Here is a 144,179-nt window from a genome sequence, read left to right as displayed (position 1 = left end):
CGCTGATTTCGCTGCACTAGCCTGCTCAACATCCTCCATAAAGGTTTCCATGTCAGTAATGCTGACTGTTTTCTTATCAGCGACTGAAAAAGGAAGAAGGACATCCTTCTCAAATACAGCCCAACATCTTTTTCTCTGACTTGAGAGGATCAAGAGAAATCTTCAAAATATCAAAGTTAAAATAGATGAAGATAAGTTTGTTTGGACTTCCAAATCAATTCAACATATCCACAGTATCTGGGATATCAAAGTTCTACCAAACTACCAAAATTCAAATGTACCAGTAATATCCATAACAGCTAGTTTTTGTGATTTTTTTTTTTGTCCCTCAATAACATTAGGGAATCGAAAAATTGCTAAATACCATACTCACACCTCCCTTTCTTTAGTAAGCTAATATTAATTATATGTATTCATAAATTTGAAAAATTCAGAAGTCTGAGTCTGAATGATTAAATTCAAAGAAAAGAAAATTCAGGCTGAAAAAATGAACCAGCTTATAGAATAATCTTCATGCAAGTAAAACTTATAAATCAAGATTACTGATTTGCTCTTTAATGTAATGATTCAAAACATAAGAGAAAACATTTTTGAGTCTATAATCTTCTCTCCAACATCATATGTACACGTGTACAATGTATAAATACAATATGTAATTCCATTCATATGTGTTTGCAGAAAGATAATGGTAATTTAATGAGTGTTTTTTGGGGTTTTTTGTGTGTGAAGTTACCACAATATTTTGGAAACTTACATGAACCAACATTGTATTTGGCTTCCATTGCCAAAGAGGCATAACATTCTTTGAGACGACCAAGATGCATGACGTCCTGGATGATGTTGGATGAGGCCACAGAGGGGGGATGCTCCTTAACAAGAGGGGCACTGGGGGAGGGAGTTGACATCAGTTTGTTGACATTTATAAATGTATCACCTCCTGAAAAATTACAGAGAAATGTGGATTACAGTAATCTTAATTCTCAATATCTTTCTAAATTCTCTCTAAAAATTTCAATAATATCAAGATAACAGAGAAACACTAAACTGTTAATTTCAAGGTTTGAAAATTGAGTCAAATGAATCAAAGATACCATGCATTTGTTTAAATTACATGTACTGTAAATAAATTTTTATTCATCAGCAAAAATAGCCTCTGAAACCTTCTTTTCAAAGTAAAAATTAAATGCAATACTTATGAATATTTCTATTGAATTTTCCACAACTTAACAAAATTAATTGTTGCTGATGGAGTAAAAATGAAGATTTAATATAGTTGGTTTACAGTACAAAATAATAAGTACTTTTAAGTTATATGTACAATGTTATAACCGTCTTTTTACCTTTTTTTATTCGATCTCCTGTGTCTTTAGCGATATCTACCACGATTTTGTTTCCCTTTAGTGGCCATCTGTGCAGAGTTTTTACAGATTTGTAAACTGATTCAATATCTCTGAAGCGGACAAAACTGAAAAAAATGCATGTATTTTTCTTGTTAAATTTCTATTGATGTAAAAATTTGTTTTTCATGTGCTTGAATATTTTTAAAAAACAATTCTTCATGAGGAAATTGTTCTATCTTACCCATATAGATATGGAGATGATGAGTTATTGTCACAGATGAAAACGTCTTCTATTTCACCACATCCAGAAAATAGATCTACAAGGTCTGTCTGTGAGAAAAAAAACAACCAATGATTAGTGAATGTCAAAAATAATTTTAATTAAGTTAAGTAATCAATACTAGTCACAATGACTGCATAAAATTATAAAATTATTATATGTCAACTCTGGCAATGACATGTAAATCTCTTCACTTGCAAAAAAAATTGTGCATCGCAGTAAGCCGGCAGTCAGGTGCAAGGTTCTTTCAAACACTGCTTTAAAAGGACTACTTATTTTTAACATTATTTGCATTAAACATTTCATTTCAATCTTTTCAGCAATAAATGACACTTGTTTTTCAGCAAACATTTCCCCTACTTACTTTTGTAACAGAGAGAGACAGGTGCCCCACAAAAACAGAATAAAGGCTACATAATTCTTTCTTGGACATCATTGTGGTGTTCTCAGCTTTTACTGCAGTACAGGCATACCAAATTATTTACCGATACTCTGCAAAATAAAAATAAAACTTCATTATGGATGGCCCTCTAAAGCAAGCTTTATGATAATTGGTACTTCTATATTACAGATGTTTGAAAATAAAATTACAGTAGCCATGCATTTGTATATTGCCATATCTAAATTTTATTAATGAATATAATAAGTTTGAAGAAAGCTTACAAAATTATAGGGTATTACTTTATGAAATATGTTTGGTTCAAATATTTTAATCCATTTGAAACTTACATGATGCAGTAAATCCAGACTTAAATCCCAATAAAATAATTAAAAAGGAATTATGTACCATTGAGAATAATCAGGCCTGCAAAGATTTTTATCAATTTTACCTTCAGGGCATACATGTACACGCTTTCTAGTTATGACATTGCAATGAAAACGGTTTTATATAAATTTTCTATTCGACATGGATACAAAAATACAAATATCTAAATTCTTGATACAGATAGTGAATAAATAGTTAATTGCTGTGTAGAAATTCGGGCTTTACGGACCGTGGGTTTCGGCCTGGATAGCTCAGTGGTTAGAGCACCTGACTAGACTAGTAATGCAGGGGTCCCAGGTTTGATTCCCGGTCCAGCCATATGTTTTCTTCGTGCATTTCTCCTTTCCTACTACATTTGGTGGCCAGTGTGGGGGGCCTTGCTCAGGTTACAGTGTATGTTTAAATTAGTAATTCCTGACAGGGCTCTAGAACTTGTGTCTTCGAGGTCGAAGACTGTTTAAGGAGGGAGGAATGCAGAAGTTCGGGCTTTATGGACTGTGGGTTTCCGCCTGGATAGCTCAGTGGTTGGAGCACCTGACTAGTAATGCAGGGGTCCCGGTTTCGATTCCCGGTCCAGCCATATGTTTTCTTCGTGCATTTCTCCTTTCCTTTTACAGCTGCAAATGACCTTGTCTTCAAGTTTTCCCCTCAGAGCTTTCAAAGTATTCTTCCATTTGGTTGCATGAAAGAAGGCAACTTGTTTGTTCCTATAGATAATACATTTGGATACAAAACAGAGAATATTAGAGGAAAAACTTTGAAAAATAGATTTATGTGTTAGACAGTGCAAAGACGTCATATTTTATGCTACGTAGCGCCAAAAGATGCACATTAACCCCTTTTTTGTTCTGATTTTTATCTAAGCTATATGTGTGTAGATTCTTAAAATATACAAGATGAAGTTTACTTGATTAAAAATTCTCAAAACTTTTGATAACAGAATCCAACCTCCTTAAGGCCCCAAGATGCATCAACTTAAAATGTTAAATGATTCTAAACCTCTCAGTATCTGAAAAAATGGCCTAAGATGTTACAGAAAAGATAAGCCATAAATTCAAAAATTAGGCCAAGGTGACCTACTCTAAGTTTATGTTGTCTGAAAACCTAAGATGCATCAACCACAGGCACCTGAATTTTATTAATAAGTTGCTAAATTAGCCAAATATCGAAAAAGTCTACCCCCTCTATATATATAGCTAGTGCATCAACTGACAACGTTTGATGATCATAGGCCTTAAAGTATCCAAAATATGCCTCCAAATCAGTTTGAAAAACCAATGGCTGCAAAATTCGGAAAGTGGGTCACCATGACCTACTTTTGAGTCAACATAATATGACATTCTAAAAGATGCATCAACTGACAAGACTTTATTATCCTAGTACCTATAGTAAGCAAAATATCAACGTTACTTTTATTAAAGTGATCTTGAGACCGTGCCTTTTTTTTTTGCCCCAGGGTGTAATTTTTTTTATCTTCAACATATCTTCATTCTCGTATGTAAGTTTGGTGATAATCAGCCTGGTGGTAATTTTTTTTTTTTGCAACCAGTATTTTTGGTTTTATTTATCTGATTATCTCCCCTTATTTAAGGGTCACAACCCTTGTTTTAGAACCAACAGGAGCCCTTGGGCCAAAGATACCCTAAGACAAATTTGACAATTATTGGCCAAGGGGTTCTTGAGTTACGGCCCATTTTCTAAAAAGTTAAAAAACACCGCCGTCATATTCTCAGTCAGACACTACGTACTATTGATTAGGCCTTTTTTACCTGTTTTATATCCAAGGGCAGATCACTCTATTTAAAGGTCTGACGACTGTTTTAAAACAATGTACAGTGCAAAATATTGTAGATATTAATGCTTCTCAAGGCAGTTTTTTATGTATAGGCTTGTAGTCAAAGATGCATCTCTAAATACAGATAATGTTTGCATATTCAAGCACAATAGTTAAATAGGCTAGCTGAGACGCTATCCCTCAAGAGCATCCCTGAAGCACATGGACATCGACCTGTCGATAGTACACAACAATAACACAAACAATATTGCTGTCCATTCCTATATTTGACGCGTATGCATTCAACAAAAATAAAACATAGGCTAATTGATCAAATACTAACGCTGATATACCTAGCATCCCCTCTGAAATAACTTGATTTCTTCTTTTCTCATGGACTGATGGACCTCATTTTTTCTGCAAAACGATCATTCGGTACACCTCCGTTAATTTCGTTGCTAGCTCACATGTGGCGTTACTGTTACGCACCATTGGCAATGAGCGTGTCACTCTTTCTTTCTTTCTTCAGCACGTAAATATTCTTATAAAAAAATGACCAGAGAGACTAAAACTATAAGCCAGGTTATATTTAATCAGAAGACTAAAACTATAAGCCAGGTTATATTTAATCAGAAGATACAATCATAGTAATCAATTTAAATGCAACAATATCAGATATAGAATTAGGCTAGCATAAATCAATTCTATTACATTTTATTAGAAGAAAAACTTGACAATGAACGCTTAAATATTTTAATGACATTTATTTCATTTAGAAAATTTTAAAATAAACGGGGAAAGCTGGAGAACTTTAGATCCATCTTTCAAATCTGTTGCCGTTGATAAACAAGTTGATAAAAATGGTTGCATCTTGGCTCATTCTCAGGCTTTAAGCTAGTAAAATTGACATGATCAGTGGTTTTCTTGCATGTGTATATGGGCCTATGTCCGTCAACTTTGGTTTTCTTTCTTTGTAATGTTGTTTATAATGGAAATTGTATAAGTGTTATCCTTCTTGTTACCTAACATTGTTTTGGGATGCATCGGATTAAATTCACTGATGGGGGTAATATTATTATATAATCCTGTTAATTTTCTGCATGTTGACTGCCTTCCATGCAGAATATAATGATCTATAGATATTGCATATTTATAACTACATGTACACCATAATCATATGATAATATGGGCTAATTATGGGCTAATTATGGGCTAAGCAATTCAATTAAAAAGAAAATGAATTACCTGATAGTTCCTCTATTTATAATGGCCATCTATCAATGAAATGTACATAAATTATTTCCCAATTCATTTTCAAGATTTTTAGAAGAATGCATAAATATTGCTTAAGTACTCATTTTAACCAAATGTTTATAAAATTATTTATGTGAAACGTTTGTAAGGTGTCATTTTAGTATTCCCGAGAAAATGATACACAAGTTTTTAAAAAATCAAACATTTCAGTTTAAGGACAGATGATTCAAACAAACTTTTATTATTATTTTTTTAATAACAACTTTAATTATGTCTACTGTGGTAAAATGAACAACTTAAACCGCATAGATTTTATTTTTTTATTCAACGTTTCAGAAGTGGTGTTAATCAGATGTGGATACTTAAAAATTCCAAGGAAGTTTTGAACAATTTGAAATCACAAGATTTTACTAAAATCAACAGCTTAAAAACTTACGACTTTTCAACTTTATACACAACCATTCCCCATGATAAATTCAAGACCAGGTTTTTCGATATCATTGACAGCTGCTTTTTCATTAAAAATGGAGCTCGTAAATTTACGTACCTTGTCATTGGTCATTTGCAAAATTATTATGCTAAAAACATTCAGATTGTACACACAATTAAGTACTCTGAAGTCGACATCAAAAAGACGCCGAGTTTCTGATCGACAATATCTACATGTATGTTGTTTTTGGAAACCAGGTATTCCAACAATATATTGGAATTCCCATGGGTACGAATTGTGCCATTTATTAGCAGACCTATCTTTGTATTCATATGAAGCAGAATTTGTGCAAAATCTTATGCGTGAAAAGAAGAAAACACTTATTGTGGTCTTCAATTCGACATTTTAATATATCGAACGTATTGTCAATTAACAGCTGCAATTTCCATTCTTATGTCGAAACGATATATCCTGGTCAGTTTGAGAAAAAGATACCACAGAGTCTGACACATTTGTTTCATATTTGGATATTTTACTTGAAAAAGACGTTAATGGTAATCTTACAACCAAGCTCCATGATAAATGTGATGACTTTAACTTTTCTAACGTCAACTTCCCTTACATATATGCAGCAATATACCTTCATCACCTGCATACGGAGTTTATGTATCTCAGTTGATTCGATACGCAAGAGCATGCTCTACGTATGAACAATTTTTAAAACGAGGTAAATTATTGAGTTGATGAAACAAGAATATCAGCAGTCTCGTTTAAAGTCATCATTTCGTAAGTTCTATGGTCGATACAATGACCCTGTCAATAAATACAATTTATCATTGAGTCAAATGCTGACCGACGTTTCTCATTCTAATTGTTAGTCCTTTATCTCTACACTGAATTGAAGACGGATTTTTCCGTTATTTCCGATCATGACAAGGAGCACACGGCGGGTGTGACCGGTCGGCAGGGGATGCTCATTCCTCCATGGCAACTGATCCCAATTCTGATGTTTTGTAGGTCCGTGTTTGCTTTGCTCCTATTTTGTATTGTTTTATGGACTTTTGATCTTGAATACTGTTCGTTATCTCCATATGTTTCATATATGTCATCTGATAGAGATCACGATGCTACTAATGCACTAAAGTACTAATATGTGAAGGAAATTGTCAACGTTTACTTTGATGACATTCAGATCAGGTTTATAGTTGCAGAATTTTAAAACAATTGCCTGGCATCAGCTGCGTTAGAAAAGGGAAGTTGTGACAGAATGTACGACCTCACCAATTCTGTCTGTGGTGGAGATGAGCTTGATGGCGACCGCTGCAGGAAGAGAAACAAGAGTGTTACATTAAAAGTTTAAATTTAAAGTGTTAAACTTACATGTCTCTATAAAAGATAGTTATCGATATGTTTAAACTTTAGATTTAAACTTTTAATGTAACAAGAGGTCCAAAGACGAATTCAAAAATACGATAAATACAAGGCTTCAAGGGCGGCCTTATAGTGACTACAATCACATTTACACAAGTAAGATGGGGTTTACACGTAGCTTTGCTGTCGGACACACATGAAGTTAAAACCAAAGAAATCAAGGTTTCGGGTGCTGTAGAAGGGACGAAATAATCAACAAAACAATTGCCAGGTGAAGTCTAAGACGAAGAGATTTCAATGAAAGTTGACAACCCGATAAAATGCCTTTGGATGTGGTTCGATTCATTACTGGCAAACAGTAACCAATTAGAGAAACTTAAACTGAGTGTAACATCATGATTGTAGAACGTAGACAATATATAGGAAACTACCAGTAAATATATATGACGCTTTCATTTATCAGCATGGAATTTTGCTGAAATTGATGTGGATGCTGTGTTTTTTTAGGTAGCAATGGCAGAGGAAGAGGGCTTGGAGAAATCAGAAAATTGCTATGCAAAGGAAAGGTTAGGAATTTTATTCAGCTTTACTTCGATAAGACTCTATATTAAATTTCAAATTATATAAAGTTATAAACTCAATTTCCTCTCCCATTGGTGATTGGAGAGTTAAGGTTGGCCAAATGCAGACTGGTCATCACTTTTCGAGACCTACCTCAAAAGGTCCGCGATGCAGGCGTTTAGATAAAGCCAGGGCGCGAGTGATTGACAGCTTCAGCCTTACATCAAGCAAGGAGCATACAGAAATTGCGACTTAATCGGAAACACATCCAAAAGACAGAGAAAGAACTCGGGTGATACAATTCAGAAATGGAACAGGGCCAACAAGATCGTGAGAAGTAAGAAAAAGGTTGAAGATATCAGAAGATTACAGGCAGCAGATCTCAGTAAGTAGAAGGCTTGGATGAGTTTGAACTTTTGAGAACTCTGTGCTTTGACCACGATGGGTGTATGATACACTACATTCATTAGCAAATCTACAATATTTGGAACTCAGTGAAGATCCTGCATGCAGACTGTATGGGGGAAAAGAGTACAATGACACACATTTACAGTATTTATAGGTGCTTTCAAGGCCGGTATGCGGCGCCACGTCATACCTAAGACGCAATCGCATCATCTCGGGTCTTTCCGTCAGAGGTTGGAAAAACAACCTCGAATGTATTAACATCACCGGATGTTAAAAATTTATACATTTCCTGTATATTCAAATATAGGATAGACGGAGTTTGAAGTCCCTTCTATAGAATATTTTAAGTAATAACATTACATTGAATAGAGTTAAGCTCCATATTCAACAGATAAAAGGTCCCCACGCATTTATTTCACAGATCGTCAAAAAAGAGGGTTGTCATGGCGTCTACCATAAACATTCGAGGTTGTTTTTCCGCTAGTCGGAAAGGTCCGAGAAGTTGCGATTGACCTAAGATGTAAACATAAACTGTTCCTTCGCCAAGCGCTCGGCACTAGAACTGAAAGTAACGGGTCTCTCGGATATGACCTTAAAAACGTAGGTCCCGTGGCACGGTAGGCGCTGGCACGATAAAGAACCCTCGCTGCTCAATGGCCCTAAGTGCAGAGCATAGGTCTAAATTTGAAGCCCTTCACCGGCATACGGTGACGTCTCCATTTGAGTTAAAAATTCTTGAGAAGGACGTTAAACAATATATAATAAATCAATCAATCAATCAAGGCCGGTATGTAATATAAAGGTATGAAATGTATTAAAGGAACTATAGTGGGAGTAGTGAAGAGGATTGATTAAATCAATCGGAGTGACGAGAAATAAAACAATCAATAAATCAAGTTGATTTATTGATTGTTTTATTTATCGTCACTCCGAGAATGTTTCACTCATATGGATACACCACCACTTGCCGATGGAGGGCTACGAATTTTGACCTATACCTGGTCATTGAACAGTGGGGGATTTTTTTTTTCGTGCCAGCACATACTGCGACACAGGGCCCCGATTTATAAGGTCTCATCCGATGGTGGAGAAGAAAGAAACAAAAAAAAAATGAACAGGAGTGCTAGCAAAAATCAAGTTGACAATGTGCAAGACCTGAGGAAAAGAAATGATGGAAATCATCAGTGCTTGACATGGGACGACACTCACTGGGAATTTTGGGTCGATCTGAATAGGAAGCATGTATTTCTATTAATAATAATAGGTATATAATTGAGTCCAGACTTGATGTTGTGGTCCAAACAGTCCAAGACACTTGTAACCATAATGTCATGTGAGGAACTCTGTGATGAGATGCACCAGAGGAAAAGCCTGAAATATGCAGATTTGTTGGTAGACTGCAAAAAGAGGATTGAAAGGTGATGATGTTTCCTGTTAAGATCTGGTCCCGGGGTTTCCCCAGTTAGTGAAAATGCTCCAGACTTTAGGAATGGTCTAATTATTGCTGCACGACAGCTGATAGAGGCAGTTAAGAAGTGATTGTTCCGGGTATAGTGGTGAATTTGGCACCACTGTTTACTATTTGAGATCAGTTGGAGGATGTCACGGTCTAGGGTCTCAATATTCATTAAAGGTTTCAGCTGGAGACCATAAGACGTTGAAACCAGATGTTGTTTGAAACTGAAGACAGCAATGGACATGACTTCATTGCAGATATAACATCATCTGCAAGTCTTCTTTTAAAAGACATAGAATATGGTGTATACCTGGGGAAGGGCTATAGAATCTTTTGAATATTTTGCTTATCTTACATTGTTTCTTTAGAATTAAAATTGGATATACCCTTAACACATGGGGTACCCATCTCCGATTCGCAACTCATCTTATACCAATGAATAAAATTAAGTAAATGAGAATTTCAGTGAAAAAATTGTCAAAGAGACGAATCATTGTATATGTACACTTCTATTCTACGTTTTGATCGGACAGATATTATGCCGCTGGATCGAAAGATCCCGGGGGTATATTGTTTTTGTCCTTTCTGTCTGTTGTCAAATTTTACCTTGCCCATAACTACTGAGTATTGCGTTGTCAAAGGTAAGTGTATAATACTTCAGTTTACGTCCCACTCCAGAATTGTGATACCATCGGGGTACACAACTTGTTTTTGGTGTAATGTAGAAAACATGGACAGTGCTATTTTCTCTCTAAAATGATAGCGGGTACCAATCTCTTGTCCGCAACTTCTCAACTAATATCTAGATTTAGAGACTTTCACAGATTTTTAATTACATAATGCCGTTTTGACCTTCTATTTTACTTTACGATTGGAGAGATAGTTGGGGGTTCCCACAGCAAAACATAGACGCTGCCATTTTTTCTTTAACATTGGGGGTACCCATCTCTTACCCGCAAATCTTCTATACCAAATAAAAAAAATGACGTTCACAGAAGTTTAATTAAATATATTACCATTCTGTGCCGCCTATTTTATGTTCTAATCGATTAGACAGCTGTGTTCTCCATAGCAAAAAAAAAAAAAAAAAAGATAGAGAGAGGGGGAGAATAAGAAGACTGGCATACTTCAGTGGAAGCTGGGTACATCATTTTTGAGTTCAATGCTCAAAGTACCTCTAGTTACATCTTCCTCTAATACGCATAATGGCATTTATTTCATTACACGCATCAAAATTTGTGATTTTCTTAAAAATAAGTTTGACGAGCGTGAAACCGAATTTTCCTCACACCGTCAAAAAATATACAAAATTACGCAGACCTTGTCAATGTGAGCACTATCATTTGAAGATCAAGACGAATATGAATAAAAGCTTTTTTTTTTTTTTTACCTTTTCTTTCCCCTAATATTTTTTGCTCCATTATTAATGAGTAAAAAATGGATTTCGATAGATGTATCGCTCATTGGATCGACAACAATGATGGATTTTCAATGTAAACTCTATCATTTAATTTGTCAGAACTTAATTTCATGCCAGCAATAATTTGTCCTTAGATTTTTGACGTAAATTTCTAAATTTCTTTTAATTCTAAAGTTTATAGCTTTAGACAGCAAGACAAAAAATATTGGTATTTTTATTGCTTTCTGAATATGAATCTCGTACATGATCACATTGCGAAATTTCTTTCCTTGCTCCTTTTGTGCATACCCTATGTATACGTACTGGAAATAATTTGTGTAGGACCTCAATGACTGCACACCTACTCAGGGAATGGTATCTAAAGTTGATGCTAGAAATAATATTTCCAACTCATTATTATTTTAAATTTAGGAGTATTCGGGAAAAGGCTGCTTATAGGTTCAGAGGAAATGGATTATAAATGTTTAATTTTCTTACGATTTTGAAAAAACTTTTTTGTGCAGCTTCTGGTGATCATTCTTAGATAAGAGTCTGCCCTGTGTAGTATAAGCAGAGCGACTACAAAAAAATGTGCAGGTCTAATGAATTTGTTTGACTCAAAATGCTAGGAAACTCGGTCAGTTTTGCCAAAAGGCGTAAATAATGCATCAGACAAGCTCTGTTGAAGCTTTTTTATTACTGCCAGCGTTTGCAATTACAGATGTGAAGATATGATATGTGAAATTTTATGATGTGAAAAGCTATACCGATTTTATCATTACATTTGGGATTAATAGAATTAATATTTAAATCTTTATCAGGTTTTAAAATTCGATTTTTTGGGGAAAAATGGCAAAATGGCTCTGTTTACTAGTATTTGAATAAGGAAAAAAAAAACAAAACATTCCACTTTTGCCGATGCAACACCGATCAAAATTCTTTAATTATTTCTTTGGATTGAATTGTTTACGTTGTCTTTGGAGTGCTAGAAATTCAAATCTTATAACACTAGATGGTTTCACCAAAATCAATTCTAATTTTGTATCTGTCAAATCTACTCACTGATATCATTCTGTGGCAATTTATCGCCGAATGTAACATTAATAACAGTCTCTGTCGACCAAATCCTACTTGGGTCAGACTAAATGCCACGAACGCTCAAATTATCGTCAAAGAAAACAATAAAATCAAATTATTCCTAAATCAGAAACTACGTTATGAAGGTTGGTTGTCGTTAATCTGGTTAGAAAAGCCGTATAATCAACAGTGTCTTCTGCTTAGCGGTTTCCTTGGTTTCTGTTTCCAAACCAGGGCCATGCAACCACAATTAAGACTTAAGAGAAGGTCCATGCAGTCGTACTAAAAACCTATTAAAAATGGTAAGCGTATGTGTTTACTTAGAGGAAAGGCGTTGATATACTTTTTACGCGGAGAGGGTTGGAGACACGTTTTCCAATGATACAAATGATTATGCCCCTTTCTTGGAATTTTTAATCATTATTTTACCTAGAGGTACTGTAAACACTGAGCACACAAATTTAATGATACACCACCTCCCATATGATAATAATGGCAAAGCCAATCTTTTGGTCTGGGAGACCTGAAATAATTGTCAGATCATAAAGTAAAATAGGTGGTGCACATGCAATGGCATAATGTACGAAAAAAATTATGAAAGTATCATTGAATTTTACGGACGTACAGCTAGACGGATAGACGGACGGACATCCCGATCACTATATACCCTCCAACTTTTCAAGTGCGGGTTTAATAATATTAAATCATTATCGTGAAATATTATTAATAATCATTATTGTTACATATTATGATTCTACTAAAAAGTTATACATGTATATGGTTGTTATACAAGTGTAATTTTGAAAAGCTATTTTTTCTTTCCTTGGTTGCTTATTTATTTATTTGCTTTTGTCCACGCTCGTGGGATTGTAATCACAATGTTTCTGAATGTGATTGATTAAAAGCAATATTAGTAAGTTTCTTTATCTGCACATAAAACCTCTACATTAATATATGATATCATTGTCAGCTTATCTTGTTAACCTTGGGAGGGCGATTCTCCTTGCAATCAATCATAGCGCGATTTCATTAGCCAAGAGCAACATTAGTCAACGAACTGATCGTGTGACTTGTTTCACTGATCGAATCGATACCAAAGGTTTCCTTAGACTGTATTGTGGTCTGTAAACATGCATTTTCACCTACATCTAACCTTTACTCGAGCAAGAGGCTTAGTGATTTAACATTTAAAAATGAAATAGACATGATGCACTAATTTAGATTTTTAATGCTCTTAAATTAATTGGCCCAAAAATGCTAGTACTTCAGAGTTTCAAGGCAACCTGTTTAAAATATTGAAAAGGAGATTTTGTTACCCTTGGGTGTATAAAACAATTTACAGCAATATAATTACATTTCTAAAATTCTTTATTCTCAAGTGAGATGAATAAACACAAAAATAATGAATTATTGAGAAGTTACGTTTTCAATAGTAAAATTCAAACGAATAAATTTTATAATTACCAAACATCTTTTTACATTTAGAATTTTTAAATTTGAATCATAAAACAGTAACTGTTCTGATCAAATATCTTGTATAAAATGATTTTTAAAAAAAACCTGATTATCATATTTCTCTAAAAAAAAAAATCTCAAATACTATTACTTCCCAAGGCTATTTAATGTGTGTTAAGTTTTCACAAACCGAAATGCATGAAAGCATCAAAATTGCATTGCTAAAACTAACCATACATTATGTATGGCACGCCAAATTCACAAAAATGAGATAAACCTAGTTTCACATTTGATAAACTAGGTTTATCGACTGTAAACTATAGTTTACAAACCGTAAACTATAGTTAACGATTTGTTAAGTATAGTTAACGATTCTTTAAGTATAGATTTCATCTGTAAAACTATATTTAACGGTTGTTAACTATAGTTTACGAATGATAATCTAAGTTTATCTGTCTGTAATAAGCGTTAACAATAGATTTTGTTGACAAACATAGATTCACGTTTGTAAACTATAGTTTACAGTCGTAAACTATAGTTAAGAGTTGTTCATCATAGTTTCACAAATTGTGAAACTATATTCATCAGATCGTTAACTATAGTTAACGGTTTGTAAACTAAAGTTTACAAATCGTGAAACTGTATTTATCAGATAATCTATGTTTTGCAATTGCAAATGATTGTTTTCGGAGTTAAGTATAGTTTACGGTTGTGAAACATAGATTATCGTGTTAACTATGGTTTACAGATGTGAAATATAGATTAACGTTGTTAACTATAGTTTACGGTTTGTAAACTATAGTTTACAGTCGATAAACCTAGTTTATCAATTGTGAAACTATGATTATCTCATTTTTGTGAATTTGGCGTGCCATAATTATGTCATGTATGTAGAAAATACCTGTATTTCAATAGTATTCTTCAGAGAAAAATTTGTCGCTTAATTATCATTCATTTTTTTTACTTAAATGTCTATAGGCCACATTTCAAATTTTTTTCAATGGTTATATCTCCTGATCAAAACTACCAATCTGTTTTTGAGTATTTTCATAATGATATTGATATTAAATTTTTAAAACAGTACTACTTGAAATCAATACATGTATTTCTTTTTTTTTTCTAAGTTTACAGGGTCAAGCTTTAAATTGACTTTCAAACTTGAAAATGTTCAATAAAACAAGACAAATGGGAACAGAGCAACACGGACCTCTAGAAACGTCGGAGGTTGGATCGTGTGTCTTAAAGGAGTAAACATACCCGGTCGACCGTGTCACAACATCCATGCTCTTGGACATGATCGAGCCAAAGAAAAATATTTAGAAAATTCAGTGTAACGAATAAAACGATTTTGTATAAAAAATAACGTCAGTATTTGACTTAATGAGAGATATTTACTCAGAAGGTCATTGCATACAATTAACGTACATGTATCACTGGGTCTTATTTTGACGGATATGTTTCCGATTAGTTAAATATAAGACCATTATTTATCATCCTGGCTATGTAAAACTCTATATACAATTATTCATCAATGCTTACTTCAGTTAGGGACCGGATTTTCACCTCCCGTGTTTTCAGGTAATCTGCTTTTTATTTCACAATTCAAATTCAATGCTGGATTTAATAAATTATGAGCTTAATTTTGATGATTGTTAGTTGTTTCATCCTTTACATCTTTATGTTTTTTCCATGAAATCAGAACATGCGAATTTTCGTCACTTTCAATCACCATTCCTCACAATAAATTTAAGTTATTTTTGAGATCAAAGACAGTTGCTTTATTAATAAAAATGGAACTCATGTACTTAAACATTGCCATTGGTCATTTGCAAATTTATTTGGTTAAAAAAAATCTGATTATACATAATCACAAGTACTCGAGAGTTGATATTCAAAAGATGTTTGAGTTTCTGGTTGTCAACGCATTATCTATGTAGATATGAGATATCAAGCCTTCCAATAATTTTCAGAATTGCAATGGATAACAATAGCGCCAAGTTTTAAACAGAGCTATTTTTGTATTCATATGAAAGAAACTTAACTTAAAAAATAAGATAAAAATTTGATTTTTGTTGTGACTTTCTACTCGACATTTAAATACTTGTATACTTGCATTGACAACATATTATCAATTAACTTTAATAGTTACTTCCATTCATAAGTCGAATCGAATTAGGCTTATTCCATTGAATTTGAATTAAAAGATACAACAGAGTTTGACCCATCTTTTTCGTATTTGGCTATTTTAAAAAAAAAAAAAACTTTATGATGAACGTGACGAATTTAACTTTTCCATCAGAAGCTTCCCTTACTTTTGTAGCATTAAACCTTTATCACCTGCAATAGGAGATTTTGATTATGTCTCCCAGTTGATTTGATACACAAGAGCATGCTCTAATACAATTTCTAAAACGAGGCAAACTACTGAAAAAACAAATTGATGAAACAAAAATTTTAACAGTCTCTATTAAAGCCATCATTTTCATTATCGATACAATGACCCTGTCAACAAATAAATCTCTCATTCAGTCGAGAGTGGTGTTTTTCATAATACGTAAGTGCTATACCATTATTTACACACTGAATTTTTAGTATTTTTTTTCGTTTTATCGATCAAGACAAGGAGCTAACGGCTGATATGATCGTCAGGAAATGCTCAATCCTCCATGGTACCTGATCCCACCTCTAACGTTTTTTGATGTCCATGTTTGATCAGCTCCTAATTTGTATTGTTGAAATATTACAATACATTTAGCTTGATTATGTTCGATATCTTTATGTTTCATTTGATGACCAATCTAATTAAATATACATATCTTGCCACGATAATATATGGATATAACAATTATGAAATAGTTTTGGTGTTTGTCTTGTCAGAGGGTATCCTTAAGCAATTAAAAATTAGGATAAAATGCAATAATAAGTTTATAAAACGAGTTCCAAGGCAGACAAAAACAGATCTGTTTTACCTTTATTAATCCTTAGGATGAGACCATATAAACCGAGGTCCCGTGTCGAAGCAGATGCTGGCACGTAAAAGATCCCTCGCTGCTCAATGACCCTAGGTGCAGAGCAGAGATCTCTACTTGTAAGTGTTGGCGTCTCTACATGAGTGAAAAACTTTCGAGAGGGACGTTCAACAACATACAAACAAAACCTTTATAAATCTATAGAAAATTATGTAGGAGGGAACGTAGGTATATTTATGTGCAAGTCAAAAACCGATGCAAAAAAATATTACGACAATTCTTTTAAAAGCAAATCTCCATATGCCAGGACCGTTCACGTAGCCTAGTGGTAGAGCGTTCGCTTCGTGATCGGGAGGCCCGGGTTCGATTCTCAATCGCAGCGCCGCGTCAAACCTAGGACGTAAAAATAGGTAGTGACTGTTCCTTCGCCAAGCGCTCGGCATCAGAAGTGAAAGTCACGGATCTTTCGGATATGACCTTAAAAACGTAGGCCCCGTGTCACGGTAGGTGCTGGCACGATAAAGAACCCTCACTGCTCAATGGCCCTAAGTGCCGAGTGTGGTGTGTTCCCCGAACGTCTAAAACCTATATAAACAGTATAATTATCACACTCAATTGAGAGGCCCTCTGAGGGTGTGTTCCCCGAACGTCTAAAACTTAAGTTTTAGACGTTCGGGGAATAAACCCCGCGTGTAGGTCTAAATTTGAAGCCCTTCACCGGCATACGGTGACGTCTCCATATGAGTGAAAAATTCTCGAGAGGGACGTTAAACAATAAACAATCAATCAATCAATCCATATGCCAGGACAGTTTCCCAAAATTGTTTTTACAATTATATTTAATTTATTTTTACAATTATATATCATTTATTTTTAACTTAATCACAACGTAAGAATACAAATAATTCCAGACCATATCACCAATATTTAAAAATCTGTTGATAGACAAATACTAGAAATTTGATTCTTTTTGATATAAGTTTGTTTCATGACCAGAATTCTATGGGTTCAAAGAAAGGTGTGAAAAAAAATCTTAAGCTTGTTTTACTTCACCTTTTGGTGAAAGAAATGGTACAAGAAATTCAGTAATCTGATCTTTGTACTTTCCTATATCCTATCACCAAAATTTCTCTCTTTGTAGAGGTAAAGTCATTTTTATGATTAAGATTCAGCACAAACTTGTGGCCATGGCATCTTTGATGAAAAATGTCAGCAAATTCATTATTATTAGCAGGCTTATTTGTGTATTTTTAGGAAACAGAATAAGTTCAAAATTTATTGCTTGAAAAGAAGAAAACACTTGTTGTGGTCTTCAAATCGACGTTTAGATATACAATGTATCAACGGTATATTGTAAATAAACTACCGGTATTATGTCGATACAATAAATCAAGATGAGCTTGATATAAAAGAACCACTGTTACAACGCACTTTTTAAAAATTTCGCACTTTGAAAAAAAATTTCAAAGTGCGTTAAATTTGTGACCAAATCAACGCACTTTGAAAAAAATAAAATTTCTTTTCAAAGTGTGTCAATATCGACCAATTAACGCACTTTGAAAAAAAAAATTGTATGGCTTGGTCAATATTCTTGCAAATCTTGGGTATGATAAATAATTGATCCTGTTTGATAACTCTTTGGTGATGAAGTCACTTCAGGGTGTGATTTTTCCATACTTTGAAAATTCTATCTTACCTTAAATGTTTTACTTAAGTTTTGCAGTTTGCATGCATTTTATATGTAAACTAAAATTTATTGAAAGTTTTCAACGGCATACCAGTTACCATGCAAATACATAAATTTGGGTGTAGCATAAGCATCGGTACCGGTAGGGGGGTTCTTAGGAACTCAAAAGTTTTGTAAAGATATATAGGCATTGAAAATCGAGGCTTGCCTTTGAGGGGGGTGTCCACTTTTAATTTGCTACTGACGACTATGTACAATGTATAAAAAAAAAAGGTTGGGCTGAGAGACCTTCTAATCGCCTTCTCCTTGTTCCCAATGAGGTTAAATGAATACATATAAATTAAAATGTTTTTCGAAAGATATAATTAATAAAAGTTGATTCTCTCAATTGCTAAAATCTAAGTATAGAGTTTTTTGTTTTATACATATTTTTTTCAAAGTGCGTTATATGTCCCAAGGTAAAAAAAAATTTATGTACACTCTTAACGCACTTTGAAATATCTTTTCAAAGTGCGTTGAGCGTGTCCCAAATTTAACGCACTTTGAATTTTTTTTTTTCAAAGTGCGTTGATTTTGTCCCAATTTTAACGCACTTTGAAAAAAAAATTCAAAGTGCGTAATTTTTTCAAAGTGCGTTGCCACGTACCACAGAATCTGAAATATCACTCTCAAATTTGGATATATTTTACTAGAAAAAATCGTTAAATGTAATCTAACAATAAAGCTTTATGATCAACATGAAGAATAACTTTTCAATCGACAACTTTCCTAACTTTTGCAGCAATATACCTTTACCACCTGAATACGGGTTTTATATCTTGTATCTCTCATTTGATTTGATACACAAGAGTAATTGATTGTATATTGTTTAACATCCCTTTCGAGAATTTTTCACTCATATGGATACTCAAGAGTATGCTATATGTAAAAAAAATTCTAAATGAGGTAAATTATTAACAAACAAGTTGATGAAAGAAAAATATCAGTAGTCTCGTTTAAAGTCATGATTTCGTAAGATCTAGGGTCGATACAATGAACTTGTTAGCAAATACAATCTAAATCAAATGTTTACTGATTTTTTTTTTTTATAGAATTGTTTGGTCATTACCTGATCACGAAAAGGAGCACAGGGTGGATGTGGCTTGTCGACGGGGGATACTCATTCCTCATGGCACCTGATCCCACCTCTCACATTTTAGAAGTCCTTGTTTGCTCTGATCCAAAGTTGTATTGTTTAATGGACTCTTGATCTTGAATTCTGTTCCTTATCCCCATATATTTCATTGTGATTAGATAACTTATTTGCCTTCATGGTGATTTTGTAAACATTACATTGATTACATTTATAAGTTTGGAAAAGGTTTTGGGATGTTCTGTTGTAAATGTAAATGAAACACTTAATATCTATAACATTAAAACTTAAAAAGTAAACTTTTTGGCCTTTTGCAATTCAAATATAAAGGATTCGACACAACACAGCGCTTGTACAAGTATAGGACTTGACACCCCTCTTCTTTTTTTTTACCAAAGCTCCACCTAACAGAAGGATTATATTGTATTTCAACAAAAGTTAAAGCCATATATGGCGTATGTACAATGAAAATTATTGGACTAAAATTATAAGAACTTATTATTTGTATAATTACTTTATATAAAGATAGAACTTTTCCGTAAATTACAAAATCTAAATCAATTGCGTTAAAAAGATATCACAATTTAATTTGGATTCTCGGAATTTTCTCCGACTCGGAAGAAAATACAAAAGATTTAAATAACACATTACAGAGAAGATAAAATCGTATTATTAGATGAAACGAGGTGTTCTCTGTGTTCAGAATTGTATGAAAAGCTTTGATTTAAATGTATCAACTATATTTCTTTACTTAATTTTGTATTTTTCAAAAATATATTTTTTTCATCAGTTACGCCATATATGGCTTTAAGCCTAGCTTTTTTAATAAGCCTTTCATTTTCACTTGATACTTATTTTTTAATTTTTGAGATCAACTGAATTTTGCTAGGCCAAGATTTTGATAAGTACGTAGATATATTGGTAGTTTATTTAGAGAAAAGTACATATCATTTCAGAGGCAGTGCAAATAAAAAGAAATCTATAATAATACGATGTGTCAATTTCTACATATTATATTGTATTTCAACAAAAGTTAAGCCTACCTTTTTTAATAAGCCTTTCATTTTCACATGATACTTATTTTTTAATTTTTTGAAATCAACTAAATTTGCTAGGTCAAGATTTTTAGTTTATTTAGGGAAAAGTACATATCATTTCAGAGGCAGTGCAAATAAAAAGAAATCTATAATAATACGGTGTGTCAATTTCTGACGTGGTTTCCATTTCTTTCGGACGCCGAGACGTTCTCATTTCCGGTTCTCGTAATGCATCTTTGTTTTTCTTATGATCTTCTCAACCAATTAAAGTTGTTAGAACCCCTCGGTGATTTCCGGAGCCAAAGCATTATTGTTATGTGAGAGTGTTGGCGACTCACTGTCCTTCATGTTTATGGAAGTCAGAGGTAGTAAATGTCGGCTCCCGTTCAGGCGTCAGGAAGCGCCATTTATTCAGGAAGACTGTAAAATCATAATTAAAAGAACCCAGATTTTCTCCAGTGACAATTAAACCAAAAAGAAGAATTTGATTTTTGGAATGGTCTTAAGAGATCAGAAAATATAACGCTGTCGTATCATTCAATTGCATTGCCAAATTGTAAAAACTTCTAATCAATCAAGCGGCCTTTCCTGCTTAGAAATAATTCATCTTATCTATTGCAAAGAAAATGAAAACAAGAAGAAGAGGATAAAAATATTTTCATTTCATGAGATGAACGTAAAAATCATCATTCTGGTATAACATTTGTGCATTTTTACTTGAAATAATTTTTTTTTAAATTTAGCTCTTGGTTTACTTCGAGGTTAGGAGTTAAGAAATACTGGTCCTTTTAATAAAACTTCACCTTCTGTTAATGCTAAAATATTAAAGAATTGTTTGTCTTCGGATCTTATGCCCGCAGAGGAAATCTCGGTGTAGTCTAATTGGATTCTAGTTGTTGCTTAGTTACTGTGAGTTCTTTGTCATATATGAGAGGTAATTAACTTTAGGCAAGTTACCTTTTTTTCTGTCTCTCTCAAACAATGCGTCTATGTAAACAGTTTGGAAAAAGTTTCAAGTTTTAGTACTAACTTTTGCTTTGAAATACTACAGACGCCGTTGCAACTCTCAGAGAGGTATTTTCAAGAACAAATTCGAATTTTACGTTTTACCCAGAAACAAACATACGACCGGGTAGTTGGTAACAATAATAAAGCTTGTAAAATAACCGGTAATATCCCTTTTTTATTGGATTTTTTTCTACCTTTGTTTACTTTGGTGAAATTTAATTAAGAATGATTAAGGTTTTGTGCTGCTCATGTTAAACGATTCACATCTGTTTGGTCCCAAACCTTGAAATAAATCTCCAAATAAATGTAATCTATTATCTTTAATGTGAAAAGCTGCACACATGACAGGTAAACGGGGTGAAGCTTTTCATTTATTTGGAAATTTGAAGCGAAATGCCAATATTAAAATTAATATGAAGGTGATGATTAGAAAGTGTTTTTAAAAATTGACAGTGATTACAACACCAAGCACTCGATGCTGCCATTGATTAGGTCCCAAAACAATGGCTGCCAAGGAACGCAAGGTATTGACGTGTAGTGGGGTTGTCAATGGTGTGCACGGTTAGAAGATAGGCTGCAACTCAGACAAGGCAATTAAAGCATTGGTTATATTGAGTGAAAGCAATATAGTGCTAACAAAATGGCCATGTCGCTAGAAATCGTAGGGCTTAGTCATCTTATAGGATGGTCAATAGTGATTAATTTTTAAAAGAAGCTAAACATTACTTATTGTTTAATAGACTAAGTGCGCTTTCATTCTTTTCCGTAAGGGAAAGTGGTTTTTGAAATAAACTCACCTCTACATTAAGTAGATAAATTATATACATGTTCTTAATGTAAACGTGAAAGCGTTCAATCTACAACCTTTGCCTTTGGTTAAAAAAATGTCACCAATTCTCATTTATTTAATTGATTCAAAAATTGTAAGAGACCAACACAGTTTTCAGTCATCAGATTTTTATGACACAAAAAAAAACTAAGTTGAAGAGCATGATAAATTTGTCCTGTCTGTCCATTTTAATCAATATAATTGAACAATAAGCAACAACTTCAAATTTGGCGTATTCAGCTATTAATTTTCTTTTTAAATTAATGTTTGGAGGAGGTAAGCACAATCATTTAGATGGTCCAGACTTAACAATGCATTGTAAAAGACATAAGTAAATAAATCTGAAATTTGTAATTTATGTTCATGGATTAACAGTGAAAAGAAGTGGACATTTGTTAAAATCTAGGAAAATGCATCACGCGTTTACAATGCTTTAACTCATCTCTACATTGTGTTAAACATTCTTATAGTACACACACGTACTCTGAAGTTGATATTAGAAATTTGCGTAAGTTTCTGATTGACAATTTCTATGTCGTTTTGAGGGACCAAGTTTTCCAACAATCTGTTGAAAATACCACCTTACCCATATTTGTTTTCACATGAAGCAGATATTATTCAAAATCTTGTACATAAGATGAAGCACTTGCTGTGGCCTTCAACTTGACTTCTAGATGTATCGACGACATATAATCAATTAACAATAGTTATTTTCATTCATATTTCCCAGTGAGTTTGAAGTGAAGAAAAATTACCATAGAGTCTAACACACGTGTTTCATATTTGGATGTATTACTAGCAACAGACGAAGATAGTAGCCTAGCTAACAACAAAGCTTTATGATCAACATGATGACTAACGTTTCAATTGTCAATTTACCTTACTTATGCAGCAATGTACCATTACCACCTGTATATGGGGTTTATATCTCTCAGTTGTTTTGAAACGCAAGGGCATGTTCGACGTATTAACAGTTTCTAAAGCGAGTGAAATAATTGTCACAAGTTGATGAAACAAGATTTTTACCAGTTTCGTTTAGAGTCATCTTTTCGTAATTTGTGTATTGTCAATACAATGACCTTTTAACAAATATAACATTAATAAGAATTCCTTCATATTTCATGCATTTAAAAAAATAATGAAATTTTCACAGATTCAAGAAGACATTAATACTAAGTGATCATCAGTTAGTTTAAATTTGACAGTCAGGACATGGTGTATAAATTCTTTTCCTTGGCGTTTAAAAATTAAAACAAATTACTGTAGCCAGTCATATCATGCCTACCTACAACGTATCAGAAGATTGTTTTTTTCTTTTTGCATAAAAAAGATAAAAGTATACAGAGTGTATCAGATGGTACTTATCTACGAAATGTACATAAATGTTTGAAAATAAACCACTGCTTTTGACATTTCACTTTCCATGCAAATTTCCTACTATTGTTATTGTGATTTAAATTCAAGCCACGTTTTAGGTTGACCTATTCAAAGGTTATACAGAACCGGTTTTATATTTTCATTTTTATAATTTTTTCTTTTGAAAACAGGTCATGTAAAAATGTGTTTCAAACCTTACTGAAAGACTTTCATGATAAAAACAGAAACGGTTTGACTAATGGGGGAGGGGAAAAAACAATATATCTGCTTAATGTTTACGGCAAAAATTAGAAATTTTTAGCGGCCGATACGCTGTCTACAAAATGTGTAATATCATCTACACTGAAAATTTGTTTGCCTTATATGGTAATTGTTATTCATGCGCACAGAGGATTTAAAAACTGACCAATCATTGAATCATTAATTTTTCATTTTATTTGAACACGTGTCTCAGGTCAATCTATGTTCGTGTCAATGGAGCGCCAAAAAATGTTCTTATGAACAAAATAAAAAGGTAAGAAATTAAAAAAGATGTTACGGGCATTTTTATATTTTGTTAACTAAAAAAATTATGTATAATAAAATGTAGTTTGTGTCAAGTTCAGAACACCAGCGCTCCAAGGGTATGGAAAACGAGTAGCATCTCATGCATTTAAATGGACAAAACATTTTTTACATATCTATACTCGTGATCATGTGTTTGGCCAAGGAATTCACCTGACAATCGTATTCACCGATCTTTCAATCTCTTTGCAGTATGACTTTGAAATATATAAAACGTATATAACAAATGAATTCTTTGTCATAGTGAGCATGGAAATAACAGAATTTAAAAAATGCTTTTCATTCAGGAGAGGCAAAAATGGTCTTTGTGCCTTTTTCGATCGCCATAATTTTTCCATTCTCTCTCACTGAATTTCCAGTAGGATATTTAGTAATTTTCAAATCATGAGATAATTGGTCAGTTAAAGTGTGTTGTGCCTCATTTGCTAATATTACGCCACCAAATTCATAGACACCTGATCCCATGCAAAAATATTTTCCAAAATAGAAATTTTAATTCATGACATTTGCAGAAAATTGTTTGCACGGAATCTTATTTAAGTTTGAATAAATTCAAGAGAGGTCGTTAAGTACATTTACTACAGATATTATAGGTATATCACAAAGCAACATAAATTTTCTGTTTACCATGTTTCCACGTGCTAGTCACTTCTTAGCCACATATCCGTGAATAATTTATCCTATCTGGTATGTAAAAGATATAGATTATTCTACATCCAGATTAAAAGTTTTGAAAATATAAACCTCTGCTTTAGGGGTTTTCAGCTTTCCATGTATAAGTTTAAATTCTGCAGATTGTCCTGCAAAAATCAAAACAAAAACATAAGTTTGGACTATATTTTTATGATTAACTTTATATAGCAGAAATGGGTGAGTTGTTAATTATCAACTATATTAGTTCTAATGTTCTTATCAAGATAATTCCAAGTTAACACTTTTTCTTCTCGTTAGTATACATTGACGTGTCCGTGCATTTCCCGTTGCCCGCCGCCATCACCTCAAAAACCATTATGTGTCATTAGCGATGGGTAATGCATGAGATCTCTGGAATACCTTTCACCATTTATCTGCGATCGCTACATTATCTTGAGAGTAGAAGTCAACTAAATAGAGTTGTGACACAGGGATGAGCCTGGCATTCCATGACCCTGAAGTCAAGCTAGCATTAATGATAGAACTTGTGATGGAGTCAAATGAAATGTTGATTATCATCTCACTCCTAAGAAGTATTATAATGGTTTAGTATCAAGTTAAATTGAATTGTAGTTTGATGGAGATCTGCCATGATAACTGTAATACGTAGTATAAAAAATGTATTTTTGTCCCTTTTAAATTATTCTTTTTTTTTTTTAGTTGTGCTGTCTCCAGAAACATAAGGTTTTATATATATTCTTTTAATGTAAAAATATTACAAATATTGAATTAAAAAAAATATTATTACAAAGGACAATGTTTTTTTTTATCAAGGAGACGTGAATTATCATTATTTTTTGTAGCTTGACTGCTATTAATAGTATTACTTTAATACGATAAGGTTTATTACGTACAATTATTTTGTTTCTTCAAATTATTTATTTTATTTTGCAAAAGAGGTGATAGAAAAATTTCAAGATACATCGTGAAACAAACTAGGAAAATATAAACTACTGCTATAAAAATAAATCGTAATTCTTTTTTTCAGATCCAAGCTCCTTGTAGATCGCTTATTGGTTTTCGTTCTTTTTTTCTTTTGTTTTGTCTGTGTTTGATTCAAATAATAAATTTTGATCGAATCCAGGATTGGCGGATTTGACGTTATAATTAAATTTCATGTTTTGAAAAATGGATTTTAATCACGAGTTCACGTCATCAAAGACAAGTTACACTGTGAGTATAGAGTTAAATTTACCAATACATGTGATTTTGAAAATGGGCTTTAAATTACCCTTCGGAAAATGGAAGATAATAATGATTAATAGTTATGGAGGTTTCACTATCAAATTATAGGAAGTCAGCAATCAATTTCTAAAGATGAAAACGAGAAACACTTTTCTCTCATAGGGTGTGAACATGTTGAAAGAGATTAATCGTTGTTCCCTTAAAGAGCTGTGGCCAAAAATGTTTAAACGCCCAAACAAAAACAAATACGTTGTCAATTTTATGATACGTGGTTTATTTCTTTTTTTAAAATGCAACATTTAACAAAGGAAAACATTTTGATTCTAGCCATTTCTCTTTTGAATATTCCTCCCTTATAAAGACGATATCACATAAAGTGTGTTTGAGATTTTGCAATGAAATTCTATAACTACAAATTCTTACGCCTAAAGAAGAATACAATAAATTTTTTGGTGAAAAGATCAAATGTGAAGGTCACAATTTTATACATTTTGTCTGTGTGTAACACTTTCGTTTTCAGATTTTTTAGGTCAAAAGGTCAAGATTAGAAGTTTACAGTTTGCAAAAAGCAGACACCAGATGAGAACTGAAGTCCCCTGAGCCATTTTTTAATCAAAGAAGGTGGGTGAACAAATCAGCGATTTAAGATAATAAATAAAAATCCTTGTCGATTTTGAGGCCAAGAGGCCAGAAATTTATGCAGAGCAAACATAGATTTCAGGCGATGAATTTAGTACTCTGTACGCTTTTGTAATGAAACTTCAATTACGTTTTCTTAAAAAACACCTCAAAAATAAGTTGAAAGGTTAATGTTGGTCTATTTTCTTTCTACATCTGCATTTATTTTCTTTCTACCTCCAACCTATCTATTTCTCGAATGGATGACACAAATTCTCTGAATTAGCTTGTTATCAAGAGAAAGCAATACTAGATATACTTCGTAATTTCAGCAAAAAAGATACATGGTGGGTTTCTTTATAGCGAGCGAAAATTGTTTTATTTGGGTCTGGCTATAAATGTCATTGTAAATAACAATGCCAACATGCATTGTCAATCACTTTCCGAAACTTTTAAACAATTTCCTAAAGCATCTAAAGTATCCGACCAAAGAAACTGTATTACCAAATAAAATCATCTGTCACTGCAACTTAAGTAATTTATCCCACCAGTTGCTTTTTTATTTCCTAATCTTCTTCTCTATTCCTTCAAAAGCAAGTTCGATAAGATAGCTTTAAGACAGACATTACATTGAAAAACATCTCTTTTATCAAAGCAACATAATGATCAATTACAAAACCTAACATGCTGGCTTCAACCTTAGATATTCTTGGGGACAAATAGACCCCGCCTCCTTCGTAATTATAAAGTTGACATCGACCCTGTTGATCAAGAAATACTATAAAGGATAGTTTTGATGTAGCCCTTAACTTAGTCGATTATATTTTTCCTGTGGACTGCTGCGTTGACGTTAAAGTATCAGCAAAAAGCACGCGACATAAACAACCAATACGGAACAGGCAGGGTGTAAATAGTAAAACCTCACTTGAAATGTGAAGTTTATCGACAAAAAGTTATTCCATTTACGTGTTCATACTAATCAACCCAGGACAAGATAGAAATAATTTATTATATATTCACTGTTTAAAAATTAATGATTGAATTCCCTGTTCCATAATTATCAACAGCGGAAGACAAGAGAGAGAGCAGGAAGGGCTGTTTGTCAAATCGTGGATTAACTTTGCTCTAATCACGAACAGTTTTCCAAAAAGTTTTACTTATATGTCATCCCAGGAATACCAATTGTAAGGTATAGAGACTTTGTCCAGCACCATGTTTAGCCGTGTTCTGTGTGCCTTACTTTGTGTGTTACAAGACTTAACAGGTATGTAAATAACCTAATTTTTCAAAATGTTCTTAATTAAGGAAGGGGGAGGTATTTAAACCTAAAATGTCTTTGACAAAACCTTTGAATACTATTTCTTTCGTTTTCTATTTTACTTCCAGTCCAATTACATTACATGCACGTATCTTCACACGTATTCTGTAAATGCTTACGTAGAATATTGTAACCGTTGCATTAATTGTTGAGCAGACTTCAATTTTTTTGGTTACCAGCTCTGTAAAATATATGTATCGATAAACAACAGAAACACCTTTTCTTTCACCCTCATTGACAGATTAACCATTCAGATACGTGGGAATTGCAATGATCTTTAAGTAGAATAATTGAAGACGTCCATTGGCGCATTCCGAATAGCGCAAACTAAAACGCTTTTAGCTCAAGTGTTTATTTGTCAACCATGTCGCATTAAAGCATGTTAAAAGAGATGTAATGTTTTCTCCTCTTAAGTGTCCTGCTTTAAATTTACAAAGAATGCAAATCGAATGAAATCCAGCACAAAATTTCCTTAAATAATGGATTTCTCTTGTCACTGGGTTGTTGTTTTTTTTTCTAATTCACATTATTGTCTCCTTAAATAGAGAACGGTATCTTCGCTAACAATCACTTTTAAAATGTTTTCAATCAGTTTAAAATTAAAATTTTGTCGCCTCCGTTTCACACGACACTGATTTTGTATTGTTGATTCACACAGAAGTTCACGACGACCTCTTCCGATCTTCCTCATCGCTTATTATTGTCGACAACCATCTGTTTCAACAGACTTCTGTTTTCTCAGATAATCAACGACAGTTTGTATTTTATCGGGTCAATAACATCCTAATTGGAACATTGTATCGCCATCGATCGCCTGTCTTGATTTCCAATCAACTTATGTTACCCATGTTACCCTTGCCTTCTACATTCTCTAATTCAATAGAAGAAAACCTGCGAGTCTGGTTCGAAGACGCATAAAACAGAAGTCGGCTATATCAAAATCAAGTATATGTCAAACATAGTATTGTATTGTGACAATTAATATAAGTTTATGCTCCCAATTGAGTTGTTGATGTATATCAGATACAGCGGGGACCTTGTTAAGTATGATTTCTCGGTATCAATAGATATTTGATAGACAGCTGGAATAGTATCTACATGTATAATTATGTTTGGAGACTAAGAGGCGAATACATATATGTTTCAAGACAAACCAAACCTATGAAAGTCTTTTTAAAAAAATAAAGCAATGTTTCCTTCAGTTCGAACAATTAAACTGGCCGATGAAATAACATAATTGATTTTTAAACATTTGATTTTTAGGAATTAATAAGAAAGTACAACAAACACATGTTTTATAGTCTTAATGAAGATTAAAAACTTGTAAAATTTCTCTTTATTGAAATACGTACATGTATTTAGACTATACGGTTCCGTAATCCGTGGAGCAAGATGTTTCTCGTCAAAGAATAGGACTCTTTATCTGTTTATGCCTGTTTATTGATATATCGAATACTTACACCATCCAATTATACCTACATAAGGATCATTATCATTAGTTAAATAAATAGTCCCCTAAAGGCTCATTTCGATGTAATGGTCGTGTTCATAGCGACGCGTCCATTACGGATTAGGATATGATGAAATCTCGCGGGAAATTCGCGGCGTTGTAGTCACATTACCCAAGACGATAACGCCATCAAGTAGTCCACAGTCTGAACAGGACTTACGGAAAGGTCAGTGAGACGTGCTGATGGCGGTAAGTATCGCTAGCCTTCATCGGAGTACCTCGGGATTTAAGCCTGACCGAGTACTAAAATTCGTCCAAAAAATCCGTACTAACCTTTATCACGAAATAGAAATACTTTTTATTACTAGATGAACTTTGGGCTCTATGAGCACGAAATCAAAATCTGATAAATTATTCAGTTATCCTTGGCTCTTATCAGAGAGATAACGTTTTGATTTACTCTCTATCACTCTGAAGTTTCTGTATTTTGAGTGATCTGGTTTGCTTCTACTCTTGGGATATGGGCCACATCTCTTGACATATTATTGGTGGAATATTTCATACAATGTAATAAATATTCACAAGAGTGAAGAAATTAAATTTTTATCACCGCTGGGTAAATGAACCAGTTGTAGCTGAGACATAAAACATTGAATTAGAAGCACAGCAAACAAAATAAAGTTAAAGCATCTTTTGCTGTTGATTAATTCACCATAACTTTTGAACCATTGAGACTTCATATTTGGTATGCTTACTCCACTAATTAAGGTCTTTCAAAAGACACCAAGGTCAATGACCTTGTGACCTTAACTGTGGCCTACATGCTAAAATAGCTTTTTTCTGCAAACTTTAACCTTTGCCATAACTTTTGAACCATGAAAGATAGAGACTTCATATTTGGTATGCATACTCCACTAATCAGGTTCTTTTTTTTTTTTGTCACTATAACTTTTGAACCATGAGAGATTTTTTTTTGGTACGCATTCTCCACTAATCAAGCTTAATCTGTTATTAATTTAAATTCACACCCTATAGAAAATTATCTCTTGCAAGAATGCTTTTCAATAGGTGTAATTCTATCAAACATGGTCGCCCGCGTGATGCAGCGGTTTAAGCAGTGGCTAGATCGTTTGTTATAAAGTGGCTGAATAAGGAGGCGGTTCGAACCCACTTTAGGACGGTGAGACCGGTTCCTCGGTTGAGACCGTATAAATCGAAGTCCAGTGTCGCAGCAGGTACTGGCACGAAAAAGATTCCTCACTGCTTAAAGGATGTAAGTGCCGAATATATGTCTAAGTTTGTAGCCCTACAATGGCAAATGAGTGAAAAAATCTCGAAAAGACGTTTCAACTTAAATTAACAAAGAAACCAATCTATTCACATGTTTTGACAAAACAGAAGACAAGTTTTTGTTGTTTAAAAATGAATTAGCTCTTCATCCTTATTTCTTTCATTAATATACTAAAAATTTGTACCCGATAGTTTCAAATGAAGACTACATTTATATTTAGTTGTTATTGGAAATGGATATTCGGAATACGTGGTTATTTCTCGACAGTTGTATAAAATGGTCTTTTTGACACAGGCAATTCGAAACAAAGGATTGATATCTTGGAATCTAGAAATTCAATAGAAAGTCATTATCCGGCTATCTTTAATTGTGACCAATTCAAATTAAACCATAGGAAAACACGCCAAATTCACATAAACACAGGTTTATGACCAGAATGTCTACCATTTGGCGGTCATGCTCGGGCACTATTGACTTCCTATAGACCCTTGCCATTAGGTCTCTTGTAATTTAACAACAACTTTTATGGTTTCAGCACTAACAAAACCTGCTGACTTTTAGGTTTTTTTCCAACTTAAGCGCCAAATCTGAAACATGTTCTCTTTTTATAAAAGTTATTGTTTCAGAAAAGGGGTATGCTAGGGCTATTGTGATCAATTAGCAGGGTACGTTTATGGTAACAGATGTTTAATTAGCTCAGTATCCCAGTCGTGGATTTCATCGTTGCGGGACTCCGCAGAGGACAGAGCTATATAAAATGGTTGACAATTTTGAGTTATAGTCCAAGTACTGATACATCTCTTCTCGGGAATGATTTTAATTTGACGAAAGAGAAATTTGAAAACAACTATGTAGATGAAGAAAAGCAAAGGAAACTTTAGCAGAGCTTTCCTTATAATATATTTTAATAAGTTAGTTTATTAATATTTTCCTAATGGGAATTCAACAATATGAAACTTAAAATTTACTGAACTAAAAGGGCAAATTGTCTATATAGTTGAGACCTGCAAATTTCGACAGAGAGCTAACAGGTATGGCATCATGATTGACGCCCATGTTGACGCAGGGTTAAAAAAAAATTATGCAATTTATTTGAGGTAACAAAGTGTTAATATGGTTGAGTAAAAATGTCTTTGAAATAATTTTTTTGGCTGAGAAAAGAAAAAGGAATACAACGGTTTACCTGAAAAAGTTTCCGTTAAGAGCACTGTGGTAATATTGATTCTGAGACAAAAGAACAAAAGTAACAATTACGAAACAACAAAAGAAGTAGCTCAGCATGCAGGGATATTTATGGTTAATAAATGTTCCTGCAAGTATTTGGTAAACTTGTTTCCGATTAGTACTTGATAAGCAATTAGAGAGAAGTTTACGAGCTATTAAGTAAGGGGAGGTCTTTGAAGAGCATAGTTTGACAAATTTACCTGAAAATCAATTACATCAAGTAATTATTACTAATTGTCTTTGAGATGCAAAAATCAATAACATTTGAAGAGTTTTTTTTCTCTTCGATTTAAAAAAAAAAAATTCGCGTCGCTAGACATTTCAATCTTAGTTGGGGAAAAAAATTTTTGTCTGACTGTGCAAACAATGTTTTGGCAGTGAAACAGCTCACTGAAATTAGAAAGATAGAAAATTATTAGTTTCCAAACTCCATCATGATTCAATTAAAACAAAGTGGATTTTAATCTTCAAACTTAACAAAAAAAGGTTCTAAAGAGCATACTAAGTACCATTTTCTTAAATGATAATTACATGGATATTGTGTGCTAGGGTCTTCCAATAGCCTTTCTAGAAAAGTACTTCTTAATCACAAATTTGTCATTAATTTCTAATTACAAGTTGCTTTGCTTGCTTTGAATATGGAAGTTGCAAAGATGTCAAAGAACAAGTAATGGCTGTGGTTCCTAAAATATATTTTTGATAATTTTTTTTTCTTATAATGAGTTGTGCAAACTTTCAATCCCACATACAATTTTTCAGAAGAAAATTGGAGTTTCTGTATCGAATATTCTTCAAGTTCATAATTTCTAAGACAATAGTGCTGCTTTAAAATGAGAATTTTGTATGAAGATATAAGAGGTGTCGGTAACAGTGTTACTACGAACCAATTCGATAGATCACGCCAAAGACTGCAAATTACATAATATGTCAGCAGGAATTGGATACCCATAGCTCAAACAAAGCAATCTGGTTTTCATTGCTGCTACGTTAATCGTATATTTTCTCTTGACTAGGAAATATCTGACAGAAAGTATACTCTTTATCATGTTAATATGCTCTAGAGTATTTGTAAACTTTCAAAATTTATATATAAAAAACGCATCGAATTTCTATAACAAAAAAGAATGCAATACGATTCCAAATTTTAATTGATTGGTTGATTGAATGTTTGTTGTTTCACGGTCTATTTGGAAAATTTTCACTCATTTAAAGTCGTCCACCATTGGGGACTTCTTTAGACCCCTACTAGGCACTCGGAGTCATTGAGCAGTGAGGATTCTTTAAGGTGCCAAAGCCTAACGTGACACGGGACCTTGGTTTATAAGGTCTCAAATCCGTGACTTTCACTTCTAATGTCATGTACTTGGCGAAAGGAAACACTACCTTTGTTAATGTCTAAGGTGTGACGAGTAACGATCCTAGGCCTACTAGGGAAAGTAAAAAATAAAAAGTGAACTTTAAAAAAAAAAATTAAAAGGTCTTAAGAATTTCAAAAACATACGTCTCGATCATTTCAGGAATAAAAAAGCTAAAGAAATTAGTCAATATTAGAATGATCTGTTCTCTGTTGTTAAAACTTAAAATATGCTTGTCTGTTATATTTTTATTTTCTATTCCCACTAGCAGCTCTTTGCAAATGTATAAAAGTCTTTTCCGTAGATGAAGGATGCATTTAAACTCTATTTCATAGTCAATTAAACAATTGCATGAACAGTGTCTTGAAGAATAGATTTCATAAATCAGATGTTAGGATTTGGCTATGGCATTAAAATGAAAGAAAAATTATCATTTCTGATTTCTAAAATGAAGTATGATATTAGGTGTTAAAAACCGATTTTCCCATTTAGTTTTGAGCAAAACATTGATCCATGCCAATAAAGCCACACAGTATAGATAATCCACATGGATTACATAATTGATATCAGTTTAGAAATAGAACTCCTTTTACTTTGTCTTTTGTTTGAAAGTAAACATAAAAATTATTGATCCAAACGAAAGGGAAAATTGACAAAAATCAAAATTACTTTCTGGGCAATTGAACGCATATTAACTTTGTTTGTTCTATTCTCAATTTGTTGAAAATTTACGTAACAACGATTACTTTTTCAGCGTTTGATTAAACATTGAATGTCTCTCAAAGTCCATTTTCATTAGTTTTTTGGATTAGCAGAAAACTTTGAGAACAGTCAATTGCACATAAAATTACTAATAAGTAGACGCATGACCCACAAAGATAAGTGGCTATGTCGTAGAAGGGGGATTATAACCGTACCCTAGTGCTCCAGTCTGCTACAGAGATGGCTTAAGCTAAAGCAAGATACTTTCCTTGTAATGTCAGACTTAATTGATAAATGAACTAATTAATTTGCAGTACATTTGAAACGCACTTTAGACTAATAGAAAGCTCTATTTTTTAAATGTTTTTTGTGATTTTTTTTTTCGGAATATGTAGGCCGATTGATTAAATTCTATGTTAAAGATAACTTATACTATTATTTTATTTCCTGTCTCTTTTGTAATTTTAAATTCATTAAGATGGAAATGATTTTTAAGAAATAATAAATTGAGTCAATCAATACAAACAGAATATAAGAAAGAAACCGAGTGTTTTCTGAATGGTTAGAAACAACTGGTATGCAACATGTCTATATGTCAATTGGTATGGAACGAGCGTTAATGTACTATAGTATATACACTGTATATAGGAAAATAATTTCATTATAATAAACACAGCATTTTCAACATACTGAGTGGCAGACTATAAACACCATTGTTGGATGCTCTGTGTCTTCTTCTTTCTATCAGTAGTCTTTAAAAGTGAGGAAAATTTGAAATGAAAAAATTTAAGTCATCCCTTACACGTCTTTAATTTGATGTTGAATGAACATATGTTTTGATGTTATTGTCCCCCGCTTTCGCGAAAGCGAGGGGACATTAAATCTCATTCGTCTGTCCGTCAGTCTGTCTAGCTGTCCGTCTGTCAGTCCGTCACAAAAACTTTAACCTTGCCCATAATTTTTGATTTAGCTGAGCTCATATTTCACAAGTATATTCCTTGTGACAAGACCTTTCTTTGGCTACCACCAAATTTGACCTTTTGACCTTGACCTTTGAGTTTGACCCACTTTTACACAAAAAATCCTAACTTTTACTTTGGTCATATCTTTTGAATGGTAGAAACTAGGACTTTCATATTTCACATATATATTCTTTGTGGCAAGACCTTTCATTGGATAGCAACAACCTTGACCTTTTGACCTTGACCATGGAGATTTTCGCACTTATAAAAAAACATTCACCTTGACCATAACTTCTGAACGGTAAGGGCTAGGGTTTTCGTACTTCACATATGTAATCCTTGTAAGAAGTCCTTTCATAAGATACCATGAACTTTGACCCTTTGACCTTGACCTTTGAGTAAGTCTTTTTTTCAAGAACATTGACCTTGGTCACAACTTTTGAACTGACGATGCTAGGGCTTTCATTTTTCACATATGTATTCTTTGTGGCAAGACCTTTTTTGGGTACCACCAATTTTGACATATTGACCTTGACCTTGGAGTTTGACCCAGTTTTACACAAAAATTCCAAACTTTTACTTTGGCCATAACTTTTGAATGGTAGATACTAGGACTTTCATATTTCACATATATATTCTTTGTGATAAGACCTTTCATTGGATACCAATAAACTTGACCTTTTGACCTTGGAAATTTTTCGTACTTATAAAAAAAACTTTAGCCTTGGCCATAACTTTTGAATGGTAAGGGCTAGGGTTTTCATACTTTACATATGTAATGCTTGTGAGAAGACCTTTCATTGAATACCAAAAAACTTTGACCCTTTGACCTTGACCTTGGAGTTCAGTGATGATTTAATATAATAAATGAAATAAATGACATATGATAGGATGTTCATATTACGCACAATATGTCATAAAAACTGACATCTCACCCACAAAGACACCGAAAGCGGGGGACCACAATTCCTTGAATTTGCTTGTTGATTATTCATGCTTCGGTGGATGTCAGTATTTTATGAACAGTAAGGAAAGGGCTTGGTAGATCATTTACTGGCCTCTGCAATATATACCCTGTATTTAGAACCCAGGTACATTGCACAGCCAACATGCAGTATGAATATAATCTAGTGTATTTCAGATACATATTAACAATGTGAAATAAATTTTGGTTACTAGTACTGTTGATTTGTTTGAGTATTCCTTTTTTCATGACATAGTATCAGAGATCTCTGAATTGGTTAAAGCCCTGCCGCTTACACCTGATAGAGCAGCCATGCATTGAAGATAATTGAACAGAGAAACTGGAATCTCGTATCGTTTTGCACATTTTAGGAATCGGTTACTTGTTAAATTATAAAACAATTAATAACGCGCAACTCTGTTTATTGGCAAAACATCTTAATGCACTGATAATAGGAGAAAAACATTTATCTGACTTTAAAGCACTGAAACCCTGTTATGAGATAGGTGTCGGTAACAACTTACAGTACTTAGGGTAAAAAAAATTAGAGCCTTGCAAAATGCTTGATTTACAATTATCTGTTTTGAATTGACATAAATCATTTTTATAGGGCACAGAAGAGGTCTTTTTTATAATTATTAGAACAAACGATAACCATTCCACTTAAATGGAATGCGATTTGTTGTAATGGCCGTGCATTAAGAGGAAAATATTACAAATGGTGATGAGGAAATGTACCAATCTTTATTTTGTAAAAAATGTTTTGAAATACATTCGAAATTGAGAAAAAAGTCAAATAATTATTCCCTAAAGATTTTGCTTCTTTAAACTGAGTTTCAGATAAAAATATATTATACAGATGACAATTAACTTCCAGATATAATAATACCTTTACATAACAACTTTAGCATAAATTGCAAAACGTTTGAACCTCATGTCTTTGTTGTAGAATTGTTAAGTTCCCTTACTTTGAAATTTTTAATCATTTTGAAATGCATTCCTACCAAGTATAGCAAAGCTGAACGCAGTGATGACATTTTTGTATTCATTACTCATTGTGAGAAATTGTCACATTATCTCAGGTCATGCTGAATTCTCAATAAAAAATATTATTAAAAGTCTCCAATGCGATGTATTGCTGTTTTCAACATTTCTAGACTTTGAACCAACAAATGTAAATTTTACACTTATCTTTTGATATTTGTATTTTCAGTTGTCAGCTCAATGTGGGACGAATGGTGGACCTATGACGGAATTTCCGGTAAGAAAATTAACTCTAACATATTGTGACTTGCATATTAACTCTCTTGCTGTGATTCATTGATAGCTTTGTACTCACTGTGTGCGTGACATTCAGACATTGTCTGATGACCTGCAATAAGTGTCATCGCTATAATCCCGTACTTCTTTATTCTCTGTGATGGTGAAAAATGTGGTTAGTTCACCTGCGTATATAGAAAAGATTAGAATTTTATTTATGGTCCTGCCGCAAGAAATTTGTGGTGTGCAAAACACTTTTCTGATTAATTCGTTCCATGAAAGTTTTTCAGATAACGATGTTCTTTATTTCCTTACTTACATAACTTTCAATGAATCTTTTACGTATGAAATATTCATGTCTTTGGTGTGCTTATCAGTTGTGCCGAGGTTTATTTCTACAATTGTATAGTAATCTTAAAAAAGTCATCCTTGAAAGCATTGTCAAATAAAATCTGCTTTGTCAGACTAAAAAAAAATAATGGCTGCAATACTGCTTTGTGAGAGCCTTCAAAGTTTTGCCTTTTTTTAAAATTAGATACACTGTATTAAAAGTGCATGATTAAGTAAAATATATTTGTAATCCAGGTTAAACTGGTCATAATGCAAAAATATAGATTGGCGAGGATTTCTTAAAGGTATAGCCAACAAATATCTTGTATCCGATCCTTCAATCGATAATTCTATCAACAAGGATAAAATTATTACTATAGAAATCTTCACATTCTATGGTTACGTTTTTCTTTACGAATTAATATCATATGAGATATTAGATATAAAGAGATAAGGTTTGCTGAGTGTTAATTCGTTAATTAATATAACCTTAATTACAAGAAACATTGCGTTTAAAAGATGAAAATATTCGGTTTGATTCCTCTGTATAGGGTATCATATGGTCAAATTTACACATATCTCATACGAAAAACTTTGCATTTGTCCCAAAAGAGAGGCTGCTGCAATTAATTTCATTCAATGAAGTAATATTAACCGACAAATACTGCAGAAAACATCATTACAGACTAAGGGCAATATTAATCATTTATATGTCAATGCTTTCTTTATTTGAAATAGTAGTTCGTTCAGTACTCTCAGCCGATAGGTTAATACAGATCTAAATTTACCTCTTGATAATCCTTTTCTGGGGACTTAGAACCTATACTAGTATTTCAGTGCTTAAGTACTTCTTACTTTATAAGTATTTACTGTACTTTCTGTAAGTAAATTTGTTTTGCTGATGGAAATGCGTCTTTCAGTGACGGATTTATTGAATTATGCAGGAGATGTGAATCGAAGTGAATGGCAGTTGTATATTTCACCAGTATGTTTCACTCGTGGTTAATTTGGCTTCTTCTATAACATCGCTGTACAAGACTGCTGTTCAGTAATTATATCTATCAAGGAAACCATAAAGATCCAAGAGTTAGTCTCGGGTGGGACATAGGCATTTCAAGGACTTTGATTTACCATGTCTGGGAAGAGATTCTATGACACAAGTTGATGTAGACCCTGACAAGTCTGATTGAGACTTCCATTATCGAATGTCCAGTCTTCAGGGGACTTTGTGATATATGAGCAACTCAGGAGATGTTGTCTCCAGATTTTATCTCCGAACTGAATTTTAAAGAATTTTATGAAATCTGTAGAAATGCACCATAAGAAACACCATGTAATATGTATGCTGATAATCAGAAGTCTATTTTCATCCAGATTCAGTTTTGTAGGATTTCCTGGATTTGAATTTTTTGGCGACATTTTTTCTGCTAAGTTAAGACGATGACTAGCTACTTCCTCCACACGTGTTTCTTGAAGTCCAATTTGTGTTTTTGAAAATGACCAAAAGGGTATGAATTTTCCAAGGGATAAAAGTAGATATGAAAAATATTAAAGGAACAATTTCAGAAAATAAATCTCGAAAGAGAAAATTTTGAATATGAAACTCAACTAGGTCTTGGCATGTTAGCAAAACGTAGTTAGATACCGATAAAACCATGTCTGATAGTCTATCTCTGTAATATTAGGAGACAATTAGGTAGAGCAATTGATTGTGGTAATGAGATTGTCTCCCTTGACCTGCGAAGAGAGAGCAGGGAGGCGAATAATGATCAATATCAGCTTATACTCCCAATGATTCTGCTTACAGAGACGGAAAACGGATTTGATTCCGTGTAATAGAGTTGTTCGCTTGGTGCGGAAAATGGACATATGAAAGCAGTGGTGACTGATGATGGCAAAATGAGCCTTGTGCGTGTGGTGCGATGACCACTTGCCATCTTAAAGGCGATTTCTTTGGTACTGGGAGTTTCCAAAAAAGATTCTTATTTCATTTCATTAAATAGCCCAGTAGATGAGTTTTCCCTTTGTAATTTGTACATGCTGTTTCATACATTACTATTTAACTGTTGTGTCATGTTCGAAATTTTGAATTTACCGGGTGGGAGTAAATAAAACATTTGGAACATGACAACTGTTTTATTCCCACCCGGTAAATTCAAAATTTAGAACATGACAGTTGCATTAAGGGTTATGTCTTATTTGTTATTAATTTTTCGGTCCATAGTTTTTGCTATTAAAAATTTTCAGTTATTTTCGTTCATAAATTAAACTGCTTCATATATTGAGAAACCTTTTTACCCTTCTTTTGTTCAAGATTAAAGCAAAAAAACAAAACAAAACAAAAAAAAAAAAAAAACAAACAAATGAACAAATGGTCAAAATCTTACACCAGAATTTCTGAATTAAGCTTAAGTTTGACGTATCAATGACTAATATGTGAGAAACAATTGAGTATTAGAAACATTGATACATGTATTTAATATATTTTTCATTACTTGATAAAAACTGAAACAAATGTAAACAAATGTGGCCTTTTGATGAGATCAATTCCCAAATAATACATGTACAATGTAGTTAGAGAAAACACACCGACCTGTGTTTTTGTGTGTTTTCTCTACAGTCTATGTATGAAAAGGCTGTATTTGTATAACACCAATCTTCTAATTTCGTTGAATATAACTGATAATTACATAAAATGTCTAGATTCTTCCTTAGAATAAGCCATTTAAAAACATATTGACCTTAACGAGAAAATTTCGCATTGTGTCCAATTAAAGAATTTACTGTCTTAGTCCAAAATTTTCAGTAAGATGAGCAACCGTGCACACAATTTGAATGGTGTTTTGGTTAAATGACTATGCAAATAAACTTTAAGTAAAGTGTTATTTTCTAAAGGCATAATAATATGAACTATTTCACTGAATGAAAAAGTAAACTAGTTAACTATATCGATCAAAATTTTCAAACAAACAAGTAAATCGTTAATAATAAACCAAACTGACATAAAAAAGTAAAGAATCCCCTCTTCTATAATTTGGTATTGTTTATTAAAACATTGATTTTCACACTAACAGGAGATGTAGAGAAAGTCCAAAGAAAAAACAATCAATTTATATCATTAATCAAAACAAATACATAAAATCTTACTTACTGCAGTAAATAAAACATATGGAGATAACGAATAGTATTCAAGATCAAAACTCCATAAAACAATACAAAATAGAAGCAGAGCAAACACGGACCTCCAAAACATCAGGGGTGGGATCAGGTGCCATGAAGGAGTGAGCATCCCCTGCCGACCGGTCACATGTGCTACTTGTCATGATCGGATAATAACGAAAAAATCCGTCGTCAATTAATTGTATAAATAATGGACTAACAATTAGTATGAAAACTTCAGTCAGCATTTGACTCAAATGATAAAATGTATTTGCTGACAAGGTCATTGTATCGACCATAGAACTTACGAAATGATCTTTAAACGAAACTGCTAAAATTCTTGTCTCATCAACTTGTTTGTCAATAATTAACCTCGTTTTAGAAATTGATCATACGTAGAGCATGCTCTTGCGTATCGAATCAACTGAAATATATAAACTTTGTGATGAAAGTACATTGCTGCATAAGAAAGGGAAGTTGACGATAGAAAAGTTAAAGTCATCACGTTTATCATAGAACTTGGTTGTTAGATTACCATTACAGTCTTTTTCAAGTAATATATCCAAATATGAAACAGATGTGTCAGACTCTGTGGTATTTTATTGTGTTAACATCTTCACTCACCAAGGGTTTCTGATCCTCTTCTCTCCTTAGCTCAAAGCCTGATGTTGAGGATAATAACAGATCACATGTACAGATCCTTATATAGGTAGCAAAGATATTGCATTTAATTCTTATATACTTGATAATGATACTTCATAGTCAAGTTTATTACTGTAATTCTAGTTTGTTAAATATCTTCAATAGAAAATGCATGAATTCATTTTTTCGGTATTTTTTTGTATTGCATCAAGAACATCACCATAATAGCGACATATTTGTCTGAGAAAGATAACAGCCATATTTTCTCTAAAGAAAAGAAGGATAAGTTTCAAAGGAAATAATAATTAAATTGTCCATATACTCCGGAAAAGATATACCAGAAATTTGATGAAGAAAAGTGATGTATAGATTTAAAATTGAGGAGAAAGACTGAAAAACCCAATAAAAATCATTTCTTGTGTTATCATGTCAGCAAGAGTATGAAGTGGATAGGATCATGACTTTGTCAAAAAAGAGCTGAATTGGCGTCCGGATACACTATCTTTAGTGCACTGGAAATGAAACTTTGAAATATCGTATCTCTACGGAAATAGCAATTTTCTAAATTTACTAAATTAGGCTAGAATAACATAGTGCAAATTGCTTTTCTAATACAGAAATCAGATCGACAAATGATCAAAGGCTATTTAAAGTCTTCTTTTGTATAAAATTCCTGACATGGATTAATTACTAACATTGTGCCCTAAACAGTGTAACCTGTTATATTATTTATTGTTGAGAATGAAAGTTTATTGTCAATTAGAATAAGTAACATGTACATGCTCATATTCATATTTATTTCTCTTTCAACATTCAGTGTAGGAGACCAATGATAGATTAGCTAATATAAAGTGATGCGAGAAAATCGATCAGAAGAAATCAGATCACCTTGACACAGGCAATACTCTCATTACCAAGTTTGTTTTCTTTTTGTCAAAAAAAAAATCCTCCTTTATAAGCTCTATATGACTTCATATTCCGTCTAAATTAATATTGATCTACCAATAAAACACGTGTCCTACTGAAACGAAATACCCTCAATAATTTAAAGCAGTAAACATAAATCTTTATATCTGATATTGTAATCACCTTCTTATTTCAGTCAATATACGTTATTTCTAACCATAATCAACAAATGGTCTCATTTATTCAAACAGCAATCCCAACAAATTACAGTTTCATTGACATATTACACCTGATATCAAGTAGAGGCATACAAAACTTGATTTCAGGTACTTACTTAGTCAGTAATCAATGACTTCGTGCTATTTATTTGAATTTTTGCGCAATTTAGGCCAGGAAATTGGTTAAAGATATCGACATTCATGGCAATTCCCATTGGTTTTATATCTTTCATTATGACAAGGTCATCTTAAAACTATATACATATTTAAAAATGCTCTATGCCATTTTGTACATCAGCGTAATAATAGCTTTCATTCTTGGAACAGGAAATATGATTCAAAAATACCTGAATAATCGGCACATATATTTATAACATCTCACTGTAATTACGTATTTTTAATATTAACTTTATTTGTTTCAATTGCAAGTTTGCTTTTTGTGTTCTTTATAAATACCAGGTAGCACAACTTAAAGCAAGTTTCTGGTACTGCAGTTTTGCCCAATATTACTACGAAACTTCTCGAGTCTTGTCATAAACTATAATGATAACGAATAGCATTGAAGCCCAAAAGTCCATTCAGACAATACATTTCTAGAGCAGAGTAAGCACAGACGTCTTAAAATTAGAGGCGGAATTAGATGCCATGGAGGAGAAAGTACCCACTACCGACCGAGCTGTATGCTCCTTGTCATCGATCTAGAAAAACGGGAAAATCCGTAGACAATTCAGTGTGTAAATGATGGCCCAACAATTAGTATGAAAAACATTCATCAGCATTTGACTTAAAGATACGTTGTATTTGTTGACATGGTCCTTGTATAGACCATAAACTTTTAAAATGATGCTCTTGATATCCTTGTTTGATCAACTTTTTTGTCAATAGATTTCCTCGTTGTAGAAATTGTTCATAGGTAGAACATGCTCTTGCGTATCAAATCAGCTGAGAGACTTAAATCCCATATGCAGCTGATAAAGGTATATTGCTACTTAAGTAGGGGAAGTTGACGATTGGAAAGTTGAAGTCATCGCATGCATTTGATAAAGTTTTGTTGTTAGTTTAACTTTTATGAAAATTTTAGGTTTACAATAACAACTGTACATAAAAAGTATAACCTGAGGAACACCTGTGGAAGTTGTTGTGAGGAAAAAGAAATGCTAAGAAATGCTCTCATACTGCTTATATAGTGTTACCTGTTATCCTATATATTCACTGCATACATTTTGCACTCCATCCTTCTATATTTTGGAAATCAGTTGTATTATATCCATGTATGATTTCAATGAAAAACCATTCTAAGCAGTATGTATATGTTCTTGGCAATATCATGTGTACTGTACTACTGGTATTTCCTCATCCATTTGAACTCATGGTCCTAACATTCAGTCATTAACAACAAATTTCCGAAATTGACTCTTTATTCTGTTCTCACATTAAACTGTTATAAAGATAAAAATCTGGTTGAATTTGTTCTGCTTTATACATTTGTAAAATTCTGTCTATACAAAGTGTCAGCAACAAAAAAACTCAGCCCTATTTGATAACTTCATAACAAGTCGTTTATGTGAGATAACAATGTGACTCTCTAAAATGTATGCTTCATTGATTAAAATCCTCGAACAAATCGCATGCTAATGGAGTAATATGATAGTAAAGACAAATCTATAAACGGTGTAACGCCTGCAAGATCATTTTCAAAAGAAATCCTTCAAAGATCATACACAAAAACAGGGATTACACCGACCACGGGCTGTTACATAAGTTTGGAGACCAAAAGATGGCCAGGAGTATGTCGATAACTGCTTCCGTTAATGCATTCGATGTGATTTGTAGAAATGAAGCTTTTTTTTTTTATCAACGATTGATTCCAGTAAGGGAATTTCACTCTCCCAAATGTACCTCCACAACACCAGTGTTGGATTTCAATTTCTATTCGTCCAATTGTTTTTTCCTTCTCTAAATCAACTTTATTAATCATTTAAAAATTATTATTGTATTGCAGTTCTATTCGTGGAAAATTGAAATTGATAGTGAACCAAGATATATTTATCAAAATGACTCGAGTTCTTTATTTAAATTGTGACTAAAAATTCATTAATCATTGGAAATTGATTTTACTATTGCACAATTACTTGAACTGATCAGTAGGGAATTCGGATTTTAACAAATAATTCAAAATGTATTATAATAACAATGTATTTTTGTCATTCTATATTTTATCACTTGGAAGATGAATCCCTTTAGATAAAAGTTTTTAGGCGAAACAATGTGCTTTAGTTTTTTTCAAAATAAAAAAAAAAAAATCAATTTTGAGAATTACAAACAAATCTCAGCTATCAGCTAATTATTTTAGTCCACGTAAAAATTTAATTGTTATTTGTATATTTTCGATGCGTATCTATGTGTACTTTACTGGAGGAATTTTCTTTTTAAAGATACGGTAGTAAACAACAAAGTAAAAAAACCTTTTGCTCTTCTTTATTGTACTTTACATATGAAAGGTTAAGCATATTTAGAGTCCAGATCTATTTAACTTGATTTTTTTCGTAAGGCATCTTTGAAGGCTCCAGGAAGCATTTTTAAAAGCAACAACATTTAATTTGACTAACTTTAACTCTTGTCACAGTGAATTAACGCCATTATCAAATTAGTTTTTGTTTGAATAAGTAAAATCAAAACAATTCGGTAAATGGACCCAAAGGAATAAACATGCACAAACCCTGCTGCTATTGGATGCGTATCAGACATATCGGAACCTTAGTGCATACTTTCGTGTACTGTCTATAAATAAATGATAATAATCAACGATTACGTAGATAAAATGAGGCCTATTCAAAAAGTTTCTCATTAAAAAATGGAGTGATATAAATTTAAGAATGTGACTGTTGTGAATTCCTTTTTCAAGTCGACAAGTATTTTCAAAATCTAGTTTATTAGAGTATATTTCAGAAAACGCTTTTTTGTATTATACGATGTATAAGTTCTTTCAAGGGTTGAAGTTTTATTAATTTATGAAAACTTTAAATTCTTGCATTTCGATATTTCAGCTAGCTTCAGCTTGCCACTTTAAAACAAGAGCCGAAATACAATAACACAACTTTGCTTCAAATCTTTATTTTCATATGACTTTCCGGGAAGGTTTTTATGATTCTCATCAAAAATATGAACTAATCTATCTGCTGATTGTATAATTTAATTTATTTGTTTATTAATGGGGATTATTTTTGGGGTGTGTGTGTGTTCGAATTGCATGATCTTATGTCGATTAATGTTTCTTTCGTAATAATTTCATTGTCTATAATTACAGGTCCCTCCCGCTGGGGATCGTACAACACGGAGTGGGAACTGTGTGATAAAGGCCGCTTCCAGTCTCCCATTGACATCAATCCGGCCAGTATTGTATTTGATCCCAATCTCCAGTCCCTTAACATTACAAACGAAAAGGTGAGCTAGGCTAACAAAACATAACCACACATGATGCTTCATGATACAGTGTAAATATTATCGACAAGACAAAGTCTAGAGGTGACATTTGAATCGCTCTTTAATTGTTTATTATGAAGTATTATGGTAATAGTTTTATAGTTCCAAAGGGATGACTGTATTTAATTAATTGTTGATTAAAAGAAGTTTGTACTTTTGCACGAATCAATGAAAAAGAACAAACGCAATAATAATAGCAAGCATGATTAATCATACTACAAAGCTACTATAGTATTCCATTTCATTTTAAATTCAAGGGCGTTTTGTCATGCATCTATTAAAATTAACGTATATTGTTCATCATAAGTGTTGGTTCTCCTGAAATCCTTACATTTCTCACAATCCATATGCTTTAATGCGACATATTTTAGAGACGATCACATCAAAGGTTCCATCAAAATCAATAGGGAAAAATAAACGTTCTAAAGTGGGTATTCTCTGTGCACAGCTAAAACTGCCAATGAAGAAATATACTCTTTTTAAAAGTCAGATTTAATTTGTCTCATTAAAGAAAATCACAATAATTTTGAAAAAAATATTTTTAATTCTATATTTAGATAGATGGTGTATTGATGAATACAGGACACGACATAAGAGTTTCCTTGAATAAAACACACGGTCATCGGTTAAATATTACGGGAGGGCCTCTATCGTACAGATACTCAGTTTTCCAAATCAAACTTCACCTAGGTACAGAAGACAACAAAGGCTCTGAACATCAAGTGGCGGGAAAGTCTTTCCCTGCGGAGGTAAGGTAATATAATTTTCTATGACGTCACAATGAGCTAAAAATAACATCAATGCTTGTATTTTTATAGATTTGTATATTAATATCTTTCCTAGATACAACTTTTAGCCTATAATTCAGAGTTATATGCAAATGTGACACACGCCAAAAAGTCTCCGTATGGAATTGCTGTGGTGGCAATATTGGCAGCTGTGAGTAGTTTACATTTTCATTTTTCAAAGTCTTTTTCTTCGTACTTATGTAGAATCTAACACATCCACCACAAGTTTTTGATTAATTTTCAGTTAAAAGATCTTGGAAATCAGCATTTTAGTGTTTTGGTGAGAGCAGCAACAAAACTCAATAGTAAAGGTACTTTTTAGCTCAAAACTTTGTCTCTGTGCGAAAAACTTTTCACATTTTTGACTTCTTCAAAAGGTTTTAAAACTTGGTACAAAGCATCCTTGGGTAACGGGAAGTTTTAATTTTTAAAATGAAGAGCCAAGTCCTTCCACAAGGGGAGATAATCAAGAAAAGACAAAAATGGTGTGGCCTCATTAAAAAATCTTCTCAAGAACCACTGGGCCAGAAAAGCTGAAACTTATGTGGAAGCATTCTGGTGTAGTGTAGATTTCTAAATTGTTCAAATCATGAACCCCGGGGATAGGGCAGGGCCACAATAAGGAATCAAAGTTTTACATTGAAATATTTAAAAAAAAAAATTAAAATCTTCTCAAGAACCACTGGGCCAGAAAAGCTGAAACTTTTGTGGAAGCATCCTGTGGTAGTGTAGATTTTAAATTGTTCAAATCATGACCGCGGGGGTAAGTTACCACAAGGAATGGCAAAAAAAAAATATATAATAAAAAACTTTAAAAATCTTCTTCTCAGGAACTACCGGGCCAGAAAATCTGAAACTTATGTGGGAGCATTCTGGGGTAGTGTAGATTTTAAATTGTCCAAATTATGACCCATGTGGTAGGGTGGGGTCATAATATGTATTACAAAGGGGAAATTTGGTAAAGAACAGCATGGTCGAAGCTACTCAGGTGAGCGATGTGGCCCATGGGCGTCTTGTTAAAAATTCATGTCTTAAAAAATACCTCCAAAAGAGCAAATAATTACATAAATGTTAAATGAATTTGTACACATTTTATTTGAGTAAATGATTACATAAAAGATAAATGAATTTGTTCACATTTTGTTGTTGCAGGATTGTCTACAGATCTTTATAAATTTTCCGTGTCCGAAATTTTGCCAACCACCATGACCTACATGACATATGAAGGGTCTCTAACACAGCCTGGTTGCCAAGAGACAGTCACTTGGGTCATACTTAACAGACCTATGTATATTTCCAGTTACCAGGTAATGGCAAAAAACTTGTTAGACTGATTCTGTATCATTTTAATTTCTAGCAAACACGAGACTTATAAAAAGTCACTGCAACAAAATAGATTTGTTTGTTTGTTTTCTCCATATGAATCAAGATATTTTATCATATTAAATTATTTCTTATGGAAGAATTTTCAAACTTTAAAATCATATGAAGATATGAATCTATCAAATATGATTAGTAATGAACCCAATTTTGAAGGAAACATACAAAAAATACAAGTACTTACTAGAATTCCCGTGTCTGTCTTTTGTATTTATATTCTGTTAAGCCAACATAAGTCATAAAACTTTTTTTTCTTAACAGTTAGAAAAACTTCGGGAACTAACAAGAGGAAATGGAATAGGAGATCCGCTCATGGAGAACAATTTTAGACCAGTGCAGCCAGATAATAGACGTTTAGTGCGGACCAACATCCCAATAAAAGAGGTAAGTTAAAGCAACAAATCCAGATTTATTTTGGTAAATGTAATTAAAGCAAACAAAAGCCACTTTAAAATTAACTGAATAAAAAAGAAAACACTCTGAACTTTATTTGGATGATAAAGCAATTCTTACTTATCTAATAAATGAATTGCTGTGAAAATTATTCTAGCATATATTATGGTCAGTAACATTTTAAAAATCCCAAGTTTTGAATTGTTATCCTTCACATATTGATAAACTTGTATAAAGTTTTTTTTAGAATGTAAGAAAATGGCTTTTTTTGTCTAAAATTTATCCCTAACAACTGTTTTAGTAAATTTTACTAGCAGTGAAATTAGGCAAATAGTAGTTTTCTTATGGTTAAATAATGTCTTAAACTCTTCCTAATCAACAAAAATTCCAATGTTTTTTATAAGTGCATTATTTTTATGATAATTAGACAAAGGAATTCAAAATCTTATAAAAATGAAAAAAAGTACATGTATACTGTACGAAAAATAACTTCATCAAATCTGCAATGAATGATGGTTTTAGTTTAATGCCAGAACACGCCCTGCAACATATGTACTTTAAGGCAATTTAAAGGACAAAGAAAAATAAATATTAGATGAGCCACCTAATTAACAAAATACTAGCCCTCTTTTGAAAATCACAAATAAATTCAGGGGGAAAAAGAATGCACGTTTCAAGTGGTTTCATCAAACATTTATATTCTTTCAGAATAATTTCACTCCTTTCCAAGGTTGATTCAGAAATGTTAAAGATGGGTTTTCGTATTCTCAAGCTCTTTGTTTCTTTTCTTTTGACAGGAGCCAGACTGTACAATAAAGAAAACGACCAGTTATATTGGTAAGAACTGTTAAGCATATGTGTGCATAGAATATCAATTTTTTTCTCTAAAAAGCATTTGTAATAGAATTAAGAAGATCGATTCATCTTTGATTTTTTTTTTCTTATTTCAGTTAATAATAAATTAAAGCCAAGTTAATAATCAAACGTGAGTATTGTTACCTTATACAAAGAGGTATATTAATTTTTAAAATTGCGAATATCAGTGAAAATGTTTTTGTTTTTTTTTTTTAATTTTTTTCCCTTTATTTTTGGTTTAGTCCTTGATACCCCAAATTTGCAAAACTTGTGAATGATGCATAGTTACAGAAAATAATGTTAAAATTCCATTTTATTTACTTACAGAATAGTGTGCTGCTACAATTGAAGGGCTTCCATATATATATATTTGTATCCTGTTACACTAGTTTGTCTTCCAGAGTGTTTAGTAAATTGAGCTTCAAAATGTTGTTTATGCTGAGCTGGAGTGTTCATAGAGAAAAAAAATCACGGACTTCAAATGCAGTCTTAGATGAGTACTTTTTATGTTAATGTGCAAGTCATTATTTCTTTAACTATTATTATATAAAATAAAACTGTCAATTTTTTGTGTTAAAATAAAGAATAAAGCTTTCAATGTACAGGCTTGGATAAAACGTAAACTTTGGAATAAAAGCAGATTAGTAAATATTTTATTGCGTTTGTTTTTTTTTTAAATCAAGTCCGCATTTCAATGGACCGTATCCTTTGATAAGTTCAAATTACTGGGGTTTATGTGTGTAATTAAACATTTTCTTCCGAGTAATTTGAGTTAAAGAAGAGGTAATAATGAAAGATAAGAAAAGTTCCTCACAGTGAAGATGATACTTGAGGTCAAAGGAATTCAATATGCATGATATTCTTTTATAATGACTGATAGCAAAAAAAAAAAGACAAAAAACCCCCCAGAAACCCTTATCGAAAAAAGGCATGAAGAATATCAAAGGTCAGTTAGGATTCGGTTCTGTTTGAATTTTTTTTTTATCAAAACGTGGTTCTTCTTTCAAAGCACTAACCACAAAAAGGAAATAGCATTTGGAAAAGTACTGTGATACATTGGTCTATTTAATAAAATCATTAATGCTGCTTGAAAAGTGAGATTTTTAGGGAGCTTACATGATAGACCATCTTCAGTGTCTTGTAAAATTATTAATACTGTATTCGGGGTTATTTTCGCCCTTTTAATCTTGCAAACAATTTTGCCCCGTCTTTAATTCGCCCAGTTAAACTTTTATTTATGAAATTATACTGTATTTTTCGTTACTTCGCCCCGTTTTAAATTCAACCAAGGCTAGGGCGAAAGGGGCAAAAATAAAACGGGGCGAAAATTTCCCGAAAATCTTTATACTAGTATTCAAACATATATTTTTTATCATCATTTGTTTTATTACTTGAGAATATATTCGCATTAGTAAAGAAAACATACATTCGCTACAAAATTCAAACAATTAAACATATGGATATAACGAACAGTATTCAAGATCAAGAATCTCTAATACAATACAAAATAGGAGCAGAGCAAACACAAACCTTCAAAACATCAGAGGCGGGATCAGTTGCCATGGACGTGTGAGCATTCCCTGCCGACCGGTCACACCCGCCGTGTGCTACTTGTTATGATCGGAAATGACGGAAAATCCGTCGTCAATTCAGTGTATAAATAATGGTCTAGCAAATATTATGAAAATGTAAGTCAGCATTTGACGCAGTTGTACTTGCTGGCAAGGTCATTGTATCGACCATAGAATTTACGAAATGATGACTTTAAACGAGACTGCTGATTTTTTTTTTCATCAACTTGTTTGGCAATAATTTACCTTGTTTTAGAAATTGTTCATACGTAGAGCATTCTCTATCAACTGTGAGATATAAACTCCATATGCAGTCGATGAAGATATATTGTTGCATAAGTAAGGGAAGTTGACGATTGAAAAGTTGAAGTCATCCCGTTTATCATAGAGCTTGGTTGTTTAATTACCATTAACGTCTTTTTCCAGTAAAATATCCAAATACAAAACAGATGTGTCAGACTCTGTGGTATATTTTATCTCAAGTTCACCAGGATATATCGTATCAACATTAGAATGGTACTGAGTAGTTATACCATTGTTAATTGACAATATGTTGTCTATATATCTTAATGTCGAGTTCAAGACCATGGCAAGTGTTTTCTTCTTTTCACACAAAGTCTGCTTCATATAAATACAAAAACAGGGCAGCTAATAACAAGGCGCAATTGGTACCCATGGGAATTCCAAAAGATTGTTGGAAGACCTGGTCTCCAAAAGCAATACAGATATTGTCAATCAGAGAATAAGGCATCTTCTTAATGTCAACTTCAGAGTACTTGTGTGAACAATCCGAATGTTTTCAACAAAATAATTTTGCAAATGACCAATGCCAAGGTAAGTCAATTTACGAGTTCCATTTTTATTGAAAAAGCCGCTGACGATGATATGAAAATGATGAAAAAGCCTAGACTTTAGTTTATCATGTGGAATAAAGTTGTGTATAAAGTTGAAAAGTCATTAGTTTTTAAGCTGTTGATTTAAGTAAAATCCCGTGATTTCAAATTGTCTAAAAGTTCCTTGGATTTTTTAAGTATCCACATCTGATTTACGCCAATTCTTGAATATAGGCCTATTGTTGCACAGTACTCTTTAAGTTTCTCCTTCACTACTGTTAATATCTTAGCGAGGAGTGAATAAAGAGGCTTGCTTGAACATTTATTGGAACTGAATTTATTTGTTAGTAAGGATTTTTATTAGGGATGGGTATCGCCAAAAATTTCGTATCGCGATATATCACGATTTTTTCCGACAATATCACGATAACATCATGATATTTTTAAAAGCAGCTTTTACAATGATTTTATATGAAAAGTCATTATTTTTCTTAAAAAATTTGCTTGAAAAACAAAATTTTATTTTCTTGAAATATTTATGTATATAAAATAAACTATGTTTGGACGGTAAGATGCCGTTCTTTTCACGTTTTACAACATTTTTATACTTTCTGTAATTGTAATTTGAAAAGATTAAACAAAAAAATGAATAATTTCTGGACTTTATAATATGTACATAAATACCGGTATTTAGGTCTCCGTATCACGATACGTATCACGAAACAAAAAATCGCGATATACCGGTATACCGATAAAATCGCACATCCCTAATTTTTATGAAGTTTCGGAATCCAAAATAGATATGGTAGTTTAAATTCATTGTGGTTCTTCGGGATATTTAAAATATCCAAAACTGACATATGATTTTGAAGATTTTCTTCCTTAGAAAGGGAACTATGAGTATAAGTTGGATTACCACTTGGAGAATTAAATCCAAAGTCTTCTAAAATACAATTTGTATAATGAACTTTACAAATGAAGACAATGTTGTTACCTGCTTTGTCACCAGGGACCAGTAGCCTGGTACCCGAGGCCTTCCGAAGTGCGTGCTTGCACTTCGGAAGGCCTCGGGTACCAGGCTACAGGGACCAGTACGTACCGATCATGTAATCTATCGAATTCTTTTTTTTTACTTCTGGATATTGAATACAGGATAAATGATTTTCATGATGGTCCCTCAATCTTTTAATACGCAATTGCTTTGCACAGAGTTTGATATTAGGACACATTTAAGAGAATAATCATTAAAGCAACCTGAAAACATTTACTCTGAAGGCTTTCTCTAATCATACAATGAAATAACTTATTTTCGTGAAGATTTAAAACTTGATGTTTTCGAGATATGATGAGACCCACGCAATGTAAAATTTTTCATTAAGCTACCAACAGTTATTATCCATTGGAAAGTTGGCTATGGCAAAATTGAAGTATATTATCTCGTTTGTCATACAATTTAGTTGTTAGTTGCTCTTAAGTATTGGATATATGCCGAAGACAGTTCTGTATTAAAAAATATCAGACAGTTTGAGGCCTGTTAGGGCCGAAAACTGTCTGATATTTTTTAATACAGAATTGTATGAGGCATATATCGTACTTAAAACATTGCTTTTGAGTTACCTGAGACAGTCCGATATTAGAACAAAAAAAGAAAGGTGTCAATGACCACTGATCGAAGCAGCAGGCTTAAATGAAAAGTACTTAGTATTTAGGGATTTGCCTACACCGAAGAAGGTATTTGAAAGAATTTGAAAAGGAGAGTGGGGACAATTTTTTTCTTCATTAAAACATACACGGAGATTAAATAAGTGCAACGAATTCTCATACAGACAATCTAGTGAATGATGAATATGGAATGGAATGGAAATTGCCGATATGAAGAATATTTACAGAAAATTAAGCAGATGCTAAAGGTATACTGGTCCATTTCATTTTTTATGATAAACGTCTTCATCTTTGATTTTGATGTTCCATTACAAAAAAACAAACATAATCAATGATCCAGGAGTTTTGAGGGAAACGTTGAAAAACTTCCAACTTTTTTCAAAATTTGTTGCGAATCTTTCAAATTCAGTACATTAATTATCAAATACTAGACGTAGTTACCTTTATTTTGCATCTAGGCATTTTCCTTTTAATAAGAAAAATGAAATTTATTATGAATTTATTTTTGGGGCTTTGAAAGTTTATTGGCTTCTCTGGTGACCCCCAGTGTGCCCACTCTTTTCCAATTTTAAAAAGTTTATTAGAAGGTTACCTTTTTTTGTGGTTTTTTGTTTGTTTTTTTTTTATTTGCATTATCTGGTCTGTGGCATGTTCTTCTTCCTATCACAATATATTCGGTGTAATTGAAAGTTTAATTTTATTTTAATTTTGCAATTATGTAAGATCAATGTTTCTAAATTATCATTCTATGTGAGAAATTTAAATTGCTGTTTATAAAATTATCACACTTTTCTTTTGTTCAGTAGCAGTCCAATTTTGAAGGATATCAGTACTGAGACAGTCTGATATTATGATTAATATCAGACTGCTCACTAATATCGGACAGTCACAGGTAAATTTTTAGACTGCAAGAACAAAGGAATGACATCACAGCAATGTTTTAATCCTCTATAATCAGTAAAATATTAAACTGTTAAACAGATGTTGCAGACTCTGTTCTGCTTTTATTTCATGTTTACTGGGATATTTCCAATCGACATATGATATGAAGGTAATTATATTGTTAATTGATCAAACATCGTTCATATATCTAAATATCGAATGTTGAAGGCAAGATCAAAAGTTTTCTTCCCATGTAGAAATATTTTAATTCCAATTCATAATTAAGGAAAACTTCGAAAAGTAACACAAAGGTGTTCTGGTAGTGAGTCAACAGGTGACTTTTTATAATCATAATATCTCTGAGCATTTGACACCTTTATATTACTTTAAATATTACTATATGTCAATCAATAAATCAAATTAGTATTTATTTATTCATTTATAAATAAAAAAAAATAAATATACATGAATTCACTAAATAGTTACTATTCCAAATGCTAGAAGAAACTGAACTTGAAAAAACCAAAAATTACAGTCTGGTGTACGTGCTTAAATAAATATGTATGGTAAGTCTATTTTACAAATGAAAACATCAAACGCATTTCGGTGTTTATTGAGTTAAAGAGAAACAGAAAGAGGAGAATACAGCAACATATATATATGATAGTACATTAACTTAAAATAATAAAAAGAACGAAATACTTGTGTTCTCTACGACCATCAAAGAAATACCAAAACACGGCATACAAGGAAAGATAACCTGTTTTCCAACATATGCATTGAATTTTTATTTTTAGATGACATCGGTCCTATAAAATAACATGGACGTGTAGAAAGGTTGAATTCCGCACGGTGCTCATTTGTTGGCACTGACGGGTGCTGTTATACGACCGACGAAATGCAAAAATAAGAATTCATTAATTATATTTTCATTCCCTTATTTCCTCTGTTTACATATTTTATCCAAGCTTTTTGTTACCAGTTTACCACCTTTCAAAACTGGTAAATATTGGTAGGGAAAATGAACAGTTCATTTAAAAAAAACAATTGCTATATTTTTACAACAATTTAATAGGATATTTTATTTGTAATAAAATTGAGACAAAAAATATACAGATAGGTGTTTCTAGTGCATTGAAAGTGTACATTGTAAGTAGTTCCTTACTTAAATTCCTTCATGTCATGGAAGGTTTTGGGTGTGTAGTAGGTAGTTGAATGTTGGAGATTTCCAAATGATTATTTCCAATACTTTACTTTAATTAAGCGAGCGTTTTTATTTTCAAGCCATAAAAATCTTTTTTAAGGAAATCAAATTGGAGATATAGGGTTAACAAACAGTAATCAAGCGCAACAGTCCATATAAGGTTTTTCCACCCTCACAATTTTTATGGTTCAAAGTACAAAAATTGCATTTATTTTCATTCAATATAGTTTAAATTTACTAATTATTGCAAAAAATGAATAGGTCGCCATATTATTTAAGATAGGAGACATAAATAAACAGAAGCGTATTTTAACATTAAAAAATGTACATTTTTTGTAAACATTATGAAAGAAATTATGTGAAAACTGGTTCAAATGCATAAGTCTGATGCTGAAAGTTTCGAAATACTTGCTACTTCTAAGATACTTTTTAGTTGTGACTACCAGGGAAACTTTTTTACTTAAGAAGTACAATAAAGAAAATGCCTGAATGAAGATAACTGAGGAGGAGTTATTGCTCTTGTCAATATTATTTAAAGATTGAATAAGAAAAGAAAATAAACATTTATAAAACTCTTTTATTTAACAATATTTATCATTACACCTATTAAATAGCATTCTTATAAAAACTATTGTTCTACTTGGCATGAATTTAACTAAATAACAGTTTTTGCAAAAACCTATGACATCATAAGAGAATGGAAATACCTTAAACACTAAAAATCAGGAGCAGAGCAAACACAGGTTTAAGTGGCACAAACGCTGAGATCAGTTTCCAACGAAGAGTAAGCCCTCTCTGTCGACGGGTTACACCTGCCGTGATGTTCTCATCATGATCAGGAAAACGGGACAATTGTGTAACTTATGACCTATGAAAAACCTCAGTCAGCACTCGACTTAACGATAGATTGTATTTGATGAAAAGGCCATAGAACTTGCAAAATAAAGAGTTTAAAAAAAAAAAAAAAAAAAAAAAAAACGAGACTCATTCTTGTTTCATGAACTTGTTTGTCAATAGTTTCGTTTTAGAAAATGTTCGTACATGGAAGCATGTTCTTTTGAATCATATCAACAGGAGGATATAAATCCTATCTGCATGTGAAGAGGCCATTTTCCTATGTAAGAAGTTAAAAGTTGAAATCATCATATTTATCATTATTAAGTGTTGTTGATATGTAACTTTAAATGTCTTTTTTTTCTAGTGAAATATTCAAGTATAAAACAGATATATCGGATATTGTGGTATCTTTATTTAAAATTCAATTGGATTTATCGAGTTGAGATTATAGTTTGTTTGTTGTTTAACTCCCTCTTGAGAATCTTTCACACAGAAATATTTTAAATGCATTGATGCAGAAGTCCATATTATGCTTCTTTGGGATCTGTAGCCGAACCCCAATATGAAACTGAAACACTTTTATGTCTTCTAATGCTTATAGGCAAGATCACCGCAGCTTGTTTTTGCTAATTTTGTAAAGTCAAATAAAACACTTTGATGTTGATGAAAAATGTCATTTATTAAAATGACGGTATAAATGTGAACAATTTAACAAACAAGAAGGGGGATCAGATTCACAAGCTTTGCTTATCAGTTACGTAAAATATGATAATGTTTGATCCCCCAAAACTAACTAGAAAAAAGTATCTGTAAGACAAGACAATCAAAACATCATATTAAAAAGTTAGCAAATAGATGGCACATCAAAATAAAATAGGCAAACATCACAAGAAAAAGTTGGCAAAAAGATGGTACATCAAAGACACAAACAAAACCTCAAAAGAAAAAGTTTGCAAAAAGATCATAATCAAAACCAAATACATGAAAGCGTAAAACAATTGAGTAAAAACTATAATATAATATAAATTTTACATGACACATTAATGATCATATTAAGGGATAGGAATGTTGGGGTGGAGGTGGGTCTTCAAAATAGACGTGCTTCATGTTAGCGGTGGTGAGCGCGCGAGTGTGAATGACTCGCTGAGCTGACCACGTGACCTTACACATTCCATTACAATTAGGCAAGGCGTGGATCTGAGAATTTTCACAATTTACTAACGTAAATGTTTCCGAAAACCTCCAAACGAATTATCGCATTAAATACATAAATACAATTATTATTCTAATAATTGCTGTTTCAAATAATTGAAGTAATGAACACAACTTCAATCTTGACTTTAATTCCAGAATATGTATGTCCAGTACTGAATTCTGAGGTATATATTTCATTTTTGTTTTGTTTAAGATGATTCTGACAGTTTTTATGTATTGGATATATGCCGAAGACAGTTCTGTATTAAAAAATATCAGACAGTTGAAGGCCGAAAACTGTCTGATATTTTTAATACAGAATTGTATGAGGCATATATCGTACTTAAAACATTGCTTTTGAGTTACCTGAGACAGTCCGTTATTAGAACAAAAAAAGAAGGGTGTTAATGACCACTGATCGAAGCAGCAGGCTTAAATGAAAAGTACTTAGTATTTAGGGATTTGCCTACACCGAAGAAGGTATTTGAAAGAATTTGAAAAGGAATCTTGCGAATCTTTCAAATTGAGTACATTAATTATCAAATACTAGACGTAGTTACCTTTATTTTGCATCTAGGCATTTTCCTTTTAATAAGAAAAATGAAATTTATTATGAATTTATTTTTGGGGCTTTGAAAGTTTATTGGCTTCTCTGGTGACCCCCAGTGTGCCCACTCTTTTCCAATTTTAAAAAGTTTATTAGAAGGTTACCCGTTTTTTGTGGTTTTTTGTTTGCTTTTTTATTTGCATTATCTGGTCTGTGGCATGTTCTTCTTCCTATCACAATATATTCGGTGTAATTGAAAGTTTAATTTTATTTTAATTTTGCAATTATGTAAGATCAATGTTTCTAAATTATCATTCTATGTGAGAAATTTAAATTGCTGTTTATAAAATTATCACACTTTTCTTTTGTTCAGTAGCAGTCCAATTTTGAAGGATATCAGTACTGAGACAGTCTGATATTATGATTAATATCAGACTGCTCACTAATATCGGACAGTCACGGGTAAATTTTTAGACTGCAAGAACAAAGGAATGACATCACAGCAATGTTTTAATGAAGGAGAGCATAGCCACTTTTGGTATAAATAACTCAAGAGCAATGGATATACAGGAGGATTCTAGAAATTTTTAGAAAATGGTGAAACAGAGGCAAGAGACCTCTGAAATATTGAAAAAGGAAATTTTAACTTGCATTACCATTGGAGCTAAAACTTTAACTGCTTAGTGATGCAAGACAATTTCTCTTTATCGTGATGATCAATGAACCAATTGAATATTACTGAGTAATTAGATGTAATAAGCAGAAAAGTAAACATGATTTTTTAAATTTATTTTTAATCATTTCGACATATCTGGCAAAAACACAACTCCATCATAAACACACATAGGTCATGGCACATAGAAAAAATATGTTGACAATCAACCATACAGAATTTGACCACCATTTGTACCATTGCAGCTTTATTAAAAGTATCAAAAAATCAGAGAGCTATTTCTCTGATAATAAATTTTAATGCAGTATGTACTGATAAAAAATATTCCTTCTTGAATTAATTCTGATTTCTACTTGGCATAATTCCTCAAAACAAACTTTTTCTGTCTAACTCACACATAGACACATGTTAAACACATACAGCGTATTAGTCAAAATATTCCTAGTATTTCTCATGTTTTTTTATGTTTATAAATTCAATTTTACTTTAAGATCAATTATGTTACTTCACAGGACATGTTTATTACACAGTCCATGCTCTCCTTTGACTCTTGCTTATTCTCAAGCTTCATTTCTCTTTTTATACAGCAAATATTAATTAGTATTGCACATTACCAAAAGGATCAGCAAAATAAATGTCATTATCTCCCAGTAAAGTGACCATTCTAGCTACAGAATCTTTTTATGTTCTTTGGCTTCAAAGATAATTTTATTTGGAATAGAAGTCCACAAATTAAAACGTTTCACAGGCCAATTCATGATCTTATCAAGTAGTTTCTTTAAATAATCATCACAAGCATTTTGTTCTAATGTTTCATCAACTTTTGATTTTTTTTTTTCATTTTGAAACAGTATTTAGAATATATGTTATACTAAAATCGATGTCCATTTCCTTAAACAAAGTGTTGATGGTCCAGGTTTTTGCCAGTCAAAATAGTTTCAAGATCCTGTCTTGTCAAATCCATGGAAACGTTTTCTGTGAAGGTTATTATTGAACTTGCAATCTGAAAAAAAAAATGAATTTCCAAAGAATTAAACCCAAAGCAAATCAAAACAATTTTGTCATAAATTCAATTTTCAACTACAGTACATCAATGTTAAATTACATTTCAAATCCTATAAAAGGTTAGAAACTCATTCTCAATTACACGCATACATGTATATACTTATTCTTGTTTTACTTTATTTTTCCCTTCTTCTGAAAAACATTCTCCTCAAACTTCAATTGGCATCATAACAGATGATTGTCAATCAAAACTTGATCATTAAGTCCTATAAAAGAAAACTTCCAATCTGGTGCTGGTCATACTGAAACAGGATACTGGATCAGTTAAATCCATCATCATCTAAGAGATGATGATAATGTTATTAAATGATCACTTACTTTATATTGAAATACTTGGATAATGATACACAAGAAATATAAACGAGATACTGGCTGTTGATTCAACAGAGAACAACTAGTTCATAAACAAAACTATCAGAAAACTATACCAAACACAACATATATACAATTGTATGAGTAGAAACGATTCAATTTACAAACAGAATGCATAACTGAGGTATAAAATTATATACTGAGTCTGAACTTTTTAAAATAATCTTCAATGATGAAAGTCAATGATGCAAGAGTGCATAATTATGACCTTTGAAAATTTTTTTTAACTATTATAAAAGCTCAAAATAACTTTTTTTTTTTAAAAAAGATCCATGTAAAATGATAATCTTTCTTGGGTGCTAAAAACGTTGGATACATCTTTTTTTCAATTTCTGAATATTTAACAAGTTGAAATACAATAAAATACGTTATTTGTAAACTTATACATGTGTTTTGAGATGTGTGTATTTAGTTCTAAATCTATATATCTGTATATTTTGAAATTATCTTTAAAGAAATGTTGTATTTTGGTGAATATTTTTTGAGATATTTTTTTTTCTGTCAGACATCTTAATAATAATAATAAATATCCTTTCTTGTTCATTTTCCCTTTTTCTAAAACTGAGAATGAAATGTACGAAACAAAGTCTTTCAACTTGTAAATCCATGCATTGAATCTTTAAACATAAACAAGAAAAAAATAATTATTTTCTTCTATATTGGGTGTTGTTAGCATGCGTTAAACCTCTTAATCAAAACATATTCTGTATAAATGCACTTTTGAAATAAAAAGTTGCTCAATTTATAAACATCAGTTCTTTGGACTATACTTACCCTTTTGTCAATGTAATTGTATGTGCAATTAAAGTCTAAAATAAAATTTTTTTGATAATTCCAAAAAATCTTGATTAATCTTTTTATTATTATTATTATGATTTATTTATCCAGTAGGTGATAAGTCATGGTTTGGACACAAACACCATCTTGAAAACTGCGGACCTGGTTTGTTATTGCAAACATTCCTATAAACATTGAAAATTCAAAAGTTGTGAACAAACATTCATAAAAACTGCTAATGTGATTTCAAAAATAATTAAATAAATGTAAAATTAATTTATTAAAAAAATAAGTGAAAAAAAATCAAGTGAGCAAAATTTATTACTATTGTATGAACTAGGCTCGTTCTATTTTCTGATATACTCGACCTCAATTTTCTCTGACTTCCGGTATTATAAATTGTAAAATATAAAGGATTTTTTTTTTATGCATTTCAATAAGCAAAACTATATATGTATTATTTCTTGTGATTGTATATGATTGCAGTAGAAAGCCATTTTGGAAACATTTATTTTATATGCGTGCGCTGTCCACCGGAAGTCCCTGGATGTTTGGAGGACAGATAGAAGGCAAACGGCCATATTTGCTGTTGCAAATAATGGCATAATAACTACATTGTGAAAAGAAATAAGTGGTTTCAATGTAGAAGGTTCCAGTTTCGACATTTTGGTAAATGATAACATTGTTTCTCTAGTGGCATTATTTTTCAGCCCTAGGTCTATTTGCTCTCAATAACTAGTTTGCAGCAAAATCAACTGTTTGCAATTTTATACTAGTTTTTGCAAAAGAGTATTAAATGCAAATAACTTTAATATAATTGTTTGTTTTTCCTCTGTTGAACGTGAAAGTTAAGAAGAATGTTAATGATGGCAGTGGATGCTATTTTTGGTATTTTCACAGATCTCTGCACAGTAACACCCAAGTCTCACCAAGGTCTCTAGAGAAACGAGATGGTACGTCTGAAGGAGGAATCGAATGAGTACGTATTTGATCATTATTTGTTGCTTTTTATTTTTTTTTAATATCAAATCACAATTTACTTTTTTTCTTGTTGGGAGAAAAGAGTACTTGGGCTAATGCACTAATTTTGCAGGAACCTAGGTCTAACTATTGAAACACAAACTTGAAATGAAACTTAAAATGTTTTATAATATTTATAACATCTACGAATCATGAATTCATTCAAGATTAATAAAATGGAAACTGGGATAAGATGAGAATATATTTATAAAATATATTTCATTTATAAATACATGTATTAAAGAGTACACTTTCTTGTTTGCAGTATATGTCAGATTGCATAAGAATTTGACGATTCTGTTTAAATTTCTCAGTAATAAAGGGATTAAATCTTTTCACCCAGTCTTATGCTTATGACTGTTTTTCATACTCATCCGTTCACATGAAGAATGTATAATCATGCAATATTGATATAAAGTACATTCCTGCATGTCTGCCCCATAAAATAAGCAAAAATGCATATAATATTCTTTAATTTTTTATATTTACATATGTATAGTATAGTATGTTAAAGTCTTTAACATACTATACTATAACATACGTAAATATAATAAAAATATACATAAAGCATTTGCAGTCTTTATGATTGTTTATTATGTAATATCAAGCAATACAGTTTGAAAAAAGGGGCAAAATAAAGAAAATCCAAACAAAAACAATATATGATTCAACTACGAAAGATACAGATAGGGCATATAAGTATCCATGTCAAATCTGAAATCAGATGTAACATCAAGCTTATGCATACCCACATTTTATCTGTATCAAAGATAAAAACACATGCCATATTCTAGTAGTGTCTTCACAAATTATCCTTATATTTTTCCACCCATTTTAAGTTTTCGAAATAAGCACTGAACATATCAAAGTAAATTGGAAGAAATCAGACATTTTCTTTTTACATACAAATAGTTGTATTGGTTGAAATCTCGTGCAGAAAGTTTAAAACTAGATGAACATAAGAATGACAATCAAATGATGTTGAGTTAAACAATCTGTCTGTCTCGTGGTAAAAGTGTCAGTTTTTAACAAATATGAAAAAGCATCAAATTCGTTTTAAATTTCAAATAATTTACATCAATTTAATGCCACTAACAAAATGTTCAGGAATTTATGTATACTTTTCCTTTGTGCCTGTGGTGTTTTATTTTAATCGGTTCAATGTCTATTACTAAATCTCTTAAACTTGCATCTCCACTGCTCGTTAAAAATTCATGAACTTTTCCCTTTTTTGCCCACTTTTTGTCTTTTTAAGGGTTAGAAGGTGTGTATTTTCTCTCTTTTACTTTATTAAGTATATTTTATCTTTCACTGTTTTCCCTCCAACATAGAAAAAAAATGTCTCCATATCTTTTCAATACCATTTGCTATGCCAGTATCTTGCTCTTAAAGAATTAAAATGTATATCAGTCAAATTCGTTATTAAGAGTAATTTCTAGTTATTGAAGGATATGATGTTTTGACAATCAAAACTTTTCTGCTGGAAAATTTCCTCGGTAAAATTTATATTATGGTAAAATCTTATCCTTATACATGTAGCTAAACCTTAAGGTCCTGCTCTAGTCCTAACCGTAAGATTTCTTGGTATTTGAATCCAGGCAACAAATATACTGGATTCTCCCTATAGACTGACAGGATAATCACTAAACCAGAAGAAAATGAGATTGTTGCAAATTATGAAGATTTTACATAAAGAACTCATTAATATAAACTGAAATATCAAAGAAGTTGTTACAATTGAGATTTGATTTTTCACTTTCTTATTATCGAAACATAGGCATTTTCCTTATATTGTTGGCTTCTTTGAAAACTTTCGACTCGGCTGTAAAGTATATCATTTTGATGATTCAATTTTTTAAAACTATTTAAACAAACCGTAATATATGAAAATAAAATGTGCAGTGTAAGAAATTGCCCGAAAAATGTAATTGGGAAATTTTTTTCGGGGGTCATATAAGTTCTTTATGTGGATTCATCAATTGTTATAGTAGAAGTTAGTTTGAGTTAATAAAATTGAACGATTGCTTACCTGTATGACTTATATTCCAAATAATATCCTTCATAATATAACGTCATGTTTGCCCTTTGTGCGGAATCAAACTAAAATAAAACTCGGTTACTTTACAGGTCCCAGAATATGACAGTTTTTTATTGTAAGAATTACGTCTGACTCTTATTGTATCTTTTTATTTTGCGACGTATCACTTAATTTGATTTATCGTGAGGGAAAGAATGGGCCTTTGGAAGATTTGTAATAGGGGAATTGATTTTGCGAATGTTAAAATTGAACTACGTTTTAGTTTTCATGTGTAATAGTCACATGCTATGTAACTACGCATTTCATACCGTGAAAAACTTACAAATGTCAATTTGTTACCCACGAAATATAGACTCTTGCGTAAATTTACTTTTCTGGTTGGTTCTAGATTTACCGATACCCAAACACCAATGAAGTTCTAGATTTATCCAAACCTTTCTCGATTTACGTCATAGGTGTCAAGTCATTTCGCTCTATTTTCGCTTTGCACCGAGACGCATAACTACGTATTTTACCTAAAGTATGTATAAAATGAAATATTTATATCAGGATTTATAAACTATATTTATATATTAAAGCTGTATTACGAAACATTCGTCATATTATACTGTAATTTTGTTGGTAAATTAAGTGCACAATTTGAACGATTGAAATTGTATGGAGAGACATAAGGGACCCAAACTGTTTACATTTGAAAACTTTAACCTAAACTGTAATTTACTTTTTAGCTCACCTGAGCCAAAGGCTCAAGTGAGCTTTTCTGATCACAATTTGTCCGTTGTTTGTCGTTGTCGTCGTTGTCGTCGTCGTCGTTGTTGTAAACTTTTCACATTTTCGACTTCTTCTCAAGAACCACTGGGTCAATTTCAACCAAACTTGCCACAAAGCATTCTTGGGTGAAGGGGATTCAAGTTTGTTCAAATGAAGGGCCAAGCCCTCATTCAAGGGGAGATAATTGGGAATTAATGAAAATTTGGTGATATCTTTTAAAAATTTTCTTCTCAAAAACCACTGTGCCAGGAAAGATGAAACTTATGATGAAACATCATCAGGTAGTGTAAATTCAAGTTTGTTCAAATCATGACCCCCGGGGGTAGGGCAGGACCACAATGGCCGACCAAAATTTTACATAGAAATATATAGGAAAATTTTTTAAATATCTTCTTCTCAAGAATAACAAAGCCATAATTGATCATATTTATATGGAAGCTTCCTCAGTTAGTACGTGTAAATTCAGGTTTGTTCAAATCATGACCCCCGGGGGTAGGGCGGGGCCACAATGGCCAACCAAAATTTTACATAAAAATATATAGGAAAATTCTTTAAATATCTTCTTCTCAAGAATAACAAAGCCATAATTGATCATATTTATATGGAAGCTTCCTCAGTTAGTACGTGTAAATTCAAGTTTGTTCAAATCATGACCCCCGGGGGTAGGGCGGGGCCAAAATGGCCAACCAAAGTTTTACATAGAAATATATTGGAAAATTCTTTAAAAATATTCTTCTCAAGAATAGCAAAGCCATAATTGATCATATTTATATGGAATGGAAACATCCTCCGGTAGTGTAGATTCAAGTTTGTTCAAATCATTACCCCGGGGGCAGGGCCGGGCCAAAATGGCCAACAAAAGTTTTACATAGAAATATATAGGAAAATTCTTTAAAAATCTTCTTCTCAAGAATAGCAAAGCCATAATTGATCATACTTATATGGAAGCATTCTCAGGTAGTGTAGATTCAAGTTTGTTCAAATCATGACCCCCGAGGGTAGGACGGGGCCAAAATGGCCGACCAAAGTTTTACATAGAAATATGTAGGAAAATTCTTTAAATATCTTCTTCTCAAGAATAACAAAGCCATAATTGATCATATTTATATGGAAGCTTCCTCAGTTAGTACGTGTAAATTCAAGTTTGTTCAAATCATGACCCCCGGGGGTAGGGCGGGGCCAAAATGGCCAACCAAAGTTTTACATAGATATATATAGGAAAATTCTTTAAAAATCTTCTTCTCAAGAATAGCAAAGCCATAATTGATCATATTTATATGGAAACATCCTCCGGTAGTGTAGATTCAAGTTTGTTCAAATCATGACCCCGGGGGTAGGGCGGGGCCAAAATGGTCAACCAAAGTTTTACATAGAAATATATAGGAAAATTATTTAAAAATCTTCTTCTCAAGAATAGCAAAGCCATAATTGATCATATTTATATGGAAGCATTCTCAGGTAGTGTAGATTCAAGTTTGTGCAAATCATGACCCCCGGGGGTAGGGCGGGGCCACAATGGCCAATCAAAGTTTTACATAGACACGTATAGGAAAATTATTTAAAAATCATCTTATCAAGAATAGCAAAGCCATGATTGGTCATGGGACTACTTTTTGATATAAACTATTCAATAATAAACCAATTTCTACTTTTTCCCAGCCACATTGCTCAGGTGAGCGATGTGGCCCATGGGCCTCTTGTTTACGAATAAATTTAAGCCCAATATTAGAATTTTATTAAATTAATTAGTTAAATAAAATGAAATAAAATGAAACAAATTTTAAAAAAAAAAATCAAATTAAATCTAATTTTGAAATAAAAATATCAGAGAACACTATAGTATTTTTCTCTTTGAATACCAAATCTATTATGCATGTTAACAAAGATTTATTTATTCCTATTACTAAATGTATTATTTTTATAGATACGTCAAAGAAGTGCAATATATGACCTCACCCATGTGCCTAAATTGATATGAACTATTGGCGATATTTTAATATTGAGTGTGGCCATGGACATGGAGCTGAAAATTTTGCGGCTATACATTCAATGTATGAATGTGCTTCGATTAGAATAGTAAAGTCTGAGGCAGTCTAGTCACAATTAAGCATCGTGATTTATTATAGCATTTTGCGAATTGTATCAAATTCTCATCCTCGCTGAATGATAAATTAAAAAAAAACAATTATTTAATTTTAACATTCAGTCAGCACTGGGATTTATCCAATCCTCCAAAAATCACATACTTACAAATAATGTCTCTCTCTCTCTCTCTCTCTCAAATAACACCTTTGAAATGTAAAACTGTAGAAAATGTAGACTATTTGCATAATTTTAATGAACATTGAAATTCATACCTGTCTAATAGTTAATTTTTTTAACCCCTGGGTGGGCTCGAATTTAATCATTTTGAATATAATTTTCTTAATTTCTTTGGAAATTTTAATTTTGTTATCTCGCTTCGGGCTCATTAAACAAGTGAAAATACATATCTTTGAAAAGATTTCTCTTTACTCCTGGATATTTAGCAAGGAAACTTTTTTTTGGTTTCATTATAAAGAGCAGTTACGGTAGTCCTTATATTGAAGTTTTGGTTTCGGATCCCAACTTAGAGGGGGTGGTATAAGTTGAACATACCCGGTAGTCTTTAATTTATTGTACAGTGCATTAACTTATTTGATTTCTGGAAAGTGTTTGATAGCAGCAAGAAGTGAGTCCGGCAAATTACTAGTAATATACAATGAAATCTTTTTTCACATGCATAGTCTAGGCCACTTCTACATTAAAAAACTTCATATACTCGTATAGTGCATCGTCGCAAGCCAAGGGTTTTGTGTCCATTCTACTTGTGGGAATAGAATGCACACAGAAATCTTTGTCCACATGCATAGCCTAGGCCACTTCTACATAAAAAAAAAACTTCATATACATGTACTTGTATAGTGCATCGTAGCAAGCCAAGGGTTTTGTGTCCATTCTATTTGTGGGAGTAGAATGGACACAGAAGTATATACTTGCTATATAGTGTGGCAATGAACATCAATCGAAGTTCAAGATAGAGTCCTTGTCGCACTGTAAAATTCACCAGTCCATGGTTTCAGTAGTCCCAAACAAGACTGAGTTGGACATGAGATAGTCTCAGGAACTCATGAGACTGAAGATTTTCAGAGAGATCCCAAATAATTGCCATATTGCGTTGGTGTACATACATTATACGATTGTGTAGTATTTAAAATTCACATTAGCTGCACACACACCCCCTTCCCCTCACAGGCGCTTGACGTTTTAATTTTTCTTTTTATAAATTAAAAATTCCTCATACTATAATAATAACAGGATTTTTTATTTATGAAAAGAAAAGTTAAAAACGTCGACGTCAAGCGCCTGTGCTTCCCCTCGAAAAGCAATCACAGCACCTCGCCCATGAAAGCCATCTCTCTCTCTCTCTCTCTTGTAGATTTTAGTAAATGAATACTGGTGGCACATGTAGACATCCAAATAAATGAGTTTTTTTTCCGTATCTCATGAATATTTCAGTCGTCTAATTCAGGATGTTGTAAAAGGACCACGGGGATCCACCGTTTCTTTTCTCAGATTTCTTAAATTACTTAGTACTTTATAAAATATGGACCACCCTTAAACCTCAGGAAAGATATTGAAATACTAGTAATGCAAAGTTAACTTTGGGGTGAGGTTCCTTGAATCGTGTCGGGGGGGGGGGGGAGGGTTCCGAGTCGTCAGTGGTTTTGAGTGTCCAACAAATATTCGATAAGCAAATGAAAAATATTAATACCTTGTATCATGATCAAAATTTCAATAAGAAATAGAAGTTATGAAAAGACGATCTTAAAAAATAACACCAATGTTTATTTATTTTACAAGGAAATACAGAAGGGGGTAACCCTTGAGCCACGTGACTGTGGAGGACATCGTCCTTTCACATGGAAGAATAATTGCCGAAAAGTGTAGCAAGAAACACCAAAATAGGGGGACCAAAACATTGAAAGAAACGCCAATTACTATAATGAAAAGGACTCGAACAGGCCGTAGAGTCAGAAGGGGGTATTTATTTAACATTATTTGCATCTTTGCGTACAGTCAGGGAAAAAAAAGCATGCTCATGTTGTTTACCCTCAATACCTACTCAAACAAATCAAATGATCGAACTACCTAATCGAAATTTGTCTACTGTCTTTCTTTTTATTGTTTATTTCTCATTAAAATTATATTTAAAAATAGCTGCATTGTTGTAATTAATCATATGTGTTTCCACCCCTGCCCCCTCGGCACAAATAAATAGAGGTCTGCATGGTAACCTTCTTTAAACTTGTCAAGAACTTCTATTACCCCCCCCCCCTGAAATTGGTGGAACAAATTCGAAGTCCTTCTTCAAAATAGAAAATTACTAGGTTTAGGGGTTGTTTACGATCATATTTCATGTAATTTCTAAACTACATGAACACTGTCGATATTAAATATGGCTGAGGACCCCCTCCCCCAATAAATCATTTTTCATATTTGTACATGTAGGCATATTTATACCACCCACTCCGAATCTTTCTCCTCTCTTTTGGCGTTTCTTGTTGCAATCTTTTAGTCAGTTTATCATCCTTCAAGTCTTTAATCCCACAGTATATTTTATTTATTTTATTTATTTTCATGCTGAGCTTTGAATCGCTGAAATCAGGTCGTTCCTTATATATTGGTGTTGTAGCGAAGCATAATAAACCCTCTAGTGAAAGATTGCGCTGAAGTAGACTTTATTTCAAAATGCGTTCACGCGCATCTTGAGTTCAAGAGTTGGTCTAAAGGTCATGCTAATTAGGAGATGCCCCAACAATACTTGAACGTGTTTTATGTGTAACACCCCCTCCCTTTGCATATCTATTATTAATTATTAAGCCTTTCTTTAGCCTTCCAGGTACGTAGCATCGTTTTTGAAAGCGGGGGGCCAACCAGAGAAATTTTTTTTTTACTTACCTGTGAAAGTTGACAAGCAAAAAAAAAAAAAAAAAATTGCCCAAACTCGAAAATCCTATTTCGTGGGGGAAGGGGGTGGGGATGGTAAGTGGCCAACTTTTTTTTCAAGGCCAACTTCCTTTCACTTCCCATTTTTTTGCATAAAATACTACATTTTCCTTCGTATCACTATAAGTGTGGTAAGAAGGGGGAGGGGCAACCAACCTTTCAATGGACATTTTCAATGGTAAAGGTAATGTTGGGGAAAAAGTGGGCCAGGGCCCCCTGGCCCCCCTGTTGCTACGTGCCTGCCTGCAGATAATAGGCCTAACTATTTTCAGTTGTCAATAGGGCTGGGTATTGGCCCGAGTTTTCGTATTGCGATATATTGCGATATTTTAAACTGTATTGCGATATGTATTGCAATATTTTTAATGTAACAAAAATGGCATTTTCTTACTATATTTACTTTAATTTACATGCACAATGTACATAACTATGATAAGTAACCAACACGGAAAAAAAATCTTGTTGATTTCATTTAGTTATGCTCTGAAATGTTCCCGCAAAACAACTTCTGACTTACTGTTTGGCTTAATAACAAACTTTCATAAGTCCATTTTTATTATATTTAGTAACAAAATTCCTTAATCTAAGCATATTGCCAATATATCGATATTACAAAATCGTATTGCGATACGATATTTTTTGTCATTGTATTGCAATATATTGAAATATCGATATTATTGCCCAGCCCTAGTTGTCAAATTAAGTATGTTATGTACTGAAAGTAAGAATTAAAGGATACAGACTCTGGAAATGACATATAGATCTTACTTGAACAGAGAGGGGGAAAAACCAAGTTTTGCCAAGACCAAATTACTTGTCCGTGACAAAATTAGCTGTGAGCGAGTCGTTTGCTTTGCTAGTGAACCACATGTATCAGAGACAAAGGCCTAAATAATGTGTATCCTCGGTGTCATTGCATGATTAAATGTATTAATAATAATATCGATTTTTAAAAAATAATGCAAAACTATTAAAATCTACAAAATAATATAATTAATAATTAGATTAACATGTAAAAATGTGTAAAAATGATCGTTCCGAATGACCAGGCAGTCCAGCCCATATATTAGTATGACCCGACATAAACTTCCAGTTGATTCTCGCGAGATTCCCTTACGTAGAAGTTGGTTTCGTCAAAATGTCCTCGGAAACTCCTATGGAAGAGGACCCCAGTCCACAGACAGAATTTCATTCGGGAGAATTATTGTTAAGTATCGCCGATATACTGCATTCAATATTTTGACATATTGTCATTCATACGAAGGTCACAGAGAAAAATAAAATTTTAATCTGTGTCGAGCCCGATTTAGAACTGGGATTCCCCCCTTCTCGTATGTTCTTTCACGTAAAATGATGTGTTTTGAGACGTTTCTATGATAAAATTAGTTTATTTAACTCTGTTAAAAACTACAAAATTTAGGTTTACATGTTAAAAAAATAATTTTGTAAAAACAGGATGTATGGATTTCCATGGAAACTTCTAGAACATGTGTATTTAGGGCCTATACATATTGAGCATGTTGATATGCATGTTTCTATTTTTATTTTTATTAAAACGTTGTTGTTGTTTTTTCTAATTATCCATAATTTATGGTCTGTAATAGAATTATTATACCCATGGGTGAATTATTCTACATAAAATCATATATATTTGGTATACAAAATGACAAAATAAATAATATTGCACTTTCAGTTAGATCTAATTCTAAATCTAAAATTTTTCAGCTAGGCCTACTGAATAGCTACATGACATTTATGTCATTTAAATAATTTAGTAATTGGATTTCTATATTACCATTAAAATCTTTTATAGAACTTTCTTCTATGTTGATTAAAAAAAGTAAAAGATTTGACATAAACTATGACAGCTCCTGAATTTTAGTTTATTATTCAAGATGTTAACATTTATGCATGTTGGTTTTGATTTTCCTCTCTCCACTGTTTATATCAATTTTTTTTAAAGAATAAGTTCAGCAGATTTAACTAATATCACAAATTAAAATTTTCAGAAAGACAAACATTGATGCTGAGAATAAGAAAGCTGAAGGAAATGCATTTTATTCAAAGAAGCAGTATAAAGAAGCAATACAGTGTTATACAGAAGCCATTGGTAAGGTCTAAATAACTTTACTAAGCAAGTTGATTAGATTTCTTTACTTTGCTAAATGCTTCCACATGTAAAGTTTCTTTGTATGTTTAAATACAATGTAAGTGGAAATTTTACCGAGATGCAGATTTAGCGATTTGTCCTTAAAATTGGGTATTATATATCTAGCTAGAAGTATTATTATTAAATTATTAAATATTAGTGATTTTGAAATGCTCACTAAAGAAACTATTACAACTTAAACACAATTAATTTTTAGCCATATTCAATTTTAGCGATCTCGGCATCCTCGCTAATAATGCCAAAATTAAATCCTTCCTAAAAATTTGCTTATACAGTTTTATGATTAAGGAATATTTTTGGAATATCAATTATCATTTTGATTGGCAAACCTCTCCATAAATCTCTCTTTCTATCTGTGATGGGTGTTTCTTTGTTTATTTAGATTCATGTCCTAACTGTGCTGCTTACTATGGGAATCGTGCTGCTGCCTATATGATGCTGAATAGGTATAAAGATGCACTGCATGACATCAGAGAAGCACTTAGGATTGACAAGGAATTTGTGAAAGTAAGTACCAGTAACCTTTTCCCCAAAATTAAGAACCAATTTTAATGGAGGATAGAATTTAGAAAGAAAGTTTGTACCATTTAGTGATATGCTGGTACCTACATCAGAGCTGTGGAAAACTATTTTGTTTCTACGCTTTTAATGCAAGTTGAATGATGATTTTTGCCGGGGAGAGTAAGTTCCAAATTAAAAAGTGCAAATTATTTTCTTAATTACACTTTATTTTAACATGCATTACCTCCTCCGTTTTCGTTTTTTGCATTTATTACAATGCTAGATTTCATCACTTTTGGGCAGGTGTCAACAGGGACCTATATAAAGGGTGACTATTTGCATTTAGATAAAAGCGATATTTCTATTAAAAATTTATTTTGGTAAAACTATATAAAATCAACAGTTGTTTAGTGCACTCTCTAGTGTTATATGCAAACATTTGTTGCTTGTAAAATAAAAATGACGAGTTCTGAGAAGAGGGGTGTACAAGATATAAAACGAAAGGTATTTTTAAAGAAAGGATCAAGAAGGATGTGAAACCTATGTAAAAGTGAATGGGTAACAAAGTGAACGAAGACTTTTTCTTCGGATAGCAGGCGTAGGAGAAAAGTGGAAACATAACAATTGTTTTCAAATGTCAATCACTTTAATGTACATGTTACAGTATTTAATTATTTGCCCATAAAAAAATGAAGGCATTTAAACGGTAGTATGCAACAATACAACGATCATTGATCAAATTTGCTCGTGATCACAAGCATTTGACGGCTAAAGCAATACAAAGGAAATCAAAAATATTTGTTTCATGTTCCGAATCGACAGGACGACATTGTGTGGGGGTCTCCACTGGGATAATTTTTGTCCCAATAATCAAAATGTTTATCCTAAAGCGCCAAAGTCATGATATGGGGTGCAATGGGAGTTCATGGTTTGTCCAACATTATCGTTCCAGTCGGCGAAACTTTGCAAATTATTATGTGAATAAAATTCTTCAGAAAGAAAAAACCTGTTACCTTGCTTTGGCAGGAGATGCCCAAAAGTTGGTTCAATATCCAGCCGCTACGCTTGTTCAAGCTTGCCCTCGTAACACAGAATTGGTGTAAAAATAATTTACCAAACTTTATTTCCAAAGAAGAATGGCCTGGCAATTCCCCAGACCTAAACTGCATAGAAAATCTCTGGAGTATCCTGGACAGTGAGGCCTACAAGGATCCGCGCCCAACGTCTATGATCCAATTACGTCGCCGCCTTCAACGTGCATGGAGGGAAATACCTCAGAAACATTTGATTTCATTAATTCATTCAATGCCAAATAGAATTAAAAATGTACTGAAAAACAAAGGTGGACTGTCTGGTTATTGAAAATAAAAAGAATACACATGAGTTGTTTTTTTCAATAAATTTAGGCCTAATGTAAATCACGGAACGTACTTTCTTAACACCCTTTATATACTATATAGTATATAGGTCCCTGGTGTCAATGATAATTCTGCATAGTAAACGTAATTTTTAAAAACATTAATGCATTTGCGAATTATGTTTTACCTCGAAAATGAGTCAAGGGCTGATTGCTGTGCATATAATTGATACCACCATAATGAAATCGATGGAAAAAAAACGAAATCTGGGACAGTCGGGAACGACGGAAGTACTAGGTAGACCGCTATACTTAACTGTGTTTAAATTTTTCTTTAGAAATGTTTTACGTTTTCTACCTATTCTGTCCTATTTGTAAATTTAAAAGGTCACGCGAGACAATGCTGGTTTCGCTTTCATTTCCTAAAGCCTCGATCTCGTGCAAAGAAAAAGTATTGCGCAATCGTGTATAAGGTACAATAATTAAGCTGGGAAGTGCGCCGATGATAGGCCTGAATTAAAATGGAAAAAACAAAAACCTTTAACAAAAAAAGAGGTCGGTCATTTGGACCGACATCGATAGCATTTTTACCGGTCACAGGCATTTTTTGCCGGTCTTGCCGGCATGACCGGCAGTTTTCCACAGCTCTGCTACATGTGGCTATTTTGTTTCTACGCTTTTAATGCAAGTTGAATGATGAAGAGGGGGGAGAGTGGTGATAAAGTGAAATGTTTAAGAAATTTTTGCATTACTTCATCTTGTACTAAACATACAGATGTGTGACTATTTGCATTTAGTAAAAGTTCAAAAGTTATATAAATCCAGTTGTTTAGTGTTGTAGTTATATGCACTTGTTGCTTGTAAAAGAGGGAGAAGAGGGGTGAAAGATAAAGATATAAAAGAAAGGTATTTTTAAAGAAAGGATCAAGAAATATGAAACCTGATGAATGACTGAATTCTTTTTCTGGGGGAGGGGGGAATGAAATAAAGATTATTTTCAAATTCAGTCACTTGTACATGTACAGATAACAGGCCCATAAGAACAGTGTAGTATGCATGATCATTGATCAAATTGCTATGCTTTTGACTCGCAATACAAAGGAAATCAAAAGTGTTTATTTTTTATGAGGGTTTTCGCTGGAAATTCTTCTTCGAGCTTAAACCTCCACTGGGATAATTTTTGTCACACGAATCAAAATGTTTATCCTAAATGCCAATTAAGACACCATTTTCATCCAAATTAATTTGACCTTTTTTAGGGTTACCTCAGAGAAGGAAAATGTTACCTTGCTTTAGGAGAGCCCCAGGCTGCCCTCTGTAGCTTCAGAAAGGTCCTGGAACTGGATCCAAACAATGCAGCAGCAAAGACAGATGTAAGACTAAGAGACATCAAGCTTTATCTTACTTTTGAAAATGTAATGTCCTATTACAGTGTTTGAAACTCGCTGTAAAATTAGCTAGACATGCAGGGCTGATTGCTAGTTAAAGTTGTCCACCCTGCCAAAAATGTACTAGCCCGAAAAAATAATTGTCATTTTTAAGTTTGATTCAGCAATAATGTGAATGTGTCAAGCTCACTATATATTTGATCCCAGACCTAGTGACTGATGAATTCTTCCGTTTGCTTGTTACACTTTGCAGCCCGTAATATTTGTTGATTTGAGAGAGTTTTATCAAATATCTGATTTTAATTTATGCCCAGCGGGGCGTCAATACATGCAAATATGTTCGCCCATGACAAAATGTGCATGTCTTGGGCAGTTGGGCGCACAGTTATTTCAAACGCTGCCTATTACCATGACGATATTAAATTCTTTTAATAATCTTACTTTGAAAATATTTTTTTTACCAGATTGAAATTGCAAATGGAGTGATGAAATTTGAAACAATGGCAGAAGAAGACTTTCAAAAAGAAGACTTCAGAAAGGTAATAGTTCTATCATTGCAAACCAAATGGCCTCAATAGTATAGAATACATTTGATTTGTGTTTTGTATGTATTGTGTGTGCATGTGGTCCTGACAATAATTAGGTTTGTGCAATTTTATTAACAGAGATGCCACACACCTACTATACTGAATAATTAAAGCAGTATGAGCCGCAACTTTGATGTCAGAATTTTTTGTTGCAAAATTGTGAATAATTATTTCAATGACAGAAAAAAAATAACATTAAGAAACTTCTGCTGTTAAATTTTGTGAGAAAAAAACCAAACGTTGAGAAAATTAGTTATATTGGTATTTTTTTCTTCATTTGGATTATACTTCACGTTAAAAGGCATACACAACCTCTGAAATGTTTGTTATAATTGATTAAGAAATTATTTTCAGTGCAAATCCTTTCGTATTTAAAAATTTTTTTGGTTGTGTATATTGGTGGTTTATTCTGCTATTATGTAACCTATATGAAAATCTTCAGTGATTTTTAATCACAGCACCAGTGAGGTGTAAATTACATATAGATTTATCTAAATCGCTGTAAAAATTTCCAGATATATCGCCATATTTGATGTCAGAATTTCAGAATTTTTTGTTGCAAAATTGTAAATAATTATTTCAATGACAGAAAAAAATAACATTAAGAAACTTCTGCTGTTCATATTTGTGATGAAATTTTGTTTCTAATTCTGTTAAAAAGATTGGAATTTCAATCACCAATGATTATATTTTTGGGTTTTTAATTAAAACTGTTCAATAATGATATAATTTGTAAGGAAATAACTTTTCATGTAACAAAATACAAAGAGAAAATTAATCAACATGTTGCTTTTACTGTAAAAGTTTTAGTTTAAAGTGTTATTTATATTAACACAAAAACTTTAAAATGCAATAAAACACTTAAATGATTTATGCATTAAAATGATCTAGAAGCCCTTTCATAATATATCACATATCGCTTTAAAAAATATTGTATCGTATCGTATCGAAATTTTTGGCTCAATACACAGCCCTTGATTTATCATATTAACACATTTTAAGAGCAATATAAAATTTTCAAAACTCAGCTCATATTGCTTTAAAGTAATGTCCATGTTCATTAGTCATAAAATTTACAACATGTATATGTGTTACAGTAAAACACACTTTTAGCAAAGAATCTTACAGTGTATGTAATGAATTGATGCTTACAACAAAGAGATTTTCATTCCCCACGACTTTAAATGTATATAATACTGTGTTATGCATCGATCATTACAGTAATTATACATTACAGCATGCACATAGCATGCATGTGCGAGTTATTATAGTTACATGTATTTAATATCTGATAGAAATGATGATCACCAGTTATTTTGGTCTGTGTATTGGTAATTAATGTAGAAAAATAGTGTACACGTACAAGTAAAAGTGTGTGTGATGGTTATTACATTTACTACACTGCATTGATGTGATAATCATTATGAGTACTATAAGGTATTTATGTTTGTAATTTGTTATTGTAGGCTGTATTCTGTATGGATCAGTGTCTACAGAAATGTCCAGCATGTATCAAGTTTAAACTGAAGAAAGCAGAGGCTTTGGCAATGCTAGGCAGATATCAAGAGGCCCAGGAAATTGCCAAGTAAGTATTAGATGTCATAGTATGATCTTTTATGTGTGTGTAGTACATTTTATACAAAAGCTGGTCAATTAAATGCGATCAAATATATATCAATGTAGCATATTTTACTACCATGAGCTAATGTAGAAAACACTGATGTGAAATAGTATTTAGTATACCGGTAGTTGATGTTTAGTTTCAATTATTAAGCTACTGTGATATTAACTATTGAGAATCGTAGTCTACATACATGTATTTAACATATCAAAGTGGCATCATTCAAAACATTATCATAGTATATCTGTATTATAAAAATGAAGTCAGTATCACTTGATCCAAGCAATTGTTTACTTTGCAGTGATGTGTTACAAAGAGAAGATCCCATGAACTCGGATGCCCTATATGTGCGGGGTTTATGTCTGTATTATGAGGATATGGTAGATAAAGCCTTCCAGCATTTCCAACAAGTTCTGAGGCTAGCACCAGACCATGCCAAGGCAAAAGGAGTCTATAAAGTAGGTCTTTGGTATTAGATTCAGCAAATCTTTATTTATCAACTGCATCTCTTAGAAAATAAAATCTACTGAACAAGAGCCAAAGAAATCCAGATAGGATAGACTTTTTCAATGTCACCTTTTTTTCTCTGCTTGTTCATAGTTATTCCCCTTCCATGATCCACTCCCTAAAATTTTCAAACTAAATTACCTACCTACTGATCCATTTTGTCACCCAGTGTTGAGAGAGGCCTGATTAATAGTACATGTACAGATAAGGGGAATAAATATGTAACTCCATCCAATGTTTTGTTGAAGTGAAAGAAAATTCCTGTTTTTCATGAAATCTTTTTCTGATTTAAAACTTTGATACAGTTCAACAGATTTTTAATGGCATTTATTTTATTGCTTCAGTCAATAGAATATGTCACCATCTGAGGGATAAAAATGTCCCTTATATCTGAGAGTTCCTTACACAAGTATTACTTCTTTATAGATGTGTGTTACTGCTTTTCCTTGAGGATATAATTTTATTGAAAGTTCCACAGGACTGGGGCTGTATTTTCCAAACATTATGATATGACTTGCTCTAAATGTTTTACACAAAGAATAAACTTTTTCAGAAAGCAAAGTCACTTAAAGCAAAGAAAGAAGAAGGCAATTCAGAGTTCCGTTTAGGAAACTTGGATAAAGCACATGATTTATATACAGAAGCTTTAGAGATAGATCCCCTTAATAATTCAACAAACTCCAAGTTATATTTCAACAGAGCTACAGTATCATCCAAAGTAAGTATTGTGTAAGAGAAAAGAAAAAAACATGTTTTTGTTGTTGCGTGAAGGTACATTTAAATTAAATATAAAACCTTATATTTTGTAGTTAAATCAAGTGCAAGATGCCATAAATGACTGCTCAAAAGCAATAGAACTTGATGACATGTATATCAAAGCATATTTAAGGAGGGCAAAATGGTGATATATTTTTTTTAAACTTGTTTTTAATCGCTTGTTTCTTACATTTAGAAGGTATTCTGAAGGCGGAAATATTACATGTACTATATACATGCACACATTGTCACAAAGGTTTAATTTTGGGTAGTTCAACGTAGATTCAAAAGTGATCAATTTTAAATATATATGTTTTTCAACTGTGCATTCTGCAATGATTCAATGAAAGCAATGAGTCAATTCATAAAATACTGTAAGTTTGAGAGTCAAAATGTTCCTCAACTTTTGTCCAAAATCTCATGGCTCAATAGAGGTTAGGAAGAGAATTATAATTGACTCTTAAAATTTTTTGTAAATACAATAAAGGAAGATATGTGTGTTCTTGAATGTGAAAAAGTCACCCAGAAATTCTATTGTTTCATTTATTTGTAATTGTAACCGAAAAGAACTACGGGTATTTTAACACTATCCTCTAAAAAAAAACCTATTTTATCAGAACTTGATAACATTTCAGTTACATGGACTTAGAACAGTATGAGGAAGCTGTCAGGGATTACGAGAAAGTCTATAAAAATGATAAATCAAGAGGTAAGGGTAGAGAAAACATAACGCGTAATTAGTTTCATTATTACTTGTAGTGTTCCCAGCAGTTATAGTAAAGGGAGATAAACTGTAATAGAAAATTTTCTTCATTATCAGATATTAGAGCTGTTTTAAAAGTTAAAAATTCCAATCCTGTATTTCTTTTAAATCATGTGTAAGGGTAACGAAAGACTTAATAAGTATTAGAAATAGAAATTTTAATTTCAGAGAATCTCATTCATCTGTCTGTAAGCATGTCAGTCTGTCCATCTGTCACAAAAACTTTAACCTTGGTAATATTTTATGAATGAGAAGAGATCTTTCACCATTTCAGCATTGAACTATACCTCAATGTAAGCACACTTTGTTCGAGGAAACGAATAATTCACTTTGTGTTACTCATTGATACTGCAGGTGTCACAAAAAAAATCCTGCGGAGCAAAAATTGCTGTGTTTACCTTTCAAGAACATCTCTGGGTAATAGTACCGGTACTGTTGTGCCAGTGGGAGAGAAACTGCACTATGCAGAGTAGATGCATTCATTCCTCAGGAAAAATGTGTGCAATGGCAATATGCTATGCTAAAATTTCAGGAGAGAGGTTTAAAGAATGTGGTAAGGTCAACTGCCATTACCAAAGCATCAAGTCCGAACCCTCATACAGAGGATGTATCTGTATATACCTGGCTAGGGTCATATGAACACATAGGGAAGGATATCCATAACCTTTTTCTAAAGACTGAAACCAACACCAGCCCTATAGGTCTACGCATATATTGACCTAGAATTGTTCCTTTAAAAATGTTGCTTGTGAGCAAGCTTTATACCTGGACTAATTAAGAGAGGTGTTTGTGGAGTTCGAAGCACACAGCAACTTAAATACCTGGTAGTACATGAATTTGACCATTTTTTTTTCTCTGTTGCTTGCATTCTCAAGCTTGTAAATTAGGGAAGGCAAAAGATGTTTGAACAGTATGAAAAGATCACATATTTAAGGATATATGTAATACTTCTCTTCTTTCTGTCTGAAAAAGTAGAATATTTAAAATAGCTTGATTACTTGGAGAAAAATTAGCTATTGTGTTATATTTGTATACTGATTTTTACTTCAGAAAATAAGCGACTTCTTCAAGATGCAAAGCTTGAGCTGAAAAAGAGCAAAAGGAAAGACTATTATAAAATCCTTGGTGTCTCCAAAACTGCTTCTGTGGATGAAATTAAAAAGGCATACAGGAAGCGGGCATTAATCCATCACCCAGGTAATGTCAGCAACACAGTTTTCTTAAGAGTCTAAGAGTAATGATTAATTCATTTTTTGTCACTCTTTACTGTAATTTAGAATTGTTGCTAAGAAAATCCATCAAACAATGTTGATTTTGTGCTTATATTGTAGACCGACATAGTCATGATACACCCGAGAAACAAAAGGAGGAAGAGCGGAAGTTTAAGGAGGTTGGAGAGGCCTACTCTGTGTTATCTGAACACACTTTTTTTTAGGAAATAAACAGCGGTATAACTATCTTGATGACTTAGAAGGACCTGGTGGATTTGGTATGATTAAAATAACCATCATTTCACTGGAAGTTTCAGTCAATCAACTTATTAATCAGATGTTATGATTAATATTTTTCACCAAAGACCATCTTTATTTATGCATTAAAAACACATTCTGGTTTTTTTTTGCTACCCCAACCCTTCCCCCAAAAATGAAAAAAAAAATATTTTCAAATAGGCAACACCAAATGCACCAAATGGATAATTAGCCGGGCTTATTGCTCAAAGAGCAATTGCCACTTTTATTGTTTTAGGCATAATTTATATTTCATAGTCGCCATTTTAAAGTTACGTGCAAAAATATAGTAAAATTACTTTCAACCGCTTTTGAGATGATACAACACATGCTCACACATAAATAAAGCAACAAAAATAAAACGAAGTTTTATCTATATAAATAAACATTAGTAGTAATGACTTTGAAAACTTCAGTCCTAAGTCAAAGAACATAGTTCAATAGCGTAAGGATATTTGATAATCAGTGTTATCGTAGTTCTCTACACATTCGAGGTAAAGCAGGAGAGGGAACCAGACTGGCCTGTTTGTTTACATTTAGCTGCGGTACCAGATTAATTCTGATTCTGACAAAATCAGACAGTGGTATTAGGAATGAAAAACTTACTGTCAGTGTCTTATCATTTATATTGATAGTTTTAAAATGATTTTTTTATCGGAATATAAACGTGATTCATGTAAGAAATTCATGTAAGAAATTCATTCTACTCTGTAAATGAGCCCGGCTCTCTGTACTTCTGAGTACTTTGATTTTTTTCAAATACTTGCAAATGTGAATTGGGGAATTAGGAGAAGGAAACTCCAACATCAGTGTATATTAGAGTAATGATAACTTGTAAACAGCCTAACTGTGTAATTTGAAATAGTTCTGATGGATCTTTTTAGACTTGGATTGCTGCATTTATTAGTATATGTTAAATGTTTTGGCCAAGCCATAAAGCTTTTATCAAACCTGTACATTTCTCAGTTTTAACTTGAAATATGCATGTATTTTTTCCATTCAATTTTGAGCAAGGTATTGGTATAGGTTTATTGATTAAATACAAAAAAACGTGTTTTAAAACTCATGGTTTTATAGTGTCCAAATTATTGATAGATAATTGAAATTAGAAATATTTTGATTTCCATGATGTTTATATTTAATTTTGGAAAAAAAGATTAATCTCAAAAACAAATATTTAATACTTGTTATTTTATGATTATTTATTTTTTATTTTTTATTTTGCAGACCATGTGGATCCCAATGTGATATTCCAGACCTTCTTTGGTGGTGGAGGAGGATTTGGTGGTGGGGGTGGTTTCCCTGGTGGTTTCTCTTTCCAGTTCGGATGATCATGATTTTACAACAGCAGACAAGGGAATTTGATTATGTACCGATACACAGAGAGAATCTGCCCACCAGTCATTCACACCTTCATAGAAATATAGGTCAGCCAGATGTACACCTTGGTTGAGAATCATTTCAGAAATCTGACAGTGTATTTCATTGTTAATCTATGTTAATTCATTAGGAATCATTGTCCTATATAAGGAATGGCCTTTCCAGATTTGTTTTTTTTTTTCAAGACTAGGATTGTAAATTGCTCACTTCTGTGCTGTCTCCAATTTGCATGCTTTTTCTTTTATTTTTACTTTTAAAAACTATTGTATTATTATCGACAAAATATGCATTCTCTCATGTATGTTTCTTCAGATTGTAGAGCAATTCTGAAACAAAGGCTGCACTTTCATAATTATCATTTGAAGCATGCACTCATCTGCTTTATCTCCCTTGCCTTGCATTGTAACATATTTCCTATTGTACAATGTACAATGTGTGTCTGTTGGGCTCCGTGAGACCCAACCATACACAGGACATTATTATCATTATTGTACACTCATGAACTGAACTAGAGGATGTTTTATGTTCGTTTTTAAACATGTATTGTGGAGTACTTGAAAAGAATCAGAAAATTATATTTTAATCAATGTTGCATGTTAGTTAAAAATCTGTTTTATATTCAGTAATTTTCTGATTTTTTTTTTTAGAAAATATTTCATAGTATTTCTTTACCCATAATACAAAAAAGTACATATGTATCAAATGTATTTTATGGTGTTCATTATCTTTGCTTTTTGAAGTATCCATTGATCTTAAGGTTTTGTTACAAATTAGGAGTATTGAGTAGGAATGAGTATGAAAGAACGGGAGAAAGAATAAAGTGAAAATGAACATGTACATTTGTTGTAAAGTTACTTGATGAATGCTGTGATTATTGCAATGTTTTTTTGTTCATATTTATGTAATGTAAATCTGAGTTGTGTCAACAAGGTCTAATAAAAGATCTCCTTTGTCTATATCAATTCTTTTTATATCGTAAGGATGATTGTGAAAGTCTCTCACACTGTGTGTGGGTTTGAATTTTTAATCTTGTTTTTTGTTTGTTGTTTGTTTTTAAAAAAAAAAAATGCCCTTTCAATATTCCCTGTCTTAGTACATAGCCCGTTAATTTTTTCCATTATACCGTACTTATTATTGACAAAGAGAGAGGAAATTTTTTTTTTAAACATCCCTAAACTTTGTTTAGATAATCTTTTTTGAAAGGCTAATTTGCTGGTGCAAGTTTCTTTAATCAGTCAAAATGAACAAGGAAAAAATAAAAATGGTATACAGAACAGAGAACTAAATTACAGGCTGCATCTCTGAGTTTATTTATGTCATCTTGGAAGTATAACATGTTTACTTTTTCTTTGGAAGAAATCCAACCAATGAATCCAGGAGTTTTCCTTCTATCTGAAATTTATTGATCAAAAAAATGAATTGGGTTTCATGTTAAATGAAAAAAAGAGGCCCTTTGGCCTTGACGGTCACCTGAAATGGTGAATTTCTTAGGTAATGACCACTTTGTCCCCACCTGGAACTTAAACTCTGAAATTATGTAACAAAGATTTTACAGTTTGGTGAGGACTCCTTATTCAGTATCGTATTTGTGCACTTTAACTCCTTGAAGGTCAATGTAAAGAGAAAATATGCTTTATGATGTACATATACTTCAATTTATAATTCAACTTGGTCTTACCAAGGGGCCTGACCATTGGTTCTGAATTTTAAAATTTATGTAGATTGCAATTATTTTTTATTATAATCATGCAAACAATTGTTAATTATCCATTAATATTAACTTCTTGATGAGTAAATGATTAACATTTATTTAAAGTGTTTTGGTCACAACCCTCAGCCCCAGGAAGACAAGGACTTCTTATTTGTTCCCATTTACTTATAAATTCCATAGACAAAAATTACTCGAGAGAAGGAGATGATAATGTTCAGTGATTTCAACCAAAACCCAATACTTGATGGATGCTGACAGACTTATAAAAACTGATAGAATAGGTCACTTGAAATGACACGTGATATATTGTCACAGGTGCTTGACTTTCTTAACCTTTCTTTTCATAAATAAAAATATCCCCTATATTATAATAATATTGTTATACCCTTATAAATATCCTTCTATATATTACTAATAAAAAGTCCTACAAGAGAAATGTTTATTACATCGGTCTAACAATATCACTATTGACCGGTCTTACATAAGAATTGTTAGACCGCAACGTCACTCGTCTGTTACGTCACAATTAATAATCATCGTTCAATATCGGCACACTTATTTTTGAGAAAATAGCCGAAGTTAAGAGCTATTTTTAAGAGTTGCTGCTAACAGCAAGGTAAGGTAGAAGGGAAGAGTATGTTTTGTGAATAATTTTTGTGATATAATAGATTTATAATTGATTTTGTTCTTTCTCAGCTTGATGTTTACTGAAGAAACCATAATTTCCATATAAAATAATTGATAGTATAGCGTGTATTGATAAAATTGATCAATCTTACGTGAGCAGTGAAGGGATTTTTCCTATATACATAAACAGTTATAGTGGCCTGCCCTTCCCCCGGGGGTCATATGATTTGTTGGACCTGAAGATGAAAATGTTGCCCTTGGCCTGCGGCCTCGGGCAACATTTTCACCTTCAGGTCCAACAAATCATATGTTGCCCTCATACCCAGTCAATAACTGTATAATAATATAGGGGATATTTTTATTTATGAAAAAAAAGGTTAAGAATTTCAAGTGCCTGTGTATATTGTGTAGTAAATTGTAGTATTTAATTTTTGTTCTTCAATCTAATAGTGCAGCGACAGATGAAATAAATTTTATTTGTATTGTACATGTATTTACCTCTTGAAAATCCCGGCAAAATGTTCCATGGACCTCAAAAAAATTCCGAAAGTGGTCAATTATGAATTGTCTTTGCCTACAAAAGTTCATACATTTTCATATTAGAACCAGTGGATTACTTATAATTAGGATTCTAAATTTTACACCTCCTTAGAACTCCCAAAAATATAAGTAACATGATTTCTGTCCCTCATTACAAACTGGTATAGACACACTTATTTTTGAGATTGAAATAAAATCACAACAAGTAATTCAACTTTAAAAAAGCAACATTTTTAATGTTCTCAATTTAAAAAATCAAAACAAAAACAGCTCAATTATGACCAAAAATTACTGTGAGAGACCTGCAGTATCTTGGATATCAAAATAAGATATTATCTCATCTAATAGTGTGGAATGCTTATCGACCATGTTGTATGACCATTGTCAGTGAAAGGGGACAGCCAAAAGAATTGACATATCATTTAAAAAACACTTTGACAAACAAAAATAAAGGAGGTGGGGTGGGGGTAGTAGATCCCAGCTTCTTTCACAACCGAATTTTATTCAATGCTGATTCGACAATACTGCAACAAAAGTACAAAGCGTAAATGAAGCAACCAGCTTTTCAATGAACATTTTCAATCCGTTGAGGTGGGGCTAGAGTACTAGTGGGGATGGGGTGTTACAATGTGCCAGTTTATGGAACTTTTTCAGTATATGAAAATAATACAGATGAGGTTATGAATCCTCAATCTTAAAAAATATTAATAAACTGATTTACATGTACCTCCTACAAAGACTGTTCACATCTATTTCCAGTTTTTTCCTCATTTCCCTCAATTCTCGCTCTTTCTGTGTGCACATCTTGGTGAACTGAAATAGAAGAACACACGTTGATGAAAGACCTATTGACAGAAAGCAAACTATCATATTGGTAAATTCAACATTTAAAAAATATTAGAAAGGAAGCTGGACGCGCGCAAGACAACAGGAGTCTTTTTTTAGCTGTTTAAGACGTTGAAATAACCAAACCAAAATGTAAGCAATGTGAGCGAAAAGAATAAAACATTTGCCAGTCGATACCTCTTCTTTTTCAGCTTGAGACTTCTGCTTGTTCTTCTTCATTTTCTACAAAAGAATGGGAACGATTCAAGTCAACAAGGATAAAAGGAAAATTAATTTAGTATTTCTCTTTAAAATGTCGCATGCTCTTGAGATTTATTTACTAGTATTCAAATTATAATCGTTTTATTATTTTACTGAAGGATTTTAATTTGTTACATATTTAACACTAGATATAATCCATTTGAAAACAAAATGACTCCCCCCAAACCCCAAAATTGGTTGGAGTAAAAAATATACTAATAATTCTGGTAGAGGGCAGGGAGGGCTATAGTCCTGCATGTCCACAAAGTAAACGTTGCATCCGTGTATCACCAAAAAGAATACTTGTTATATCGAATAAATGTGTATAACTTTCGCAAAATAAGGAAAACAAATGAGTTCAAATGGGGGGGGGGGGGGGGGAGTTAAATCACTGAGCATAAATATATATTTTTTAAAAAATGCATTATATTTAAAAATACAAGGATTTATTATGACTATAAAGTAGAATTATGCCGTTTTGCATGTGCAGTTCTATGATTTGCAATTAACAAATAGACAATGAGACATGAGGGGAGAGATTAATTAAGACGCGACAGGAAGAAAAAAAGGGGGGTACTAGGTAACTTACGATTAAAGTTATTTAGAAAATAATTTTACTCTTAAAATAACTGGACTCCCACCGGTGTTTAATCTTAGACCTACCCCCACGTGCACCCGACCTGAAAAAAAAAACGCCCCTTCAATCTGCTGATTCCGCTCATGTGCTCCTTCTCCCTAAAATTCATGAAGCCTACTTACCTCACCTTCACGTCTGTAATGACGTAATGCTTGACTTCCTTCCTCAATCTTAACTCGCAAGTCCTACAATACAAATATTTAAATGATTTTTTTTTTCTAATAACCATCAAATATATATAATCAAAAATACAAAGTCAAAGGGATTCATATTCTATATCTGATAAAATTTGTATACATGTTTGAATAAGATAATTGTTCTACTCCCCAACCCCCAAAACCCAGGCCTATTTTTTTCCACAGGAAAGGCATATGATTTTTCAAAAACCCTAGAAAAAGCAGATTTAACTAATTAAAACTAGTTTTATCTACCGCAGTATTTGCAAAAATTTGAAGATGTAGTGGTCTTAGTCACTTAGATACATAATCCTGTATGCCGATTTTGATTTTTGATGAACAGTGTAAATTCTGTAAAAAATCTTTTTAAAGGCTACTCCTCTTACAGTTTTAAACTGATTGGAATCTTTCCTAAAAATTCATTGCTATTGCAAAGGTTCAAGCCCAGCTGCTTTTTTTCTCTTTCAAACCAGTATAGAGCTACAGTCTCGACAAAGACTTTTGGTTTCCAAAAAGAATATGCTGTTTGAACTCATTTATATTATTAACTGATAGTTATTTTTTATTATAAGAGTTAATTAACAAGTATCAATATTTGATTTGAAGTATTTTCTATATATAAAAATTACGCTGTACAGTGTACATCAATTTCTACCGATTTCTTCCTCTTTAGTCACCGCACACGCAGATCTACTTCATAAATCAATTTAATACATATATCATATACTCAGGGAAAATTAAGGCAACAAGACATACATATAGTGTTTATTTAGAGTTTTCTTGATTTAAAAAAAAAATCGGGGATATGACTAAAATGTACTACCTAGAGAGATTGAAATGCATAAAAAACGTAAATTAATAGAAAAATAATAAAAAAAAAAATATTGCAATGGAATTTTCTAATGATAAATTATGAACTTACTAAGATGACGTAGAACTTGTCTGCGAAGTCTTGGAACCCGTCTCCCAGTTTACTAACATCCTTTTCTAGTAAATCCCAAGAGGCGTCCAAATCCTGGAACAACATCCAATGTCTCAAAGAAATATCGTTTGATTTAAATTTATGTGAAATATCAGGAAATGCGTACATCAGTGATCTATTAAGAATGTGGTGATAGGGTTATTTATTGAAATATAGATTATAGAGAATACTTATTTATTGGATTTAACAAACAGTTCCTAACAAACAAGTTAGTGAAATATCAGAAATGCGTACATGATCTATGAAGAATTTGATGATACGGTTGTTTATTGAAATAAATTATAGAGAATACTTATTTATTGGATTTAACAAACAATTCCTATTTAATCAACATTCAATTTTTGAAGAAAAAAAATACGCAAAAATCCAGGATTATCCCACGGAAGATTCCACGCCTACTCAAAAATAAATCTAAACTCTCTAACGAGGATTTAACGAGGGTTCCTTGTAAGTGAAGGGGGGGGGGTCCAATCTATTTTTGAATACACAAAAATTTGATAACTCTGAAAACCCCAGGGGGTTCGAACCCCCTCTACTCTAGATCAGCGCGTAAAGAATACATAGAAAATTGCTGAAGTGCCGCACTTTACCTGGAGGAGGGATTTGAAGTGATCCATCCCCGGCCAATCAGTGCCACAAAAGAGAAGGAGGGCACTGTTAACACCAGACATCCCTCTCTTCATGGCAGCGATTGTGGACAAGTAGGCATCCATTTTCTTGGCTAATACTTGAAATGCATTCTGGAAGTAAAATATCGATAATATATATATATTTTAATATTCATATGTGTTACTGAAAATTTATAGCACACTCATCTAGGTAGAATTTGATAATTAGTAATTACCACTTGTGTGTAGAATTCAACTACCATATCCTCAGGTGAAATATCCTCTTTATCCATCTGTGCAAAAAATAATTTAATATGAAATAGATATGTGTAAAAATTAATTCAAGATGAAATACATATGTATTCATGTCAAGTTGTCCATAAAAAAACTAATAATTTGCGGCATTTTATAAAATGAATCTTACCTTTTGATGTTTTAGCCTTTTTGGTGCTATGGTGGATACTTTGTGACGTCATAAAGATGTAACGTCACAATCTCCGGAATTAAGAATTCCATTTTAGATCTTTTCGCAATTACTTTGAGATGAAGAGATCCGGTGAAAATCCAATGCTTGGAGTCCCGCCTGGAGGAAGATGTTTTGTAGGAGTTGCAGCTGTAAATTTTGCTGAAGCTGTATTAGAGTTATAGTTTAATTAACAACATGTGTTGATATTCGGTATTTTATGTAAACAATCGCCGAGTATTTATCTTGAACTCAAAGTTGTCTGCATGGGGGAAATATTAGTCATCGTCTGCTTTTTCGCACCTGTCGCACGCAATCAATATTACAACCAATCAAACGGCCCCTTTCATTCTAATGCGGGACAGTCTCGGTCGAATTTCTATTTTTACTGACATACCTTTACGGTAGCACAAGTTCGATAACCAGATTTTTATTTAAATTCTACCTGGACCGGTTTGCGGATAGTAAGTATAAATTCTTTATCTATTGATTTTACTTATCCCTTTTCAATGTATTTTTGTTAAATTTATTGTGTGTAACATGCAGCAATATCTGTCAGTAAAGCATGTCGTATATTCAAAAGTGTGAACCTGGCCGTGTGTGATGTTTACACTACGCTACATAAGCGATGCTAGTCACGCCTGTGTCCAGTGTGTCCTCTATTAATTATGTACATTTCTCAGTGCAGCATCAGTAATTTCATTAAGTGCAACACTTCTGTAGTAGCCCAGTAGGTTGTCAGAGGGGTTGAAAAGCGTGTCTCTTTTCTAAAGATTTCTACCACAACACACCCAGTAACACAGTTATGTGCAGCAGAATTTGCTAGTGTACCTTGGAGAGTATTTTGAAATAACTTGAAGGACACACCGATTCTACATTTTCTTGTTATGCCTTGTATGAATCCTAGACTAATTACCTCCAAATTGTTACAATTGCTACAAGGCAAAGAATCATACAATACTATAATTTTCACATGTAAGAAATTTGCATATTGCTTATTTTGCATTTCTTTGCTTCAAGTGTTAATGAGTTAATTGCAGTTTTAATGTTCATACAACAGAGTTGAGAGAACTCCCAGAATGTACGTAACACTTAAATTTGAAGGCATAATTAGATGAAATAAATGTCAGCTAAATTTGCCAATTTCACAATAATGATTTATTCTTAATAAAATGACAGTCTGTGTTATATGAGGTATATGAAGCATTTTTGTCCTCTTCCACTTCTTAAAATTTAAAGATGTCTTTTATGACAATTTAAAGAAATACAATGTATATCAATTTATATTTTTAGTAAAGCATATAATAATAGTCTTTCAATTGTCTAGCAAAAAAATTTAAGGGAACAGCATTCGAGAGAGATCCCTTTTTATTGGCTATATAATGAACAGTTATGAGTAACATGACATATATATACCATTGGTTTATTACTTATGAAAAGAAGACAAATAACAGATGACTCAATCAGTCATCTTGTTTCTGTAAAGCAAGAAACAGCTTATGTCCATTTACAAAAAATGCAATAGCCACAGCTAGGGGATAAGTCATTTCATCTGCTTTTTTTGTTACTTTTAAAGGCATTGCTCAGAGCTCAGATCTAATGAAATAGTTTTATATTAGAGGAACATTCTGACCAGTAAAGGAAATTATTTTTAGTCAAGAAGTAATATATTGCACAGGGAATTATTTCATAAATATTATCTCAGATGCTTATTCACATCTATCTGCTGATTTGAAATAAACTTGCAATGAAAATAGTATTGAAATGTACATTATGCACTTATGGTTCAAAAAGCACTCTGTATGTAATGTCATGTGGGAGGGGATAACTCTGGTGTTAAATTAGGGTGCAAAACAGATCAAACTTTAAATGTCACCATTAATGGGAGTTTCTACAAGATGCTTCAAAGTGTTGAACATTATGGCATGGCATATGAATTCAGATGAACAAATACATATTTTGTTATACCTGCATTTAGAAAAATGATGGTGTTACCCCCAGTCTCTTCAATGTTTTAATTATATTGGGTTTCTTTCTGCATGATCTGTTTACTGAGATTCTAAATGCATATAACAGTAGCTCTGTAATTAATGTAGAAGCATCTGTAAAAATATACTAACATTTGAAACATTTTTATAGGACAGCTAAAATCCTGTTTGTGAACTAGAAAGGAAAAAATCATTTTTTGGCATGTCTGTAGAATAATTAGTAATCTTTTTTTGATATGATAGCAGCACATTCACCTTTATATAGTCTGGGAAATATTGAAGACGTAACAAACTGAACATTTTTGCTATTTTCAATAAAGTCACAGTAAAGGTAGAATACATCGTATCTGTAACAGAATATTCCAGTATGGTTAGCATCTTTAGTGTAAAGATTAAATTTCTTCTAACTTTGCTGCAAGTTCATTAAACACACGGTATAAATTCGATTTGCCAATTTCCCCGTATATTGATACAAAAAGTTAATAGCCTTGGGAGAAATTTAATGATTCAGAGTGATCTTGGTGTTTGATAAATAGCAAGTCTGACTAAATGCGATATTTCTTATGTGCTGAAAAGAATAATAGGTTGTACGTATATATTTTATCACTCGTAAAAATATTCTCATAAAGCTTTCAAATGACTAAATATGAATGAAGTTCCTTGTGTTGGATTGAGTACAGTGTATGTTGACAAAGTTTATGATGAGATGTATATATGACTGAAAAATAATGGTCTTTTCTTCTCTTTATATTTTCCATAACTCAACTCCCTACACAGTGATGACAGACTGTGTTACACTTCATGAGGAAAAAGAATACAATACCTTTAAATTTGATGATGGAATGCGCAGTCTTTAATTCCTTCAAACCAGTTTAATAAAATTGCATGTAGGATATTTTTTGGATGATTTCCTAAATGACTGAACATTTTACAGAACAAATAGTATGGTAGACTAAACTAGGTTTTTAATACCATTTGAAGTATTTAATAAGAAGTCAATATGTGTGTGCATTTTTTAAACTTCTTTTTATACATTCCCAAAACTGTTTGTGCACATGATAAGAAAAAGTCTTATTTTTTGAGAAATTAATTCTTAAGTGCTCAAAATATTTTCTTCAATTGAAAGAATATGAGAAAATGCAGAATCTCTATTTGCCACTTTTTTGAAAATATGAAAAAAAATCTTTTAAAGGGAAGTTATTTTATTGTATAGTGGCATGGACAGTACTAAGCCTCTTGGATATCCACAGGGGTGTGGGCTTTAAACTATTCAATCATCTTGCACTTGTGTACTGTTATGACATGTTATGTTTATTCTAGCTATTGTGTGACAGAGTAAAGTTTTTGTCAACTTTAAAGACAGTTATAACATTCCCTTATTTGGTCTAGCCACAAGATAATCTCAGATTATTTTCTTTTAGGGTCAGTGTGGCTATATAACAATTTAAGATCGAAGTGTCCAATTTGCCTAAGATATCAAATTGCATTTGCAAATTTATGATAAGAAAAGCTAGGTGCTATATTGTAATGTAGTTGCATCAATTTAAGGTAATCATTCAATTGTCCATATGTAGAATTGTAGAGTAAAGCTGCATGCATGGATGCATAACTGCATTTCTACTAGACATCAGGTAACTGAAGATGCACAAAAGGGCATTCAAAGTATGCCTTTCATATATATAAAAGACTGTTGAAGTATCTTATACACAAGTAAATAAATATTGATCTCTGATTGAAAACCACCCAAATTGTCCCAGGGGCCCAGAGTCACTCATGTGTAACATTGAACAGGAAAATCAGGCCCTCACAGTTAAATCTTCACACCCTACTACAAGTTGTGATGACGAGCAAAGGAATGTGGTGTGGGACAGATACGTCAGTGGTGTGACAGGTCTATTATTGATGGATAATCATGTCATTACATTATTGTAACGGCTCTATCTGCATTGTCAATCAGGCGAGGATGACCAGGTCGAATGGGCCGGATTAATGCGAAACACACTTACCAAAATGAAAAAATAATTATTTCCTATAAACCTAGGGATTATTTCAAAGATTCAATTTGTAAGATTAGAGGTAATGGAAGCTAGGAAGTGTCTAAAGGATTAGCAACCAAAATCTTAATTTTTAAATGTTTGTTTTATTTATGAATAAGACATAATTATAGGGATAATGTCTACAAATGCTCATATTACAATACAACACTGTAGGGAGCATGCATATATTTAGTTACAATTATTGTTTACCTGTATCTTTTGACATTTGTTTATGAGTTGAAAATCCAAATTTTTATATGTTATGGCAAGTTTGAAATGTGGTTGAATGAGCTTTAGTTGAAATCCTAAGGGTAGACAAATGTATATTGTCAGATTATCACATTGACACATCAGTGAACCATAAATATCATAAAATCATTTATTTTGAATCCCCCGTTAGCCTTTGTACACATGAAAATGAGCCTTGTAATTAGTGAAAGATAAGATATGTACGGTTATCGCTATTTGTGTATACATGAACCTACTTCCATCAAAATTATGCAAGGATCATGAAACTGTTCAGAGTACCTTGAGAGATTTGATTAATTATTTTTACCTTAAGTTTGCATTTTAATTAGATTGTGAGATTGTAAATTTATGCTAATCTTTTTTGATATTGCTCTTTCAGAAACATTGGACTTGTGAAAAATGAATGTGGATCCAGCATTTCGCAGTGTTCAGAAAGGGAGGTCTGGATTCTACATATGGAGAATCGAGGTAAATCAGTACATAGATTTAACATGTAAATCACAGCTTGTACATGCATTCAAAATTTGTCAATTTTTTATTCTGTATAATCACCACACAATAATTTTGCAAATGAATCATATAATTGTACAGAAAAATTACAAATTTTTTATTGCTCTCTTAAAAATGTATCATTTCTTTAAAAAAAAGCAACATTGCCATTGTTTAAATTTTAATGTTACCTCAAGAAGCATGTGTTTAATAAACTTTAATTTCAGGACATGAAAGTTGTGGCCGTTCCTCGAGAACAATATGGCAGCTTCTATAAGGGTGACTCCTACATCATCCTCTCTGTAAGTTCAATAAATTCAGATGACCTCTATATTCATCTTTACACATGCAACACTTCTTGAGATGAATATATCAATAGAAATATAATTACATGTATCTGCACTTTCAAAACTTTTTGCATCAAAACTTTTTGCATCTCAAAATTTTAATATCTTCTCTTTGATTTAATTTTCAATATCATTCATTATATTATATAAAGCTTTTGCATGTATGTTTTAGTGGTAGTATGTGAAGATTAAATTAAAAATTTTCTTAGATTCGTGTTTACAGTATGTTTCTTTAAGTTGCAAATGATACAATGTTTCAGTGTGAACAGATATAGTTAGGTTAATAAGTAGAATTTTATGTACAAACTATAGTTATCTGAAGAAGGAGACATCAAAGGCGTGAACATTAAGGTATAAACTGGTACATGTATCTGTAGTCAAAGCTTATGAACATCAGTAAAAGCTTGTTGTTGAAATTGGAACACAATTGCCACCACCATTAAAAGCATAGCCTTGACATTGGCACACTGGCCACCATGTTTTGGGAAAAAATGACCTTGACATTGTGGGAACTTGCTCTCATCATTTAAAGCATGTCCTTGACATTGGAGCAATTACCATCATTATTCAAAGCATGTTCTTGAAATTGGGACACTTGCCATCATTATAAAAGCTTGGTCAAGTTGTTGCACACTTGTCACCATCATTATAAGCATGCCCTTGTTATGGAAACCTTTATTTTCACAGATATTGGGATGCCCAATTTTAGCATGCTATTGAGTGGAAATGTAGTGAATTATCACAGATGAATTGAACTTAGCTTTTTGTTCTGTTTTCGCATGCTTTATAAAATATTATTTCTGCTGAATGCTTGTTTTGCATTGATTCATTTATAGTACAGTAAAGCAGGATAAATTTTGATATATGAGGGACGTTCAATAAATAATGTCATCGGGGCTCGGAAAGAAGCAAAAGACGCTTTTTAATGATGTAGTCTTCATGATTTTACTTATTAATCTCTTTTTATTAAAATAGATGTCCGTTAAAGTTTTTATTTAATTTCTGATTGTATTTAGAACACATTTTGGGGTATGACCCTTAGTATACTGGAAAATACCAGATCCAATGATTTCCTGGACTTGTTTTTTTTCTTTCTGAAAGGTGGTTTTTCAAGTTTGGAAATAGAAACAAGTCAAAAGGTAAAAGATCTACAGAATATTGTTAATGTGAAAAAAATATTGACTTTCTTTTTATCCCGAAAACCCCTAACTCTTAAGGGGTGCAGGGTTTGGACGCTGTCATGAAGAAATTTAATGTAGTGGATTCCTGATTCTAGGTCCTTCCTCTAATAAACCTTTCGATTTTTTTGCAAAAAGATTGCTTTCTAGACTCCTCCAAAAATTAAACTGTCTCTCCGAATACGAAATTGAACAACAGTACCACTAATATTTAAGAAAATTGCATATAAATCTGTCTTTGTGTTCTTGCATACCTTTGCTCTTGTCGGACCATTGCTGTTTTTATCAAGTACTTCTTATGGTAAATTTTGTCTTGATGGTTTTAAGCAATAGATTTATGTTCCATTATCTATTTGAATATGAAACAAACTTGGATAACTACAGTTACTGATATTTTAAAATAATTGTTAAGACATACAATCAAATTTGCTATGTGTCTTAAAGTCAGTCGTACATCATCAGATATTATTTGTTGAAATTGGGTAAATAGTACATAACTTGTTATAATTTTTGTTGGCAAAAACGGTACCCATTTTTGATGCCCATTATATAATTTTTTATCACTGAAATCCACTTGCTTCTTTGTCTATAAAACAGGCATTGGTTGATGCAAATGTCACATATTTCAGTGAAAATTTCTTTGGGATTTGTAACACGTTTTACAGCAGCTTTAATGAAGCTTTTATTTTCACTCTAGTTTACTGATTCTTTACAATTCATTTATAATGCAGTGTCTCGAATAGCCCTTGTTTACCAGCTTCTCACGATGAAACTATGTGATGAAAAGTGGTCACATAAACTGTTATCAACTCATTAGAGATTCAATAATGAGAGAAAGTCTAGCTTAATGTCATATGATTTCTATGTTGTATGTCATCGAGCTAATGACATTATTTATTGAACGCCCCTCGTATTTGTATCCCCTAGACAAAGAAATGTTAAAAAGATTTGCATGAAATGAGATTTCGGGTAATTTTTTTACTGCAAGTAAAGATTGCTTATTATTACTGATTTCATTAGGTAACTTTTGACTTTGTAGCTAGACGAGCATTGTTTGGACTTCTAATCAATCCAAAATTTGACAAACCAAGGCCTGATGAAATGAAAATTTCATACATTGTGCATATTAAAGCATATTTTTCATGAAACACATACCAAAGTTGAGATATGATAGGTCAGGGTTGTCCCTAAGAATTATAATAGCAGAGAATATTTAAAAAAGTAGAAAGAGTCTAGGGTTCTTTCCCTCACAGGGGGAACAAGGGGAATTCTAGAATAACTGGTGGGGGGGGGGTGTCATTATAAGCAGGAAAATATATTCTCCACCCCCCAGGTTCTAGGGACAACCCTGGTTAGTCATTTCAAATAGTCATCATGCATCCATACTATATCTCTCTATCTTAAATACATTAGAGCAACATGTCCAAAACTTTATAATATGGCTCATTGAACACTGAGTCGTAAAAGTTCAACTTTGCCAAAAATCAAGCTCATATTTATTTCAGATATTTTTATTTCTATGGAATCATTTTATGTTATAAGGGGTAAAAAGGAAGTCAAGCCCTGTCTTCAGTTGATTAGAAATCTGTTGTATTTATATATGCTATAAGTCTTTTAATTTAATGCTACTTATCAATTTATCATTGATAATTAATGCATACTTGATTTAGGTCCAAAGGATAAATGGGTTATGATATTGGCTTGCTTGGATATACTGTGTGTTTTGCTTTGAGACCTTCTTTAAAACTATTTGGTCACATGAAGATAACTTGCATGGCATTTGGCTTTGTTTTTGTCATCAAAGTTCCTGATAAAACAAAGGCAGTCATTTCAAATCAAAAATTTAAGAATAAATGGAGTAGTGGTGCAACATTCTACTCTCTACATAATGTACTGCACATGCATTATGTAAGATGTTGCAGAAGAAGCTATGTAATTGTTATTACAGTTCAGAGTTTGATTTCATTTTTCCCTAAATAAAACCAGTATAAAATGTCATAGAATAGTGAAATTGTAGGTTTAAAATTTATACTAAGATATTATTTTTATGCTCATAAGATTTTTATCCAAGAATTATGTATTTACTTAACTTTGTGGCAGCACATGTACACATAAGGGTATTGATCATTTTGATAGTTCCTGTAGTTTAAAAGGAAGGGATCAAGTTTTGGTGTTAATATCCTAAAAGCCTACCCTGTTTGATTTCAGATTAAGGAAATTAAGGGCAGCCTGGATGCTAACATTCACTTCTGGCTGGGCTCCGAGACGACACAGGTATGATCAGCATCTTATCAGAGTTTGTTTTTCCCAAGGTTGTGTCACTTCAACTCATTTAAAGCTACCAACCTAACCTTAACTCAGGCATGTCTTTGTGGCCTGATTAAACTGTGTAAAAAAAAAAGGCAGAGTGCAGAATTAAAGGTATATATATTGAGAGCTTATTTAGATTTTAAGACCAATGGCTCTGAGGTAGACATTGTGAAAACGTGTGGATGTGATTGGAATGTTGATCAGAAAGCACAGGTAGTTGTGGGTATTTAAATGTCAAATTGCCAAAGCACTGAAAAAAGAAGGCAATAAAAAGCACACATAAAAAAAAAAACATATCCTCTGGCAAAAAACCAGATTGTTGGTTTTCTGGGTAATATGAAAGCTGATTCAGCTAATTTATTTCAATAAATTGATATTAATTTCCTACAAAAAAAAATTAAAAGCAAAAAAATCTTGACAGATGTTGGAAATACATGTATATATTGAGTTGAAGTAAGATTTGAAGAGATGTACATGTATAATAATATGTAAGTTTAAAATATATTGATATAGGATGAAGCAGGTGTAGCAGCATATAAAACAGTAGAACTTGATGATTACTTGGGAGGGGCACCTGTTCAACACAGAGAGGTCGAAGGTCATGAATCAAAACGCTTCCTCAATTATTTCAAGTCAAAAGGAGGAGTCAGGTATAGATATAAGTTTTTATTCAAATGAGCATTTTTCGCAAAAGTTCAAAAGAGTTTTTTTTTGGTAATTGACTTCAAAAAGAGGTGTTAATTGCTAAACCATTAGTGGAAAACGATGTTAGCTTAATTTTTAGAAAATGACTGAATCCATTGAATGATGCAATTTTTTCTCTCTCCAATTTTCTAGATATTCTGATGGAGGTCATAAATCAGGCTTTAACCATGTGGAACACACATTTAAGCAGAGACTCCTACATGTCAAAGGAAAACATCATGTCAGAGTATCAGAGGTGAAGAGATGAAACATTTTGTCATGTACTGATGCATGTACAATATTTGCTAGTGTTATGAAACTGAAAAATATTTGTGGTTTTAAGAATTACATATTGAATTTGATATGTACATAAATTATGGTATTTTGCAATTTTCTTTTAATATCTCTTGCAACACTCCTTGAATTTAATTATGTGGAGAGTTATAGGGGGTAATTTTTAACTGGGATCCACAAATGTAAACAATATTTTTTTTACAGACACCTATTGGCTGGTCATCCATGAACCATGGTGATGCATACATCTTGGACACAGGTCTGGTATTGTTTGTATGGGTGGGAAAAGAGGCCAGTCGCACAGAGAGAATCAAGGTGAGACATCAAAAAATCAACACAGATGACCCTAACAGATTAATAAGTCCATGAAGATCTAGGTCCTTTACTAATTTATTGTCTTTGCAGGCATTGGAACATGCTAGACATTTGAGAGATGAGAGAGGAAAAGCCAACATTGTCGTAGTGGAGGATGGGCAAGAGAAAGAAATGGCCAAGGATGAATTAGACGTAATACAATTATGCATTATTTATCATATTTAGATATAAGAATGCACTGCGAAAGAAAATACACTTGTTAAATACTGGTAATATTTAATTTTCTGATGATAGTGTGTATGTTAAGCTTTACTCTTTCAATTTAGGAATTTGAAAAGCACCTGTCGTTGAGTTCCAAAGATCAAATCAAATCAAAAGATGAAGGAGGAGCAGATGAGGTGGCCGAGAGGAAGGGCAGCTCTGAGCTTAAACTTTATGTGTGAGTCCTGATCAAATTCAGTGAAAACAATGAACTTGGAAGATGTTTACATAAGAATAAGTGAAGGGATTTTGTAATGCATTTTAGGCTGTATATTTTTAAGTACATATTCTTTTATGCAGCTGTTCAGAAGATGATGGTACCCTCAAAGTCTCTGAGGTCAAGAGTGGACCACTTCTAAAGTCTGACCTTGACTCTGGTGTAAGTTGGTTAAGTCTTCATACATTATGTTATTGTTAGTCAAGTTAAACTCTTGAGTGATCCTCATTAATAAACAAGATGTATTAACTTCAATGTTTTATTTTTTCTCTAGGAGTCCTACATTATTGACAATGGCAGTGCTGGTATTTGGGCCTGGATTGGAAAGAAATCCTCCAAGAAAGAAAGATCTGAGGCAATGAGGAATGCCTTGGTATGTATAGTTATATGTATGTCTAATTTAGAGTACAACACTGTCTCTCTTGTAAATTATCCTAGTTCTATTGAAAAAGGATGACGTCCTGTCAGTGTACTACAGAATGTGTTTTATGTAAATTAAGATGCACCTTTTCATTCCTTGTGACAAGGCTTAAATGTTTGGTACCAACCTTATACCCTTGATGTTTGATTTTAGCCTACTTTTAAAAAAACTTTCACCCTTAGCCATGAACTGTTATATTCAGGCATCAGTATTTCAAAAGCATATCTTGCTTGTAAAATATCAATACTTTTTTAAATGTAACACTTAAAAAAATTGAAAAAAATGTGTGTTACATTGTAATTTAAAGTATTAAAAAGAAAACAATTTCTTCTTTCTTTCAGGGTTTCATAAAGAAGAAGAACCTACCCACCAGTACTAATGTCACTCGTGTTGTGGAGGGGGGTGAACCCTCCGATTTCAAATGTCTCTTCAAGGACTGGCCCCAGCCTCCCATTACAGGCAAAGTCTACAGTCGCAACAGAGTCGGTAAGTATAGAATTGATTGTCAGAGGAATTAATGTTAAAATTTTAATTCCATCTTTTGTTATGGGAACAAAATAAAAAGTTTATGATTTCTTTTGCAGCCAAAACCATCCAGACCAAGTTTGATGCTTCTACTCTTCACTCTAACCAGCAGCTGGCTGCCGAGACTCAGATGTTTGATGACGGGTCAGGAAGAGTTGAGGTTAGTAGAACTGATCAACATCATATAGTTTGTTTACTTTTTATCATATAGGATTTTTGTCTTTAGAACTCTACAACACATGAAAAATACTATTAGGTTAAAAGATTTCTTTGTACATGTATTGTAGACTGTGTACAGACAGTAAAACTTAATGAAAACAGGTTCATGATTTGCATTAAATAAGTAGCTAAGCTTTTATAGTTGGACTATGATTTTTGATATTTCTTTCAATAAAAATGTTTTTCTAACATCATTTATGCATTGTGTACTTTGAAGTCTGAGCATAAAATCTACCTATAATCACTCAGCTTACGCATCTTTTACATATATGTAGGTTTGGAGAGTAAAGGACTTTGATTTGGAACCCATACATGCCAAGTACATGGGACAATTCTTTGCTGGGGACTGCTATGTTATACAGTACACCTATCAAGTGGCAGGGAAAGAAAACCACGTCATCTACTACTGGCAGGGACTCAAGGCCACCACAGACGAGAAAGGGACATCAGCTCTAAAGGCAGTGGAGCTGGATGATAAGCTAGGAGGGGCTGCTGTTCAAGTAAAGGATTTTAAAATCTACCCAAGCTAGTGCTAATATGTTAAAAGCAATAGAATGAATTTAAGTTTTTTTCATATTTTATTTTATGAGTTAATTGCAATGTTGTTATGAACTGTGGAATAAGTTTTTGTTATGGTTATTTGCAGGTTCGAGTGGTACAGGGTAAAGAGCCAGCCCACTTCATGTCCATGTTTGATGGCAAAATGATCATCTTCTCTGTAAGTCAATCGTCAGTTTAATTATTTATTTCATATTTTGTTGTTTTTTCAATATTAAATTGATCTGTTTCATTAATCAATGATAAATTGTCTGGTTGTATTAGGGTGGACATGCTGGATGGGGTGGACAACAGAACAACAATGCTGATGGGCCGGGAGACAGTTACATGCTTCAAGTCAGGGGGACAAACCAACTCAACACTAAAGCTGTTCAGGTATTTTAGCAGTATTATGTACTAGAATCAGAATTATTAACTATGCAGGCAGTGAATTAGAAGATTTTGAAAATTAACTTTTCTTCTTTTCACAGGTGGAAATGGATGCCTCATCTCTTAACACAAATGATGTTTTTGTTATTTTCACCAAAACTCAAGTCTTCATCTGGTGTGGAAAGGTAAGGTATAGGGACCTCAATTCACATTGATTAAATTTTATGGTTTATTTCACTTGAGTGATTTATTAAGGGTTTTGGACACATTCATGTATTTGAACTTTCTACTGTTTGTAGGGTAGCACAGGGGATGAAAGAGAAATGGCCAAAAAAGTCACAAGCAGATCACCAAGGTAGGTGTAGAAATAAAATCACCTTTTTTATGTAGAGTTACTAGCTTATCAGATTTTTTGTCGAGCATAATGTGTATGTAAATGTGCACTACAAATGTATAGCATATATGTATGTTTGACAGAGAGCCGGTCATGGTATTTGAAGGTCAAGAGAAGGACAATTTCTGGACCGTTTTGGGAGGAAAGAAACCTTACATCAATGATAAGAGGCTCCAGGTATGTTTGTGAGAGCTATCAACAGAGTTCTTTTCCTGGATTTTTTGTAAGATCAAAGAGGTAAAGCCACGAAGTGCAAAAATATGCCCTGTCACCAAAATGAATAAAATTTTATTCTGTGATAGGAGAGACTTTGTGGGTTATAACACAATTTATTTTTTAGTGATATCTTTTCCAGTTTTCTTTTTATAGTCGTTTGAAATTGGTATTGTTTTCAAGTAAAATCTACATGTATAACGTCATGACTTTTGACGATTTATATACACATAAATGTGTATTGTAACGGTATGACGTTAACGTTATTTAAATGAAGGTAATTATATCTACATTATTGGAAGGGGGATCCACTAAAATAAACCCTAACCTAAGAATTTGGGAAATTTTATCATAGAACAGTTAAGAAGTTTAGAATCATGAGATAAATACACCGCCAGCTAGTTTTTGCTTAGATTAAAAAATTGTCTAAATACTGTTATAGTGTCCTGTTAAATCAAAAACAACTTTTTAAAATGATACATTAAGAGATAATAGGGGAAAATTATTCACAGTGTGAATATTGGCTGTATCCAGAGTATTGATTAATCCATAAAGTCACGGAAAAGTGAATATTAAGTGGGTTTTTTTTGGGGGGGGGGGGGGTTGTGAAATTATAGTATAAGCAACAGAAGGCTGACTTGCTGAACATTTGGAAGGATATAATTTAGCCGACGTACCTTCAACGTTCTTTTATCGTCAAGTTTTATCCCTTCGGTAGAAGCTCTAGGGTAGTGTACATTGCTATGCATACTGGAAAATCATTCGAGATTCATAATCAAAGACGTTTGACGGCACTTGTTTTGATAAACTATAAATTAATTACAAAATCTATAACCACTTTATTTAAACATCTTTAAACGCCAACAGATGAACAGGCGCGGATCCAGAATTTTTTTCCAGTCAAATACATTACTCGTACAACCCAGCAATCTCTTTTCATGCAAAACAAGCAAACAAACAAAACAAATCAAGAACAAACCCCCCAAATAAACAAAATAAACCCACATAAACTCCTTTCCCATGTTTCGGATTGTTTTCCCCATCGTCTCAAGACACGGTCTGGAGTCCGCATACAACCCTTTCCTCCCGATTGGGAGAATATGGGCATTTTTGTCGTAGTTTGCGACGATGATTGTGTTTCCCATTCAAATAAAACCATGACTTTTTATACAAACTCAACACAGATTCCATGGTTTCAGTGTCATCTAGGAGAGATCCAAGGTCACTTTTACTTAGTTTAGTATAGATATTTAAAACTCCGCAAATACCAGTCTCTTCATTTAGATCCGTGCATGGATGGACGAATACCGGGTATACAGACAACGGAGGTAATGTTTATAATTTACCAATTCAACGAATTTCTATCAAATCGCTATCATCTCGGGGATAGAGAGAAAAAATGTGAAATTTACACAATCCTAAATACCAAGCTAGCATATTTTAAACTTATGATCTATGAAGGCAACGATAATTCTGATAATCTTGGACACCACATGTATTAAATAACTGCTGTCATTTTATATAATCTTTGATACCCCTTTTGATCTGAAACTGGAATATTTAAGTCCGTTCAAGTGTACCTCAAGGCCATATATGTTATGCAGTTAAAGATCTATATTATATTTTTCAACAATAAAGAAGATTCAGATCACCCCCGCTGTTTTGATATGGAAAGCTATCGACCATGCAACAATTACAAAATCAATGTTGCTCTGATCAGCCGTGGATATTTTTACAATTATAGAATAAAGAAAATAAACTACCCTACCCTGTTGATTTGTGTTTGTATTTTTGAATGAAAAGCCCCCCCCCCCCCCCTAAACACTATCGAATAGATTTATTTCACTTCGTCTGTTTTTCACTTGTAAAAACTAAAAAATTGATTTTTTTTTTTCGATTGTGTATGTAGGTATAATTTCTCTAGATTTGCCCTTGCATCTACTTCCAACTAACTGACGATCTGTAGCATATATTACTTATAAAATATTTGGAACACCTACAGGTAAATATTTATAGCACATTGCAAAGGGGGCGTTGCGAAAATATTTTATAAATACTGAATTCTAAGACACACCAATACACTGACATATTTCTGTATTTTATATATGTATCAAATGGAATTATAATTGTTTGAAGTATATATTGATGAAAATATCAATATACAGTATACATGTACATATGTACATACATCGATGTCCTCAGTGCGAAGCTACGCACAGCATCATAACTAGGAATTTTGCTTTTGAAGCAGTATGAAAATTTACTTTTTTACACCTGCATAAAATTATCTCAGAAGATTTTGTTTAAAATAGATCGATGGCTGATATACGTATGTTAATTGTGGCTATAATATGTAACAGTGCTGACTCTACCTCTCGTAATATTATAATGAACTTGAAATTTACATATATACTCAATTTTGTTTCGTGGAGTTGCAGACAATTAATATCTAAATCCTTCAATTTCGTACATTATTTCTTTTTCTTAGTGATATTTTAGCAACAAGCTAGCACAATGTTATTTTGTTTAGCAGCAAGCTAGCACAATATTATTTTGCTTGTATTACGAAGGGCAAACGTGATTATGATATTCCATGTTTTCACAGTGATGTGGATCCAGAAAGAGGGGGGGGGGATTCTTTCAATCTGTTAATCAAATTTGAGATAATAGAAATAGACCTCTGTTAATACATGTAATTTAATGATATCGAGTAAAGTTTAAGTGATTCATCTTGAAAAAATTCAGTTACCATCTAAAATAATTAAAGTCTTTATGACGTCACAATTGACGTATATGTATTACTTTTAACGTCATGTTCAAAGTCTGACGAAGAGAAATGTAACTTACATATTTTTTGAGTTTTGAATTCAGATAATATAAATCGAAGACCATGCCTCTCCACAAATTTCGTATCAAACGAACTACTGACTATTTTATTAATAAATTGTGTGTAATTTTTATACAACTATTGTTATATAAACCAAATATTTCCGAATTTTTAACAAAACTGGTGAATCTTTGCGACATCAAAATTTAAATGTAAAGGCATATTTTATATTGGCCACACGTATGAACAACGATTATATTAAGCGTGTAGATTCGTATCAGCAATATTTATACATATGGTAAGTATGAAAGTTGTTCTTGACTGTGGCCACACTTAATTTTGGGAAAATCTGTGGAAAAATCGGCATTTTTGAACGTTTTTATGAAACCGTCGCATCTTCAAACCACCGCACGTGCCTAACAGCGCATTATTTAATAAAATGAGTTACGTAAGAAAAAGAAGTATGTTGTCCTCTTATAATTAACGTATAATACCGGCCATGAATAGAAACTCGATTTTTGTGAAAAACACAGGGCCAAATATGATGGTTCGTGGCTTTACCTCTTTATTGAATTAGAATATGATAATTATAAAAATTAGTCATTTCAAAGTAACTACCAGATTTTTGCAAATTTAAAAACTAGGGATGTCAACGAGTACCCGGATAACCGGGTACTCGATCGAACGTCCGAGTATCGAATACTAAAATTGGTACTCGGTTACTCGGATGTATATTTTTGAATATTTCTAAGCCTATTTATTAATGCATTAAACAAACTGTTTTAAAACGTAAAATGCTCATTGCACTTGTATATACAGTAATTAGGGTTTACTACGACTCAAAATGACCGTTATCGCCTGTGGCAGTGTTTATACAGTAATTATCGTGACCAAGCACCTGTGGTACCTGACTTTTCTCACCTTCGACTGTCTTCTACCTACCCTTATTTTTTGTTTGACTTTAATTATTTGTTTTCACTGAACATCGTTTAAGGTCTATTATGTTTAAATAAATTAGAAATATTCTCAATTCTCCAAGAAGCCGTAAATTCTAGGGAAAAGAGCGGATGACATTGCACATGCGATTGTTGATATGGTTGTGTTTGATTAGATGCCAGTACGACTGGTTGAAGGCAAAAGATTTTAAAAAACTGATGTCCATCGTTGCACCAAACTAAAAAAACCGTCCCGTAATATTATAAAATCTAGGATTGAAAAAGTGTACGAAAATCGTAAATCCGCTCTGTTAGGAGAACTTATCAAATTCAAGTTGATATTGTATGTAGCTCTGACGACTGATACCTGGTCGTCAAACGCGACAATAAGTTACATTACAATTACAGAGCAGATTATGTTTTTAAACAAAAACACTGTGAACCATTTATGGTTTTATATCTTGTGTTTGGCACGAAGTGCTCATCTTTATTACAACAGAAATACATTTACGGGTAAGCCTCCTATCAGTGCATCTGGTTTTATTTCTACAAGAGTTTACAATGACAGTCTTCAATTTACTTGTTTATATTTATTTACACTTTTACCGAGTATCGGGTACTTGATCGGAAAAACGTCCGAGTAACCGAGTATTAAAAATTGACCGATTTGACATCCCTATTAAAAACCCTAATTAAATCAACAGGAAAATTAAGTGAAATTATGCACCTGCACTTTAAATTTAAACCTTTATGCATTATATAAAGAAAAAATAATACCGTATAATCCCTATTAACCGCCCCTGCCCTTTTAAGTGCCCCCTTAGGTCTTTTTCAATTGTCAGGAAATAAGGGCCCCCTGTACAGTGATTAAAATCATATAGAATTGTATCAAAGGTCTGCCAAAATTTGAAGAAAGTGAAAATGGAAAATGAATCATTTAACTTAATTTGGGTGGATTCTCTTCACTTAAAGTAAAGTTAAGCATTATTTTTGTGGTTCTTTGAATTTATTTCTTTTTTCAAAGATTTTTTGAAGTTAAAATATGACATTGAATATTATTAAGAGAATACTAAAATAATCGACCCCCCCCCCCCCCCCTTTTGCAATTTTCTAAGGGCCCGGGGCGGTTAACAGGGATTATACGGTATTAAATTTTTTTTTGTAACGGTAATGTGATTTCATTATCAATGTGAACTGTATTTCAGGAAGTGGAGACAAATCACCCAGCCCGGCTGTTCCAGGTGTCCAATGCCTCAGGCCGATTCACTGTGGACGAGGTCCCAGACTTCAGTCAGCAGGACCTGGTCACTGATGATGTGATGATTCTGGACGTCTGGGACACAGTGTATGTCTGGATTGGTAATGGCGCCAACAAACAGGAGAAGGATGAGGCTGAGAGACTGGCCATTGTACGTATGCAAAAAGCAAAGATGTAGAAATTGGAGATATGCTTATATGTTGTAGATTATATGTACTTCTTAGTATATTCTTGTGTAATTTAATTTTTTTAAGCAAAAAATATTTTGAAATTTTGGCGTATCATATAGTCTGTGTTTATTATTGACACTTTGTTCATGAGTCATGTGTCCAAAATTATGGAATGTTTGGTTAAAAAAAAATAAAGAAGAATACCTTAGTACACTGTGTTCACGAATGTTTCAAGAAAATCCATTATGAAAACTTGATCAGAAGTAGGTAAAAATTCTTCTGCAAATAAAATCTTATATTTTGTTCCAGGAATATGTAAAAACAGACCCAGCAGGACGGGATGAAGATACCCCAATATACAAAGTCAAACAAGGTTTCGAACCTCCAACTTTCACCGGTTTCTTTGGAATGTGGGATAGGGAGTTATGGAGTGTAAGTTTATTTTGATATCTTTTCAAAAATAATAAGCACAAATTCAGATATTGAGATTGGTTAGTACATTTGGCTTGTGCATTTTCTGATTTGAAATGACAGACGTAAAAAAATGTTATGACTTTGCAGAAGGGGAAATCATTTGAGGAACTAAAGCAAGAACTTGGAGAAGGAAATGAGGCTATGTCTCTTGTTAAGCAGGTCAGATTTCAATGTTTTGTAAGAGGATTGTAAATCAACTTTTTAAAATGTTTTTTTTTTTAATTATTAGCAATTTTTCCCAATTGTTTTAAATTCTTGTTCATGCTTTTAAATGTATTCACCTCTAATTAAGATAATATTCATGGGTCTGTCGTAAATTAAGTTGTAAAGAACCGATATTGTCTTATTCAGAGTGTAATGAAAGTGAACAACAAAACTAGGATACATTTTCTGTCTATTGAAAGTTTCATATGAACACATTGTTTATCTTGGTTTAAGGTGGCAGAGAATGGTTCCACGGACTTCCAGGATGTGGCTAAATATAGCTATGATGAATTGACAGTACCGGCTGAAGAACTTCCTGCTGGAGTTGACCCTTCATGTAGAGAGGTAGGAAATGCATTTTGCACTGGTGAAGAGAGGGTCCTTTGGTGAATTTGTTCAAAATTTTAATGAAATTCTTTTTATTAGAACTTCATATCTGAATGTGGCAATGAACTAATTTTAGGTACTATACAAAATTCAGTGCAAAGATAGGCAAGGCACAAATTTAAGGGGAAGGATTCATAAATTAGTCCTCAGGGTATTGTGTGAAAAGTGCCAAAAATAATTTGGATGAGATGGCTACTTATGTACATGGTATCTTGTTAAAATACTTAGAGTGTCGTAACCAAATTTCATTTTGTTTTGTTTTTTAGATCCATCTTAGCAATGAAGACTTTGAAAAGATTTTCAAGATGAAATACTCAGATTTTATTACTAAAGCCCCATGGAAACAACAGGAAATAAAGAAGAAGAACAAGCTTTTTTAGTAGAACTTTTTATTTTAGTCAATATTTCACATTGCTCATTGTACATTATACCTTATCTGCATTAGGCATTAGTTAATGTATTAAAGTATCCAAATTTGAAATGGAACTGATGTTGGTCTTTATAGGGTATTTATCAATGCTTACACTGTGAATGCTTTTGTGGTGTTACACAATGTTTTAGATCTTGTTATACAGTAATTTTCTTTTTTATCGTAGTGTTGTACATTAAGACACCTTTACATTTGAAAAAATATAATGTTCACATCAAGATCATGCATTTCCATTTGCATTGTAAATTATTGGAAGAATGTATGCTATGTTAGTTGTGAAAAGACAATAACATTCCTTAAACACAATGTTTACATGTATGTGATCTAAATTTCATTTTTTTTTCTTTTTACCGTAAAACATAATCACATATCAAGTACATATGAACTAAGCTGTGAACAAGTATTTATAAACTGGTTCTGTTTTGTGAAAACCAGATCATGTCAGAACTTGTCACTTTATATGTTGGATCTGCTTTGTTGTTTGTTTATTTTTATAAAAAAAATCTTTGATATGTTAAATATTTATGTACACATTCCTATTTTTTGGATATTGTTATTATAATACATGTACAATAGTTTTTTTTTGTTTTTGTTTTTCACGATATTCATTTGGTTGTCCAATAATCTATAGTTATTTGTTCACGTTGCATTTATTTAGTTAATATTTTAATATTTTTATATCTTATTCAAGAGTATTATATTTAGGGGTGTGAGACTTATTTAAACTTGAAATGAAAAACTGACATCTGCATATTTATTTTTCAAGACATTGACGTTTAAGTTACAAAAATTTTACAGAATTATTTAAAATCAGTTGATGGCATTCCAGGGTAGGAAAAAAAGACTACTTGTCTCTTAGAACAAGAAGTTATCCTTGTGTATGTTGTGCTTAACTCTGTGAAGGTTAGAAATATGAATAATTATAAGCACTACCATCAAAATAGTCTATTAGATTTTTCTTGCAAAGAAAATGTTCCAACTAAACACATGAACGAAATTACAAAAACTTTTCTTGCTTTCATCCAAGATGAGTGTACAAAATAAATGTACTTTTATCTTGTTTTGTGTACGTTTTTCCAGAAAAAATGTGTTACGATAAATACATGTACATGTATGAAGATGAGTGGCAGTGGCATTTACATGAAAACTTTTTAATTTTTATTAATAAAGTTTTTTTTTTGTAAATCTAAGAAAGCTCAGTTTTATCAGATTAACTTATAATATATGCTGGAATAAATGGATCTGCAAAATGTCTTCCAAGAAGGTCATTAAATATAGATCTTGTAATATTTCTGAAATATCCCCATACACCTGTTAATGTTTCATTTGTGTTTATTACATGTACAATGTAATTCATAGGAATCAAATACTTGTTTTTTTTTTCTCAACATTAAATTTTTTGTTTTTCTTTTTGAATGGTGACCAATTTGCTGCTGATTGTAGAATCATTTATAGCAATACATTCCTTTTTTGCATTGATATATGTAGTCGTGCAATTCATATTCTTGGAACTTTTAGTGTGCAATGTAAGCTGATCTTGGGTTTTAACAATTGTAAGGAACTGTAGCAATAATATTATGGGGATGGTAGATTTTTGATGTGTATATCTGTAACCAGAATTTTTGTTCTAGTTCTGTAGTTTCACTTTATATACATGTATGTCTCTTTAACATGTCATTTTACAAACATCAATATGTGTTGAACTTCTATATATAAATGTCTATTATGAAATTAATGCAGTACAAGTTGTCTTTTATTTGAATCCATCATCTTTTTTTCTAATATTGAAGAAAATTAAACTTGGAAATTCAAGTAAAAACAAGCAGCTTATACCATCAAGAATTTCTGCATTAGCAAATTTTCTGTACAACAAATCAAGATATTGTGAAACGTAATGAGGACATACCAGTACAGTGTAATAAATTGATATGCTTTTTTGCTGGAAAGAACCAAGTTCAATTTACTCATAAAATGGCCCTGAATGTCCTTATACCAATTAATTGACTAGGTCCTTTTGTCCATTTTCAGACATCAGTGTAAAGTAGAGACTTAGTGTTCTTGTTTCTTATTAAAAAAAATTCCTGCGATAGTCCATGTATTTGAAAAAACTTTTTTTTGAGAAATCCAAGCCAGGTTTGAAATTGTCAAGTTCTTGGATTTTTTTTTTTCCAAGAATAAAAGGTATATATTTGAATATTTCTGCAAAGAATTATATTCATATTTACATGAATTTCCATAAAACATTATTTATCCCAAAAACAAAACGTGTTTTTTATTCTCTTCTGGAATAGTTAATATAGACTGTCATTTCCCGTCATTTCCCAAATTCATACCAAAGCTTTTTGTGTTTCCGGGGGGGAACATATGTTTACTGACAAAAAAATGACAAAAGTTTTAATTTTTCACCAATTTCAAAGGGGTTAACAACTAAAACATAGTATTTTATTAATGATATATGTTTAATTTCATATGCTTAAAACATAAGAAAAGAGGTAAGGAACATCTATTCACATTCAAAAATATTTTAAAATACGATGATGGTTTAAAGTCCGGTTTCAACGAAAAATATCGTCTACCCCCCTTTTTTAAAGAGCTAGAATAAGGGATAATTAACTATTTTACACTGGTATTGAAATTATTAATCAATTATAATTGAAATTGAGGTCATTTATTAAATAGATAAAATGTAGGCGGGATGATACATGGACAATGTTCTTGAACTTTTGAAGAAAATAGGTACAGTGTATATCTAAATACCTTCTGCAAAGAATTATAATATGAGCCTACTCTGCTATCCCAGAAATAACCAGAAGTCTCTGTCAAGACTGTAACTCTACTGGTTTGTACTTCAAACAAACTAACAAAGAAAAAGAAAAGTAGCCACTGGGACTTGAAACTTTACAACAGCAATAAATATAAAATGATCCTTGATTAAGTCTCTTTTTGGGGCAACTTGTGTACTAAGTTATATTGAAATCCAACCAAAACTTGAGGAGGAGACGTAACATTAAAAAAAAATTTCAGAAATTTCTATTTTTAGTAACCATGGCAACACCGTAAATCGAAATCAAAAAACTGATATACTAATTCATGTATCTTAGTGTAGTCTACTTGTGTGCCAAATTATATTGAAATCAGACCAAAACTGAAGGAGAAGTAGCGTTTTAAAGGAATTTCACAGAAATTTCTATTTTTAGTAATCATGGCAACACCGTTCACAGATGCACAAATTTATTGTTTACAATGCAAACATTGAAATGAAAACTGCTGTAAAAAAATTGTGTACAGACAGACAGCTAGACAGACGGACGGACACCTTACTTTCACATGAGCTCTTCTGGTCTCTGACCAGTAGAGCTAAAAACATGGATTATTATCTTCTGAAACAGTTCTTGTATAAAGAAAATTGATGATTTTGGATCACAGGTTGGGGTCTGTGCAAAATGAAAAAAATTGGAATTCTTGGCTATTTTTAAAGAAAATTCTGGTATTTAAGGAAAATGAGGCATTTCAAGACGTCATATGGTAGTATAATGATACATGGACTAGGCAGATTTATTTTTTTTTATAGATTTTTAGTTGCAAAGGGTCCAAGTGTATTCCAAACCAAAATTGACATTTTGAAACACATTATGTTCTAATTTAAAATCATTAGTCAATGCAGCTCTTTTGAAACTGCTGTACAAAATTTCGTGAAACTTTGTAGTGAATAAGAACATACAGTGTAGATATGCAAAGGGACATAAGTCCTAGAAAAATTCTATGAACACATCCTGTTCTGAAATTCTGCTTTAATATGCATTTCAAAGGAGTCATCAATTGCACTTTTCTATCTGTTCTTTCAATGTGCTCTAAAGTTCAAAAAGTCCTGGAGTATGAACACAGAAAAAAAACCCCAAAAATAATAGTGTAAGTTTATTAATCTTTAGACACATATTACATGCTGATCAATAGCTTTTCAGAAAAACACAGATTTAATTTTACTTTCTAAGCAAGCCTTAAAGAAAGCCTGACACACTTAAAATTTCCAGCACTTTCCCCTCTTATACATGTAACAAAAATTTCTAATCTTCAGATCACAGTCTCTTTTAGCATATCTTCAAACATGTACATATCTATTTAAAACAGAATAATGTGCATCCTCCAACAATTACGTCATCTGAACACTAATCCAATTAACAGGTGCACATTCCAAACACTGACATTAATTAATAACAAAACATAGGGGAAAAACAACACAAAAGAATTCAAGAGGTTGACACTTGCACATAAAAGTCATTATAACTGAATAACTTCAGTGTACAATAACAACAGCACTGACTTTATAAATATACATGTATATGTGGGGACAAAATCAAATCCAACAAACATTTTTTTTTTTATTTACAAGTGATATCACAGAAAAAAGTAGAATGAAATCTATATCTTGAATAGTAAATGAATTAGTCTTCCACCAACTGTACACAAGTAATGATATATAAAAAAAAAATAAACTTAACAATTAGAATTCGCCATGTGTGAAATTAATAAGGTAGCTTGTTATAATAGTGTAGCTTGTTATAATAGTGCATCCAAGACCATCATCTAAGAAAAAATGTTTGCCCTAGCTGTCCAAACTTTATTATATTATCTAACTCAGGATAAAAAAAATTGTTTCATAAGTAGGATGTAATTTTTTCCCCTAAAAAAATTCAGCATCAGTGCTGAATTAAATTTAACATGAAAATTTTAATAAAATTAAAATATTCAGTTGTAAATTTGAGGTCAGCCATTTTTAGTAAGTCAGGAGAGGGCAAACAATTTTTTTTTAAAAAGATGTCTTTCCCCAGCAGAGCATGGAAGTTGAGCACTCATGAAAAATTTAAATGCATACAATTATTACATCTTGATCGAAACAATTAAATAATAAACATGTGTACTATACATTTCTTGTAAAGATATCAATTTCTACTGACTTGATGTTCATTTGTTACCAGTAGTTATGGTGCATTACAATGATGTGGAAAGAAGCTGGATATAAAATGTCAACAATAGGAGATTCTGTGCTGTTTTAAGGGTGATGATTTAACATTTAGAACTGACAAATATACACTGCAGAAAGATTTTTTTTTTGTTTTTGTTTTTTTAACAAAGATCAATTCTCCTATAGTTAAGCAATATCCTTCATCAATATACATGTACTAAATAATATACATAAAACAGCTCTTTCAAATATAAAGTAAACTGAAACATGGAAAACTTTCAGTAAACAAAATAAAACATTGTTCATCAAATCACAGCACCCAATAACCTAGTGCCTGTTGTGCATCCAGTCATTGTCTGACTGATTGAGGAGTTCCGCCAGAACTTTGTCCAAGTTATAGTCATGTTTGTTGAGCAACTCCTGGTTTCTCTGTCTGTTACAGAAGCCCATCTCTATGAGTTTCTTCATTGGACCAGAATCTGTGGACTTGGGCACCCATTTTTCCTCCTTTGGCTTCCATTTTGCAGCCTTGGGTTTCCATGTTGATTTGGGAATTAGGTATTCCTTTTCTTCTTGGGAAGTACCGTTCTGAAAAGGCATTCATTTATTAGTGTATCCCTCGATGTAATCATTACCCATTGCACAAAATTCACGGATTTAAAAGTGAAACGGATAAATATTACACAAAAGCTGTTGAATTAAATACAGTAAAACTCGGATATAGCGAAGTCCTGGGGACCTGTGAATTAAATTCGCTATATCTGTAATTCGTTATATCCGTATAACGAATTCGCATAACCATATATAGCGAATTCGCTATATGCATGTTTTCCTAACATATAACTACTAAATCTGTTAGGGAAGTAAATATTAGGGAAAATACCTTCGATAACCAAGGTTCTATTTCGAATTGAATTTTTCTATACATTCTTAAATAAAATAAAGTCAAGTCAATTTATCAAATTTTGAGATCCTTGAAAGTTCGTTATAAAAGATGTAAATTTCATTATATTTTACCTCAGCGGGACTCAAAATCAGTTCGCTGTATCCGTAAATTCGTTATATCAGAGTTCGTTATAACCGTAAAATTTTACAACTCTTTGTAAAGAATTTAGTCGGGGACCCAGAAAAACTTCGCTATATCCGTGAATTCGCTATATCCGTGTTCGTACTAAACGAGTTTTACTGTATGCTGAATTGACAATGATGAAAAAGACTTATTTTTGGCTTTACCTGATAGGTTCTGGCTTGCCAGGTGTAGAAGACTTCTTTACAGGTAGTATAAGCATTAGCAGCAGCACGATTGGCTGCCTTCACCGCAGTGGAAACCATCTGATTTACCATCTCACCAGCAACAGGCCTGTACATAAATCATTGTTTATTTCTAGCTGTCAAACCTAGCATACACAATATGTAACACAATCTGATTTCTATTCAAACTTACATTTCATATCCTTCAGCCTTATCGCCTTTGTTTTGATCCCCATGGTGAGCCCCGCCTGTGCATACATCTCCCTGTGGAAGGGCCTCCTTGACTTCAGTTGTGTCCAGGGGTGAGCAGGCCTGATCCTCAGTTCGATTGTTGGTTGCCTCCCCTGTCTCATTGGACTGTTCCATTATTGTTGCATTTGTTGCACTGATCTCTTCAGTTTCGACAGCTTGTTCAATAATGGTTGTATTTGTAGCACTCACTTCCCCCGTTTCTGTATTTGTTGAGGGCACCTCAAGATTTCCTGTTGAGCATTAGATTTTGATTACAGAATTAATATTATTTCATCTTGCAATAGAAAGATTCATGCACCTGCATACAACAGGGGTAATAAGGGCGTTATGAGACAGAGCTTTGTTTAATCCTTACAAATAACTCAGATATTTTATTGTACCTGATGCCCCTATTTCCCTCTCAGTCCTTATTTCCTCCCTGACTCCCCCCTGGGCAGGAGCTGTCAACATCTCTGGTGTACTGTGGCCGAGACCATCGACCAGTGCTGGGGAGGCCGGTGAAGGGATGAGTGGATCCAGTGGGGGTGTAGACACTGAATTTGAAGCAGTCAGAATATCATCCACTGAGGGAGGACCTACATGCAAAATGTTAGAATCACTCCAAACCACAACATGCCGTCTGTTATTATGACAACATAGCTATGATACAAACATGCACTTCTATTATGATTTTAGCCCTCATAAAAAAAATCAAATCTGAATAGAAACAATATATAAAATGTAAACAATGAATCAGAAATTTTTGCAGCGTTATAAAAAAGTAAGAAAAAATGCTTGATTGGCTGAACTCAAGAGAACCATGGAAAAGAAATGAAAATGTTAATTGAAAAAAGACATGACCTTAGTATATAAATTAAATGTAATTTTTATTTTTGGAACGCAATTCAAATCACACACCATTCTACAATACTGTAAATATAGTCAATGCACAATCACACAGCAGTTAAATGTACAATTAATGACTGGATTAATATTAATCATATAAATCAAACAATCATTTAATTTACAAAATAAAGAGAAATAATATTTCCCAAATTCAAAACACACTATGTATATCTTACTAGTGACAATGTTGTTGTGGTTGTCGTCCAGCACGTTATGGTTGTTGTCCGTTGTTTCATTGTCTGAGGAGCTCTCTGACAGCTGTGCTCTGATGACAGGCTTACTGAAGTCAAAACAGGCCGGCATGGGAACAATGAGGAAATCCTCATCCTCACTGAGGCTCTCATTGTCCTCAGAGGAGTACTGGATTTCTGCTGATAAACAATACATGTATACAATGTACGTTACAGATGAGGCTTCTTTCTACAAACTGTCTCATAACCTATTGAGACTTGCGTTAAGATCAAATTAACAGTCATAATACAAATTGAATCAGAGACAGTAATTTATGCACTTCTGCAAAAATTATCTAGTGAGACTCAAAATTATGGAGGACTACAAAATGCATGAATTTTAATTCAATGCCCTTCAGAATTTACCTGGTTGGGGGATGGGCAGACTGCTCATGTAATTCTCCACAAACTCTTTGTCAATGATCTCTGTTTTTTCTGTATAGTCCTCTGGGTTTAAAAGTTCAACACTGCTGGTCCTTGACAAACTGCCCTCTTCTGGCAACGGTGACTTAGGAGGGGACACAACTGTTGGTGCAACACAAATAATAAATGAATCTAATATCAAGCACAAACATGTACTGATATGTCAAAAGAATATTCAATTCGGCTTTTTTAATCCTTACAATGAAAATGCAGATTTTACTGTTTATGAGTGTATTTTTAAACCCTTTTTTCACAATCTTTTCTTAAATGGATAGCATAAATTATAATTTACTTTGTAATTTCATGACCTTGAACTTGCCAAAATCCACTTGATAAACCATGCATTCTTTGGTAATAAGTAGCGCTTTAAGTGAAATATGGACATCCTATGTACCAAGTACATGTATGAATTTCTGGTGATTCTCCATTATGTAGTTATAGCCCAGATAAGACTAAACAGACAGACATACAAAGTCATTCCTATATAAAATTCATTTCTCACCAAGTGGAGTGTTGTTGGGTGTGGCTGTCTGAGACATTTTGTTGGACCCTCTGGAGGACATGTCCAGCATTTCAAATGACATCAGGTCCTGCCCAGTCTCCTCAGACACAGTGGGCTTCTGCTGGGCGTCCAGCTGTAACTGGGCCATGGCCGCAGCTGCTGTGGTCAGTTCCTGCTCCAGTTTCTGGACAGTCTCATTGTTTATAGTCTCAGAGGGCTGGCTCTCTGGTTTCTTTTCAAATTGTATTGGACTTTTCTCAATTAAGAATTCTGTTTCATCCTTTTCCGTGGATTCAGCCAAGTTCTCATCTGCATGGTCTGTCAGAGTTTCCACTTCCTGTTTAATCACATAAATTGAATATTCATTTTTTTAAAATTCATTAATACTGTATGTGCATACAATACTGAAGATTTCTGACTTTTAGTTGCATCTGGTCTGGTAATACATTGTACTTGCATCCAGTTAATTTCACAGATAGGCCTACTTTTAGACTGACACTTTACCTTTGTACATTGAGAAGTAAAGGTGAATCAAAATTACAAATAATATATACATTACAAAAAGTGGACCCAATAATCAAGAAAAATGTAATGTTAGTCTTGTGGAGTCAGTTAAAAGAAATGCTTTTTTATCCTTTTACCTTTTTCTCTGATTTTGACTCCTCATTGACAATTCTGAGTGAATCCTCTGACTGTTTGGGCTCTAGAACCAGTTTTGGCTCCACCTGTACTAGACACCAGACTCGGTGTCCAAACTGGTGACCGGAATCCAGCATCTTCCAGTGACTCTGATACTTCCCTGTTCACAGGAAAAAAAATTCCTCAATGAATCACTCAAAAATTTATCATGATTTTTGTAAAAGACGAGATAGTGCAAGGAAGGAAGTCCCACCAACTTCTGGTACCAAAAATAGCTAGAATTTAAAATAGAAAATTCCAAATAGTAAATTCCAAATATACTCAGGCTTTCAATTTTCAAAGACACTAACCTGGTTCCTCTGGGGCAAAGAATGTGACAGAGATATCAGCTGTCTCCCCGGGGTTCAGGAGGGGGACATCAATATCAGAGGAGGGGGTTGGCAGGTCTCCAGAGATGTTATGGAGCTAAAATAAATAGACATCAATAATAACAAACCTACAAGAAAACCAACTTAATTTACTTCTTTAGATTTAGAATGAGATACAGAAATCTATGTGAGCATACTTTAGTGGTCTCTCTCCATGAGATATTTCCAGAATTTCGGATTTTCCAAGTCTTTACAAATTTGGTCCCTGGTTGTACTTTGGTTCCATCAGGGATGGTCAGGTCTCCCATAAAATGGGCCTTCATGTCTTTTACAACATCCCTAAAGCATAACAAGTTGATATACAGTGTACTGCTATATGCTTACTGTTATTGGATCTAGTTTTTTTAATCTTAGGCCTATTTACCAAATAGTGAAATCTTTTCCTTTTGAATTAATGTATATTTAATATCAAACGCTTCGTCATCTTCAATTTTACCATATGTATCACAATTACAATAATACAATTATTAATTGAAGTGTGAGATTTTTTTTTTCTACTTTCTTGTTTTAGAAATTTTATTACAAGATTGATTTACAAGGTCAAGCTTACAATTTCATTTTCAACTTTTCTATTGTCTTCTCTTGTTTTTGTTTTATCTTTTCTTGCTTCATTGCTGCTTTTGCTTGTACTCTACAAACAAAATAGACAATGGAAGTCTACTTCAATTCAAAATGGCACCAAATGATGTTAGAAAGTGGATTAGGAATAAAACAGAAGAGAAATTAATAGGGTGATGGTTAGAAAAGATGGTGTAGGAAAAGATTTCACAATCAGACAATATCACTATGATATACAGTGTAACTTGTCTAATCCATGTGTTGTGTATTCCAAAATATTGTTTAATATGATGTCAATTTCTCTTTCAGTACATTCAGTTGTTTAAAATGTTATCTACTCCAGAATGTTGTCTAATTGTCCAGTTTCCCTGGAGCTAGTGGTGTCAAGTTTAGACAACTTATACTACAACTACCAGACTTACTTTTCGATTTTAGCCAGTATTTTGCCTTGTTTTCCACCATTCAAGGTAATGGCCGCAGCCTCGTTTTCATCAGTTTCTTCCTTCTCCTCTGAGGATGTTGGCTGTCGATAAGCTTTGTACAGAATCTGCTTCATGAGAGGGCCCTTCTGCCTGAATCTAATTGGTCGACGGAGTTTGATGAAGACATGGGTAGGATCGTGGACTCCACTGATGTTCTCACATTCCTCACATAGATCATAGTCCACACAGTTACTGTAATAAAAACAGACTTAATCAAAAACAATATACAATATTAAATGTATATAAATATACTAATTGTCGCTTTACATTTGGTTACTTTCAGTCCTTTTAAGAATAAAGTACATACTAACCAACACTTGTATCGAGATCCAACAACCACTTTATTGCAGTTGTCACAAATAACACCACAATGGTAGTAAATTTCTGAAAAAGTAAATAAAAGTTTCAAGTTCATTTCCTTTAAAAAAATAAATGAATCACACACAGTATTGTTCTAATACAAATGCTTAAAAAGCTAAACAATACAAAAGAAAGAGAGCTTACGATGGACACTACTGTCATCTGGCTTGACTGTGTCTGTCATTGGTTTGACCTTGGGTGTCTCATCAGAGGATACTGTGGACCCCTTAGGTTGGTTTTCTGTTCCCTCTCCCCCTCTGTAGCTCTGCAAAACAGCCCCGTCCAAACCACGCAACACATGCTTCACGGTCTTTCTAGTCACGTCTTTAACAATTTCTGTGTGCAACTCCTTCTTCAGCTGCCAATTCAATATCACTACGTTTATGATGTGCAATTTATAACACAAGTGCAAAATTTCATCAATTTATATAAATTTCACTAACAAATTATACAGGTATAAGGGATATAAATCAGAAACCTGTACGTAAAAATTATGTATGCAGACTGGTAAATGTCTAAAAAGAGTTGAAATGTTCAAGATGCTGTCAGGAATTTCCTACATATACAAAGAAAAAAAGTTTTCAAATGTTGTGGCTTTATAAGAATGGAAAGATTAATATTTTGAATGATTAACTCCATCGATACTTCAATACCCCCTTATCGCATCCATGGACGTTGCGTTGTGCCAATATGGTTTTGCATATTTTCCACACCTGATCGATTAACTGCGTAGCCTTTTTTAAGATCTCAGTACTATCCAAATCAGTACAAAAGACATTATGATAGAAAATTAACATATCTTGATATAGATATTCAATTTTAAAGTAGAAAAAGGATACGAAAGATCTGAAGAATTGAAAATTATTTAGAACTGTGACAAAGCTTAACGGGTTGAAATCTGGTTGTCACGTCGCCTTACGTCAAGTGATTGCTCCGTGAATCCCATGACCTTACAATAAAAATCGTTGTAAATTTTCAAGATTTTAGTATATGGACCTGATTTTTACATACCAATTAACAAAATGTAGGAATTTATTCAGACATAGATTTTCCAATGTGTCCGCGAACTTTTCTCATGTGTAGATTGTGCAAATATAAATTTTATATCAATTTGTCTTTGGGAATACCCTCTTACCTCCTTCATGTACTTGATGAAGGCTGGGTAGGGAATAGCCTCCTCAGTTTTTCGTTCCCCGGCTTGGGATTCCTCTTTATGCCGATGTCCGCTCTTCTTTCTGTCAGAATCTCTGGAGTGTCTCTTTTTTGATTTCTTCACAGACTGTATTAACATAAGAAAATAATCAAGAGTTAAAGTTTAACAAAAACTTAAAGAGTACAAAGCACAAAGTACATAATTATTGAAAATATGTTTTACACAAAATGATATTAAGTTATCTCGGCACACTTCATCTTTTCAAATGACTACAGGTTTATTTAAGTATCCAGTACTTACAAACAGTGGTGTTGTTTCTGAGGGACTATCCACATCATCTGGTTTTTCTCTCTTCTCTTGTCTACAACAGATATTAAAGTCATCTAGATATATTTACAAATGAAACATATTCTTATATGATATTTAATGGTAATCAAAATCTTACTTTTACAATATGATTGCTATAAAAATATTTTTTACTTTTTCTTTGTGACAATATTAATAATATACTATAGACAACCTGCACAAGATCAATGTATACTAGGAACAGGTATGTTCATAGCTGTGTAATGGTAATCACCTATAAATCTTACACCTTACCTTACAAAATGATTGCTATATTTTTTTACTTTTTCTTTGTGACAATATAAATGTACACAATATAGACAGATACTGATTTGTTTCTTGTCATGTATGATATCTTATTTATTCAATGTAAAAATTTCTTTAAAAGCTAAGGCAAACAGTATGTATGTTTTCACCTCTTAAGTTTATAACCGAATTTTGCTTGTTGCACAGGAGTTAAAAAAAACCACACAGTGTAGTGTTTTTTTTACGTCTAAGAAGAACTAGATAGACTGTACCTAGGATGTTTCCTTTCGCCGGTGGCTTCTTCCACAGCCTGGGCTGGATCCTCCACCTGTAAGACAATCTCTGGCTTCTTCTCCTGATGGAGGGTGTCCGGAATTACAGGGGCTAATTTAAGCTCTGTGTTGTCCTCAGTAATGGGGATGGCATCTGCCTCAACTGTACGTTTTGGAGGAGTGGATCCTAAGTTTCTCACTCTCATATACAAAGTGTTGTGGCACTGATCTGCAACCTGTTATAAACAATCAGGAAAATAACATATGAATTTAATCTTAAACTAGAGGTACTGTTGAGCTTAAACCTCCCATATGGTTTTAACTGGTGAAGTCCATGTTTTGCTGTGGCCGAGAAACCCAAAATATGTGTCGGATCAAAAAGTAAAATAGGAGGTGCACAATGGCAATATGTAATAAAGATTCTGAAAGTTTCATCAAATTTCATTCAGTGGTATGAGAGGAGTCTTAAATGAAAATTACTCCCTTTTTGGAGAGTTGGAATTTGGATTTATTCATTAAAGGGAAAAGTAATATAATCAAATACCTTGAAGGCCTCCTCCAGTTCTCCTTGACTACTCATGGCAATCTAAAACATGACATAATTTAGCTTAATATTCACAACAGTAAAAACAGGTATTTGCACATATGCAATTTCTCCTCAGTTTTTGAATAACACTTAATGGAATATTTATCAATTAAAAAAAAATCGACACTACTTACATAGTCTCCTTCTGAGTCAACATAATACACTCCCATATTTTCACAATCAAACTGGGCTTTCAACTACAAATAACAATTTTAAGATTACAATAAATGAAAAAAAAAAAATTAAATACTTGCAAAATATTGATGAGTGAGACAGAAAAATATTCCTGTTAAACCCGTATTTTTTAATTTTTAGCAAGACACATTTCTCAATGAACGGAAATGGTATACTGTAACATAATCAAGTATATTCATTTCTTTTCTTTGTTGATTGAATGCTTTGGGAGGGGGAAGGGGATCTTTCCAATTATACAGCTAAAATGATACTTGTGCATTTGTTCCTCTATCAAGAATGGTCTAATGAAGATTTGACAAGACCATGGTACAAATGCTTTGTCAGATGTGTATGTACATCGATTCTACATTTCAGTGTTTCAAGAGAAACAGACATCATGATAAATTTACTGGTAGCTTCATTAGGAGTGAAACGGTTCACCGATTTGACAATACCATGGCACAAAATCTCTGCTTTCGGTTCGGTTCGTTTTAAGGTCGGGATCGTCATTCAGTCGGGTTTGGCATAAGGTATAAACATGCTTTTCTGTATAATTAGTTCAGAAATGTAAGTTTGTGTGGACTTGAAGTTTGTAAAATAATATTTAACAGTCAAATCAATTAAATTGATACATTCTATCCATTTTGACATAAATTATTTTACTAGATTAAGTAAAAGGTAGCATAAAACAACATTGAATCTGTTTCCTTCTATCAAAATGTAGAATAACCGAACCGACCAAATTTTTCATGATCAAATTTGAAGGAGGCTGGTTTCACCCCTAAGCTTCATCTGAAATATGATCGCAGACGGTGAGACCTATTCATAATTTTTATGTTTAAACGATGTAAATAATTCTTTATAATAGCATGTTCTGTGTATCCATTCAAATCGACTAAGTCACATGCCTCTGTGATCATATTTAAAAATATTTGCGATTGTGAAATAAGCCTATGTCTTTGCATAGATTCCTTTTTAACTGGACAACCACTAGGTTACATTCCATATAAACAAAAATAAAAGTTACATTAAAAGGTCTCAATTTTAATCAAATGCACTCAAAATACAAAGAATTTGTGTTTCAGACTTCCTTGAATACCAAAATACTGATCTGACGTAAACACTGGTAAAATAAAATGATGGCCACCATTTTGTTTTGTTTTCCGATTCGCATTCAAATGTTTCTCTTCCTTTTAATTTTCAATACATAACACTTTATGACAGTCAGTGAATAAGATGACTCCTTCTGCTTAAATTGTATTTCAACAGGTGTTCTGACTCTCGATTCAATAAAAATTACAGATTCTTCACCAATCTGATACGCAATAATCTTACCATAGCCTCCAAATCAACCCATCGGGTTTGACGATGAAGTTTGTAAATTTCGGAGACTTCATTGTCTCCTTCATAGCTGATATTTATCACCACTATTCCTGCCATTTTCAAGTAAACTGGTAACGAAATTTTAAAGAGTATCTTTTAAGTTATGGACAAACTTTGTTACGAAAATAGCCATTACACTCTTGTTGACATATGAACCTTCTGATTACAACAACAGTACATATACCTTCGCAAAAGAAAATAGTTCTTTCATTCATCGAATAAAATAAAAATAATGCATGATCTATAAATTACCAACTTTATTGAAAAAAGATAACTTGGCAATATCGAGAAAAATACTGTTTTTATAAAATTAAAATTCCCATTTAATTTCCCCCCTTTGTTTAACAATTAAAGATTTGTGCGCGGATAAATTTCCACAGATAAAAATAGAATGACGTCAGAAATAATGTGCAGAGTTGTTTCTCTTAGTCTTATGTACATTGCGTAAGAAAACCAATGGTGACGTTTTCTCACGAGTGCATCATTCATCGTTTGGAATTTTGTAGAAGCTCAACAAAGTTAAAAGCACACGCATACAAAAGTAATGTAAAATTAAACTCACCTGGGTTGAATTATAGTGAATAAGAATTTATTTTCGTTGTGTACAAGGCGTACTCCATATTTGTTATTTAACGCTGTATACCAGAACCACTAGCTGGACCAATTTGGCAAAACCTATCTTGATACAGAGTTATATGTTAAATTGTTTGAACGTAAGAAAGGGCAAGTAAGTTCAGATTTATCGGCTAACGATTTCTTAGAACATTTCAAAACCTTGCTTGAATGTAATACAGAAAACAATTGGAATAATGAATTTAATTACGTAGAGATACAATCATCAGTATACTGTGAATTAGATCAGGAAATTACGGTACAAGAAATTGAATATGCTATTGATAAATTAAATCATAATAAAAGTAATGCAGAAGATTGCATGATTAACGAATTCTTCATCCATTGTAAACAAATACTCATGCCTATTTTATGCATGTTGTTCAATAAAATCTTTACGTCAGGCCATTATCCAGAGAGTTGGGCTACTGGGTGTATAGTGCCAGTTTTTAAGAAAGGGGATAGTAATAATCCTAATAATTATAGGGGAATTACACTTGTTAGTTGCATGGCTAAATTATTTACAAGCATATTAAATAATAGACTGATGCATTGGGATAAAGAGTATAACATAACTACAGACGCGCAATTTGGATTCAAGTCAGGTGCAAGTACCATTGATGCAATATTTGTTCTACAGACATTAGTTAACAAATTCTTAAGGAACAAAAGAAAACTTTATTGTTGTTTTGTAGATTATCAAAAAGCCTTCGATTATATCAATAGAATTAACTTGTGGCTTAAAATTAGTACTCAGGGTATTCAAGGGAAATTATTTTGTATTATCAAATCTTTATATGATAATATTAAGGCATGTGTAAAATATAATGGTTTACTTACAGAGTATTTCAAAATTACGTCTGGTGTGTTACAAGGTGAAATTTTATCACCATTATTATTTTCTATGTATTTGAATGACTTTGAACGTCACTTTATTACAAATAATTGTCCATCAATCGAACTGCAGATGATAAATATATTTTTACTGATGTATGCAGATGATACTGTTTTGATATCTGACTCAGCTGAGGGTTTACAAAGAATGTTGGATGCATTATATACATACACAACGGAGTGGAATCTAACTGTTAATGTTGAAAAAACAAAAATATTAATTTTTCGCAATAGTCATAAAATACTGGAAAATGAACGTTGGATATACAACGGTTGCAATGTTGAAGTTGTTAATCAGTTTAATTATCTAGGTATGTTATTTAATTATAATGGAAAATTTACTGAAACACAGAAACATTTTTCATGTCAAGGTAAAAAAGCTATGTATGGTGTAAATAGTAAAATCAGGGATTTGCATTTTAACGTAGAAACACAATTAGCTGTATTCGATACTTTTGTTAACAGTGTTATGAGTTATGGAGCTGAAGTATGGGGATTTCACAAGGGTCAAGATATAGAAAATGTTCACTTGAATTATTGTAAACGAGTCTTAAAGGTCAGACAAAGCACTAGTAATGATGCAATTTACTGTGAATCAGGTAGATTTCCACTTATACTTGAAAGGAAAAAGAAAATTTTGAAATACTGGGTGAAATTAAAAAACAGTGATAATTGTATATTACAAGCATGTTATCAAGATATGGTTGAAAATAATGATGAATGGATTGTAAACATTAAGAAGGAATTCCAAAGGCTTGGTTTAGCTGACATGTACAATAGTGATTGTATTGATAATAATACTCTGAACATTATATTTCAAAGAATGTATGACTGTTATAAACAAGAAATTATGGCAAGAATTTGTAATTCTCCTAAATATTTTCTATTCCAACATTTAGTGGATAATGTTGCATTACAGACTTATTTAAGAAAACCATTGCATTCTAAGTATAGAATACCTATCAGTCGTTTAAGGCTATCAGCTCATGATTTAAGAATAGAAAGGGGAAGGTACAGTAATATAGAAAGAAAAGATAGAAAATGTGAAATATGTAGGTCAGGTGAGATAGAGGACGAATTTCATTTTGTATTAAAATGTCCTCGATATGAAGAACTTAGAATTAAATATATTAAGTGTTATTATTTTAAAAAACCATCAGTATTTAAATTAGTACAGCTATTGAGTTCTACAAATACTAAAGAACTATGTAACCTGGGCAAATTTTTGTATTTTTCTCATCAATTAAGAAATGATGTTCTAAATAATAATTAAATGATATTGTTATGCAATTATTACATGTATATTGTATAGCCTGTACAAATCTTATGTATGAATATTGTTTACCTATGAGATGTAATGTCTCCGGTTCAAATAAAATACTCAAATACTGAATTATAGTGAATAAGAATTTATTTTCGTTGTGTACAAGGCGTACTCCATATTTGTTATTTAACGCTGTATACCAGAACCACTAGCTGGACCAATTTGGCAAAACCTATCTTGATACAGAGTTATATGTTTATTTATTTATTTATTTATTTATTTATTTACCAATCAAGGCCCTCAGGGGGCATATACAATTAAAAAAAAAAACAATATTATAATCATGATTATAACAACATATATAAACAGGTAATGTTATAATCATGATTATAATATTAAATGATAAATAGGTCGAATTGAAATTTTTAAAAAGTGAGAATAAGTAGAAGACACCTTATTTTCAAAGGGAAAAATAATTCATAATATTAAAAACATTTACACTGTGATTAACATTTAAACATTTCACTTTTCCACACCCAGTGGTTCTTGAAAAGAAAGATTAATTTTTTAAAAAGATATGTCATTAATTTTTCACATCATCATGTATTTGTAATAATATCCCCTGAAAGAGGGTGTGGTCCTTCATTTGAATAAACGAATCCCATTTTGAATTTGGCCCAGTTGTCCTAGCTGAAGAAGATTAAAATGTGAAAGTTTAGTACAAGGATGACGACGACAGGACAAGGTTTCACTTCTATTTTAAAAGGGATAAATCAGCTAGCACTTATATTTCAACTGAGTATCCTACTAAATCGGGGTTGTGATGAGTTTTCTCTCATAGACGAAGTCCCAACTATGCTCAAGGCTTTCTAGACTCATCTTCCCTTGCGCCCTTGCGAATTAAGTTAGCCTGGGACCGAAAGGTGCTCAGTATCCGTCTGCTGCCACGTGGAGGCAGCGTATAGGACTTGTTGTGGAGAGGCTATGTACTGGCATGGGAAGTTCTAAAAATTCCTTCCCTTTTTGCATTGCTAGCCAGCAGTGATGGCTGAAAGCGAAAGGTGACAAGCACGTACACAGACACTAACACCAACATACTAGATGCATCACACAACATTAAGCAGACTGTTAGTACTTTTAGTATCTTGTTACAATGTTTTCTTAGTTCTTTGTTAAGATGATTTGTTAGGGTGATTTATTAGTAGTTTGTTAGAGTGATTTGTTAGAAGTTTGTTAAAGTTCTTTGTTAGAAGTTTGTTAGGAGGATTTGTTAGTTTGTTAGGAGGATTTGTTATATATAGTTGTATGTATGGATGATTTGTAAGTAGTTTAATAGAATTGTTAGATCTTACCTCTGCTATTCCTCAATGATGAAGAAATACCTCCATTCCAGCGTTGTTGGCATGCTGTTCCAATCCAATATGCCCAGCCTCCTCCAAATCCTTATTTAAAAAAAACTCCAACGATGAAGAGTCAGCTGCCTCCGAGTCCACCATCTCCAACGATGAAGTCCCAGCATAGAGAGAACAGAGAAGATGAGAGACAAATATAACACAAAAGTACAAACAACAAAACCAAAAATTCATAATAACAAAAGAGGTGCTGAGAGTGGGGGAGGGGAGGGAAGTGTTAGTACTTAGTGGGAGTTCCAAAATAATAATAAAACGATCTTACCTCTGCTATTCCTTAATGATAAAGATATACCTCCCTTCCAGCGTTGTTGGCATGCTGTTCCAATCCAATACCGGGTATGCCCAGCCTCCTCCAAATGCTTACTAGTATTTCAAAAACTCCAACGATGAAGAGCCAGCTGCCTCCAAGTCCACCATCTCCAACGATGAAGTCCCGGCAAAGAGAGAACAGAGAAGATGAGACAAATATAAATCAAAAGTACAAAAAAAACCCCAAAATTATATAATAACAAAAGAGGTGCTGAAAGTTAGGGGGGGGGGAATGTTAGTAGTTAGTGAGAGTGCCAAAATAATAATGAAACAATCTTACCTCTGTTATTTCCTTAACGACAAAGAAATACCTCCATTCCAGCGTTGCTGACATGCTGTTCCAATCCAATATGCCCAGCCTCCTCCAAGTCCTTATCATATATTTTATAATAATATTTTTTGTCAAAAAATAGAGACGGACATTTTTCATAAAACAGTTTTTAGCTCAGTTAAATGACCATGCTTACTTAAGGTAAGTCACTCGTCAGCTTTTTAGAAAAGTTCACGCAGAAGCTTTTACTTCAAAACTACTTATTAAAATTCAATTTTTATAACATATTTAAATTAAACAATGTAATTTTTTTTTAACATTCAAGGAAAAAACTGCTCAAAAATCTACAAAGAAGCAAGATTTATGAGGGACTATTTCTTTTGGTGGAAGGATATTTAGCTGAAAATTCTGCAAATCTGCACATTTATAGAATTTAATGTAATGGAAATTTAGCCTCGCATACTTTTACTCGGAGAATATTTTCCGTTTTGATATTGCTAAAAATATTTAATATAGGTCTTAATTTATATTTTTAGACTAAGTTTTACACCTTCCCTCAACAAACTTTTCCAAAAAATGAAAATATATTAAAGAAGTCAAGATGAAATTTTATTTTACACCATTTTTTTGCCTGAAAATCACATATTTTGACAAATCTTTCAAAATTAACATCACTGACCCCACCTTTTTCTTTCATTATTTTAATCTACTCGATACTTGTGACTGATCAGCACTTAAGTCGTAAAAAGTTTGATATAAGAAAAATTTTTATTGCCTATTAAGTTTTTTAATACCCCAAATATGTTATTTTTTAGTGCAAACAGGTCACACAATAATTTACGCGCATTAATTTGGAAGATTTGTTTAATGATAAATATTATTCAAACTATTTTACGTAAAATAAGATTATATTTATTGCCATGCTTACATCTGAACAAATATAATAAGGGCTAAAGTAATTAACCAAAGACATGAAATTTAAGTGCAAAAAGGTAAACTTTAATGTACCGTAGATCAGTAGGATGTTCACTGACCCCCTATTTTCTTTGCGATTTTGAGTTACACTTTATGAGTACTTATCCAAAATATACTTCTCAAAAAATCCTTGATTTAACAAATTTCAGGAGTGACTTACCTTAAAATATGAATTTCTTTCGAGGACAATAGGAAAAATAATGTGGTTTTCTGTGATTAGAAGCTCTTCAATTAAACTTTTCAACTGTGAAAAAGTGCATGATGTTAAACATTTTTATCATACCTATACTGTAATAACTCTATATAAAATTAATACCATAAAACTGTCTATTTCCCCGAGAAGAGACTCTTTCCCACATCTGAGGACTACTCCCTGAGAAATTAGAGCTACTCCATGGAACTACTCCCCCGTGAATATTTATTAATAATTTAATTTCAGTTGTAACACGTCATTTGATTGGTTAAACGGTTTTATCCATTTTGTATAACATAACTTGCCTACGTCACAATGAATTACGTCAAAAACGTATTACTCCGCTTGCTGTTAACTTTTAAAATATGCGATATTTGAAGCCTTTTTCCGAAGGAAAAAATGGAAAAAAATTGTCTCATTGTCTACATTGAAATTAAATTATGAGGAATCGAAGCGGTTTATAAAAAAGGGTAAACTGCCCCATGTTATGTTATATCGTATAACATAAGTTGAAATAAACTTCATTCCTTAAGTAATTTTAACCAATCAAAGTGTTCAGTGGGCAGAGCGTTCCAGGAATCTCGAGTCCGTGACGTAATATGTCATTAGCAATTTTAACATGCAATGGCAAAATCATAGTTACTTGAATTCTAGCAAAATGAAGACAACGATAATATATTCTTGGAAATGTCAGTGAAAATATTTTTTTTCAAAAATAATTTTATTGTTCAAGGACACGATGCATTAGGCCCATTTAGTTATCTTTTAAACCGCGTGCATTTGTGATTATGCCTCTATAGTGCTTTTTTTAAATGTCGGAATATCTGGGTGTTTTTTTTTAAAAATCGCATTTGATTGTTTCGGAATAATAAAACAGTTATGGAATAGGTACGAGGGAAATAGCAAATTTATGGTTCCCCGAGGCAGGAAACTATTTCCCGAGGCGGCGAAGCCGCCGAGAAATTTGCCATTTCCCTCGTACCCATTCCATAACTGTATACTACATGTACATTTATAATGATATGCTATATAAATGTATTGCATTACTCATTGAATGGCCCTCGTACATTCAGTATCATAAACTTTATGTTTTATTACTTACTGAACGACCCTGTTACATCGACCAAAGGTATCTCAACTGCAATATCCTGCATTATGTACAGGGCCCCGAGAGACTGTTTTTGGGTAGAATCAACATTCTGGGGGTGACTATATACAAAGAATGTGGAGACAGTGTGAGACTACTGGCTCAGTGAGAGACGCCAGGACGACCACTCAAAGGTCAAAATTAATAGAATTAACAAATTACGCTACTCAGAAAAGAGATAATTATCATTGATGATTTGTGTGATCTCTACACCAACTAAAATGCAACATCATAATATCCTTATTAAAATACCGAGAGGAGAAAAGTGTGGTTTTATTCAGTCATCCCATGAAAGAATGTCAGTTCTGCAATATTATACAATTATTGCTGCGTTTTGAGGTCAATACAATGATTTAGCCATCTGAGGAGTACAATATTCACCGAGCCCGAAGGGCGAGGTGAATATTGTACTTCGAAGATGGCTAAATCATTGTATTGACCGAAAAAACAACAATAATTGTTTTATTATATGATATACTGTTAAAATGATACAACTCATTACTTGTTTGGATTTAATTAAGTCCTAGCCAAATACAAGAGAGAAGCAGAATTAGAATGTACCTACCAGTCGTATCATTTTGAAGTTTTTTTAATGAGTTTTAGTTGCCATGAAAAAAAAAATAATGTCAGTCTTTTTTATAGGATAGATTTTCAAAGGAAGGTGTATTATCACGGAAAACTGACTGCCAAAAAGTAATAAATTGTTGTTCAGTAAAAGTGTTTGAGGGGGTTTCCTGCATCCCTGCAATCCCTCTTACCACACTCACCCGAAAATATATATTCGATTATGTATTGTTCACATGAAAAAAAGGTCATAGTCGTTTAAATAGTTTTCCAAAGCAATTTGTGTCAATTTGGAATTTCCCGATCTATTTTAAGATCAATGTAGAGGAAATAAATCCTTGTATTGACCTGGGACGTCACGTTGAGGTCAATACAACGTAGTATTTTCCTAACATAGTTGGATCTCAGCCAATCAGAGAGATGGAAATTATTCAATCATATAATAATTGTATATTATTGCATGATAGTGAGGGAAATATGAAGACTTATTCAGCCAAGAAAAATCATATTCCCCGAGGGTTTCGCCCGAGGGGAATATGATATTTCTTGGCTGAATAAGTCTTCATGTTTCCCGACATTCATGCAATGAATTGTTTATTACCCCCGGTATATCGAAACAAGCAAAACCTTTGAAATAAACATAAACTTTCAAATTCGGCACCGCTCTCAAATTCTCTTTCATTTTTAACAAAACGTTACTAAAACTCTTTGGTCAACACATCATCATCAATTTTATGACGTAAACCAGGTTATTGTGACGTCTAATATACTCTCGGGAGTTTTCTTTAAACGAACGATAATTTTTGCGGGAAAATGCATTAAGTATCCGAAAAGGTGGAATATGATGAAAAGCATGCCGACAGCTGGGAAATATGAAGTTTTACGGCCCGATCACGTGATAACCTAGAACCAATCAGATAACGCGTTGTGTAGAATATTTATAGTGAGGTATAATAAAATAAAATTTCATCTGTTGAGCTGATCAGTTTCATGTAATTTTACAAAATATTGCATAAGGAGAAAAATAAACCTAAGATCCAAAACTCGTGTCTCATCTATCATTCTGACTTGTTGTCAACTGATAAATAATAAATTCAATAATAAAAAAAAAACGGACACATTTTCTCTGGTGATCAGATAATATCATCTGTGTTAATCAAGTGTCTATCGGGTCATATGTAAAGTGAAAATGAAAGTACACCCGAGGATGAAAGCTATTATATTGGCCTGGGGATCTTGCGATAAGTGGACCTTGGTTTTAGTTCATGCTTGAATTTATATTTGATAAAAAGTCTGGTGACATATTTAGTAGCTATTAGTCACGAAATGATTAAGAAATAAAATGAATTGAAACAATTTATGAAGTTTCAAACCTATATATCTACCCTTATACTTAATTTTGGCATTCTATTAGCGAGGGTGCTGAGATCGCTAAAATTGAATATCGCTAAAAATTAATTGCGTTTTAGTTGTAATGGCTTCTTTAGTGAGCTTTTTAATATCGCTAAAATTACTTCTCGCTAAAAATAAAATACCCATTTTTAAGGACAATTATCGCTAAATTTGCGTCTCACTAAAATTTCCATCTATTGCTTAAAAATTGATATGAATAGCATTTTTGAAATCTCGGATTGAATAGAAAATATTTTTAGATATTCATACTGGAGGTTCTCATTGACAGCATCTATGCAATCTTCGGAGATTCAGGTCTTCTAAAAATTTGTCGGAATTGCCATGGGCGTTAATTGCGCTCATTTCTTAACAGCCTGTTTGAATTAGCAGAATGTAATGAAAGTCTTATACACATCAAGATAAAAAAAAAACATTCAATTCGACCTTAAGATATATCATTCGACGTTTAATCATAACAATACTATTTACATGAACATTTTCGCCCTTCTTATTTTTGCCCATGTCGTTAGTGCATAGGCGAATTTTGAACGGAGCGAATTCAAGTAAATATGATTATCCATCTGACACAACTATGTCTGACCGAATCAAAAAACGGGACAAAATTGCTTGAATGTATAAAATAGTGGAAATAACTCTATAAACAGTAGTTACTTATGTTAAAACGAAATAAAAGGCACCACAGAGTCTGTCACATCTGTATTTAGATGTTTAACCAACTATAAACAATAATGAACAAATAATATTTTCAACTCTTCCATCATCAACTTTCTTTATTTTTGAGGTCATATATATTTAACCGTACTTTATCCTCCTAACTTATTCTATAATAAGCCTGCTATGAAAATGAATAATTTTTAAACCGAGACAGGGTACTGACAATGAATTGATGTTACAGGAACTAGTTATACAACTTATCATTAAATTTTGTTCGTTTATTCTGATTATTTTAAACCGATTGAAAAGTTTATGGGTTTTTTTCTATATAAGTATTAACTCGTCTACCTGATCTGATCAGCACATAAGAACTTACTGTAGGTTTGTCGGTCAACAGGGGATGCTTACTTCTCCTAGGAACCCAATTCCATATCTAGATTTCTCAGATGTCTGTGTTTTATGCCCTGTACTAAACTGTATTGTTTTTGAGAAATGATAAATATTTACTATCTTCACTCTTTTCAGCTTGATTTAAAAAAAAAAAAAATTAACTAATCATGAAATTAAAAAATAAGAGAAATTAAAAAAAACAAAAAAACAACAACAACAACAACAACAACAAAAAAAAAAAAAACAAACAAAAAAAAAAAAAAAAAAAAAAAAAAAAAAAAAAAAAAAAAAAAAAGAAAAAAAAAAAAACTAAAAAGTATAATTCATTAACTAAGTAAAAGAGCAGATCTGAAATTATATGAATGAAAACAAATAAGACTGGCTTAAGATTTTAAACAGCTTCATTGTTATTAACTAAGGATAAACCACCGAAGTTAACATAATTTAATCACAGGGACTTATTTTGTAATAAATATTTTTACCAATAGTATAATAATGTACGATGGCTGGTATAGGACATGGTATGATAATTTTTTTTATTAATTCATGGCCACGAAATAAAATTCGTGGGAACAAAATAAAAATTCGTGGCCACGAAATAAATATTGTGGGAACGAAATAAAATTCGTGGCCACGAAATAAAATTCGTGGGAACGAAATAAAATTCGTGGCCACGAAATAAAGTTCGTGGGAACGAAATAAAATTCGTGGCCACGAAATAAAAATTCGTCGCCACGAAATAAAATTCGTGGGAACGAAATAAAAATTCGTGGGAACGAAATAAAAATATGTGGCCCCGAAATAAAAGAATCTAGTGTATTGACAGATCGGGTTCGTAATTTAGATGTGTCCATAGACGCGCGCGCGGATCTGCAGACAAAAAGCTGAGAATACATGTCATTTACAATAGCTAAGATTATGCCCAGTGCATTTTTTAATGTATTTCACACATTTATTGCTAGATGTTTCAATAAATAGAATGTACAGTTTGTAAGGCTTAATTAGTCAAACACTCAATGTTTATTTATTTAGCAATTAGACCGTTCACGGTAGCTCAGTCGGTAGAGCGCTCGCTTCGTGATCGGGAGGTCGTGAGTTCGAATCTCGGCCGCGACTGACCTAGTCGTTAAAATGGGTAGCAACTGTTCCTTCGCCATGCGCTCGGCACTTTGAAGTGAAAGTTGCGGGTCCTTCGGATGAGACCTTAAAAACCGAGGCCCCGTGTCCGCGGCAGGCGCTGGCACGATAAAGATCCCTCACTGCTCAATGGCCCTGAGTGCCGAGTAAAGGTCAAAATTTGAAGCCCTTCACCGGCATACGGTGACGTCTCCATATGAGTGAAAAATTCTCGAGAGGGACGCTAAACAATATACAATCAATCAATATTTAGCAATTAGTGGCAGAATAGGCCCCTATTATCGGGAACGTGACATCTTGAAAATTAGAGCAATATTCATATATTGTTGTCATGATTGTTTTCACATAAAACTAAACTGTTTAATACAAATGAAAGTGTGTTTACTTCAATAAAGGTACATGTAATTGTTAAGGCATTGCTTGACATACAAGAGAAGAAGCTAAATATCACATTATATAGCAGAAAATTTATTTCGTGGCCACGAATTTTTATTTCGTTCCCACGAATTTTATTTCGTGGCCACAAATTTTTATTTCGTGGCCACGAATTTTATTTTGTTCCCACGAATTTTATTTCGTAGCCACGAATTTTTATTTCGTGGCCACGAATTTTTATTTCGTTCCCACGAATTTTATTTCGGGGCCACCAATTTTTATTTCGTGGCCACGAATTAAAAAAAAAAATTCTCATACCATGTCCTATACCAGCCACCGTAATAATGATTATTATACTAAGTGTAAAAAAAAAAGATTACAGAAACATTCGTGCTTGTGAATGAAGAAAAGAAAATTCTAACAATTTCAAATTCATGTAAAAATTAAAATTAAAATTTCAAATCTTAAATAAAAAAAAGAAACTCATTTTGCAATGTGGTATAAATGAAAAGAGTGAAGCGAACAAACAGATACAAAAAAAAAAAAAATCCACAAACAACGCAAATTTGTAAACAGTAAACACAGATCCCCTGAATTTCCAGAGGTTTAAGCATTCTCTAACATTTAGCTCTGGTTATGATGAGTTCAATTGATCAATTGGTACATTCATATTTGTATCTTTCTACTCTTTGTTTGTGCCTCAAATAAATTGCTTTGTATTGAATTTGTTCCTTAATCCTATCATAAATTGAGCAAATATCTTACATGTAACTACATGCATATACTAAAATCTCTCGAAATCCTGTCAATGCCCGTTTAAGGTGTTATGTAAAAACTAGGAATCTATGTCAGATATCGAGTTACCCAGAGAATTACATCTAAAGGTATTAATGATTTCATAAGGCTTGTAATTAACTTGGGATCTTATAACATCTTAAGTACCGGTAGTTCAAAAGAAGACTGTGTTAGGTAAAAATTACAAGATGTATCCCATGGTTCAAACGAGGAAATTCAACCAACCTCTTAATAAAAAAACATTTATTCTCCTAAAACCAAATAAGTAATATGTTCTCTAGAGTGGGTTAAACAATCCCTTATTTTACTGAAACGGGCCCTAAGACCTTAAACTTAGAATGGACCTACATGTAAGACAGAGTTTTGATTCTGAAAAAAGGACCTTCTTGTGTCTTATCAAAAGACAAGTTATAAAACTACAGGTACTGTGAGCACTGAGTTCACTAAATGATACCCCGTCTCCCATATGATTATAATGGCAAAATTCATGTTTTGCTCTCTGAGACCCGAACTAAGGGTCAGATCAAAAGGTAAAATATTAAGAGATGCACAATGGCATTATGTTATAAAGGACTTGTGAAAGTATCATTAAATTTTAGTCAGTGGTATAGGAGGAGTTGCGAATAAGAGATGGGTAGCCTTGAATATTATAGATAGAATGGCAGTGTCCATGTTTGCTATGGGAAACCCAAAATATGTGTCTGATCAAGAAGTAAAATTTGGGGTGCAAAATGGCACTATGTAAGAAAGATTTTGTGAAAGCTTCAGTAAGAAGTGAGTGTAACAGACGGACGGACGTACAAACAGACGGACATCCCGCGATCACTATTATACCCTTCCAATTTTCAAGTGGGGGGTATAATAAGCTAAAAAGAAGACCTAAGTCCGTCATTAAAATACCTAATGCGGAACAAAAAGGAAACTTGATTCATGTCTGTGTCTTTCAGTTTGTTTCACTACTTTGTTTAACGCACTTTTTATAAGTGTCTTAGAAGCTCTCCGCCAACAAGTGATGGTATCTCCGTCTATCTCGTTATGAATGAAACGTTCTCAAGGGAACGTTAAATCAACAAAGTCATTATAAAGACCATTAACGAAACGAAATGCTAACTCAAAACGAGATTATTTTTTAAAAATCCTTGTACCATCCACTAATCTGTCAGTAGCTTGCATTGGTTTAAAGTTATTTGTACTCAGAGTATGCTCCTGAGAATCAAATAAGTTGGGAGATGAACAAACACTATATGATGATAGCGGAATATACGACATAAATACGTAAGGAAATTTGATGATAGAAAAACTGAAGTCATTTAGTATTAAGTTCATGACTGAAATGATTATCGTCAATCTTAGTAATTCTTCAAGCTTAACAAAAGTTTTTGGTAGTTGTGGAGGAGGTTCCTGGAATTCACAATGAATTTTTCCCCTTTAGTTTTAATTAGGTTGGAATTCATTCCAGAACTTTAATATCTTCATAGACTAAAAAGAAAATAACCCTTGCTTGAAAAAGAAACCCCAAAGAAACACAAATTTAGACAGTCAAAAATGGAACAGTAAAAGCTGGTCGATGAGAAATTAGAGTAGTGAATATTTTTAAAACATCAAATATATAATTACATGCAGGATACCCATCTCACAAAGTAGATAGAAATTTTTTTTCTATAGGCCATTGTCAGTTTGATGCAAATTTATTGTTTCACCTCAAGTTAAATGGACCGTTTTATGATTCTAAGACAGTTTTAACTGACCATTCGTGTTGAGTGTGATCATAAGTTCCCGGGGGAAAGATTGGCCCTTAGTGATAGGACCATCACCTATAGCCATTACTGTGAAACAGGGCTAAATATGTACTGATAGTTCAGATAAAATAACTGAATACACTAGGCGTCAAATGGTTATTTCAAGTGTATAAAAAAGCCTATTGATCAGTACTATTATGGATAAGTAGTGTCTGTTATTGGACTTGGCTCTCAACATTCCATCAATTATTCATAACTGAGCAATTCTACATTTAATAATAATGTGCAGCAATTAAACCAGAGATATTAACGAAAGTTACTAGTTTTTATTAAATAACAATTTAGTTGTGGAAATTTTATTGATAACTAACACAGCAAGTGATTTCTATTAACATTATAGGATGTGCTTTTTTGGAAATTTAATAGTAGAAAGCATCTTTGAAGAATAATATTGAGACTACCCATGACTTGGTGAGTAAATTTTTAATGGACTGTGTCATTGAGAGCGGATGTTTTGAAAACTCACCTGAACCTGTCTTTTAAAAATAATTGTTCTGTTGCATTATGGGGGCGGGACACTCCCTATAAGCACTCGCTTAAATTAAAATATGCATTGCATTGAAAAAATTAATATCTTGTTTGCAGAAAGAAATATTTTATGCTTTAGATGACGGGTGTTAAAAGCTCTCCGAGGGGAGAACTGGAAACATGGAATATGAATGAAATTTACCTTCAACTTCCTTAGAAAATATATGACCCAAATGCAAATCAACGAAAGATAAAATATCATGGAATTTGATGTAGCAGGATGTTTTTAACCGTTTGATTACTCTAGCTTAGCTGTGGGAATATCGTGGTTGTTTCTGAAAAAAAATTATAATAACACTATATTCATTAACTAAAGGCAATTCTACCATGTAACAGTACTCGTCTTTCCTTGAGGTCATAATCAAAGTCAAATGTTGAAATATAACAAATAAAAGGGCTGGGCATTGGCTTTAAATCAAGGATTGTGAACTTAGTAAGATCATTTCACCATATTGTTTCATTTGTTGAGGAGGCGTATACTGTTTTCTGACTTTTTGTTTATGCTGTCTTTTGTTTGGATATTGTAACCCATGAAAAAAAAAATCATTGAAATGTACAGACTAGATTAAGAAACAAGCAAAGATTCTGTAGTAACCTGATGGTAGATTTCCTATACATTTGAAGTTTGCACCTTTTCTGTTGTTCAGTGCTTGGTTATCCACATCGTCTCAGTCGATAGTCGAAGTTTGTATATAGTTTGTAGAAATAAGCTTACCTTACTTGGCAATATTTAACATTTTTAATAGGCGTTTTAGCATTCAAAATTAAGATCTTTTTATAACAAGACTAGAGAAATGAAAACACTGATATAACAGATTGAAAAAGAGACAATTGCCAATTGTGATCCCAAAAACTTCTTAAGACTGTAACAAATAACATAAGACTATTTGAAAAATTTCTACAATACGAATAAACATTAAAAATGCACATCTTTACTGTTAAAAAAAACAACAATTATAGTAACTGAAAAATTTACGTTTGATATGTTCATACACATGCATGAGTCTGAAAAAGCTTTGAAATTAGATGTAGTTGACTTGTATTTGTAAATATTCAGAACATCTAGACTGAACTTGTATCATACAATTTTACTAATCCAATAATTTGATTAAATGCTATAGCTCATCTAGATCTTTTTGAAAGATAGGATTTGATGTGCAATGCATTTGTCATATATCATGTGTTAACGAAATAATAATAATGTTCATATTGCATACAACCAACAAATGATATCGATATTAATTTGGCTTCCAAGAAATACTGAGTGTGTAGTATTTTATAATATTGTCTTTCATTGTATTTTTTCCGTTTATTTCAATTAGATAATGAAAACAAGTCCATAAATTCTGTATAAAACGGTCAATCCAATGGCCTTACTGTAGTGTATTCCAAACCAAAAAACAGCATTTAATGAAATTGTTTTTTATAATATTGTATGAACTGACACATTGTCATTGATATTTTATTTATTTCTTTAACCTATTTGCAATAAATCACACTAGAAGTTTTCAATAAACCTACGATCATATGCAAATTGCATCCTCTTTATAATAACAATTTCAATCATATCTGCCGAGAATTGGGATACAATGTCCACATCGATACTCTTCGATTAAGTGTTTTTAATAATCACTGTGTTAGGCTAGCTTTGTGCCAGCATTGTCAGTGTTTTAATTACTCCACAAAAGAGAATTTGAGAAGCATTTGGAAGCACAATGGACAAAACAAACGGTCATTTGTCACACAATTGATCCTGCTTTTGCAAACCAATTTCAAATTTCAATCCAAGAAGATGTATAAATTGTTAATGTGTTTTTATAAGCAGAATTAAAGTGTCATGTTAGGAATTGCAATTGTCCAATAACGCTCCGAGTGTCTTCTTCAAAGGGAATAATATGGAAAATAAAAGAGAAACTTGAAACACCAGAAGTTATATTCGTTTAACACTACATCTGAATCACCCCGGGTTTGCCAGTAAACACAGCAAAACATTGTCAATTCCGACAAATAAAACTCGACCTGCACGTCTTCTGTTTATTTTTCCCAAGAATAATTTTTATTATTGCATGGTGTTGTGATAATTATTGGTGAAATAATTACACTATAAATTACCTCCATCAATAATTAATGAATATATATAACTGTTTGTTTCTTGAAGTGTATAAAAGCAGTGATAAAAATTACAATTGGATCAATAGAAAAAAATTAAATTGGTAGAGAAAAACTAACAACAAAATATTATAATTTTTGTGATGAATTTAACTATTCTTTCGTCAACTTCCCTTATAAATGTAACGATACCATTATCACGTACAAATGGAATTTATTTTTTCTTCCAATTGATTCGATGCACAAGAAGTTGTTCTACGTACATGTACGAACAACATCTAAAAAAAGGCAAACTATTGACGAATGGGTCGATGATACAGATATCAGCAGTCTTGTTAAAGAAATTCTATGGTCGAAACAATGACTCTATTTGCAATTCAATCTATCGTGAAGTAGATTGTTACCGGACATTTTCATACATTTAAACTCAATTGTCTACGCACTCTTCGGTTTGGGCGTGACCGCTCAAAAGGGGTTGGTCTCTCCTCCATGGCACCTAATCAACCTCTGATGTTTTAGAGGCCGGTATTTGCTATGCTTTTTATCTCTATATTCGTCTAACGAAATTTTGAATTTAAAATTTTTTTTTCATAAAAATTTTCATCTATTTATAGAAAACAGTAAAACTTGCAAAATAGATACGTCACACTGGCAATTGGTAAACACTGGTGTCCTATTTTTTCTATATCGTCTGTTTCATTCTGGGATTTTTTAAAATTTGATTTTTGACACTTCTATGAGCTACTTATAACTAATCTACATGAAAAAAGGAATAGCATGCAAAATTACTTTTTAATCTGCAGCTTTTTACACCTATTTATGTAGAAGTATTTTAATACTGCCTGCTCATGTAATAGAAATAGGGTTATCCCTTGAGCCATAGGGGGTTTGGGAATAAAATTTCATTGCAAAAGCTGAAAGATTTCGCAAGATATCGCACGAAAATAAAAGTGTTAAAGCGCAACGAATTTATGACTTTATGACCATTACCTCAGACCTTTTGACTCAAATCAATAGAGTTCTTCTTTAGGCCATAGGAAGTTGTGTAAAATTTCATTGCAAAAAATTAAGACCTCTCAAGATATCGCGCGGAATCGAACGTGTGACAGAAACACACAGGCGGACGCGTATGGACAAACATACGAAAATTAATATTCCTTTTAACAAATTTGCAAAAATCTATTGACCATTTTTTACAACAAAAAAAAAGAAATATTATGCTAGTTATAGAAAAATATTGTGTCATTGAAGCCCATAAGAAATATATATTGTTCGGACGAATTTGATACATGTTCTGACAAACGAGGAAGCATTTATGATAAGTTTGGTCTTCGTTGGTTCGAGCAATCAATCGAGCAGGATATTTGGTCGAAAAATTCTATCATTTATATATTTGTTCGAGCAGATTTCCTGTTTCTTCTTCATGCAAGATTTTATCATTCCTCTGTTAAAGTACAGTATTCCAAATATCAAAAATGGTACGTTGAACTTGTAAAGAGCACACGAATTTCTTGCACTTTGAGACGAGATATTGGTGTATGAATGATCGCTTTTTATCGTCTCAATTCATTTGCTGTTTCTATGATTTCATGGAGATTTTTTGTGTGCAGTTTAGGTTAAAGTTATTCTCCACTTTTGTTTGCTATATGCAAAGGATAATAATTAACATTTGTTCTCTCAGTTTTAACGAAAATGTATTAGAGGTAACTAATTAAAACATCGCAAATACTTTTTCTTTAAATTGAAAGATACATGTACCTCTGCTATTAAAAAAAAATCTTTTGAGTATATTTATAGAAAACAACGTGACAAACTGCATTTGATTGCAATAATAATTGAAGCAGGGGATACCTCTGAAAGCTCAAATAAATTGATTTTTTTTTAATTGCATACGATATGGAGAATGGAACTCTTACATCAGCTTTAAAGAGGGCATTGTGGCAACGCACTTTGAAAAAATTACGCACTTTGAAAAAAAAAATTTAAAGTGCGTAAAGTTGGTCGATATTAACGCACTTTGAAAAGAAATTTTATTTTTTCAAAGTGCGTTGATTTGGTCCCAAATTTAACGCACTTTGAAATTTTTTTCAAAGTGCGTAATTTTTCAAAGTGCGTTGTAACAGGGCATGCGTGCAGTGATGAACTGTTGTCTTTGATTAGATGGGTTTTCTTTCACCCTTTAGGATGCTTGGCCCGAAGTTTAATAATTAGAGTAAATTCAAAGGTTCTAGCACAAATAAGAATATGAAAAGTTTTAAAATGAAGTCAGAAGGCCAACTTTAAAAAAATTAAACTTACTCAAGCTCTAGTGATAAAGTAATATCCAACATTTTTGGATGATGCAATCCAACTATGTTTTGCATGACAAGATTCTCATCTGACCAATTTTCGTTATTTTTGGTCATGCGGTCAAAAAATTTTCGCATATAAATTTACCCTGCGTTCTTTTTCCTTTCAGTATATCTTTTTCATTTGATAGCTGTTATTTACAAGGTTGGAAACCTAAGATTTGATTTCAGTAAAAAGTTAAGAAATTTTCTTCCAGGCAAATCAAATGTAATTTGGAGACAGACTGTCTGAATTTATGAGAACACCATAAGGTTTTGTATCTATAAAGCACTGGTCATGACTTTGGGTTCAAAGATACGATAAAGGAATCTTTTAAAGGATTGATATGAGTTGTAGATAATAGCTTTCAGTGTAATTAGATATAAGAAATAAGAACGTTACTTATATGGAAGTAATCTCCTAGAGAAGCTGGAACTTATAATTACAACATCACCCTACAATCTGCGTCAATTAAATGTATGTAAGTTGGCGTATATGACGATAAGAAGACTATTTGATGATCAAAAAGATTCAACGTTCTTGTGTACAATGCATGCTTCAGATATTAACCTAGGGTCTATGAATACCAAGATAAACAAACGTATCATTTCCAATCATTTTAGATTTTATATCAAAGTTGAAATAAATATTTTGATTTTTCATTCAGAGTGCATAACTTATAATAATAATAATAATATAGATATTTTCGATGCAAAGTAATCATTCATCACTCTTTCAGAAACCTCTGCCATAGGCTTGAGTCAAGGTTTTTGACATAAAGTAATAAAATATAGCTGTAATATTCCAAAGATTATTTTAAACAACAACTAATATACAATATAGTTTTAAGATAATTTTACTAAACATCCATTTGAAAATTAAATATAAACACAGACTTTTTATAGTAGCGTACTATAACAAACGCATTATTTCT

The 144,179-nt window shown here is 32.5% G+C and overlaps 6 protein-coding genes and 1 long non-coding RNA gene across 8 annotated transcripts in view; 3 read left to right on the top strand and 4 right to left on the bottom strand.

The window, feature by feature from the left end:
* LOC134231638 (mucin-4-like) overlaps positions 1 to 4,589 on the bottom strand; it is an 8,775-nt gene extending 4,186 nt beyond the window's left edge. Inside the window, exons 1-6 of the mRNA XM_062713620.1 lie at positions 4,514 to 4,589; positions 1,985 to 2,112; positions 1,582 to 1,670; positions 1,341 to 1,465; positions 755 to 937; positions 1 to 83 (exon numbers count right to left, since the gene is read on the bottom strand). The exon at positions 1 to 83 is cut by the window's left edge and continues 65 nt beyond it. Coding sequence (XP_062569604.1) covers positions 1 to 83; positions 755 to 937; positions 1,341 to 1,465; positions 1,582 to 1,670; positions 1,985 to 2,056 — 552 coding nt within the window. The 5' untranslated portion in view covers positions 2,057 to 2,112; positions 4,514 to 4,589. The remainder of the gene's footprint in view (positions 84 to 754; positions 938 to 1,340; positions 1,466 to 1,581; positions 1,671 to 1,984; positions 2,113 to 4,513) is intronic.
* A 22,909-nt stretch (positions 4,590 to 27,498) lies between these two features.
* LOC134231652 (carbonic anhydrase-related protein 10-like) lies at positions 27,499 to 50,002 on the top strand. Its single transcript, XM_062713638.1, has 11 exons — positions 27,499 to 27,934; positions 37,150 to 37,197; positions 45,759 to 45,895; positions 46,492 to 46,683; positions 46,778 to 46,873; positions 46,967 to 47,033; positions 47,875 to 48,029; positions 48,364 to 48,486; positions 49,293 to 49,332; positions 49,446 to 49,480; positions 49,678 to 50,002. The coding sequence occupies exons 1-10, from the start codon at positions 27,883 to 27,885 to the stop codon at positions 49,469 to 49,471; spliced, it is 936 nt and encodes a 311-aa protein (XP_062569622.1). The 5' UTR covers positions 27,499 to 27,882; the 3' UTR covers positions 49,472 to 49,480; positions 49,678 to 50,002.
* Positions 50,003 to 58,854: 8,852 nt separating this feature from the next.
* Positions 58,855 to 61,086, bottom strand: LOC134231654 (uncharacterized). The gene is made up of 2 exons (XR_009984591.1): positions 60,965 to 61,086; positions 58,855 to 59,756 (listed from the first exon to the last, which is right to left on the bottom strand). It is a non-coding gene; the product is annotated as an uncharacterized LOC134231654 (long non-coding RNA).
* Positions 61,087 to 70,881: 9,795 nt separating this feature from the next.
* On the top strand, positions 70,882 to 83,318 carry LOC134231651 (dnaJ homolog subfamily C member 7-like). The gene is given in 14 exon segments (XM_062713637.1): positions 70,882 to 71,030; positions 71,834 to 71,934; positions 72,377 to 72,501; positions 75,112 to 75,225; positions 75,705 to 75,779; positions 77,294 to 77,412; positions 77,750 to 77,906; positions 78,509 to 78,673; positions 78,765 to 78,856; positions 79,347 to 79,420; positions 80,525 to 80,671; positions 80,806 to 80,903; positions 80,906 to 80,963; positions 82,210 to 83,318. Coding segments are annotated over 14 exon segments (1,497 nt in total). The 5' UTR covers positions 70,882 to 70,962; the 3' UTR covers positions 82,314 to 83,318.
* Positions 83,319 to 83,570: 252 nt separating this feature from the next.
* On the bottom strand, positions 83,571 to 89,161 carry LOC134231653 (uncharacterized). The gene is made up of 9 exons (XM_062713639.1): positions 89,154 to 89,161; positions 88,966 to 89,022; positions 88,712 to 88,861; positions 88,062 to 88,154; positions 87,086 to 87,148; positions 86,264 to 86,308; positions 85,968 to 86,053; positions 85,199 to 85,274; positions 83,571 to 83,754 (listed from the first exon to the last, which is right to left on the bottom strand). The coding sequence occupies exons 2-9, from the start codon at positions 89,020 to 89,022 to the stop codon at positions 83,701 to 83,703; spliced, it is 624 nt and encodes a 207-aa protein (XP_062569623.1). The 5' UTR covers positions 89,154 to 89,161; the 3' UTR covers positions 83,571 to 83,700.
* A 232-nt stretch (positions 89,162 to 89,393) lies between these two features.
* On the top strand, positions 89,394 to 110,693 carry LOC134231650 (advillin-like). Of its 2 annotated transcripts, XM_062713635.1 has the most exons (25): positions 89,394 to 89,656; positions 93,845 to 93,933; positions 94,182 to 94,256; positions 94,614 to 94,652; positions 97,688 to 97,753; positions 98,303 to 98,439; positions 98,627 to 98,729; positions 98,972 to 99,082; positions 99,173 to 99,274; positions 99,409 to 99,521; positions 99,644 to 99,722; positions 99,835 to 99,933; positions 100,323 to 100,467; positions 100,566 to 100,666; positions 101,001 to 101,225; positions 101,372 to 101,443; positions 101,548 to 101,658; positions 101,754 to 101,837; positions 101,952 to 102,007; positions 102,130 to 102,223; positions 107,227 to 107,430; positions 107,759 to 107,881; positions 108,011 to 108,082; positions 108,362 to 108,472; positions 108,781 to 110,693. In XM_062713635.1, the coding sequence occupies exons 2-25, from the start codon at positions 93,865 to 93,867 to the stop codon at positions 108,892 to 108,894; spliced, it is 2,505 nt and encodes an 834-aa protein (XP_062569619.1). In that variant the 5' UTR covers positions 89,394 to 89,656; positions 93,845 to 93,864; the 3' UTR covers positions 108,895 to 110,693. The 2 variants fall into 2 exon arrangements, with proteins under 2 accessions (XP_062569619.1, XP_062569620.1); XM_062713636.1 differs by lacking the exon at positions 94,614 to 94,652.
* A 2,153-nt stretch (positions 110,694 to 112,846) lies between these two features.
* LOC134231649 (next to BRCA1 gene 1 protein-like) lies at positions 112,847 to 124,233 on the bottom strand. The gene is given in 21 exon segments (XM_062713634.1): positions 112,847 to 114,465; positions 114,468 to 114,495; positions 115,141 to 115,267; positions 115,352 to 115,640; positions 115,791 to 115,985; positions 116,472 to 116,666; positions 116,892 to 117,050; positions 117,451 to 117,787; positions 118,092 to 118,249; positions 118,440 to 118,554; positions 118,655 to 118,796; positions 119,068 to 119,148; positions 119,498 to 119,749; positions 119,869 to 119,941; positions 120,062 to 120,275; positions 121,053 to 121,196; positions 121,371 to 121,431; positions 121,934 to 122,169; positions 122,478 to 122,519; positions 122,654 to 122,716; positions 124,029 to 124,233. Coding segments are annotated over 21 exon segments (3,138 nt in total). The 5' UTR covers positions 124,134 to 124,233; the 3' UTR covers positions 112,847 to 114,343.
* Between the last annotated feature and the right edge of the window lie 19,946 nt (positions 124,234 to 144,179).

The sequence above is a fragment of the Saccostrea cucullata genome, unplaced genomic scaffold (assembly GCF_032062105.1).
Source record: "Saccostrea cucullata isolate Sc308-1 unplaced genomic scaffold, CSIRO_AGI_Scuc_v1 ctg89, whole genome shotgun sequence".
Classification (NCBI taxonomy): domain Eukaryota; kingdom Metazoa; phylum Mollusca; class Bivalvia; order Ostreida; family Ostreidae; genus Saccostrea; species Saccostrea cuccullata.
Note: the sequence above shows the minus strand (reverse complement) of the source record. Positions and strands in the feature narration are given on the sequence as shown.

Bases quoted from the DNA above. Each gene is read 5' to 3' on its own strand.
- LOC134231652 (XM_062713638.1), top strand. From the start codon at position 27,883: ATGTTTAGCCGTGTTCTGTGTGCCTTACTTTGTGTGTTACAAGACTTA. The intron at 47,034-47,874 runs GTACTTTTTAGC...TTGTTGTTGCAG, and splicing joins AACAAAACTCAATAGTAAAG to GATTGTCTACAGATCTTTAT. The intron at 48,030-48,363 runs GTAATGGCAAAA...TTTTCTTAACAG, and splicing joins TGTATATTTCCAGTTACCAG to TTAGAAAAACTTCGGGAACT.
- LOC134231653 (XM_062713639.1), bottom strand. From the start codon at position 89,022: ATGGATAAAGAGGATATTTCACCTGAGGATATGGTAGTTGAATTCTAC. The intron at 88,155-88,711 runs GTAAAGTGCGGC...ATGTTGTTCCAG, and splicing joins ACTTCAAATCCCTCCTCCAG to GATTTGGACGCCTCTTGGGA. The intron at 87,149-88,061 runs GTAAGTTCATAA...TTTGTATTGTAG, and splicing joins ACAAGTTCTACGTCATCTTA to GACTTGCGAGTTAAGATTGA.
- LOC134231650 (XM_062713635.1), top strand. From the start codon at position 93,865: ATGAATGTGGATCCAGCATTTCGCAGTGTTCAGAAAGGGAGGTCTGGA. The intron at 94,653-97,687 runs GTATAAACTGGT...GTTTGATTTCAG, and splicing joins TCAAAGGCGTGAACATTAAG to ATTAAGGAAATTAAGGGCAG. The intron at 102,008-102,129 runs GTAGGTGTAGAA...TATGTTTGACAG, and splicing joins GTCACAAGCAGATCACCAAG to AGAGCCGGTCATGGTATTTG.